Below are 144,179 nucleotides of genomic sequence, written 5' to 3' on the forward strand. Positions count from 1 at the left end.
TGGAATTAGCATACTTAGAAAACTTGGTAAAGAGCTTGAAAATAGGAAATTTTATGTAAGTTGTAACCATTCATTCTTCACTTCATGCTAACCATGTACCGAAGCCCTATTATATGTCAAACGTATTCTGCTAAGTACTGGAGAAAGATGAATAAGACACAGTTCTGCTTCTCGGTGAGCTCACAATCAGATGAGAGGGAGATAGAGAAGTAACCCTACAATCACAGTCCAGTGCACTGAGTTCTGTGAAGGGAATGTGAACACAGTGCCTGTGGGAGTGATCAGGAGAGCCGCCAAACTTAGCCCAGGTTCAGGGAGCAGAAGTCAGTGAAATACACATTAGAGTGAATAAAGCTAAAGAGGTAGGGGAAGCCTGGCGCAGTGGCTCAGGCCTGTAATCACAGCACGTTGGGAGGCCGAGGCAGTTGGATCATGAGGTCAGGAGTTCAAGACCAGCCTGGCCAAGATGGTGAAAACTGTCTCTACTAAATATACAAAAATTAGCCAGGCATGGTGGCAGGTGCCTGTAATCCCAGCTACTCAGGAGGCTGAGGCAAGAGAATCACTTGAACCCAGGGGTCGGAGGTTGCAGTGAGTGGAGATCACACCACTGCACTCCAGCCAGGGCCACAGAGTGAGACTCCGCCTCAAAAAAAAAAAAAAAAGAGGGGATACCAAGTAGAGGGAGGTGATTTGTAAAGAATTTGAGATGAAAAAAGGCTTTGTACTTTCAGAGCATTATAAAGAGCCCTGCAAGGCTAGAGGGTCTCATGTGTAAGTGTCAGAAAGAGGTTAAGTGGGACACAGAGCAGTGGAGGCTTTAACTTGAGAAGGGGCATGATCTGATTTCTGTTTTAGAAAGATTACTCTGGAGATGTCTTAAATTAGTTATGTACTGGAATCAGTGAGAGGTGGGGTTTCCCAAACCTGGCTGAACCATCAGAATTATTCAGGGAACTTTTACTCAATTCAGATTCCTAGACCCCTCCTACTCTAAATGAAGCCATGTCAACTGTAGTGGGATTTATGAAGGCTCCCAAAAAGAGATGTCAGAGTCCTTAGCCCCCTAACCTATGAATGTTTACCTTGTTTGAAAAAAGGTTTGGTTGATGTATTTAGGGATCATGAGAGAAGCAGCTTCTCCTGGGTTTTCCAGGTAAGCCCTAAGTCTGCTGACTTGCATCCTTAGAAGACAGGCAGAAAACAAGAAAACACAAGAGAAGAGGAAAAGGCAGAGATTAGAATGATACAGCCAGAAGACCCAACAGGAACTGGGAGAGGAAAGGAACAAAATACCTACAGCCTCCAGAGCAAGTGCAGCCGCACCCATTTCTGGATTTCAGACTTCTGGACTCCAGAATTCTGAGAGGATAACTTTCTGTTGTTTTGAACTTCCCAGTTTGTAATAATTTGTTACAGCAGCCCTGGGAAGCTAACACACCAATCAATGATAACAGGTTTTCATTTACTAGGCTCCATGATGGCAGGACAAATGGTCATAAAACTGAAGCAAAACATAATACATTGTTAGATGGAGTTTGTTGAGAAAACAGCAAATAGTATACTGAAAAAAATAATTTAAACCTGAGCCATAGTTCCATCTTCATCCTAGGCTGAGCTTTGAACACTGCTTTCGTTTCCCCTTCCCTTCTTGCATTTGATTTCAAGGCGCCATGTGTTTCTCACTCCTGGGGAAAGTGGCCATGTGGGCAACCTTAAAAACAAACAAACCTATTTGTATCTCACCGGAAGTCTCAGTCACCAGCTCTCATGGGAAAACTGCCAGTCACTGGTTGCCTTGAAAATTCAGGCCTCTGAGGATGCAGGGCTCCGAGGAGGCAGTTTCCCTGGTATTTCAGTCTTGATCCTGGTACAGGGGTGGTGCAGGCCTGAAACAACTTCACTGAGGCATCTAAGTCCTGCTGAGTAGACACCAAGGAGTTTCTGTATTCATTGTGTCAGGTTGTAAGAAGAGAGTTTCCTTGATGGGTAGAGAGAGAGAGAGGGAAAGAGAGAAAGAGGGAGTATGTATATGTGCGTTCGTGTGTATGTTTGAGTGTCCTTGTGTCTGTGCATATATAAGCCTGTGTATGTCTGTGTGTGTCTGTGTTCAACTCCTCCCCACGCAACATTTATTTAGGAAATAATTTTCATGATAGCAAAGAAAATTCCTGAGCATCTAATGTACCTCAGGCCCTATTGAAAACCAAGAGGACTCAGAAGGAAATGAGAGATGCAGTAGCTGCCTTGAAAACCATTCTCAGACCAGTGGAAAGACACACAGTGTAATGTAAAAGTGGAGGAAAATGACTTTGGGCTCAGACAAATCTCAATTCAAATTCAGGTGCAGTCCTTCATCAGCTGAGTGATTATTAACAAGTTTCCTAAGCTCTTAAACACTTTTAATTCTTTATCTGTAAATGAAAGTAATACTATCTGCTCTCAAGGTTGTTGAAAGAATTTCATGAGTCAATATGTGCAGAGCCTTTGATGTAGTTCCTGCTACAAACTAGTTCTCAGTAAAAGGGAGTCACTGTTATTTTACATGTATTACAGTAGAAGTAGACAAAAGATCCAGTAAACACAACAGAAAAGAAGGAACTAAGGTAGCCTGGTGGAGTCAGGAAAAGCTTTTCAGTGTTGTCACAAAGAATCAGGAGGCTGCCAAAATGGCTAGTGATAAGGTTTAAGAAGAAAGTTAGAGTTGCCTCTGGGAGAAAGGGTCATCAAGGGTCCTGGCTTCCGTGTTGAGCTTGACCTGGTTTCCATGTCAACCTCTACTGTGTAGGTTGTGGGGGAAAACCTACCTGGTTTTGTAATTAATGCTGATTGAGAAATAACTCTGTGTCCTCTAATTTTATACTTAGGAGATAGAAACTATTTATTCAAACAGTGCAGTGTTTCACCTTATAGAATCATAGGGCACACAAGCCAATCAATTAAAGAATTAAGGTCTTACCTACCCTTCAGTTGGAGAAGGTGCATTCAACTACAAAGATTTTCTAAAACAATGATTTTTATCCTGCTGAGGTCTAAGACAGAAATGAAAAAAAACCCACATTTATGCATTTAATATTTATCATTCTTTTGCCTTAAAAATACCATATTATCACATTTTCTGAATGGTATAAGACCATTTTTACACATCAGTTATTCAATGGCGCCATTGATGGACCCAGTTCCAGCCATTTACCCATGGCAAAGTGCCCCCAGCTACATAGCTCACAGGGGTCACGTCTGCCCTTGTCTTGATCATGAGTCTCTTCTTTAGCTGTGTGTGGTGTGTTCTTATCAAGCTGAACTGTGGCTCAAAAAGTGCATTCATACATGGGATTTTGTCTTATTTTAATCCTCACAGTAGTCCCGGGAAGCAAATGTCATTATCCTCATTGTAAAGAAGGCTCCAAATACAGTGAGCAACTCACCTAAGAACGTGCAACCAAGAAATGGCAGATTCAAGCTGGGTCTATTTGACTCAAAGTCTAATCTCATTTACACACCAAAGCCTTTTCTATTTCCATTAATTCACTTATTTATTCACTAAACAGATATTAGGTGGGTCCACTGTGTGGTTTCTATGCTAGATGCTGAGCTCACCACGTGTGGCCTTGGTGCATCTTTCACCTATTTTGGTCCTCATTTTATCCTGTGAGTTACAGCAGATTGTCTACTCCTTCAAATGCCCGAACTTGGCTATTGGAGGATCACTCTCATGCCCTTCAACCGTACCTCTTATGACCTGGTTTCCAGCTACCACTCAGTCCTGGTCTTTTTGTCTGAATATGCTTCATCTATCAATGCTCTTACAGAAATATTCTGTTCAGATTCATGTGGAATCATCAAAAATTGCCTTGAGCCATGCAGAGCCAAGCCAACCTGTTTCTGCTCATTCTGGAACAGCTGCCACTAACGAGGCCAAGAAGACTGCAGGAAGATGGACTTCTAGTCTGAAGCAGTGTTTGCTTCCCATCTTCACAGTGATCCCCTTTACACAAAGAAAATTAGAATGAGGTATACCGAAACAGAAAAGGCTCACCAAATGTGAAAATCATTCCAAGCCTTGGAACCCACATACATCTGAATTTGTTTGTTTGTTTGTTTGTTTCTTAGACAGAGTCTCACTCTGTTGCCCAGGCTGGAGTGCAGTGGTGTGATCTCATCTCTCAGCAACCTCTGCCTCCCAAGTCCAAGCGATTCTGCTGCCTCAGCTTCCCAAGCAGCTGGGACTACAGGTGCACACCACCATGCCCAGATACTTTTTTGTATTTTTGTAGAGATGGGGTTTCATGTTGTTGGCTAGGCTGGTCTCGACTCCTGGCCTCAAGTAATCCACCCACCTCGGCCTCTCAAAGTGCTGGAATTAATTTTTTTTTTTTTTTTTAGCAGCTCATTCCACAGTCTACTGTTTTATTAGAACTACCTCCAAACACTCCAGTAAATCTCAGTGGAGTGCTCTTCTGAATGTTCAGCCCAAATCTTCATGAAAGAGATGTGTAATCACGGTGCTCCATGTTTTTAAATAAGATGAGACAAGTAAAGGCACATATTCCATAATTCATGACATACACTCTTTCAGAAAACTTTTTTTTATTAAGAATTTGATTAATAGTCTAATCCTTGCGCACAGAGATTGCTTTTCTAGAAGCTAGAAAATGCATATGTTTCAGAAAAATGCTGAGGATCCTTTCAGCGGCCTTTCCTCATCTGGGATGGGGTGGTCTGCAAATCAGAATGAGAAGGCAGGCGATGCACTCTCCTTTGCTGCTTTCAGCAGAAATGCTTCTGTAAGAGCCTGAATTAGCCAAGCTTTAGGTCTGTTCAACTGGTTACATCCTTAGATGGGAGAGACAGCCTGGTGATCAGCCCAGAGAGCAGTCAGGCTGGCCTGGTATTGACTCCAGGCTCTGTCATGTGCAGACTGTGTGCCCTGCAAGGGAGTTAGCATCTCTGAGCATCGGTTTTCAATTTTCTGGTTGTGAGAATTAAGTCACACAAAGTACACAAAATTCCAGCTTCACAGCAGAGGCTCAACAAATGGCAGCTGCTTTTGGTTCAACATTAACCAAGTTACCTAGGTAGAAAGTCACTTTCCACTCTTAAAGAAAAGTAGGCAATTACATTTTTCCCTAAATGCCTGGGTAGAATGCCAACATTTGCTGAGCCCTATGTCTGTGTAGCAGAGATCAGCTAGGCTCACACACTTAATACTCACACTATCTGTAGTGGGTTGCATTGTTGCCCCTAAAAGCATATGCTCACATCTTAATCCCTGGAATCTGAGAGCGTGACCTTATTTGGAAAAATTGTTTTTGCAAATGTAATTCAATTAAGGATCTTGAGATGAGGAGACCATCCCAGATTATCTTGTGGGGGACGGGGTGGGGGCACAAATTCAGTAAAAAATGTCCTTATAATAGACTCCCAGAGGAAAATGCAAGGTAAAGATGGAGGCAGAGATTGGAGTGATGTGGCCACACACCCAGGAATGCTGGGGCAACCACTAGAAGCTGGAAGGAGAAGGAATGGAATCTCCCTAGAGCCCCCAGAGGGAGAATATCCCTAACAGATTTCAGACTTCTAGCATCCAGAATTGTAAGAGAGTAGATTTCTATTGTTTTAAGCCACCAAATTTGTTATAGCAACCCCAGGAACCTATCGTCTTGTCCTTGCTCTGTGGGCATTATTGAGCAAGAAACTTCAGAGAGGTTAAGTAATCAGCCTAAATTCAGACAGTTAGTACACAATGGAGCCAAGATGCAAATCCAAGCCTCCTTCACATGAAGACACATGAATTTGTTTGTTTCTTCTATTGAATGGTTATGCTTAAATGATCCACAAAGTCTCTTGGATCCAGAATGAATTATTCTTACTCAGAAATGGAAGGGGTCCCTGGGAACATCTCAGTCACTCCCATCCAACATAATCTCATCTTTCGAATAAATCCAGCAATCCCAGTTTCTCATGGGATATTCCATATTGTTAGCACTAATAGACATAAACATAGACAGATATTTATTCGAGACAGCAAAGTATTTAGATAGTTCATTCCTAGTGCCAGTCCAGGGTAAAAAAACCTTTTTTAAAAAGCTATGCCATAAGGGAAAGTGGAAGAATCAAACAAACAACTGAATTGAGAGCAAGAAGATCCAGGAGTTGCTAGCTGCCTGTAGCAGATATGGGTCAAGTCTTAGCCTTACCACCAACTTCCTATTTTATCCCTAAAAAATCATTAAATTTTTCTGGACTCCATTGTCTTCAGTAGAAGACGTAGGAGCTGTAACATGTTTTTTGAGGGGCTCTTCTAGCAAGATTCCCAAGGACCACCTTTAGCAACATTTGTCAGATATATCTGGATCCTGAAATGTACATCTAGTTGTAGCTTGTTTCTGTGGCTACTTTGCCAACAGTCACTGGTTTATTATATAAAGTCCAACAGAGTCTTCAAACACCCCACTCAACCAAACATTAAACTGAATACAAAATCCAGGGCCATTTTGAATCTTAGCTGTCAAGGAGGGATTCATTTTCAAGGCATCAATTTGTCATCTAATTTAAGCAGGTTTTCCTACATAAATAACCCTGAACATTTGACATCACTTCGCAGCTTACAAAATGCTTTCATCCACACATAGTCATCGATTTCCACCCTGTGAGGTAGGCAGGCATCATCTCCCATTCCCAGAGAAAGAAGCTGGTCGGAGCCCGTGCTCTTTGTGGAAGCAGAAGGAAGAACCAGGACCAAACCCAGGCCCTTCTACAGACAAAACCTCTGTTCTTTCCACTGTAGTTTAGTGCCTGCTGCTGACAGGTGGGCCTGAAAAAGCATTATAATAAGACCTGTTTTTTGATTCTATGAATTAGAGAAATGGCTATCATTTAATTAGTAAAGATCACTATTTGTCCTTGAAGCCAATAGTTTTATTTCATTTTTCCTGGAACATGGGAGACACTGTATGGAGATTTAATGACTAAATGAACAAATGAAAGACAAAATTAATTCATTGATGTGGGAGTTGAAGTCGAAAGAGGAAAAGCAACTTGCCCAGAATCACCCAACAAAGAGTGCCAGAACAGAATTCATTTCTAGATGCCTCATTGTGAGTGCCATATATAACCACATCTCTTTTTTTAAAGCCTTGCTTCAGTTATGTTTAATGATGAGAAATATATCTTACATAAGATCCTGGACAATTTAAAGTTATAAAATTTCATAATATAAAGATGTGTGGCATACGCTCAAAATCGCTGTCTTCTTGAAATAAGGCTATGGGGTACTGCAGAAGAACATGTCAGGATTCACTGGAAAGTCTCCTAAGAATATATTTGTGCTTTGGTGTGGATGCTGGGTCCACAGTGTAATGTGTTCATCTGTCTCTTGTGCTCACTACTTCCTCTCTGTTCCGGGCTGCAGGCCCAACTCCTTATTTTTTGTTCCCTTCAGCCTAACTGCTCTGGTTATGTAATTGTTCCCTTCACCAGGAGACCTCAGAGGTCACTTACTATAGCCTGATGTCAAGACGAGGGCATCCCGTGCTAATTAGACAGTGGCAGAGGGCAGGCACTGGCCACTTCTGCATGATGCCGGGCACGCAGGCTTCTCTGCAGCTCAGGGAGCTGGCATTAAGGATTTTAAGAGCAGGAGAAAATAAAGTGTGTCCTTGTAGCAGCTACGGAAGGAGCTGCTGGCCTTCTCTGTCCCCCAGGGGAATATCAAGCGGGAAGAATAGGGAGCCCTTTTGTGGTACTTGGAGCTCATCCCAAGGGCAGCTGCAGTATTTGGGGCTGGGATGAGAGGGGATGTGGGATTCATGGAATTCACTGCCTGTGCTTAGCCTTATCGTCTTGTCCAGATACAATCAAAGCATGCCAAAGATTAATAGGTCCTAAGGGACCAGTTTCATACCTTCATTTCCTCCGCAGAGAGAGAGGAAAGGAAATACCTAAGGTCACTCGGTGAATTTCTGGCAGAGTTCGGTCCAGTCCCATTTGCCCAGAGTGTTCAAGGCTCACTCAAATCAGCATCAAATGCAGCAAATAAAAGGGCCTCAGGAATAAAGAATCAAGTATTTAACGCCTGTTAGAATTAGGTTGTCTATTCCCTTCTACATCACTGAACTTGGCAAGTCTCAGGCACCTAATACATATACCCATTTCTGCACAGTCTACCAAGTGTTATTTTTCAAAAATTGAGAAGAGAAGCCTGATACACACAAGCCATTCAAAGTCTGTTTGTGCCTTTTATGTACCTGTCTTCCTATCCCATCCATCCTTCCTCCTCACTTCTGACCTCATCTCATCTTCCCGAGACACACTCCTCAATGGGCTTTTCTGGTGTCAAAACGCTGCCACATTTCTCAAAACTACACTTTGGCCCCTAACAACTCCAACCGCATTAGCTCTAATTTCTTTGTTTTCTAGCCCCCAGGGAACCCTGGAGGGTGTTCTTCCTAGATTTACCCACTGAGGAGAGTCAGCAACCAGGATCTGGGTGTGGCTGTATCAAATTGGAGTCATTTACAAACGATTTTTCTGATTCAAAGAATCATAAAAGAAAATTCGATACTGTAGTGGCCAGGAAATTCAAATTCTAGCCTCATTGACTTAATTGGTAACTTCGAAGATAGTCTTTCTCATATCTTGGTCTAAATTTTTTTCATCTCTTAAAGGAAGCAGTGAAACTTAAGTTCTGGCATCAGTGTTATATGAGCTTATGAATTGGAAGAGATTATGCAGGTAAAGAAAGAGGCTTTTCTGAATTAATGATGTCTTCCGTAAAATCCATCACAAAGAAATTCACTCCCTAGAGAATTATTCAGCTAAGCAAATGCTATGTAAGCATAAGAAATGGCATTGATTTTCTTAATGTCACAAGCTGTAAACAATTTATAAAAACAAGAAAAATGAACTCTCTTAGTCCACTGGGAGCCCTTTCTCTGGTGATTTTATTTTTTCATCTGAATAGAGCATCTCAGATCGAAATATTTTGGGCAACTTCTGAAAAAGCTGAATTCTGCAATCACAAGAATATTTGAAGTAGAATTTCGTCCTACTCTCTCAATCTCATTTGATGCCTCCTTTATCAACTTTCAAATTTTCCCAGGATTTTCTTCCATCATTCATGCATTCTCTATATCTCAAAGGAGGAGAGAGTGCTTGTGCTGTCTGAGATTAACCTGGCCTCTTAACTCTGCACCCCAGTCATTAACTACCCACCCTTCTTTCTAATTGTCCCAATATCTTCCTCTCAGTGGATCCCCTTTAAATTCCTCCCTCCCACACTGCAAGAAACTCCAAGTGATCTCCTCAACAGGAGATGAGCCAACTTTCTCCTCTGCTTGTTGGCAAACACCTGTAAAAACCTGGCCTCATTCTCCTGAAACAGGGACCTCCTGCCCCTACATCAAATCTGACCCCTTTCACTTTTTACCTGGATTCTGCACTTACCCCTGGCCCATGACCCAGCCTCCAGACCTGCTCCAGCTCAGCCCTCTTCTCCATACCTCAGCCAGAGGGGAATGTCATTTCCTTAGGTCACTCCCTGCTTCACAGCCCCAGTGTTTCCTCATTGTTTCCAAGAAGCCCACACTTCCTGGCTTCTGTCCTATGACCTAGCACTGTCTAGCTAAGTCTTGTATTGCATTTGCATGTGTGTCTCTGTTAATTCACACCTTCCTTCCTTTACTTCAGAGGGGAAATGCCTAGACAAGCTTTATTAGCATTCTTAATGTGGCCTATATAAGCAGAGGTACCCTCAGCCCACCTGTCACCAGCCTCTCTTTCCATGAACCACGTATATCCCGGGCATCCTCAGGAAAGCACAGAAGACTGCACCAAACCTCTTCAGGCTGGCTCTCTCTGCCTCCAACCCACATATCAGAAATACCAGGCTTGCTGATGGTATCTGTGTTTTTAATTCTTTCTCATTTTTTACTTAATGTTTACTCTCTCTACAATTACTCTCTTGAATGTTAATTTTACTAGTAACAGTGATAATGAAACTATAATTAATATTTCTATTGTATGATTTTATATCACATTTATACATTGTATTTTTAAATTAATTTTTTATTTGAGATAATTCTAGATTCACGTGCAATTATAAGAAGTAATACAGAGAGCTCTCATGGACCTGTACCCAGTTTTCCCAGTGGTAACATCTTACAAAACTACAGTGCAATAACCCAACTGGAACATTGACACTGATAAAAGCAAGATACAGAACATTTCCATCACCACAAGGATCCCTCCTGTTGCCCTGGATAGCTACATTCGCATCTGACCCAACCCACCCCCTCCTCAGCCCCTGGCCCATGAATATGTTCTCCATTCTAAAATTTTGTCATTTCAGGAATCTTCTATACATGGAATCATACAGTATATAACCTTTTGAGATTGGCTTTTTCAATTAGTTTTCCACATTTTTATTATTAGTATAGGTAAATATGACTTTTTTAATGTGTTGATCTTGTGTCCTGTGACTTTGATGAATTTGATGAAATCATGTATTAGTTCTGGAAACTGGAAGAAGGTTTTGTTTGGTGGTTGTTGTTTTTCAATTTTTGTAGATTCCATGAGATTTTCTTCAGAGAAAATCATATCGTCTGCAAATAAAAGAGCTTTTTGTTTTGTTTTGTTTTTCCAATTTGTTAGGCTTTTATTTCTTTTTCTTGCCTTGTTGCAGTGGCTGGAAAATCCAGTACTTGGATACAAATTATGGAAATGTACATCTTTGCCTTGTTCCTGCTCTTAGGGGTAAAGCATTCAGTCTTTCATCATTCATGTAATGTGTTGCCTCCTTGGAACCACTATATAATCTGTCTGGAACTCAGTTTTCTGATTGGCAAACCATGAAGACTAGATTTGGTCCATCAGTGAGTTGCAAAGTAAAGTCTCTAGGAGATAATCCTGGGTCCATGTTCTTCTGTTTTATACTATTGGTATTTTATATAACATTTAGTGTGAAAAGGAATGCTACCCTTTTAAAAAAATATTTCAATATTACTAAAAGAGAAGACTTTATGGTTTTTCTGACTCTAAAGTCCCCTGATTCTGTGGTCCCTTTGCAACCTTGATCATCATGGTGATGCTTCAGTTTGTATACTCTCTATGGGGCACTTTTGCTTCATTCTTTCATTCAATTTTACCTATAATCTTAAGTGCGATGGGTGGCACTGCATTATTGTGCACTGGAAGCAATTAAATATAAAGACATTAAGTGACTTGTTCAAGGTCACACAGAAAACAAAGAGAAATTGCTCTACATTTTGCAATGCTCGTGAGACCAGAAATATACACAATTAACATAGATTTAGTATATTTGCTCCTATGCAGGCCTGTCAATTTACAACTTTGGCTGGGTGCATACTTTGTGCCAGACATAGTACAAGGGAATGTCTAGCTTAAGGGGGAAGAAAATGGAAATTTAAGGCACTGAGCTCCTTGAAGACAGAAAACATTTCTGACCCATCTCTGGATCCTAGCACAGTGTCTAGAACACACAAGCACTCCATAGGCAGTGAATAACTCAATGATTTGCTAATGCATGTGCTATGTGACACATAAATGGGTTAAATATGCATTCTGGGGCTCTCTGGAGGAACAAGCATTGAACTGAAATTTCAGAGCTGAAAGGATGCGTCTCAGAGGAAGCTCTAAGAAAGCATCATTTGGTGAGAGGAAGGCCGACATAGGAGAAAGGTCAGATTTGAGTTTGAGCCCCTGTTTATCGAGGTCTATACCTCTTCACTATGGGACAGTTACTTAATCTCACTAAACCTCAGCTTCTTAATTTATGCAATAGGAAAGAAATATTCACCTCAAGGGTTATTAAAAAGATTTGTGCTCATATAAAGAAGTAACAGACAGCTTAGCTTGTAATAGATGCTCAGTAAAAGGTATCTCTGGCCAGGCATAGTGGCTTACGCCTATAATCTCAGCACTTTGGGAGGCCAAGACAGGTGGATCACTTGAGCCCAGGAGTTCAAGACCAGCCTGGGCAACATAGCAAGACCCTTCTCTGCAACAAATACAATAAAATAAATTAGCTAAGCATAGTGGTGTGTACCTGTGGTCCCAGCTACTTGGGAGGCCCTGGTGGGAGAATCATTTGAGCCCTGGAGTTTGAGGCTGCAGTGAGCTGTGATCACACCACTGCACTCTAGCCAGGACAATAGAGTAAGAACTTGTAACAATTTTTTTTAAAAAAAGATACCTAAAAAAGTTGACTCAGGAGCTGTCTTTATAAAACTGAACGATTCTAAAAAAAATAGGAGTGGCTTTAAGAAGATGTATGTTTAGTTTTATTTAAGCAGCTGTTTCTGGTCTTATTCAGAATTGTCCCCAATAGAGTTTTCCATTCACAGCGAGTCAGGTTTAGTATTACCTACATATCTCTAAATAATTCCTGCTCAAGGAACCTCGGCCATTAACCAGGCACACGTGGACAAGCCTTGCTGTTCACTTCTTTCAGGCCAAATCTGGTTTGAAGTATTTAAATTAAAGCATCTTCTTTCAACAAAGAGTCTTGTCAGTTGGCTACTTGAGATTAAAATATCTTTATGAAAATTGTAAGTTGTCAGCTCTAGGAGGACTAGAGATAAAGTGAGCTCTCAACACGGCTGCTGTCCATTTGGGTTTCAATTTACTTGTTTTCTTCTGAGCTTTGATTTAAAATCTGTGCCCTGTCTGAATCATTGACCAGTACTCCAGAGGGGATTCTAGACCCAGTGAAAGATGAAGAAGGGAAAATTCAAGAAGATCTCAAAGTAAGATGTCCAATATTGCAGCTCTTTCCCACCTGAATTTATCTGTTTGGAATGTGCAGTGGCTTCACCCACATTTGTGGACCCCAAAGTAACAGATGATTGGACATCATCACCAGACTGTGAATCAGGAACCCTGTGTGAGCCTGGGCAGCAACCTTTCTTTCAAGGGGTCACAGCCCCCTGCAAGAGGAGGCTGCACAAGTGAATCTCTCAAACTGCTTGAAGATCTACATTTCTCTGAACTTCAAACTACCATGAGAGCTTCATTTTTCTCTTCCCGCCCAGCAAATGTGGCCAGGCATTGAGTCACATATAGTTTCACAGAAACCTTTGTGGATCCTAATATTCTGAGATAAAAAGAAGAAAATAAGAATTGAATTCCCTGGTCATTAAAATTCCTTCCTAGACAACTGAGTTCATATGCACTTGAACGAATTATCCAAGAATCAGTGTTAGTGCTTAATTGGAAGACAGAGAAAACCACAGAGTCTGACAAGAGAAGGCAGATAAAATAGAAATGTCTCCAGGCATTGAAAAGTTTGACAGGCAGAAGAGTTTGTGATTTGAAAGACAGCTAATGGTGTACATGAGTCAGCATCAGATAACTAAAAAAAGTTAAATAATTAAGCTTATATAATAGCTATCTGATTGTATATCTAGACTTGGATTTAATTAACATTTCTAACCTCTCTCTGTCAGCAACTATATATTATTAAATTTAAAAGTGAAGAACTCTAATTATTTTTTTAAATTATTCATTCTACAGCATATCAATGAACTTATTTCCAGATTTAGCAAACTATTATCATTCCAATTCCCCCAGCCCCTGCAACACATAAAACTTACAATTAGTTTTCTAAAAGAAAAGAAATTTGATGATGTGGTTCCCCATCACCGTTTTCTACAGGTAAAATTGAAATATAAATTATATCATTAATTTAATTCATCAGAATATTTACTGTATGACAGGCCCTTTTCTAGGCATGGGGTTGGGAGTGTGAGGGAGATATTGCAAATTTTAACCAGACTGACTTGTCACCTTTGAGGAGCCCCCAGGCAATAGGAAAGACAGGTCATTAAATAAACACCATTGAAGGTGAAGGAAGTATGAGATCTGCAAACAGGACAGAATAAGGCTCCCAGGGTCTGGCAGAACAACTGGGGAGGAAGATAGGAAGAATCTCGGGGATTGAATGAGGGCCGAGTAGAAGGTGTCCACTCAACATCATAGAAGAATTATGAAGGTACATTGCTCCAAAGTTGATCACAAATCATGCCTTAGTACATAATTTTAATTTACAAACTACTTTAGAAAAAGTGGATGTCTACTCAACATTTTCAGAGGGCAAATAAGATATAAACCTAGACTGCAGAGCATTAGATGGTAACGTCTAAGTGCTGTAGGCATGATGTGGGGGAAGAAGGGGAGAGCACTGACCTGGATCTAGAGCTTGAGGGATGGACAAAATTGAAAAGTGAGGAAGAATTTGGGGGAAGGGTGCTAAATGTTGAATGTTGCTGGTGCTGAGAGCATAAGAAGGCATACGTTACAGCCTGAGGGTGAAAGACTTTGAATGTTAAGCCAATCAATTAAGATTTTATTTGTTGAATTTCTACAAATCTACACCAACCATATACCCAATAAATGAGTACACTCAAATTTTGTTAAAAAATGGTGTTTCTATTCTACTTATTGTACTCCAACGAACCAATAAGGTGATCTTCAAATTTGATGTTCTCTGTTCATTCCAGGTATACACACATCTTCAATTTCTCCTGTTTTCTCAGTGTACTTAGTAATCATACCCTCTTACCCTCTCAAAAGTATCTTGGATGATAAATTATTTGGACACCCTAGTTATACCTTCAACCACCTCTCCTCTCATATGAAAGATGTGACCACATTCTCTGGGGGCTCTGGCCTATGGAAGTTTGGGGCTTCCTGGCTTTGTTTACACTTTGCTTTCTTCCAGGTTAGCCTCTAGTTTATTTTGATACTGGCCCCCACACTTTCTCTCTTTTGGATTTGATGTTTTTCGTATATGGCTTTACTCTTTTGGCCTTAACCTCAGTTGCTTTGGAAAAGTCTCCATTTATAGCCAAACCTTGCTCAGCAGGAGTGGCACCTCAGTCCTAGCTTTGCCTCTGTATTAAATGCCTCAACAGGCAGGCCATGCACCAGGAAGCTAGTAGCACAAATGGGAATATTTCTAAAAACAATTGGATTTTTGGTAGTTTTTACAGAGCATTCACACAGTGAATTTAGTTGAAATTGCTTTTATTTTGCAGCTGAGTTTTCGGTTTTTGTTTTTATTTCAGATGAAAACATGAAAATCATTGTGATGGATAGGGCCTCTCTCCATTGTGAAATCTTCCTTTTAACCTGCTTGGACCCCATCCTGCCACCCTGATTCAGTAGGCCTGGGGTGGGCCCAGGACTGACCCTAACCCTCAGTATGAAACGGGTGAAACAAAAAGATATATTGATGAGGCCAAAATAGTAAGAGGTCATCTCGGGATGGGTTTGATCTTGGAGGGTGTTATTAAATTTGAACAGGGCCAGGGGAGTAGGATTTAATTGAGTCTAATTAAGGGTGGGTGTTGTAGATGGGGAATAGAATAAAAGCACCACCTGCTCTGGGAATCAGGACTTCTCTAGAAAGAAATTACATATCCTCACTGGTCTCACGTTCTCTAGTTCTACAAGATTGGGATATAATTCTGTTCCTTTACCCATCCTGTCCTGGCCATGAAACAGCACTTGGCCTTATATCTTCTCCTATTCTGTGGACTTGCTAAGAGGACTTGGCCTACCGCCAGAAGTACTCAATAATACCAGCACAATTTGTGCCCTTTTACTTGATTTCAACTCTTTCCATATGTACTAAATACCAAGGAAGATGAAGAAGAGGAGGTATTGTCATTTACCATATGCCAACAGCTTTATGTCTTCATTCTAGGTGCTTTACATAAATAGTAACATTTGATTATCATAAAGAATCACCACTAGCAGATGATGTCAATTATCTCTTCTTTTAAATGAGCAAACTGAGGCTCAAAGTGTTTTTGAGAAATCGCTTAAAGAACTGCTAGTAAAAGTGGGAATCAAATGCCAGTTCATTCTAGTGCAGCACACTGACTCATAGAGCTGCCTCTGGAAGATTCTATTAGAAACAAAAAAGTTCAATAACCTTTGGTTCCTGCACTCCCAACAGATTACAATCTAGCAGGGAAGCAAGTGCACATAAATCTATCCGAACAGTAGCAGTGTACCCAGAAAACATACTGCATAACCCTTCAGGATTCAACTCAAACATCCCATTGCCTAAGAATCATTCCACAAATATTTCCATCACAAGTATTGCTCTCTAGTTTCCACAGCATGAGTGTGAGTGTGTGTGTGTGTGTGTGTATGTGAATCCCTCTCACACACTTACACATTCACATTCACATACACACACACACACACACACACACACACACTCATATATATATATATGGCACTTACCTGCCTTTATAAGTTGTAATTACTTGCTTATTTTTCTGTCTTCTCAACTGAGCATGAATTTTTTGGAAGGAGACAGGAGGAAGGTATGTGTTAGGAGGTGGTAATTAATCACTATGTCCCCAGTACAAAGCACAGTATACAGTACATAATTAACAAAACAAATGTCTAGTGAATAAATATATGAAACCGAGACAGAGAAATCAACTGACCTACTGTATTTGTGAATTACGATGTGTCCTATGTTAAACCTTCCTATACTCTAATTAGACTCCATATTTTGACATTTTAATGTGCTACCAGAAAATTATGTGAAATATAACATTAACATGCTAAGTTCTCATTCACTATATTTTTATTCAAGGAATAGTCATTGAATGTCTTAGAAACCAGGTTCCACCTCAGGTGTTAGGAGTATAAATGCAAATACAATGAGAGTCGTGTCCTCAAGGGACTCGCAGCTGGTTTAATGACTTTGTGAAGATGCATGGCACAATTCTGTCCCAGTGGTAATCCTGTTTATGGGGTCTGTGGGCTCCATTTCTTAACTAGCTTGTGGCAGTTATCACTTTGCCAAGCACAGAGAGGGTGTGCAGAGAATTCTTGACAATGGGGAGGGCTACATGCTGCTTGGTTGTGGGTTGCATCAGTGACTGCACAGGAAAAGGGAAGGGGAATCACCCTATTTTCTGGAACATAACCCACCAGGAGGACTTTTCTGAGTGTATATTTGGGAACAGAATCTTTAGCAAAATAATATGGAATGATACATTTCGTATGCTATAACCAGGTTCTCTCTGAATGAAACAACGCCCCCTGACACTCTCTCACTGTTTCCCTAAGGATTTTCCTGGTGTGTGGGTTGGAGTATAACACAATTTGGGAGCCCTTCCAGATTTTCCATCTCAGCAAGCACGTATATGTACTCATGAACACTAGCAAGAAAAAGACAAAAAAAAAAAAAAAAAAAAAAAAAAACTCCACACTTTTTAAAGGAAAAAATGAGAGCTCTTACTTTTCTTTGTTCTCAGGAACCCAAGTCTGGGTAAAGCAAATTTGCTGTGAACATGGAAGCAGCATAATCAGTGCCTTGGACATTGGCTCATGTGACTGTAACTGAGGGGTGGGAAAGCCTTCCTTGTGATGCCGCTGGGTTACAGGAAAAATATGCTTGAGGTCCAAGGGGAGCATGTATCCAGGCACAGATGGTACGTGACGTGGCAGATCTTGGCTGGAGAGACTCCAGCCAGTTTTAGTTCTGCTGGTGGGGACTCCAGGAAAATCCAAGCTCCTACTTTGCCAATCCAGGAGGTATCATCACAGCCTTTGCTTCTGAATTAAGCCATGAAGCTTCTTGGAATGGGAAATACCTCATCAAGAGAATATCGACTTAAAAGCAAAGCAACCAGTCTCCTCCAAAAAATAAAAATTTTAAACAAGAAAGCCCAAGGAGTTGATATTTTCCCATTCTTTACCCTCTGAAGTGGTAGAAAAGACAACTGGTTGACAATCATCTTTGCTTTCCATGTCTGGTGCTGCAGCTGCTGCCATGGAAGCTGAAATGTAAAAGATAATAATTCCCTACTAAACCTACAAAAGCCTTTCACAAGCTTCCCTCTGCTCCAGTATTCTCTCAAAGCATCTCAAAAGAGAGCAACTTCAACAAGATTTTTTTGAAACAGAAAAACAGCCAGGTATCCTGACAGGGGAAGGGGCCTGGAGGTGCAATCTTGACATCTGAGTCCGGGTTTTGCTACTAACCAGCAAATCACTTTACATCTGTGAGCTTCACTGCTCTCATCCATTAAATGGGATGACAATCTTACAGCATTGCTGTGAGATGCTGTTCTTCTTTATCACCTTTAAAGTTTAATGAAAGTGCTAGCTATTATTAATGATGGTGAAACAACCACTACTCGTTTAAATGTCATCTCCTTTTCATTTCAGGGATTCTTTTCCCTGCTGCATCTGCCTGCTTATCAGAGGCTCCTGGGATTCTGAGAGTGATCTTCTACAGGAAGCCGTTGAGAATGGCTGGGTCTTTTGTTACCAGGCACAATGAAGGCAAGTTGTTTTTGAGATTTTAGTTTTGAAAATGTGGTCAAAAAGTGCACAGTTTGGGGGCAATTCAGGAGCCTCATTTTTGGTTTCTCATTTGGGGAAGCTCCTTGAGGGTGGAGGTGCCGTCTGTTTTCATTGTGGCTCCATTTGCCTGCTGATGCTCAGGAAACGTTGGGTGGTGAATAAATGTAGGGCACTGGGGAGCCTGGAGGAAATTCAAGGCATCACTTCCTGTATCCATGAGTTTATTATTGAATCCACTTTAAACAAGACCAGTCTTTATTTAGGCTCTCTTTCTATAATGAATATTTCCTCAAGAATAGCTTATTTTCACATAAAGTTTCCACCTGCCGTCTTTTCAATCAGAGCTGTGGAAAAACTGAAACACAACACAGCAACAACAAAACCCCGAGTGGTGAAAAATGCCAACTAAGGCCCTGCCACATGACCAGGATTGAAGTCCTGGAGCTGCTATCAGTTGGATGACCTTGGACAAGTTAATGCACCTCCCTGAGCCTTAGTTTCCTTATCTATAAAATAGAAATAATTTGAGTACCTGCCATTTGGAGAACATTTGAAGATCAGAATGTGAAACTTACTATGAAGTTCTTTAAATAGTGCCTGACATGTGACTAAGGATCTACAAATTATTATCATGAGGGCAATGTCTGGACTTTTAAGACAAGCTGCCTCTGTCTCTAGGCTGTGGGAACACTGTGAATTTCAGGGCCTTTGGAAGTCTTGGAACTTCAGGAACAGATACCAGGCCAGGCTGATCTGCTTCTGTTGGGAACAGGGACGGCCCACAGTGGATGCTGCTGGTGGAAAGAGGCTCCTGACCCAAATCTAACCCAAGCCATCTTCAACTCCTTTGTAGATGTCCCTGGAGAACTTCTCAATTAGCATGTCCAAGTTTGACCCAAATACTGTCAGAGTTCCTATCTTGGTCAGCAATAATATCATCCCCATTGTTTGTCCCTGTCGGAAGCATGAGCCCCTTTCTAGCCTCCTCCCTCTCGCTCTGAGCCAGGAGGTCATCAAGACCTCCTGAATCTATCTCCTTGCCACAGCTAGAAGCCTAGAAGCCAACCCCTCCTCCTATGTTCCTCTGTTGAGCAGGCTTTCTCGTCCCTCACACTGGGAGCTGGTCTCCTTATCTTCAGTCTCACAATCTGGTGCTATTAGAAAGTCAGTCCTTCCTCCTGCTCACAACTATGGAATTAGTCATCTTAAGTAACAGATACAACCCCGCCCACTCTTCTCAAAGTCCTCATGTGGCCCTTCCTGGTCCGGGATAAAGGGCACAGCCCTTATCGTCGTGTGTGGGTCCCAGGAGCTCTGGCCCTGCTCTGCTTGCCTTCCAGCCTCTTTCCCACCACAACCCTCCCACCTTCTGCTCTGCCAGCAGAGGATACCTCTGTACCTGTCACTGAGCATGCTGGCTCCCCTTCATGGAACGCCATACCTGATCAACTTTCCCTCCTTTACTTAGGCTCATTTGATTGTCACTTCCTCTGAGCCTCTTCTGCAGGCCTGAGGTCCTGACCCTCTCCTTCTCACCCTGATATTTGGGATGATCACTCTTTGTTCTCATACTGCTCTGAGCTAGAGACCTTATTGCACAGCATGGTCATTGTGGACTCGCTTTTCCTCTCCCCAGCTGCACTGTGACTCATACAGTAATTGCCAGGATAATCTCTCGTTTATCAAAAGCCATGGTATCCAGGGCAGAGCTTGGAACAAAGCACGTAATCACAAAAGGCTTAATAAATGGATGAAAATCACTAATTAATCAAGTGTCAGGTATGGCTCTTTCCTCCGAGAAATCAATATGAAACAGTTAGAGAACATGTAAAATCGTCTGCCTAGCATGCTATGAATGCAGCAGCTACATGGGCCACTCTCTAAGTCACTTAAGTGAGGCTTTTGCTAATCATCGTACTTAACATGCCCTCCCCCTGCACCCCTCATTCCCCCTTTCTGTTTTCTTTCTTTCCAAAGCCCTTATCATCATGTAATGTAGTGTGCATTGTACTCCTTATTTTCTTATTTTTTTCTTTATCCCTCTAACTAGAATGTAAGCCTTATAAAGGCAGGAATTTTGCATGTTGTGTTCATTATTGTACCTAGAATGGTACCTGACACACTGTAGGTGCTCAATAATGCTATATGAAGGAAAAAAGAAAGAAAGAAAGAAAGAGAAAGAAAATGAGAGTGAGAGAAAGAAAGAAAACAAAAGAGAGAAAGAGAAAGAAGGGAAGAAAGACACTAACGAACTATTTGTGTTGTGGCTGACAGGTTTGTTAGAAAAGGGAGTAATTGTTTTAACCTAGAGGCTCCTGACTCTTTTGAAGTTCAAGATCCATTAATCCAATTTTAATTATTTATATTTATCAAAAAGAACACCTTTTTTGGTGAAATTATCTACTCATATTAGTTTCAAGATAAGCTGATAGAAGGGTCAAATGCTATTCATATAAAATTAAAATATCAAGCCAAGTTGTTCCGGAGACAGGTAATAACAAGAAGAATCAATAATATGGCCAGCGTGTGTACTTATAGGTGAATGTATTTGCAGGATGAATGACCTGTTTACAAATAACCACAAAATTGACAGTGGCTTCTGTGGACAAAGCTTGTTCCTCACTCACCACACAGGTGTATGACTCCCTTGGGCAGCACTCCACAAAGTAGCTGTCCTCTAGGTGGTTGCCCAGGGACCTCTGCTGTTTCTGTTATGTGGCTGCACCATTCCCACTATCTTCTGGCAGGAGCTGAGCTACTGTCATCAGCTGGCAGATGGAGAGCAGAGTGTGTTGCGAGGTCACCTCATCTGGAAGGGATGCATGTCATGCCATTCTCATCCAGGGTCCTTAGGCCAGGTTATTCGCACAACTAGCCCAGGGCAAGCACCGCTGGTCAATGCAGGGAGCTCCTTGTTATTAGTGAGCCTGGCTTGGCTCTGCCACAGGCACTGACAAGAGCGGTGAAGACCGTGACAGATAAAAGCATGGAGGTGTGCACGGAGGTTAAGCAAACAACATAAATGGTGGCTCAAAGAGGGGACAACAAAAATTACATAGCTAAGGGTTTAAGAGGAGTGTATTAGTCCGTTTTCATGCTGCTGATAAAGACATACTTGAGACTGGGAAATTTACAAAAGAAAGAGGTTTAATTGGACTTACAGATCCACATGGCTGAGGAGGCTTCACAATCATGGCAGAAGGCAAGGAGGAGCAAGTCACATCTTACATGGATGGCGGCAGGCAAAGAGAGAGCTTGAGCAGGGAATCTCCTCCTTATATTACCATCAGATCTCATGAGACTTATTCACTATCATGAGAACAGCATGAGAAAGACTTGCCCCCATGATTCAATTACCTCCCACTGGGTCCCTCTCACAACACGTGGAAATTCAAGATGAGATTTGGGTGGGGACACAGCCAAACCATATCAAGGAGCCATAAGAAATACCAGTGATACCTTTAAATACGTTTGGTGTCTAAGAGACTACAATCTGGAGGAAAGAATGAACAAATCATTGAATGGGCAGATGAATGGATGAATGGCTGGGGAGCTCGGATGTTCCTTTAGAGGTTTGCAAGTTTGACTCAGCCTCTGATCATCTCAGCATCCTGTTCTCCCTCCACACAGTCAATGAAGCAGCCATGTTAGGAACTGCAGTGAAGGGAGAGCCCTAGGCACTGGCAGGGAGAGGTCAGCCCACTCCACTGAGCATCCTGTCCCTCTGGAGATGTTCTTTGAGACACTTCCCATGTTGCATCCCCTCACTTGTGGATTTAGACTCTCACCCTCCAGCCTGACAATGGGGACAGATGTGGGAAAAGAAACATATGTTCTCCCCAATTGCAGAGAAAATGGCTTCTCAAAATGTGTGTATGGGCAGCACAATGGAATTTAAACTCCAAAGGGAAGTTGAAGCTCATAGAGATCAGCCCTTTCACGGTGGTGATGAAGACACAGAAGCCCCAAGAGGGCCCTGCCACCTGCTGGGAAAAGTAGAACCATCACTCGGTCTCTCACCAGCTGAAATGGATTCTAGGGAATCATACCTAGCCCTGTGAGAATGATCTAGGATGTGAGAAGATGCCACGTGCTAGGGCAGATAAGGAAGGCTACGTTTCACCAATAAAGGAAGTCAGATTAGAGATGCCAGGGTATTGGGCAAGGTGTAGGGTGTGAGCTGAAATTATCTTTCTTTTTTTTTTTTTTTTTTTTTTTGAGTCTTGCTCTGTCTCCAGGCTAGACCGCAATGGCGAGAGCTCAGCTCACTGCAACCTCAGCCTCCCGAGTTCAAGCTATTCTCCTGCCTCAGCCTCCCAAGTAGCTGGGATGGGACTACAGGCATGCACCATCATGCCCAGCTAATTTTTGTATTTTTAGTAGAGATGGGGTTTCACCATGTTGGGCAGGACAGGGTCTCAATCTCTTGTCCTCGTGATCCACCCACCTCGGCCTCCCAAAGTGCTGGGATTACAGGCGTGAGCCATCACATCTGGCAGAGCTACAATTTTAAAGGAGATGTCAGAGGAGGCCTCAGGGCTTGCAGGTCATGAGGGGTTCACCATATGGGCAGTGGGGCAGAGTCTCTAGACAGCAAATGGGAAGGCCCAAAGGCAGGGGTGAGCCACATTGGGGAAGAGTAAACAAGACACAAAGGAAGAGTCAAAATGGAAAAAACTGGACCACACAGAGCTTTGAAGGCTTCTGGAATGAGTTTAGTGTTCATCCCAGGTGGAGCGCGTGCCATGGTGAGGCTGGGAGCAAGATGCAGCATGGAGATCCCAACTTGGGGCCTGAAAAGATCACTCTGGCTGGTATGTTGAGAGACACAGTGGGAGCTGAGAGTCAAAGCAGGGAGGCCCTTAGGAGGCTGCTGCAGTAATCCAGGCAGGAATCATGTATTAAAAAAAAGGAATAATCAGAACTTACATTGCTCCAGGCACATGCCTGATAGATTGCAGTAACAATGAGTTCTTCCCATAAAAACTGTGCAGAGTTGATATTTGAAAACCCCATTCCATTATTCTGATGGGAAAATGGAATTTGGGAATTAAGACCTTCCCCAGTGTCTCATACTGGAGCTCAGCTTCAAATCCTGACTCCGCAGCCTTGAGCACTTGCTGCATGCAGCACCCTGCAAGGCATGGAGGAGACTCCACCCTCAGAAGCTCCAGGCTGGCAGCTGATGAGATGGGGAGGCCCACATATGCAAAAGTCAAAGGACAAGATGGGAGAAACCGACCCTTCTGTGTCTAATGCATGCTCTGCTCCCTCAGAGCTTTTCCCCAGCCAATATACTTCTCAGGGAGGGACCCATTAGGCACGGGGCAGGGCCTGGGAGTAATTTAAGGAAGGCATGGAGGAAAACCGGAAGAGTCAAAAGAAAATAACAACAACAGAAACACATCACATCGACTCCAGACTCCAGCATGTAGAAAAAAGACAGGAAGGGAGGAACGTAGGGCAGAGGTAGGAAGAACTGGATCAGGGAAGAGGAGAAGGGAGGGAGGGAAGGAGAAAGGGAGAGAAGGAAGTCGATGCTCCAGTTCAGGCTCATGTCTCTATTTCTCTGCCTGGAACACTTGTCTCTCTCCTCCTCTCTCTCCCTTCATCAATCTTTATCAGAGATGGGGTTATACAGTTTCACCCCTTCTTCCTTGGAAAGTAAGTCCATAAAAAGCGAATGAGTTGTGCAGATCCTGGCCTTCCTCTGCTCTCCTCTGCATTTCACTGGGTTGATGATGCACCCTGCAGTTCTCAGACTCCCCTCTCAGCTGGCTTTGGGCTTCAGTTGGCCATAGTGTCTTGGAGGAGAGATAGGAAAGGGCAAGACAGAAAAAGTCTGGGTTGTTGTCCTTTTCCCTCTTCCCTTCATCCTTTCCAACCCCTGCCCCTTGACCTGGAAAGCACAGCCTTGTCCCTTTGCTATTCAGTTTGGGATGGACCTGGCTCCCTATTTGTTTTTTTGTTTTGTTTTTGTTTTGTTTTGTTTTTTTGCTAATCTCTGAGTTGCTTTGTCCTCCTCTGTTTGGATTCTCTGATCTTCTATCACCACCAAAGCTAATTCATTGAATTAAATTCCTCCTGTTCTAAATACTTAAAGTGGCTCCTGATTTTCTTGACTGACACACAAGCATAATTTTAAACAATAGAAATCCATGCATTATAAAACTAAAAACAGTACAAAGAAGGATTCCATTTTTAAAATACCTCCCTTTAAAAATGGGTTCCACTTCAGATGGATAACTTAACAGTAAAAACTTTTGTTTGAATAGAAGTCAAAGTGTTTACAGGCATAAAAGTAATTCTGAAAGAATAATCATCAGTTTCTTTAACAGTACTATAATGAATTAAGACACAGTATTATCCACAAGTTCATCAATATTTAATTTTCTTCTAAAAACCACATTAGGATTAACATTACAAAGAAAACAGGTTTTTGTTCCAAGGAAAAATGTATCTCTGTGATATGATTGTTTCATGTGATACGTCTGTTAGCATAACACAGTGGAAGGGAGGTTATTTATATGAACAAAATCTCTTTTTCTGAATTTCTGCCCCTTGTTACTTTGACAAACGAAGCATCACTTGATCAGAAGGAAGACACAGTACACAAAGCTTTGCCACAGCAGGACATGTTCCCTAATGTTTGGCTAATCTTTGGGTGTTCTCAAAGAAAGTAATGGAAGAATTTTCATAGCAGGGGTTACATGAACTTCTTCTTGAATTACCTGGGTCAGCTAAACACTTTGCAAGATGTTATGGCACAAGACCCATATAAGTATGTCCAGAATCTCTACACTGCCATATTCAGAACCAATTTGTAGCTCTTTTCTAAGTGCTAAGCTTTAATAGATATGCTGTTAATAATTAATCCTTTTCTTAAAGTGCTTTGATTTTTCTGATTCATATTCCGCTAAGTATTTTTTTGGCAACTGAAAGCTTACTGAGCCAAGGCACAATTACAATAGTGAAGGAATCATATTATATTCCAGTCCCCATGATATGCTAATGAAAGAGGCTAGGCAGGTGTGCCGCCTTCAGCCTGCAAAAGAAGCTTGGCATTATTCATCTCATCATAAGAGGCACATTTAGCCCAAATTAAAATACCCATGCACACTGATCACCACACATGCTATTCCACACATGAGTGCCTTTGTTAGTACCATTGCCTTTCTCACCTCTACCCTGCTACTGCCTGCTCATCTCTGAAGATTCAGCCATCATCTCCTTCGAGAAGTCCTCCTTGATTCCTCCCCCAGCCCAGGCTTGCTTGGTAGCCTCCCCTCAGCTTTGCCTTAGCTGCCTCTGCTTTTTTCTGCACATGGTGCCATGGTGATCCCTTTGTGGGTCTACAGCCCGTATGGACTCTGAGCTTCTGCAAAGCATGGACTATGTGAATGTGGAGCTTAAAACAGCTTCTCAGTACATGTTTTCTGAACAAAGCTGAGCTGAGCAGAGCAGACCGGCTGATAATTTATGAAGTCTAGAGTATGCCTCTAGCAAAACTGCAAAAGGCAACATTTCCTCTAGCCCTGTGCTCCATGACCATTTCAGGACACAGCTGAACACTCATCTTATTTCTGTACAGTCGCCTGTGTGCCGACACGGCTTGCATTTTTCCTTTTCTTTTGGCTTTCTTCCTGTAAGAATTACACAATCTCCTGTCCTCCTCTTACCTCCTCCTCCTCCTCCTGCACTATACCTCCAGCTATGAAGAGCTATGAATAAAGAAAGACAGCTGGCACTTCAGGATCCTGTTACTGATTCAATACGTGCATACCTTTCCGTGAGTCCTGCCGAGTTGCATCTTCTTGACAATGGCAATGCCAAATCAGCCTTGATTCTTTCCCATACAGAAAAATACAAATCTCAGAAGCCTGAAAGGGCTTGTGGGGCTCAATAAGACTTGCTCCTTTCTATGGGAACAAAATGGATCACACATGGGCAAACCTGCCTTCGAAAAGCCTCCACCATCGGCTTTCTGTTTGTGATCCCAGGCCAGATACTGCATTTCTTTGCAGCTTTGTTTCTTCATTTCTAAAATAAGATTAATACGCTACATTACACAGTGTTTGGGGGAGGATTAATAAGATAATATTATGCAGACTCTGTCACCTAATGGTAAAAAATGGGTAGAAATAATATTGGTTTTTATTTTGGTCCCCTCCCCCAAATTCATATGTTGAAGTTCTCACCCCCAGTTCCTTGGAATGTGACCTTATTTGGAGCTAGAATCCTTACAGAGGTAATCAAATTAAAATGAGGTCATTAGGGTGGGCCCTGATCCAACATAACTGATGTCCTTACATAAAGGGGAAATTTGACCATAGAGCCAGGCGCACAGTGAGAACGCTGTGTGAAGATGAACGGAGAGATCAGATCGGGAGGAGGAGTCTACAAACCAAGGAACGCCAGATGTGGCCCATAATCCCCCGGGAGATGGGGGAGAGGCCAGGAACAGGGTCTCCCTTATACCTCCAGAAGGAATCAGCCCTATAAACCCTTGATCTTGGACTTCTGGCCTCTAGAACTGCGAGATGATAATGTTTGTTGCTTAAGCCTTCCAGTTTGTGGTAGTTTATGTTTGAAGATGCTCAGAAATGGAGACGTTAAACAAAAACCTAAGTCACCAGGACAGGTCCAGGAGTTAGACCCAGGCCAGCAGTGCCTTTCCACTAGAGCCCTTGGTTCAGCCAGTGGCTAAAGTGTCAGTCGCCACAGTCTCTACCCACGCCCCTCACATGCCACCTCCTGCAGCAGAGCCCCTTCCTCTCCACATCATCTCCCTGTCCCCGAGGGCCTTGAGCACACCCTCCTCTCCAACCTGGCACTTCAGGGAGGAAGGACAGATGGCTCCCAGTGGGATTCTACTTTAATTGGTCTAGAGTGGGGCTCAGTCATCACTGCTTTAAGAGCTCTCTGGATGACCCTCACGTGCAGCCAGTGAGGATGTCTGCATTAGACCACACGGCCCTACAGCAAGGCCAGTGCTGCCTTCCTTGTGGGTGTCTGCCATGCACCATCCAGTGGGTGCTCCCGTGGGTGGGGAACCAGTGAATGGAGTCCCAGGTAACAGATGAAAACCAACGCACCTCCCCTGAGCATATGGGGCCTGCCTAGTAGAGTCAGGAGCTCAGGCCCTTACAAAAGCCGCTTAGCTGCCTGCCTCCATCCTCCCACCTCCCTCCATGCTCTGTGCTGCCTCATGGCCTCCTTCCTGCCTGGAATCCCAAATCACCTGGGCTTCACACCAAGGAGGGCTGAGTCACTACAGGGAGGGGTAGTTTCCATCCAGTTGTATTTTTTTTATTAATTCTATAGGTCAGTCACATTCTCATTAAGAGGGGATGACCCTCTGATATGGCCAGGTTTCTTTCTGAAATAATAACACATAATAATGAAGCAATAGAATAAAAATAAATAAAGATAACCTCCCTTTTGAAAACAATTGAGTATCTCTCGTTTGCCTGTTTCAAGTAGTCCACTTCCCTTTGTGAACCATCGTAGCCTGCTGCTGTCCTCAGCTAGTAATCATCCTAATTTTTTTCTTCTGTGCTGCAATAAACTGAGATATGTTGACCTACTTAATTCTCCTTCACACACAACAGGCGTTCTCCTGCACCGGGACTGTTGCTCCTGCTGTTCCTTCTCCCTAACCACCTGGGACCCTGTTTTCAACACTTAGTTCACGAATCTCCTTCTCTGATCCCCCTTCTTAAAAATCCTCCATCCAGAACGGACCCCCAAGGCAGGGCCCAGTGTCAGGGCTTCCTTCAGCCCCTTGCTTTGCTTTCACATGGTTTTGTCTGTGATGATGAACATCTATCGTCCCTCTCTCCAACCCTCCAGAATCTTGAGAACTGTAGCTAGGTCTTACTCATACCTGTATCATCCAGCAACTGGCACGTAGAATGTGCTCAGCTTTATATGTGAAATGTTTGTTGAATGAATGAGTAAATAATATTACTTGATGTTTACTAGTGCTTTCCAGTTTACAAAGTATTGCCAATGACAAAGAGTATGAGTGAAAGAGAAAGAAAGATTATGCAGATTTACGAGCTGTTCCATGCGGGGCTCTGGCCAACCCCGACTCAATTTTAAATGAGCTACTGCTCTCTGAGGGCCTGCAATGGAAATACGGCTGTGAGGAGAGTGTGGTGGTTTTGCATTTGGACAAAAGAGGGTAAGTTTACACACCATGGTGCAGAGGAGCCAGCTTCATCCCACTGCAATTTGATTGATACCATGACTTTGGCCAGTCTTCACATCAAGCAGGAACCTTGAATGCTGGCATTTATAAGGAAAGGTCAGCAGAGTTAACAGATGTGCCTGTGGCCATGCAGAGAGGCAGGTTGTAGTGCTTCCACCAGTGAGTATGAACACCCTCCCAAAGAGGCCATATCCTGAAAGCAAAGGTGGTTCCCTTCCTAGTCATTCATGCCCCAATCTCTGAGGGAGTTTTAATCTCCATTTTGAACTCTAAACCTTTTGCCAAGACCTCTGGTGACGTCATTTGGAAATGGTGAGGCCCACACAGCAGGAGAACTGGCTTGGAGGCAGCCCTGAACAGGACCTCTTGCCTTGGGCCCTAGAGAGGCTACTGGATGCATCAAGAGTAAATGCATTACCAGTCCTGTCTACTGTTCACTCTGTTTCAGCTCCTTAAAAATACCCAGCACGGCCCTGTACACCAAAGAGTATCTGAGACAGGTCTCAATCAGTTCAGAGTTTATTTTGCCAAGGTAAATGACATGACCAGAGACAGGTCCGTTCCTTTCTCTAAGGACGGTTTTGAAGGCTCCAACATTTAAAGGCGAAAAGAGGGCTGGAGGGGAAAGAGGGAGGGTATGGTAACATTACTGAATCCACATTACAAGTGAAAAGGAGCAGGTAGGAGAATCATCAATCATGTATTTGTCTCAGGCTCAGTAAATCAGCACTTTACATAAGATAAGGTGAACATACAGTAGCAACCTGTGGAGATATTTAACCTTTTATCTGTAGCTACCTGGCACATTCTGACTCTGGAGTTGCGTAGCTTGCCATCTCTAGTCTGTCTGTGGCTCTCTTGCTTTTATTCTGCATTCTTTCCAGATTCCACATCCCCCTTTTAGTTCCAATCCTTAGTCAGCTTCTGTGGATCAACGACTTGATTTCAGATTAGCAGTCTCAGCTTTTACCTTCAGTAGTCATTATGACACCTCCTACAGCAACCCTGCCGCCACCTCTGCCTGTAACACACCCAAAGACGCATCTGTGGGTCTCTGCCTCACAGCTTCACATGCTGAAACCACAGGTAGGAGGCTGCCCAAGCCTCCTTAAACCCTAGGTCTTCTGTAGTTTATTCCAGCCCAACCAGGTCTCTGTCTGACAGGGAGATGGCTCTGACTCCAAGGCGGTTATCTGCCCACCGAGTAGCCTCAAGCCCAGGCTCACTGCCTAGCTCCAGTCATTCCTCTGTGGTAAATTGCCTCCATGCCTATGAAATGAGGAAGCTTCCACAGAGCCACTCTTCTTCTGTTAGAAACGCTGATCATTGAGAAGCCCACAGCTAGAGAGGTAACCCACCTTTTCTAACTATGTTGAGTCTTCCTATGTCTATATTACTGACTTTACTGTCATCTCATTTTAGTTTTCTGCCTTACTCTGTTTTTTCAGTTTCTTTCTAATTTTTAAATTCTCAAATCCTTAGGAAAAAGAGATGAAAATAAGTACATAACTTAAATGAAGGTATTAGATTAACCAAAACAGAGATGATCCAGGACAATGAAGCATGTTTTATGTTTTATATGAGGTCTCCAAGATGAGAATTAATTGGAGGGTTTTTATGCTCTTGAAATTTCTCAGATAACCAAGGCTTTAAATCTTAGAAACACAGGCACAGGGGGAAGGAGATTTAGAGGTTTCTAATCTAACATTTGAATTTTAAAGATAGGAATATAAAACCCAGGGGGAAAAATTCACCCAAAAGTCATGAGGTAATATGTGTCAAAGACAACATCCTTTATTCAATAACCAATTTGATCACTGAGTACCTACCATATACCCAGAAGGTCAGTGTAGAAAAGTGATTGATAGAATGGACTTTGAATTTAGATAGTCCTGAATGCAAATACCTATTTACACCTCATGCTCTATTAAGTCACTGCAGCAAGCTGTGTAATCTGAGAGTTAGCTTCCTTTGCATAAAATGTGGATAGCAGTACTTACTTCAGAGGGTTGTCTTGACGGCAAAACGAGGTCCTACATTAAATCCTTCAGTACAATACATGTCACATAGCTAAGCTCAATAAATGTCAGCTACATTTTTGCAATTGCCCAGCTCCAAGCACAGGATTCTTCCCCCAACATTATGAAGCAACAGAATGCAGAGTAATGTCTGTCAAGATATTTGGACTACAGAATCCAGGTTTTTATCTTGATTATCTCAGCTTCAAACATAGGTATGTCCCAAATGAACTGCTAATTGGATATTATGTAATAGCAATTAACACAAGACAAATTTATTTTAAAGCAACAACAACAACATAAAGCTGGGCCACACAATTCAGCTTAGTGCTAGAGAACCAGTGATTCTATTACAGGGAAAAAGCCACACAGCAGACTGGGACTAATAGCATTCCACCGGTGCCAGGACAATAGATAAAAATAGATGGTTAATATGCTCCTATTTGCCTCAGTAATAGTTACATATATTTTGAAATAGTCAGTAAACTATTAAAATGCTGCATAGGTAGCCTAGAGTTGATTTTCTCACTGTATCTTCAGACAGTCTACCACGTTAATTTAACCTACCAAAAAAGCAGCTGATGCAAATGTAAGAGAAAGAAACAGTTCTTTCAATCCTAAAATTCATTTGGAATAATGAAAGACCCAAAATAGCCAAGGCAATGCTGAGCAAAAAGAACAAAGCCGAAGGCATCATTATTTGACTTCAAAATGTATTACAAATCTCTAGTAATCAAAACAGCATGGTAGTGGCATAAAAATGGACACATAGAACAATGGAACAGAATAGACAGCCTACAGCAAACAGATTTTTGACAAAGATGTTAACAACACACGTTGGGAAAAAGCCTCTTCAATAAATGGTACCTGGAAAATTAGATAACCACATGAAAAAGAATGAGACTAGACCCCTACCTCTCACCATGTAAAAAATCAACTCAAAACGGATTAAAGGGCCGGGCGCGGTGGCTCACGCTTGTAATCCCAGCACTTTGGGAGGCCGAGGCGGGCGGATCACGAGGTCAGGAGATCGAGACCACGGTGAAACCCCGTCTCTACTAAAAATACAAAAAATTAGCCGGGCGTGGTGGCGGGCGCCTGTAGTCCCAGCTACTCGGAGAGGCTGAGGCAGAAGAATGGCATGAACCCGGGAGGCGGAGCTTGCAGTGAGCCGAGATTGCGCCACTGCACTCCAGCCTGGGTGACAGAGCGAGACTCTGTCTCAAAAAAAAAAAAAAAAAAAAAAACGGATTAAAGACTTAAATGTAAAACCCAAAACTAAAAACTACTAGAAGAAAACATAGGGGAAACATTTTATGACATTGTGCTGGGCAAAGATTTTTTAAAATAAGAATTCAAAAGCAGAAGCAACAAAAGCAAAAACAGAAAAATAGAATTAAACTCAAAAGCTTTTGCACAGCAAAGGAAACAATTAGCCAAGTGAAGAGATAATCTACAGAATGGCAAAAATACTTGCAACCTATACATCTGACAAAAAGTTAGTATCCAGATTATATCAGGAACTTAAACAACTCAACAACAACAACAAGAACCCAAGTAAATATGGGCAAAAGACCTTAATAGACATTTCTCAAAAGTGGACATACAGGTACTTGAAAACATATTCAGTATTACTAATCATCAGGGAAATGCAAACCAAAACCACAATGAGATACAACCTCACTCCAATTAGAATGGTTATTATCCAAATGACAAAAGAAAAGTACAGTAAGAAAAAAGAAAAGGGAATACTTATACATATTGTTGGTGGGACTATAAATTAATACAACCAGTATGGAAAACAGTATGAAGATTATCTCAAAAATTAAAAATAGAACTACCATACAATCTAGCACTCCCACTACAGGGTATATATCTAAATAAAATGAAATCAGTACGTCAAAGAGATATCTGCACTTCTATGTTTATTGCAGTATTATTTACAATATCCTAGATATGGAAACCACCCAAGCATGCAATAATGAATGAATGGATAAAAATGTGTACATACACACAATGGAATACTAATCAGCCATAAAAAAGAATGAAATCTTGTCATTTTCAAGAACACGGATGGACCTGGAGGACATCATGTTAAGTGAAATAAACCAGATACAACAACAGTACCATATGATTTCACTCATTTATAGAATCTAAAAATGAAAATAAAACGTTAGTGTGATAGAAGCAGAGAACAGGTACCAGAGTCTGAGGAATGGAGTGGGAAATGGGGAGAGGTTGGTCAACAGGTACAAAGTTAAAATTTGATAGGAGAAATAAGTTCTGGTGTTGTATAGGGTGATGATAGTAACAGTAAGGTATAGTATAACACAGAAGAGAGGCTTTTTGGTTTTGCCAGACTGGCCCCTCACCATCCATGAATATGCATGAGCTCTGCAAGCTCTGCATTAAAGAGGCTCTGCCTCTTACCAGCCATGTGACTTCGGGTGAGTCTTTGAATCTCCATGTCCTCATATTTGAAGTGGAGAAAATAATATCTGCCTTATTGGGATACTTGAGAGTTAATTATGACAAAATCTACAGTTCACAATACACAGTAGGAGCTTAATAGTGGCTTATTCATCCCAGGCTCCAAGTGTTTGCTTGTAGTTTGCTCTTCTAGAATGAGTTTCTTTGTGCTCTGTCCATTTAAATCCCATCTATCATTCCAGACAAGTTTAAGGCAATAATTCCTCCAGGAAACTTTGCCTATCCTTTCTAGTCCATATAGACCTGGTACTTTTGGTTCATAGCACGTTGTTAAAACTGCTCATTTATAATATTGGATTTAAAAACTAGAATCTGATCCCCAAACTATGGCAGCAGCCTGATATTTAGAGTGCTCTCCCGGCTCCCTGTTACTTCACAGGTATGCTAGACCAGCCCATTACTACACTACTTGTAAATACCAGAATAAGCAGGAGATCAATTTTTTGAGAAGATAGACTATGACTATGTCTTACTCTTCTTAGTAGCCTTAGAGTCTAGCACTGTTCCAGAATCCTAGCAAATCCCAGATATGTTAGTATCCTACAGCTGCTATAATAAAGCACCACAACTGGGTGGCTTAAACAAGACATTTATTCTCTCTCAGTTCTGGAGACTAGAAGTCCAAAAGCAAGATGCTAGCAAGGTCACACTTCCTCTAAACCTTCTCAAGGAAAATCTCTCCCTGCCTCTTCCTGTTTCTGGTAGGCCCAGGAGTTCCTTGGCTTGTGGCAGCACCACTCCAATCTCTGCTTATCACACAGCAATCTCACTGTGTTTGTCTGTCTGAGCCCTCACCAGAATCACATTTAACACCCATATTTCTATCAAAAGTCTCATTGAGGAAGTCTAGGCTTTTTCTAACATATGTCTCAAAAATTCTTCCGGTCTCTACTTATTTTCCACTTCTGAAGGGAATTCCACATTTATAGGTATTTACTACAGAGCACCCCACTCTTGATACCAATATCTGTATCAGTAAGAGGTCTCCAGAGGAACAAAACCAATTGTGTGTGTGTGTGTGTGTGTGTGCATGCACACATGTGTATAGGGAGAGAAAATGAGAAAGACGGAAAGACAGGGAGAGAGACTCATCATTTACCTTAAGGAATTGGCTCATGCAGTTGTGGATATTGGCAACTCTGAATTATGTAGCATAGGCCAGCAGGCTGAACAATCAACAAGATTTTCTCTGCTGCAGTCTTTTTTTTTTTTTTTTTTTTTGAGATGGAGTCTCGCTTTGTCGCCCAGGCTGGAGTGCAGTGGCACGATCTCAGCTCACTGCAAGCTCCGCCTCCCAGGTTCACGCCATTCTCCTGCCTCAGCCTCCCGAGTAGCTGGGACTACAGGCGCCTACCACTACACCCGGCTAATTTTTTGTAATTTTTAGTAGAGACGGGGTTTCACCATGTTAGCCAGGATGGGCTTGATCTCCTGACCTTGTGATCCACCTGCCTCGGCCTCCAGAGTGCTGGGATTACAGGCATGAGCCACTGTGCCCAGCCATCTGCTGCAGTCTTAAGGTAGCATTTCTTCTTTTCCAGAAACCTCAGTGTTAGCTTTTAGGCCTTAAACTGAATGAGGCCCACTCACTTTATCAAGGCCATCTTTGACTTTACTTAAAGTCAGCTGACTGTAGATGTCAGTTATACGTACAAAATACCTTCACAGTAACATCTAGACTAGTATTTTACCAAACAACTGAGCACCATAGCCTAGCCAAGTTGACAATTTAAATTAACCATTACACAGGGCTAGGAATGGTGGTTAAATTGGACTTTGATATTCGTTAATTAACCTTGAATCATTCAGAATTCACAATACCTTTTATTTCTTCAACTGTAAAAAGAGAAGTTTGGAGCAGACTCTAGGATCTCAGTAAGTTCCAAATTCTGTAGTTTATACTATGTTTGATTCTAGGTTGTCCTGACTTGCTCCTCTTCCTCTGGTCCCTCTGCCCTTCAGCAATCGATTTCACTGCCACTCCCATCCAAATCTCTGTCCTGGAACATAATCCCTCTTTGAAGCAGAATTCTAAGCTACTATCATTGGTTTCAGAGGCATGGGGTTGGGAGACTTGATGTGCATTATGCTAAACATGCTATTCTCAGCGGAAATAAAACATATATCTAGGGAAGATATTCAGTTAGTTGAGAAGAGAAATAATGTCTGCATGTATGACACATGCAGAATAATAATAAAATGCTTTGTTGGGCATAAGCTGGAAGCAAAAACTGAAGGCCTTCAGAACATCATAGTTCCAACCCCATGAATCATTTGAGTTACCTGAGGAACAAATTGGACAGATACAGAATGATGTGGTGTAATGAGCACATGCAGATGCCACTTGAATCCTGTACATATGGCAGCATTTTTCCAGACATTTTGTTTTCTCTAGCCCCGAAGTCTTCCTGATATTACAAATTCATGCTGTGATTTTTTAGTAGAATGAAATTACAGTAGCTCAAAATTATACCAATAATTATATTTTGCTAGATGAGAACGATTACGTGTTCCAAGCTGCTAGCAGGGCCTCTAGCAACAGTCAGGCAATCATTTTCTTAGTGCCAAATAATTCGGTAAAGCATTTTAGCAAAAGAGTTAAGAGGAGAGGCCGAGAGGTCATTCACACCTGCGGAATTTTGTCTGTCATCCATTAGCTCTGTGGTCAAGAGTTCAGTTCTCCAAGTTTCAGTTTATTTGTAAATTGGAAATAATAACATGCCCATCTCATAGAACTTTGAAGATTAAATCAGAAATATATGTATACATATGTTGTAAAGCATATCATAAAAAGATAGCACATCAGAAAAATCCACAAAATGAAATGGTAAAACTCTTAATTGGGGCTCCCTGAAAATTCCCTATGTAGTAGTTTAGGTTACTGTTCAAAAATATTAACTTTTTTCTCTCTACTCATATCAGTGGACTAATTTTCTACCCCTCAATTCTGGAATTAGTCATGTGCCTTGCTTCAGCCAATGAGATGTTAGATGTGACATAAAATATGAAATGGGCTTGAGAAGCAGGTGGAGTTTTGGGCTTGCTCTCTTCTGCTTGTTATTGCCTTGAGAAAAACTCACCCAGGCTGGCCTGCTGATCCCAGGAGAGGATTAGAGACACACAGATCAGAGTCCAGCCATGGTGAGTTGACCCCAGGGAACTTGAAATAGCATGTATAAATCCAGCAAAATGGGACCCTCAGCTGACCCACAGAGCCAGGAGAAGGAATGACTATTGGACTAGGCCATTGAGTTTTGCAGTGGTTTGTTAAGCAGTAATTTTGTGATATTAACTAACATCTCTGTAACCATGTATCACAGTTCACTCGGCACAAACCTAGTTTAAACCTATTGTTTTGTGTCTCATCTATTTTACATTGTCCATTATCTATTTTATTTAGACAGAGTAATAATTATTTGATGCATTGAAATGAATTAAGTTGGATTTGGTAGACCTTCACTTGGCACTTAAAACTTCCTTTATGATCTATCTAGTGAAGTTGAAATGAGTGCAGTCAAGAGACCCCACTTCAACCTATGATTAAATCTGAAAGATGACCAAAAATAACATCTCTTTTCTTGACCCTCTCCAGACAAACTGTAACCAACACTTCTCTTTCAAATGAAAGTATGTAGGATACTTGCAAATAAAACAAAATGTGCTCAAACACTAGCAAACAGGGAGAACTAACTCTTCCCAGTCTTGAGTAGTAGTGAGAGAACTATTTGAGCTGCTGCTGCCAGTCATCTGGTATACTACCCACTGGGCCAGGGCCATAGTGAAGCTTGAAAGTTTCACAAAGTTCCCAGGTCACAAGTCAGATGGAGTGCATAGAAAACAAGTAAAATAGAGGTTAAATATATACAAAGTATGTAAAAAAAAAAAAAAAAAAGATGCCATTTATTATGTAATGCAACTCTACAGATTTTTTTAAAGATTTTATTTGATAACAATTTTCTTTTGCTATTACTCACATTAACATCAAAACTAAAAAGTATAGTTAATTAATGAAAAGTGTAAATTTCTGTTTTTCAAGAAAATGAATCGTGATATGGCAAAAAATACTCCTCAATGCTTTATCTTTTATCATGGATGTTGTTGTAATATTACTAACCACAGGGAAACCAAAAGACCAGCTGTGCTGAAGAAACATCAGTATCTATTTCAAAATTATTTCAAGGAAGTGCCTGCCAAGTATGATTTAATATATGATGTGGTAGACGGTGAGATTACAATCATTCTACAGAGCATGACTTTGCAGTTAGATCAAATTATTCCTTAAATTAATTGTACTCACTTTAAAAATTATTTTTGAACCTGTACCAAGTGTAAAACTATAATTATTAATATGTTGGTTTTACTAGTAGAATAAATTCACAAAGAGTTAATTTCAGTTTTATTAAAAAATCCTAAAAATAGGAAGTCAGATTAATTTCAATAATAAATTTTTGTTTTTCCATTTTATGGAATCAAAGTAAAGCTAATTGAATGTTAAAATGAATTGAAAATTCAAAGTTCAATATCAAAGATCAAATTATGTGTTTTTAATGTAATGTAAATACAAAATTAAGAAATCTATGGAAGAGACTGTCCTTGGGATTTCTTGTGAGATAAAATTAACAATAAAATTCAGAGAAGCTGAAATAATCTGACAATCAAAATAAAATCTGTCATTGTCAAAACGTACAGATATATATACATATAAACATCTTAAGTAACTAAATTACAAAATTTTTGACAAAGCTAATGTTGAATATTTTTATAATCAGTACGTGTGTGTATCTACATTCTTTGTTCTTCTCTGATCAGATTTTAGAAATTTTTGATTTATTCAGAACTACTCTGTAAATCAATCTAAGTGCCCTGCAATGCCATTAAACTTTTGTAAACAGGTCTCTAAATTTGGTCATATTTTATTCAGAATTCGCTGGGAATCTTTAATCAAGGTAGCAAGTGGAGTGCACCCTCTGCCCAAAAATAAACAACAAAAAACTCTGCAGCTTTTGAAGCTCCTAACAAGTTGTAATTATTAAAACAAAGCTTGCAAATAACAGGACATTCACCTTTGCCCCTGCAAGAGAAAGGGAAGACCTGAATGATGAGAAAAATGTAAATGATGTACAAGTTCTAATAAAAGATTGAAGGAGGAAAGGTGCTATGAATGGAAGCAAAGATAGGAACTGGGACACTTTTTGATGTGAAATATGTACACTTTTCAGTATGAAGAAAATTATTAAGAGTATCTTCTGCCAGTAGAATTTGTTCTAATCCTACCAAATACTTCAGCAGCCATAGAGAATGTTTTCACAATTTAAAAAATAAGGTCTATAGAAATGTGTCAGTTGAATGTGTCAAATTTCAAAATTATAACTTTACAATGAAACTTGGAAGAGGATTAGAGACAATTTATTAAAATTAAAGATAAGACCATATATTTTAAATTTCAGAAAGATACTATGGCATGGTTTTGAAGACACAAATGGCTGAGAAATTGTTCAAAGTAGATAAATATAATCCAAGACTAATTATTCAGGTTAGACTAAGTTTTATGGTTCAGATATTCAATATAAAGAAGGGTTGACATTTGTTCAGATACAGATTTGTTTGAAATCTTTCAAATTTTAAAAAGAATTTTACTTTTGAAAATAGGTTTGAATAGAACTGTTTTATAGGTGCACCAATATTACAAAATTAATTTGTCATTCAATAAATACATATTTCTAAAAAATATGTAATGTCAATTCTTTTTATACAAATGTCACTCCCCTCCCTATTTGCCCTTGATCTTCAACTCTTAAAAAGTCCAATATTTGGGTAAAGAAAGTTCTGAGTAAGTATCTGCAATGGCAACTTGTGACAGTGTAGGATTTTGATGTGCTTACTAGGTGCTACTTACATGTCATTAAGTGCCCTTAAAAATCACTATTCACATTTAATTAAGAGGAACCTCCTTTAGATTAACTAGCAAAAAATTTCAAAAAGCTGGCTAAAAACGAGTTGTTCTTTCATGGTCACAAATCAAAAGTAGTTTTAAAAATCTAACTTTAAAGCCATATCATTACCTATGTGCTAGCTACCAGCTAACCAGAAAACCATATCACAAGTCACAACACTTGTGTCAGGCCTGTTCAAATTCTGTCACACTGGTCTACGGAAAAGTGACATGTTTCAGGGTCTTTGCTACAGAATGCAGCGATAGAATGTCAGAGTGAAATGGTCACAAAGTGTTTTAGATAATGATATGCTTATTTTCTGGCACAAACACAAGGGATTTCGATATTTCCTCATTGTTCAAGGTGAATCTGACTAGTCCCCAGCAGGTAAACATGTTACAAAGTCTTTCCCATAAATGATGAGTCATGTACGGCAAAAGAGAACTTCCCTACTGCATTCTTCTATTAATCATTTGCATCTTTATTGGAGATTTAACCATTAATGCTTCAAGGTTAATACCCTTTAAAAAATACCGCAGACGAGAATGCTGAGGTCAATTTAATGTGGCAATGCATAAGTTATGTCTGTCTTTGGATCCTAAGACATACTTCCTAATTATAAAACACAAATATTCCAAAGGTGTTTTATATTCTATAATCCCAAATATATTGCAACTAAAGAGGGCCATTTAAAGATCAAAATCCAGTAGCAATTCATTCATGCAACCCTCAAGACTTGACCTTCTACGTACAATCTCAACAGTTGTGAGTATTGTAATTACAGTTTTCATACGGTTGTGATCATTTTCATTGGAGAAAATATCTCTACATCTATCACTTCCTCGAATTTGCTAAGTCACCTGTGAGTAGGACAGACCAGTGTTATAATTCTCCTTATATTTATATAGACAAATAAATAAAATGAGCTACATTTCCCTTTTTCAAGTTTTACTCCTGAAAACAACTGAATGGAAAAGTCAAGATAAACTCACTTCTCTTCTCTACCCAAGTCTGACGTGATTGTGAAAGTTACTAGAATAATGCTGGGAGAGTAAATATCTAATTACCCCTGTTACATACTTTCTTTGTGCCAGACACTAGGATCAATATTTTATATGAATTTCCTTATTTTAATCTAACTAGCAACTCTGTGGATATTATTTTCATTTTTGCAAATGAAGAAACTGATTCATTGACTAGGCAAAAATCATAGGCTAAAAAGTTATAAAGTCATTCTTTTAGTTCTGGGCAGTGGACTGCAAAACAGTGCTTTTATTTGCTGTGCCATATTGCATGGCATAATCTATAAATATTACCTCAACTTTAAGAGAGAATTTTAAGATATTTATGAAGCTTAACATTTGAGCCCAAAGTTTATCTGGACAGTTAAATGTCTAAAAATTATTGAAAAAGATCTAGAATAAAAGAAAAACAAATGTATACACAGTCATAGATACTGTGTGAGCTGCAAGGCAACTGAAAGGTAACTCAAGATTCCAAAAAATTACCCACTTATTATGAATACTTTGTATATGATGAAGTTGGTATTTCAAAATGTCAGGGAGGGAATATTCACAAAACAAGGCAGAGATATTAAGTAGCCAATTTGGCAAAAAAATCAGGATGGAGCCATACTTCACACCACACAAAATTTTACATTTGAAATTCTGGATGCAATATGGGCATAAATTATTTATTTAATACATATTTATGATACACCACTATTACCTAATGCTACCTAAGATGGCACTGACCCATTTCCAAAATGATTTTAGGTCCAGTTGGTCATTTCGATAAAATATATTCTCCTGAATTACAATTACTTTTTATTCAGCAAACACAAAGCACTTTCTCTGGGTCATGCACTAGGATTGCAAAGCTAAAAGGCATAGTCTCTGTCCTTAATTGCTAAGTCTGTGGTTCTTCTGTATTTCCCATGACACACAGTTAATGCTGTCTGGTCTACAAAGAGTTTTGAATACTCATTGATAGCTAAGAACTTTGCTATACCACAAACTTAAAGAAGAAGAGGAGGATCAGGAGAAGGAGAAGGGGGAGAAAAAGGAGAAGGGTAAGGCAGGAAAGAAGGAAAGAAGGAAGGAAGGAAGGAAGGAAGGAAGGGGACTATTAATCAGTCTCTGCATTTAGAAAAAGTACATTGTGGTTGGAAAGATATACCGGTAAATTATTTCAATATAACATGAGAGGTCCCCCCAAAGCTGTTATGTGTGACTGTTAAGTATGCACAGAGAAAAGATGCTTAGTTGAACGTGGGCATCCATGAAGACTTCCTCAAGGTCATGATGCTAGAGCAGGATTCTAAAAGCTCGCAAAAGTCAATTAGTGGAAAAAAGAATTGGCACATACTGGATAAATACATGTTGAATTGATTGAATAAATAATGAATGATTGAATGGATGAATAAGTAAATGGATGGAGGAATTCAAAATGTCTAATGAAGTTTCTGGACTCTAGGCTTTTAATGACCTGCTGGAGAGAAGAGTCAGAAACATAAGAACTCAATTATTTCCCCAGAAGAAATCTGAAAACAGGTTTTTAGTTGGCATGCTTTCAGCTGCACGTAACAGAATACATGACTACATGTGGCCTAAACCATCAGTGTTTGTAAATGAGTCTCTAAATACAAAAATTCTCGAGATAGGAATCCGGTATTTCGCACCTCAATTACACTAGATCTCTGGGTAACATCTCTTCAGTTCTCCTGGCTTCCCTTTCTGGTCTCAAGATGCTGCCGAAGCCTTAGGCATCATATCCTTCCATGTTAATACACAGAGTAGGAATGGGGCTTCTCCCCACGAACCCCTCACTTCTACTGAAGAGGAAAATCTTACCCCAACGTTTCCCAGATAGAATTTCCCTAAGTTCCATTGGCCAGGATTGTATCATATTGCCTTGCTTATTTGCATGGAAGGCTGGAAACATAAGTATCTGGCATTTCAGCTTCTATGGAGAGAATTGGCTTTGACCATTCATAGATGGGAGAATGGCTGCTGCTTATACAAACAGCACTGCCTGCCATATGAGCTAGGTGAATACTGAAGAGAATAATTAGTGACACATACATAAGGTGCTCCTTCACATGCTAAGGCGACACAGGTGAACATCAGTTCCTACATATGAAACATAATGATAGTTTGGATGTGTTCTGTAACTTTCACCATTTCTTGTGCTTCTGTCATGCAGAGAATCCCCTCTAGCAAAATAAGTGACTGTTTTTACACCTTATATCAATTCTGAGAAAATCAGTGACCCCTTTGTCTTACCCCTTATATAAACTCCAAGAAAATCAGTGATCCCTTGGTCTTACACCTGATGTCAACTCCAAGAAAATCAGTGACCCCACTAGAAAGATGGAACAAAGTGATGGATATCTATGACACGCCAGGCTCTTTACTAGGAATGTGACACATATCATCTCATTCAGCCTTTACATGGATCCTGAGGTAGGGATTAAAAGGAAACTGAGGTTCACAGGTTCAAGTACTTGTCTCAGGTCAGAATACTGAGAGATCCTATAGGTAGGTGTGCATTCCTGGCCTGCCTGACTGTAAATAGCATCCCTCTGTTAGTGTATCCACATGTCAGAGGTGATTTCATGTATGTCTGAATATGCTGAACATTCTACTTTTGTGAGCACTCCTGCTTGTATAACTTCTGAACAGTAACAATAGGTAGAAAATGTCTCTTTTAAGTCCCTCCTTGCTTATTTACTTCACATGTTAGACCCCATTTTCATAGTCCAAGAAATTTACACATTGTGCAATGACAACTATAAATCATATTCAAAATGGCTCCTAGAACTAAAATGCCAAGTATTTGTCTGAGGTTTACAGAAGTTTTCATTTGAAAGATTTACATAATTTGTTTTGAATCTTACACATTATTTGTTCAACAGATTTTCACTTCACATGTACCATGCATCATGCTCTATACACATGTAGATGTTTATAAATGTTGATTTGTGACCAGCTTCTAATTCAATAAATATTCCCTGATTATCTACCATAGCACCAACATCATGCTAGATTCTGATGGGTTAAAGAATTAAGCAAAACCTTGTCCTTACACTCAGAAACTCTGTTAGTTGAGAGTCATTCTTCAGCTATTCCAGAAAAAAATATTTGTTCTGCTTTTTTCCCTAACTCAGAAATGAAATTTATAAAAGCATAAAACGTGTGCTAGTTTTTCTGTTTTCAACCACTCTAGATCCCACTCTCTACCCTTCTTTTTTGCTCTTCTCTGTGCCACATGAGGCCAACTCCTGTGGACAGCTTACTTCCCTTCCTGAATGGTGTCCAGTTGGACTCATCCAAAGAGCAGCACTAGGGAAATACGTTAAGCTTCAGGTCTCTTCTTCTTGGCTCCCTTCTTGCTTAAGACTGTGTTTCTAGCAGGGGCTTCCTCCTCCCAGGAAGATGGCTCCTTCTGGGGTGGGGGGGCAGAGGATGGCTCTCCTCCAGAGATCTGGTTCTCATTGGGTTCCAGTAACACCATTTTTCCTGGGTGTCTTGACCATGGAGATGGTAATAGCAGAAGCTTTTACTCATCTCTGGGTGCCTTCCTCTTCCTTGTTTGTTCTCTTAACTAGCATACACATCTGTGGAGTCCCTTTATTAAAATCTCTTCATCCAAACCACCCAGGGCAAATTCTGTTTCTTGCTAGGACTTTGAGTAATCAGAATATTAGAGCTGATGAAAAGTTAGAAATTCAATCTCTGCTTTTTATTTTACAGGAATGGAAACTCGGGCTCCGAGAACGTTTCACTTGCCAGAAGTCACTCAGTCCCTGGGAAGGATGCGAACCAGCTCACCTGGCTCTCCAGCACATACACCGCAGACCACCCCCAAGGATGTGACCCATTCCTTCTGTAGAGTCTGATCTTCCAAACTTTAGACAACGGCTCCTTCTGCAAGCTTTCGAGCCTGCAAGCTAAGGACATGAATGAACTGAGTCATCCCCACAGAGCTTCATTAATTTTAAGGCAATTTAAGATTTCTGAGTCATAGGTTTCAGTCATTTAGATTTTCCCAGCTGGTACTGTACTTGCCCACACACACTTTTCTTTAAAGATTGCATCTGTCTAGATGTGTGGTTCTGCCCACCCTTCCTCAGTTTCTGAGAAGAAACTCGACCTGGTGGAGTGCTACATGCAGGGCTAAGCCATTTCCATTTGCCACGTGCATTAGAGTCTTTGCCTGAGGGATTAATGGGATTAGCAGTCTGCAGCTTGATCCAGACTCTATCCACCAGAGACATGCACAATTCCAAATTCTATATCCAACACAATATTTTACCCAGTCTCCCAAGAAAATTCAGTTATGCCATATGGTGACTCCACTCACTGAATAATATTTAGCAACTTGATGAACAAGGACTGAATCATATCTTAACCATCTTGGCCAAATATTGCTTTATATAGCAACAGTATTAGTAATATATATGTTTTATTTTTTACACTAGTACTTCCTGCTACGCCTACTGAAAATTAAGAGCTAGACCTCACTGGAAGTAGACTACACAATAAAAGAGTTCTCGCTCATTAGCAACCTCCAATTCAATATTGCATTGTATGTATGATACATTCAGAATGTCTGCTTTTTCCTTCCTCCAGAGCAGCTGCTGGGATTGAGCAATAGTCTCCCAGGGTAACGCAGCAGGGAATCCTGGGGCATTTCCCAGACACTGAAAACAAAGGATATGTATCCATGGGGAGGATAGGGCTTCGGCTCTCTCCCTCCCACCAAGTTCTCCATATCCTCAGTATGTGCGGGAGAAAATTAGCAAGCCTCTGAATGAGGAGCCCCTGTGACCCAGGGATTTTAAGAAAGTCATTTTCCTCCCTGAGCCTCAATTCAACTGTTCAACAGGCATAATAATGAAAACTCTTTATAAACTATAATACAATATGCAAATGCTAGGTTGGTCATTTACAATGTGCAGATTCTGTTAGAATTGTACATACATGCAACAATGAGGAAGATGCAATCTGTATCTTCAACCATCTTACCAGTGGAAAATAGAAACTTGTGGAGATAATAGAGATAATTTCAACAAAATACAACTTGGCTAAGATAGAGTTATGAAAAGTAGAGAGACTCTCAGGTCAACATGAAAGTTCCTGAAGTTGCTAGTACCCAAGAGGAATCTTGAATGATCAGCAAGATTTATAGAGGCTACAAGAATATTTATTCCCAGCAGCCAGGGGCATAAGCATCAGTTACTAGTGAGTATAATGCATGTCCCAAAGTGGCAGGAAATAAGGCCATATTTATAGCAATTAAGAAATATTAGCTATTATTACTGTAGCATCAGGGCTTTCTGAAAATAAAAAAAAAAGGGGGGATTTCTGGGAGAGTCTCATGCTAAGTCTTCAGCAACTCTTCTCACCCCACCCTGTGGGGCCACTATTGTGCCCATCTTCTGGGAAACTGTTGTAAAATGCTCCCTTGATTTATTACTGAGTATAAAACTAACCCAATACTTACTGAGGTAAAACAACCCACTTCTTTATATCACGGTTTTGTGCAGCAGGAACTGGGGCAGATGGCACAACTGGGGTCACTTAGTGATGTTCTGTTGGTTGCTGGTGCTGCTAGAAGTATTGAGATGGTTTTATTACCATGCCTGGAGTCTTGTCAGTTGGTTGGAAGCCTGGGCTCTACCAGGCCCATCTCCTTCTTCACATATTCTTGGGACCTTTCCTGCTGATTTCTCCGGCCAGGTAGCTGGTTGGACTTATTTCCTGCCACCTCGAGGCTTCAAGAGACTATGGCAGAAGTTTCTAGGTCTCCCCAAGGCAAAGCCTGGGACTGGCCATATGTCATATCTGCCATTTCCTATGGATCCAAGCAGTCTCAGGTCAGTGCAGATTCAAGTGGAAGGAAATAGACTCCACCTTTTAATGGGAGAAGTGTCAAGTATGTATGGCTGTCTTTACTCTGGCACATTTATCTCTGCACTTATGGTCACGCTGTGTGTGTAAGAAAGTCTTGTTGATTCCTGTGATAGGAAACAAAAGAAAAAATCTCCACTAAAAAAAACCAGTGCAGCATAAAAGAGGCTTCTGTCCTTCTTTTGTGAGTTCCTACATGACCCACTGTCCTGTGTCCAGCACCTGGCACAGTGCTTGGCATACAGAAGGTGATCAATCCACAGAACTTAGCTGACGGGATTTTGCTACTATATTGTTATGTGAGTGAATGTCTCACACTGAACCTTCCAGGAAAGGTGCCAGGGGAATCTTATTGCAAAACTAGTAGTTTATTGGGTTGACAAAGAGAACATTCAATTAAAAAGATTTTCAGAACACAATGGAATCATTTTAGTTGTGAAATGTGAGCTTAAAAGTTATCATTTTGAAACATCCAGCAAGCATTCCAAGACTCCATGGCAAGATCCAGCCCCCTATACACAGGCACAGATGGAGGGTCCCTGTTGGGCACAGAAAAGCAGAGACTCCTGTGTAAATCCCAGGATTCTCTGCCCCAGTACAAAGCTCAGGCTCTGTCCCTAGTGCCAGGCATCTAAAAGAATGCTACATATTGATTTATCTAACAAACAGTGATGACAACCACTATGTGCCTATCACCATCCTAAGCACTGTGAGTATAGAGGGAAATAAGACAGGCTCTAGGTCTCAAAGACCTCTTGTCTCCACAGTAGGAAATTTTCTGCCCATTCTTAGAGTCTAGGGAAATACTTGGATGTTATGAGGTGGTAGACTAAGATTGTGAGGGGCAGAGAGGCAGAGTCAGCCCACTACCCAACCACTGAACCACTATGCCAGAGGGAAGAATCTTCACCGTATTAGACAGATATCAAGTGTCTCAGTGTATGTCAGTAGCTTTTAGCTTCTGCCTCCTTCCCGTTAAACATAATAATCTCTACCCCAAAATTAGCCTAGAAGAGGGTGTGGCTTCAATTTGGTTTATACTCTGTCTCTGGTTCTTCTCACATTTGCCCTGGATAAAGCAAGCTGCCATGTGTGGGCTGACCTATGGAGAGGCCCATATGATCAGGAACTGAGAGTGGTTTCCAGCCAACATCCAAGGAGAAAAATGAAACCCTCAGTTCAACAACTTTCAAGAATCTGAATCCTGCTAGTAACTATATGAGTGACCTTGGAAGCGGATCCTTCCCCTGTTGAGCCTTCAGATGAGAGCACGGGCCTGGCCTACACATTGATTACATGCTTGTGAATGATTCTGAGGCAGAAAACTTAGCTAAGCTATGACTGGATCCCTGACCCACAGAGATGATGATTTGTTTTAAGCCACTAAGTTTTGGGGGATAATGTGTTATGTAGCAATATATAACTAATACAAGTGTATAAAAGAAGAATACAATTCAACTAGCTCAGCTTCCAGTCTACTGCACTTTCTACCACCCGATGTGATTTCTGGCTCATAAGGATCTTTCATCTAGAAGCCACGGGAGCATCTGGCTAGAGGAGTGAAGTCCCAGGGTTTTATTTCAATAACTACATGTTTTCATGGTCTGACTACAGCCTTGTGTTTGTTCTCTGCAGCTTCTGTCTCTACCTCAGACAGACTTAACTGCTGTTTCTTATCTCAGCAGACCTGTGTCTTCCTGCCTCCAGGGCTTGGCGCACTATCTTCTCTTAGAAACACTCTTCTATCTTGACCTGCTGATAGTCTACTCAAATTTCAAGGCCAGTTCAAAAGTGTTCCTTCCTTGTTTTCCTGGCTGGCAAGATTCTTCTTCTTCTCTGAATTTTCCATATATATTATATATATTTCATGTATATATATACACACACACACACACACAGACACATACATATATATGCCCTACTCTGTGCCAGGGGGTATTCTCAAGGATAAAATGGCAAATAACATTCCCTGCCTTCATTTATTTTATATTTGATAATTAATTGTAGTGTCTACTGTTGGCTTTGCAGTAGAATTACTTTATGCAAATATTATGTACCTCAACTCGATTATCAATTCTGAGGGCAATGATACACATAGCCCCTGTGATGTCTATAGTAACAGAGTCCCAAAGCAGAGTAAGTGTTTGTTATGGACCGAACTGTGACCCACCACAAATTCTTATCTCAAAACCCTAACCCCCAATATGATTATATTTTCAGAGATAGAGCCTATAAGGAGGCAAGTAAGGTTAAAATAGATCATAAGGGTGGTTCCTAATCCAATAGGACTGGTGTCCTCACAACAGGGGGAGGAAATACCAAGGATGCTCAGGCACTGAGAAAAAGACCCTAAGAGGACCTAGCAAGGAGGTAGCCATCTGCAAGCGAAGGACAGAGGCCTCAGGAGAAACCAAACCTGCTGAAACCTTGACCTTGGACTTCCGGCCTTAAGACCTGTGAGAAAATACATTTCTCTTTAAGCCCCCAGGCTGTGCCATGTTGTTATGGCAGCAGAAGCAGAATAGTCCTGTCATTGACAAGACTGAGCCAAGTAGTGTAGTCGACTAAGTAGGTCCACAGTAGCACGACAAAGTTATAGGCCAGAGGTATCCAATCTTTTGGCTTCCCTAGGCCACACTGAGAGAAGAATTGTCTTGGGCCACACATAAAATATACTAAACTAATGATAGCTGATCAGCTTTTTAAAAAAGTTTCATAATATTTTAGGGAAGTTTACAAATTTGTGCTGGGTTTCATTCAAAGCCATCCTGGGCCACATGCAGTCTGTGGGCCACAAGTTGGACAAGTTTGCTATACGCCGTGGGCTCAGACACATCTGAATTTCAATTCTGTCTCTACCCAAAAAAATTACTCGTTCTTGTTGAACCTCAGTTTTTCTTGTCTATAAAATGGGGTTAATCCTCCCTGTATTTCACTGTTACCACAAGGAAGATATGAGGTAGTGTTTGCAAAGTGCTTGTCATAAACTTAATGTAGAAAAATGTATTACCTCTTCCCTTCCTTCTTTGCTCCTCCCTAGGGAGAGAGATGGAATCAGTAAGATGGCCAGGCCAGATATTTGGAGCCTGTGGCAAAAGGAAAATCCATCATACTGATTCATTCTATTTATTTAAAATCTTGATGGGTTTTTCATCAGAGTTTTTTGCCTTAATATTTATTTTTAAAAACATTTTGTGAAAATATTTGTCTTGATTACTGATTTTTTCTTTTTTTAGCTCTCCCTTTCAATTTTTGCACCTGAGACAAGTGCCTGGCTCTCCATACCCTAGTTGGGATCCTGGATACCTAACTAATTAAGAAAGCCTCCTTTGGCCCGAGCACAAAGCTAACCAGGATTCTTTTGTAATATCACTAACTCCAAGAGTCCCTGTACCCCAGATGCTGGCAGGCTGTTGATGGAACACTTTGGTCTGCAATGCAGAATGATTCTCTCATCATTTGGGGATGTAGGGCTTTTCTTATAGCATCAGGGTAAAATTTTTTTCTTTTTTTTCTTTTTTTCTTTTCTTTTTTTTTTTTTTGTCTGAGATGACCTAGCAAGGGGCCCTGGTTGGAACAGAGATGAGCTTCCTACAATGGGATGTTTTCCCAGTCTTAATGTGCTTTGCCTGTTTCCCTGAGGAATTTTAGTGAACTTGGAGAAAAGGAACATGTTAGCAGCACGTGGGGCTGGCCTGGGAAAGGCTCTGCCAGCTCCTGATGAATCCCCATTTTCTGGCTGAGAATCCTTGCCATGCCTTCTGTATATCATACCTGTATGTTGAGGTTTGTGCCTCTCCCACCAGGCTGAGAGCAGCCGGAAGACATGAGATCATAGCAGATCCTTAACTTTCCTGCCTTGCACAGGGTCAGCGAGGAGAAAGAGGCAACGGGAGAAAGAGAGAGGAGAGGGAAGGTGTTAATTAGGAACCTCCACAATGACAGAACTATTAATAATAGGATATATGTATATATGAAAGGGAGTTTATTAAGGAGAATTGACTCACTATCACAAGGTAAAGGAAGTCCCATGATAGATCATCTGCAAGCTGAGGAGGTAGGAAACCAGTGGTGGCTCAGTCTGAGTCCAAAAGCCTCAGAAGTAGGGAAGCCTTCAGTCTGTGGCCAAAGGCCGGAGAGCTCCTGGCAAACCACTGGTGCAAGTCCAAGAGTCCAAAGGTTGAAGAACCTGCAGTCTGATGTCCAAGGGCAGGAAGCATCTAGCACGAGAGAATGATGAAGGATGGAAGACTCAGAAAGCCAGCTTATTCCACCTTCTTCTGTCTGCTTTGTTTTAGCCACGTGGGGCTGGCAGCTAATTGGATGGTGCCCACCTACATTGAGTGTGGGTCTTCCTCTCCCAGTCCACCGACTCAAATGTTAATCTCCTCTGGCAACACCCTCACAGACACACCTAAAAACAATACTTTACCAGTTATCTAGGCATCCTTCAAACTAATCAAGTTGGCATCTAGTATTAACCATCACAGGAGGAGAAAGAGAAGTTTAACTAATGTGTTTATACCAATGTTGGCTGTGGTGGTGGTAAGAGCCGACACTCACTGCCAACCAGACAGAAAGTGAGCACTTTACCTGTGGACCATCTACACCTGACAATCACTCTATGAGGTCTGTCCTATTATTGTGTCATTTTAAAGAAGCCAAAAGTAAGATTTAAGGATATTATATAGTTTACCTAAGGCCATACAGCTACTGAACTTCAGAGGAAGTGCTTAGGCAAATGCTTGGCCTATTTAATGATAGTTGGTTGACTTTTGCATTCAGCTTTTCTCTAGATGTGGTTTCCCCAGGGTCTGTCAGAGATCACACCTTGGAGTCACTGAGCAGCTGTGCCATTTAGAAAGCTGTTTACTTCCTGGAGTCAAAATCCTGTCTAACTCACATTTGTTAGTAAGCTCTTTTATTGAATCATGTGAAATTTGAATGATATCAAATTTCATATTGTCCAGAGCATAGCAATTATAGTTTTTAACTGCTTAAATGAAAAAAATATGAAATCTGTTATTTGTCTACATTTTTGTATTTTATTAACCACAAAAGCAGGTGTAAATATTTGTAATGAGAATGTGGAGATATGGGTGAGCCATATTATTTATTCCATCCATAGTCTACTGAGTAGATTACTTTACATAGAGCTGAGACTCCATGATACACTTGCTCTACTACAGTCCACCTGAGGATCCAGGACTCACAAATCAGAAACCACTATTCTATAGATGTCACCTTTTTGTTTAGACATGCTTTCCTGTTTTGCAATGGTTAATGTTGTATTCACGTGAAATTCCATGCACAGGGCCCCGATGTATGATGCAAAAATTGTCTTAGATTTATAATGCTATTTGGACACAGAAGGTAATAAAAAGTGGAGGAAAGGGGGCAAAAGGAGAAGGTGCAGGGGGAAAGAACAGGGAGTGGCAGGAAGGAGAACTGTATCATACAAAGATCGCAGGATTTTCCACTAGAATGACCAGGTTTGTGTTCATGGGCTAGTAAATTCCTTGAGACTCAGGTTTTTTCTACTGAAGCTAATAACAAAACCTCTTTTAAGGAGTTATTGTTTGGATTAAATAAGACAAAATGCATAAGGGTGCTTGTTAAATTGGCAAGCCTGGTACACATATTAATTCTTATCAACCTTAATCTGAGTTCTCAGGGTCATCCAAGGCCAAGATGATGATTGATTTGGTGCCCAAATGGGATGGAATCTCAATGCATCAGTGTTCAGATATTGGTCTACTTGTTAAATGCCTGATTTTCCCACACTAAAGGTTATATTCTAAAAGCTGAAGGGAATCTTAAGTGATAATTTGATTTTGCCTATTTTCTTCATAAGGAAGGTATTATTATCTCCATTCCACCCAAGAGCAATGATGGTCAGGGAAGTTAAATAACATTCAAGGCCTCTGAAGCTTATGAAACCAGGGGTGGTCTGGACCCAGGTCTGTCTGCTCCTTTGAGGTCTGTGTGCTAGGTGTGGGAACATGCACTAGACTTACCAGAACACCCTTCAAATGGAATCATTTACAGTAACCTAGCACTCTACATAATATGTAAATTTGTAGCACTTCCTGGACTAGCTGCTTCATTTTACCTGTTTTACTTTTCTTTATTAGCTGCTCAGCAATACTTAACAGGACGGTAGGCAATTTGCAACACTCAGAAAATTCCCATATGTTGGGTTTCCCACCCTACTCTAATTTAAGAACAACAACAAAATTTTCTTGTATCTCATTTCACTTGTGAGCACACAATAGCTATTTTCCTATCTGAGAAGAAGAGTTACAAAACCAGGGCCTAGAAAGAAGTGGTGCTAATATTGCTATTTCTTCTGTATTTATACACTGGTCTTTTCCCAGTGGACAATTTATCCAGAGACAAAAAACACATCCCCAGCCTAGCCATGGTAAAATAAGCAAGCGAGCAAACAAACAAGCAAAAAGGCATAGGTCACTCAAGTGGAAAATCCTGCAATCTTTGTATGATACAGTTCTCCTTCCTGCCACTCCTTATTGTCTCCCTTGCACTTTCTCCTTGTGTCCCTTTTCCTCCTCTATGACCTACTGTGTCCAAATAGCATTCTAAATCGAAGACAATTACTGGACCATGCATTGGGGCCCTGTGAGTAAAATTTCATGTAAATACAATATCAACCACTACAAAACAGGAAAGTACATCTGCATTAAAAGGTGACATCTAAAAGGTGACCTTGTAATAGGTACTACTAAAAAGTACCTTGTAAATAAGCAGCTGCTTCTCCAACACAAGCTGTTAAAAACATTGAGAATGGAAATCACCATTATGGAAGGATTTTACATGGGCCATTCAATCCAAAGGTTCAGTCAACTCTAGAAAGCCTAATGACATGTAATGTGATATAGTAAAAAATAATCATATAGTTTCAGAATAAACTTATTCTCCTGCCCCCTTTCTTCTCAATACACACATACACATACACACACATGCACACCCACATGACCTCCAGGGCCACTGAGTAATGGGCTACCATGGAATAAATTAGTCTCTCTGGGTCCTGTTTCCTCAATCCATAAAGTGGAGTAATAATTCAAAGGGTTGTATAAGAACTAGAGAGAAAGAAAGTGGCTGGTCTAGCATTCAAAAGACATAATTAAAGTACAACTATTATTAAAGTTAGTAACAGAGAATATTCTTAAAGTAATGGGGCAATTTATGACAAGGAGTTAATATAGTCAACATGAGCCAAAGCATAGAAGCAAGCCACTGACTCCATCACCACCGAAATGCAGCTAGGCAGCATAACTATCTGCAAAGCAAAGGATCATGTGGATCCCGTGGACCAGTGGCTGCAGCTATGAAGGTGTGCACCGTCTTCCCTGAACCTCCTCCTTCTTCTCTACCTACACAAATGGATGACAGAATCTCTTCATAAGTTAGCAGAATATTCAAGGAAGGCAGCAAGGGAGTATGAAGTTGAATGCAAAGTAATGTAACGCTAACTGTAGAACTAAAGCAATGGTGAAGGACTCAGTTTAAGACATGGCACCTCCTAAAACATTACAGAGCAGGATGTATCCTGATTGGGTTTCCCATACATGGATTGGTTAAATCTTGCATGAAGCAGTAAGTGGGAGCACTTATCTTCTTGGCTGCCTCTACTGACTCTGACACTAGGCAATCTATAGATTGCATCATCAGGAGTATCGAGATTGGAGCTCAGGCATTAACACCACAAACCTCCTCATTATTGGCCAAGCACAACCATGTCACCTGGATTTTGAACATGTCATTTAAAACCTGAGACATCCACATAGCCAAATAAGAGAACTGGGGAATGTAACTTTGAACTGAGGGAGTGCAGCAAGGTGAAGGGAATGTCCTGGAAAAGATTCCAGGAAACATGGAGGCACCAAATACACAGGAGGAAATAATCCAAATCATAAGCACAAAAGTAGGAGCCTGGAGTCCATGGGGTGATGAGCAGCTGGCCAGTATGTCACCAAGAGTGAGAGATGAAGTTGTTGGGAAGTTCTTGAATTTCAGGCCAATGGGTTTATGTCTAAGGCTCTAACAGCTGCTTGGTCAGAACGTTTGTGTCCCCCCAAATTCACATGTTGAAACATAATCACCAATATGATCGTATTAGGACATGAAGTCTTTGTGAGGTGATAAAGTCATGAGGGCAGAGACCTCAAGAATAAGGTTAGTGTCCTTATAAAAGAGACCCCAGAGAGCTGTCCTGCCCCTTCCACCACGTGAGAACAGTATGAAGGTGCCATCTATGAACCAGGACTCTGGCCCTTACCAGACACAAAACTGGCCGATGCCTCGACTTGGACTTTCCAGCCTCTAGAACTGTGAGAAATACATTTCTGTTGTTTATGTGCCACCAGCGTATATTTTATTACAGCAGCCCAAACAGACCAGGACAACTGCATTTTGCACAACTTCAGGGTTTCATTCACAGAGCTGTCAGTGACAATAGAATGTTCTGGAGTTCAGCAGGCCACAGTCTGCATGCACATCAGCATGAGGTGAAACTCTCTACAACTTAACCTAGAAGTTTGTCAAATAGTTTTGAGTCTACACATGACTTGTTGCCAGAGTTGAAACAGGGGAAATGTTGTCACATATGGTAAAGGCCTTAAAGTGATATAGTAGTCTTATGGTTTCTTCTCAAAAACTGTTTATTATTATTTGATCAACATACACAGCACTTAGTTTAGGGCTTCACATTTAGCAGAAGCCCACTGTGTGTTTGTAAATGAATGAACTAATGAGCAATGAAGTGAATGAGTGAGTGAAGGAGCAGCTAAATATATTTCAGAATAAAGAATGTTCTAGAAAACATGCACAACATGCTACTGACCCAAGACAACTGGATTTGTCCTACTGCAGAGTAGACTGGTTTAAATATATCCCCTTGTAATTATATAATTCTTTTTTAATTGCCACATATTTTATTATTGTTGCACACTGTATAGAACCATTCTTATAACTATGTTTAACAACTCCCACACACCTTGCCAATACTGTAAACACGTTATCTATTACTATTACTTCATGTTGGATTGCTTTCTGTGGATGAATTCCAACAACAACAACAATAATAACGGCTGCTTCATTTATTTTTGCTTTTTGAGATGCGGTCTCACTCTGTTGCCAGGCTGGAGTGCAGTGGCGTGATCTCGGCTCACTGCAACCTCCACCTCTCAAGTTCAAGCAATTCTCCTGTCTCAGTCTCCCAAGTAGCTGGGACTACAGGCACATGCCACCATGCCCAGCTAATTTTTGTATTTTTACTAGTGACAGGGTTTCATAGTGTTGGCCAGGATGGTCTCGATCTCTTGACCTCGTGATCGGCTCACCTTGGCCTTCCAAAGTGCTGGGATTACAGGCGTGAGCCATCGCATCTGGCCTTGAGTTTTTATTATAGGCAAGACATTGTGCCAGATGCTCTATACACATCTTCCATAATTGCTATGCATTAAGGCAAAATTTCTATTGTAATTTCACTTTATAGATTAAAATATTCTAAATTTGACCAAAGTCATATGGCTAAAAAGTGAATACGAATAAAGATCCCCACCCAGATCTTCCTACTACATGCTTTTCTTATTTTCCAATTTGCTAAGAATTACTGAGTTAACAGACATAAAAAATATTTAAGGCACTTGATATAAATTATCTAATTTATCCTGCACTGCAATAGCTCCATGAATTTAATCAACAAACATAGCACTGAGCCATGAATTTGGTCTTCAAGGACAGGCAGGAGAATGGCCACTGTGTAATTTCATCAGAAGTCATAAATTCACTATTAATCCTGTACAGCATCACTAGAGGTTTATACTAATTCTGCTCTCTCTTTCCTTGGAAGCCCAGTAGTATCTACTCCCTGTGATCTGCAGCAGGAACTAAATCCCACAAATGACCATGCCACTTCCCAATGTCAGCCTTCCTTGGCCATCTACTAGGAACACCACTATTGCTAGTTGTGTCTATCAACCCCTTCCCGATCTAATCCCAATCAGTCCACTTTGCCAGCCACATGCCTGGCCACTGCTCCCAGCTGCCACTGCTGGAACATGGTGCATTACTAGAAATTTCAGAACATCCCACTCCTTTGCTTTGCCACATTCCTTCCCTCTGCCTGAAATGCCAACAACAATCTCTTATTCATTTTATTTTATGACTCATAGGGCTATTTCAAGGTCCATGAAGACAGGAAATATATTTTTTAAATCATTGTATCTTCATATCCAGTGTCTGGCACATAGTAGGTTTCAATAAATATTTGCTCTGGATTAGTTCAAGGTAATAAAAATCACATTTTCTGGGAAAACTCCCTGAGGTTCAGGAAAAGTCATTCCCTCCTCCACGCTCCCTTGAGGCCTTGATATTCTAATTGCCACATTGTTACACAATGACATTATTTGTTTCCCAGTCTTTCTGCAGGGCTAGACCCTGCGCTCTTGGGTGGCAGAGACCAGATCTTACTCATATTGGATCCCTAACACTCAGAACAGAGCCCGGCTTATAGTAAGCCTTCATAGATTTCCTGGAATTGAAAATATAATTCTAAAGCAACCACATGAGGTGAGCAGGGCGGGTATTATGCTTCTCATCTTACAGATGAAGAAACAGGGACCTAGGGAGAAAAAACAAGGTCTTCACCCAATTTCCATTTGAAATCAGAGGCCCAGCCGGGGATAGCACACAGGTCTCCCAATCCCTAATTATTACAAAGCTCTCTTGGCCACTACATAGAGGAGGCTAGGCACCTCTCTTTCTGACTCAACAGCAGAGGTTGCTTCGAGACTGTTCCTAACACAGGCCAAGTGTCTTCCTGGGGTAAGACTGGATTAGGGGACCCTGCTCGGTCAGTGGTCCTGGTGATCGCCTAGGGAAATAGATCTATTCTCCTGGGATCTGGGATTGAATCCTCGGCAGGTTTGTGGCGAGCAGGATGGTGAGAGGTGCTGGAAGGCACGGGGCCACTTCTTAACCTTCCTTTTAACTCTGTGCTGCTGGGTGGCAGCTTTATAGTCAGTGTCCTCTCCATCCCTGGCCACATTCCCAGGACTCCTGATCATTAGAGTGGCTGTTGTCCCAAGTGGACATGATTATAAATAGCTCCCTTCTTTTACTGAAAGTGTCCTACAGTGGACAATAAATAATTTAGTCCCCTCTCCAGTGGAAAATACACTACACGCATGCAAAAGCTCAGAGAGCTCCAGGAGTCGTCCCAACTCCCCTTTCTCAGTTCCTTGGGATTTTTTTTTTTTTTTTAAATTTGTCCTCTACTAGATCGCTTCTCATTCACCAGGATATCTTAGATCAAGGGTGGCCTTTGAAGCCTCTGCCTGAGTTCAAGCCCCTTTCCTCCTGTGTTCCTGTCGAAGTCCGCGGACTGGAATCTCCCAAGGAAGTTAAGAATAATTCGGGGGATGGCGAAGGGGGGGGTGGGGTGGGGCGTGAAACTGCAGCCTTCACCTGGCTAACAGAAGAGGACTCAGGATGCCCAGCACCCTGGATGGGACCCAACAGCGCTCCCTGGAGGTGTGGGTGCAAGGTTTTGTCTAGCTTGGCCTCCAAGGTCCTCCAGGCAATGCCCTGGGAAGGGAAGAATTAGTGATTAAATTTGACCTGAGTCAAAAGATGCCTTCAGTTCCTCTTCTGCTGAAAATACTAGAAATACAAGCCCACGATGTGGGGATCGGGGGTAAGCGGTGACACCAACTAAAGGAAGCAATGGATTTCCTTTTAAATGGAGAGGAGGATGTCGGAGAGATACCATGAAACGAATTCTCGAAACTCCAGGCAGCAATACCGATGCAAGCACATTCTTCCAAAACAGAGCTCCTCGTTCAGGGCCACATCTGAGCCTGGGGGCCCAATGCTCACAGCGTGCCTGGCTTTCTGGGGAAAAGCGCCAGGAGCATGAACGAGCTACGAAGTGCTGGAGCGGGCGCTGCGGGAGCAGCGTGTGGGGAATCGCTCGGGAGTCGCTGCTGGTAACCCCGGCCCAGCCGCCCGCAGCGGGGCGCGCAGCCGAGACCCAGCGTGCTGCGCCCGGGGCCCCGGGCCGGCCGCGGAAGGATATTTCACTTTGTTTACCTCCCCGTCCGGACGAGGGAGCTGCGAGGCCGGGGCTGGCGCCCCCGGCACGGAGCTGCAATGGCAGCGGCGCGGGGAGCCGCCCGAGGACTGGCAGCGGCGGGGCTGATTGATGGGCGCCCGGCGCAATGAGGGGGGCCCGGGCGGGGGCGGGGCGGGGCCGGCTCTGGGCTGAGCCAGTCGCGGGGGCGGCGGGGGGGGCGGAGGCTCCGTGGAAATGTGTCGGTGACATTGAATGGGGAGACCGAGCGCGAGCGAGGCGCGCGCGCGCACACGCGCACACACGGCCCCGCTCGCTCCGAGATCCCCGGCCACGTAAGTAACTATTAATACCGCCTCGCCGGGGGATGCGGGCGTGCTGAGCGCGGGGATTGGCCTCGGGCACCGTCGGCCGTCCCCTTTAATTTTTAAATACACGGTCCCCTCTTTTCTCTGAGGGGGCAAGCAAGAAATCAAAGAAGGAGGAGACAAGCCGTCAATTTTTCTCCAAAACAAACCCCACCGGGCAATTTGGTCTCGGGGTAGGGGGAGACGGGGTGATTGCAAATTATTCCAGGAAGAGATCCAGTTCTCCAGCGGGAAAGGGGCAAAGGAACGCCGCGCGTTGGAAAGGCCAGGGACGCAGCTCCCTTTGCAGCGCCCGCAGGAGCCCCGCAAGCTCGTGCCGGCGAAATCGGAGACCGCCGATCTGTCCTCGTTCTCTCCTGCACGTCTGGCTGCATTCGGAGGAAGACCCGGGGCGCGAGCGAGCGGCGACAGCATGAGCCTGTGCTGACCTCCGCGCGGCGGGCCGAGCCCAGGGCTTTGTCGCCGTACCTGCGCCCAGCCCGCGCCGCAACTCTGTGCCCAGCTTTTGCAATCTTTTGTTGGCAGCGCTGACCGCTCCAAGTTAAATGCTCCCTTGCAATTTTTCTTTTTTTTGTTTGTTTGTTTAATTTTTGGAGAGCTCGCGATCTTGGAAAAGCCTCAGACGCCATCTACAGTTAAAACGTAGGTAACTGCCCTCTCCTGCACCCCCCCTTACACGCCCCCCACCCTTTCCACCAAAAAAAGGGGGTGCAGCGCGGATTCTGGCTGCCGTGCGTCGCCAGCCGGTAGACCCGTGCTTGTTTCCTTTCTCTTTTTGTTTGGCTTCTAATGCGTTGGGACTGAGCCGCCGCCGTGAGCGCCCCGAAGACTGCACAAACTACCGCGGGCTCCTCCGCCCCGTCTGCGATTCGGAAGCCGGCTTGGGGGTCGCATCGGGAGCCCTGGCGCTGCAGCTCCGCACCTTAGCAGCCCGGGTACTCATCCAGATCCACGCCGGGGACACACACACACAGAGTAACTAAAAGTGCGGCGATTCTGCACATCGCCGACTGCTTGGGGTAACAAAAGGACCCGACTTGCCTGCCGACCGAGGACCCCCGGGAGCCGGGCTCAGAGCAGACGAGGTATCCGGCGGCGCCCATTTGGGGGCTTCTAACTCTTTCTCCACGCAGCCCTTCTCCTGTCCCCTCCCCTCTCGCTCCCTTTTAAAATCAGTGGCACCGAGGCGCCTGCAGCCGCACTCGCCAGCGACTCATCTCTCCAGCGGGTTTTTTTTTTGTTTGTCGTGTGCGATCCTCACACTCATGAACATACACAGGTCTACCCCCATCACAATAGCGAGATATGGGAGATCGCGGAACAAAACCCAGGATTTCGAAGAGTTGTCGTCTATAAGGTCCGCGGAGCCCAGCCAGAGTTTCAGCCCGAACCTCGGCTCCCCGAGCCCGCCCGAGACTCCGAACTTGTCGCATTGCGTTTCTTGTATCGGGAAATACTTATTGTTGGAACCTCTGGAGGGAGACCACGTTTTTCGTGCCGTGCATCTGCACAGCGGAGAGGAGCTGGTGTGCAAGGTAAAGGGCCGGGGGGTTGCTTTTTGCCTTTGGAAGGGGCCCAAGGGAGCGGGAGGGCGCCAGGCCCTCGAGTCTGGGAGAGGGAGATTCGCGGGATAATTACCGTGGCCTTATTAAATGGGTTTATTTATTTATTTGCTCAGGTTCGATAAGTTGCGAAGTTTTTAGACCGTTTCAGACAATGGGGCGGGCTGCAGTGGGGGCGTTTCGGGGAGAGCCCGGGGAGGGGAGGGCGGCGGGACTGCGCGGGGGCCGCGGACACGCGTGCACCGAAGGCTCCAGGAGCTCTCTGCGCGAGGCCGGGTCCCGCTGCCCGGGGGGGATTTCTTCCTGTGTCTAGCACCCTCCCCTTCCAACAAGGATTAGGGAATCCCCCGGTAATTTTAAGACTGATGACTTTGTTCCTTTCGCAGCCATTGTTCTTAGCAGCGGGCAGGTGTTAAACCTTTGTTCCGAAGGTGCCCTTTAAAACAGACACACAAAGGTGCCCCCTCTGGCTGAGCCCAGGGGCCCAGCGCAGGGAAGGAGTTTACAAAGACCTTTCTTCTGCCTGGAGCCTTGAAAGGAGGGTTGGGGTGGAAATCAAAGCCGGGGCACTTTCTGCTGAATAGTGAATGCTTTGGGTCCTTCTCTCTGGTCTTGGTCTCTCTCCCCATCTCTAGACTTCCCTGCCTGCTCATGCCCCCTCTTCCGTTCCCCCCTGAACACACACCTTTGCCTATAACGTTAAGAGGCTCCCGTTTGGAGCCCTAGGGATCGGCAGTGGTAATACCACTGCGATGGACACTTCGGTTTCCTTTTTTGTCTTTAACCCTGAACAGTGACTGGTTTATGTATATGTGTGTCTGTTTATCTTTGTGTGCACCCACCGGGCCCCAGACAAGTGGATGAGGGGCGAAATAGTTGCAAAAAAGAAAATACAATAGAGCATACTACTACCCAGAATTGGACATAGATCAAGGATTCATTGTCACTTAATTTTAGATTTGCTGGTTTTTTTTTTTTTTTTTTGAGGGGGTAAGGGGAGAGTGGGGGACCCATTCTGCCTTTGAAATGGTCACTGGGCACGGTTGTGCTGCAAATAACACATCGCGCTTTTGCCATTCACCACAGACTACTTTGTGGACTTGCCTTATTTCATAGTGGACTGGAGTATTTCATTGCAAAATTTGGGTTTAGTGGAGATCTCCAGTCAGTTTTGCGATTGTTCAGCCCTTAGGCGGAAATCGGAGACTCTTTAAATGTTGCCCTTTGCTTGTACTGAGCATTTGGTATTTTGCATCTTCTCTAAGTTATTGAAACCCAGAGTAACTGTGCCCGGTTAACCAAAATTCAGTAGCTGGATTGAATTCTCAGAAGTCTGCAAGGTTGCACAATAGGATAGTCATCCTTTGAAATGAATGAATTCCACAGAACTGCCACTCTTGTATGAAATATGCACAATCACCCAGCAGTGAATATTTTCATTCCTTTTGCTCAACTTCAGTACAGGGTTTTAATATTTTTCAAAGACTGGAGATGCTTTTAAGTATAGGGACTCTGCAGCCAAATTCTGCAGGGGCATCTGGCTGTTACTTCTTTGTTTAAAATCAGAGGTGACTCTGGCCTCTGCTCATTCTTTCTCCAGATTTTGCAAGACATATTTCACTTTGGGCTGACCTTACGGTGTCATTTGCAGACTTGCGCTCTGGCCTCAAATTGGACTTAATCTGCTGGTTTAGTTATTGCAAAGATTGAATCAGCCCCTCACCAATTACAGTGTGGCTGCAAGTGGATTTAAGTGCAGTATCATTGTTCTGCTTGACAGAGGTCATTGCTTTAAGACACAGCAGCTTCTGTTTTCCTGACTTTTTACCATGGATGATGTGGGTGACTTCTTATGCAAGCATAGTTGTGTATCTAAGAAGCTCCAAGAGAGTTTTATAAGGCTGCTTCTCTGAACTGCCCTGAGAGATATATATACTGTGGTGTCTTAGCTTACTTTAAGGCTCAGTGAAATCTACACATTGAATCCAGTTCCTTTTGATGTCTTAGAATAGAAGGTTCATGTTTCCTAGCTGTGTGTTGACCAATGAAAAAATTCTTTGCAAAAACAGATCAAATGTAAAGATGCTGTTTATTATAGGGGACTGCGCAGAGAATTCCACAGGACACTATTTGGAGGAATACAGATTCCAGAGTCATTTAAACAAAATAATCAAGGCTGCTTATTGTCTCCATGTGCCTACTTTTGCTAGATGAATGAAGGCGCTTTAAGGAGTCTTTAACTGTATGTTTTCATGGAGATACTGGTAGCTACTGTGCAGATTGACATAATTACTATCTTGGCAGAATGGATACTTTTTTTTTTTGCAAATGTTATTAATGATGGCCTAATCTTACTGCCTTATCTGAACTGTCACATTACATAACCAAGGCTCCAAATTAAATATGTAAAGAAGCTGGCACCAGGCTTGTGGCTTGATTTTGCACGTGAAGATGATGGTTTAAATACCAGTCCAAGCCCCTAAATGCCCCTGATAGCTACTAATAAAAGTTTGGCTCCTTCTCATGTGGGAAAACATAAGTACTTATTTTATTTTTCGTACTCTGTCCACCATCTTGGAATTTGGTCTCTTCTACAAAAGGTATGGCTACATTTGAAGCTGCCACAAATATGTTAGTTTTTTAAAAAATTCTGTCTCCAGTTTTTCAGCAGTGGAGCAGAATAATAGGCTAAAAGTGCTGAGCAAAAGTCACCTTTTATGTTTTTGTAAATGCACCTGGAAACAGGAAGTAGATTATAAATAATCATAACTCTGTGAGCACTGGCGACAGAAGCTGCAACCTGGTATTTCAGAACACATCATCTTCATTATATAATGCAGTGTTTACGTTAGCCACTGCAAAGCTTATTACTCCTTGAAATTTTTGAGGCTTCCCTGGGTTTCTGTTGCCTGCAGTCAAGGTGATAAAGTTGATTCAAGCATTTCAGATTCCTAATTGAACAGGCCTCTTAGGTCACTGCTCTTGGGTCATCATTTGACAGTATCAGTGTGTGATTTGTGGTCTCTGGAGATGTTGAAGTATTCTTTCTTAAATTCTAGGTTATAGTGGCAGCAGCTGTGCCGCTTTTCTGAGATGCCTCATTATGGTTCATTCACAACATTACTGTTAACTTTGCTTCCTTGGCCGGGGTAGCAGCAACTCTCTTGAGGTTTTACATCCCTGTTTGACTCACAGATTTTGTTTCAATTTTTTGAAGCTTAGAGCAACTTAACTCATGGATTCTTAAATAGCAGTCTGTGGCCTTGGATGGGCTTCAGAAAGCCCGTGAATCCCCTTAAAATGAATCCGGTATTGCGCATGCATTTGAGAATGGGCATTGTCAGCTAAGAGGGAACAGAGCTTTTATCTGATTTTATGTGACATCAGGACCCAAAAAAAGGTTAACACTGTTCTAAATCAACACCTTCATTTTATGAAGAGGAGGGAGGTCCAGTCACCCTAAGCTCTTTATCCATCTCATCCAGATTATTGGTGGCAGGGCCAGGATTAGTGCTTCAAGGTTGCCGACTTCCAGTCCAGCATATTTCCTACCACACTGCAAAATGATGATCAAAGAAAGTATGCTCTGACTAGTGAAAAAGCGATGTAGGCAGCTAAATGATTGTGAACTGATAGCATGCAGTGTATTGTTAGGGCGTTCCTGCCTTAGATGCTTTCCAGCGAAGCTCACCCACGCATGCCCCTGGCTCACACACACACTGAATAGATTCATCTTACCCACATCCCAGGCAGATAGAAAAACCACATTCCAGACCCAGGGACTTGTATTCCTGATTTAGTGGAGGTCTTGAAATGAATGAAAGCGCTTTTTATATAACCTCAAAAATTCTCTGTAGTGTTAATTTCTGTTAGGTCTGTTTCAAAAGGTATTGATGGTGCCTTTTCTTTTTAAGCAACCCCACAATGAGTTGGCATTTCACAGGCTAATTTTGATTCATAGAAAATCATTGCATAACTGGTTCATTGAGTTAGATATCTGTGGAGGGAAGAGAGGAAGAAGCAATGCTGCTTCCCTATTCAGAAGGATTGTATCGTATTCCTACCTCTGCCACTGGGGGCTCGAGTTTTGGCTCATTCTCTGAGCCTCAGTTTCCATATCTGTAAAATGAAAGTATTGAATTGGAGACCATTAGGCAAAAGCTAGCTATTTATTCTCTTAGTTGCTCATGTGTTGTATAATGCCTGTTTATGTGCATTTCTTTTCTTTTTTTATTTTTGAAGGTAAATAAAGTGTTGTTGATGTCATTTGAGGTGGATCACTTTCTCTCCAATTTTGCCTTAGTTCTATAAACACACAATTGGGCTAGAGACAAAAATAATGAAAATTATTATTTGTGTACTGTATTACATTTTGCGAAGCACTATCACCTTCATTGTCTCATATAATCCTCCCAACACTGTGAGTCAAGTATCAGTTTCCCATGTTAGACCTAAAGATTTGGAGGCTCCGAGAGGTTAAGTGACTTGTTCAGTGCCACACAGCTGGTAAGAGGCAGAGCCAATGTGGTCTGGGTCCAAGTTCAGCATATTTTCTGTCATCTCAAAAGCCCATGCCTGTGGGAGGTGCAGCATTCTGTGTTTTGGTTGTACAAGAGGCACCTCTGACTTTGGTCTTACTGTTAATCCTGTCGTAGGTGTTTGATATCAGCTGCTACCAGGAATCCCTGGCACCGTGCTTTTGCCTGTCTGCTCACAGTAACATCAACCAAATCACTGAAATTATCCTGGGTGAGACCAAAGCCTATGTGTTCTTTGAGCGAAGCTATGGGGACATGCATTCCTTCGTCCGCACCTGCAAGAAGCTGAGAGAGGAGGAGGCAGCCAGACTGTTCTACCAGATTGCCTCGGCAGTGGCCCACTGCCATGATGGGGGGCTGGTGCTGCGGGACCTCAAGCTGCGGAAATTCATCTTTAAGGACGAAGAGAGGTAGGTCTCATTCCTGTCCAGACCTGGGTACTGTGATGGACTGCTCCTAACAACAGCTTCCTAGAAAAGTCTCGAATGGACATTTTTTTACTGTCTGTAGTCCAGATGAGGGGAAGGAATCTTAGGAGGGCAAAAGGAAGTGAATATTGCAATTTTGAAGTGTTTTGGGAAAACAAATAGCTACTATTCTAAAGGTGTCATCCGGTGCTCAAAGGACAGGTACCAGGATATTCTGTGACCCAGTGAATACGTATGATTGGGTGTCTTGAATTCCGAAGGTGGCTGCAAACCTCTGTGACATTTTCAATGCCAGTAAAGGCAGGGCCTTGAAAATTCTACCTGCAGAACACTCAGCACCCAGAATCAGTCATTTATAATTCATTCATCCATGCACTCATTCAGTAGCTCTTACCTAAGCTTCTATTAGGTATTAGTCACGATTCTCAGTACTATTAATATCTAGATGAATTAGATAGCCAACTGACCTACAGAGGAAATGCTACCAGCTCAGAATAGAGGTCCGTGCTGGGTGGGATGAGAACTGGGGTGGTGGGGACATGTCAGTTCTCCCTAGGACTTGGAGAGTCAAGGAAGGTTTTATAGGAGGGGTGATTTTGGAGCCAAGACTCGAAAGATGACTGTATTTCAGGAAATGTGGGAAAGACCGCATTCCAGGTGAGGAAACTGCTGATGCAAATGCATGGCACTGCAGAGGTCTTGGTTATTTGAGGAGACAGCTGGGCAGGATGCAGGCAACTGGGTTATGCCATTAACTCATTACCTTCTATTTAGCAGACCCCGCTGGGGCCCTGCTTTCTCTCCCAGCCGATTTTGATTATAAGAACCCCTTAAAGCCCTTTTTTTTCTTTTTAAGAATATGAGTTTAGAGTGACAGAGGCAACAAATCTATATTCATTGCTCACCGTAGTTCCTGAATGAGGCTCCACATAACGTGGAGACCAGCTCATATTTTGATCTTTGCTTGTGAATGCCTTTACCTTTATTAACAAACTGAGAAGGGGCAGCTGTTGGAAGATCTAGAGTGTGGAGCCACACTTACCTTTTCTCTTCCGCTCAGATGCCTCTGCCCGTGGAGCCTGGAGATGTTTCCCCTGGTTTTGCCTTTGATACCCTCTGTGATCGTGGATTGGTCCTCTGTCTGTTTCCACCTTCCCTCTACCAGCCTCATATTTCTCCTTCTGTTACCTTCTGTATGCTGTATTGGCTCTAAGGTCTTTTCAATTAATAATAAATTGGCGTATGTGCTTCTTTGAATATTCTCATTTAGAAGATGAATATATGTTAACCCCCAACAACACTGACAAAGGTATTCTCTCTACCCTTCTATGTTCCACCTTTCTTGGAGATTTAATAACTGCACCTACAAAAATAAGAGGTCATATTTGTTTACCTCTTACCATAAGGTTAAAGTTTAACTTAATTCTCTCTCCCTATTGGAGAAGTGAGTATCATCATGTCCATTGTATAGATGAGAGCTCCAAAGTGCAACGTGGTGAAGTTCCGAAGTGACGGACAGGAAAGAGCAGAAGTAAGGCCACATTCACTAGTAAGCCAGCTCTCAAGAAATTCATTTGTCTGCCAGAGGGCATGGGGACAGCAAATGCCCTCTGTCGCAGGGATCTGTGTTTTTAAGTGGTCGTCTTTGATTGTGTTTCCATAGGGAGGAACTCTCGGGCACCACCGAGTAGAAAGAATGGCCTGTTCAGGGATAGGACCCCCATAGTGAATACGTTTGTGCAAATGAGTAGAGCAGGGTGGAGGTCCCCAAGTCATAGAACATGGGAACAGAAGTGGACCCGGAGGTTGCATAGTCTGTGTGGCACGCTCTTGGTTTGCTGCCAGGAGGCAGAACTCCAGAGGTGAGAGCACACCCCAGTGCGCACAGCTAGCTAGGAGCCAGTGAAGCACAGCCAGACCTCACCTGGGCTGTGGCGGGCTTTTACTCCCACCCAGCCTTTGCTTCTCCTTTATGAGTGTGTCGTCACACAGCCAAAATCCTTGATGTCCCAGGACCCAGGGAAGAAGCTTCCACCCTCAGGAGTGTGTGCCTCTGACATTCCGTCTGGAAGTTATGTTTGACTTTTGTGAACGAGCATGACCCTGTCCGGAGATAACCAGAAAGGAGTATCCAGTGTGAATGTGAAACCAAAACAATTGCCTGGAGTAAACATGTCAAAGCAAAATCCTTTTTCATTTTAAGAGCATTTTCCAAGGTAAAAAGAGAATGTAAGGGACTGTAGGGAGATGGCCTATATAGTCCCTACAGCATGGTGTAGCCCCACAGCATGGTGGCATGTGTGATAGCCCCTTTGGCCATGCAGCCGTGTTGCCCCATGGGCCAGCCTTGTGGCTTATGCCCTGTAGGACCTTGGAGAAAATGATAACTCCTCCATCTGATCAGTGAGGTTACTTGGCCTCATGGCAGGGTCACCTTGCTTGCTTAATGTTGCACAGCCAGTCTGAGGGTGCAGCCAGCCTAGAAATCCTGTCATTTCATCCAGAGCTCTTCTTCCAGCCCAAGTCACGTGGAGGTCCCAGTGGGCTTGCCTTTCAGGAACATGACAAGTGTCTGTCCGGGCAGCTCTGAGAAGGTCACTTCTGTTTTCAAGGACATTTTGAATGTTCTCAGAGTAGCTGATTGATTGATAAAGAGCTTTTTTGTTTTTCTAAAATCCAACTATCAACTTTTTGTGAAAGGGGAATCATGCCTAGTCACCTTTGTCTTCTTGTTGTTTTGTATTTTAACCTCTGGATTCCAGAATGTGAAACTTCTGCTTTTTGTTCCACAATGTATTTCTCCTTCTCTGACTCCTGGCAGCATTAAGCTTCATGGCAGAGTCTCTTTTATTTGGCCTGCATGGTGGTCTACATGGAGCACATCGCCAGCACTTCCTGAGGGAAGAGTGTGAGGCCAAGTGTCAGGGGCCCAGGACCTCGTTGGCTCCATGCTTGCTGCTGGGAACTCTCATCTTCCATGCTAATTGCATCACTTTTAGTTGAGCTAAAGCTTCCTTCTCCCTCAACAACATCGAAAGTGTAAGGAAGCAATGGGTTAAATTTTAAAGGCTTTTGGAAAGCTAAACCATGGAGTTAATGTCTGTTTTCTAACCTTTTGGGCATTGGTCCCACGGTGAAAAAGCAAAGAAGCAAATTTGGGAAGTGCTGCTTTATTCATCTTCTGACCATCACACACCTCAGTCTTCTTCTCAGTGATGTGCTTCTTGAACTCTGGTGATCTGGAAAGCAGTTGAAAGTGCAGGCTTTACTTATGAAATTGGCTGAGGCCCACCTGGTGCAGAACAAGACCTGCCTATGGGCTGACTCCTCCTGCCTAAAGTTCCGATTGTGTGCCATCTGGGACTCTGCATCCATGGCCATCCATGGAAACGTTCTTAGTGGAACGCCTCCAGTCCAGTCCCCCACTGGTAGCTTTGCAGGCAGACACGGATGACGCCCAGCGTTATGTTTGGACCTGATGCCAGCATGCCTTGTGCTGCTGGGTAGAAATGGCAGTAGCTCAGAGTCTTCTGTTTCCATTTTACTTTGATTTGAGTTTTACGTTTAACTTCTGGCTCTTCTTAGCTACCTGATCTTGGATAAGTCATTGAATGTTTCTAAGCTGCGGTTCCTCAAAGCAGAAATAACAATGGCATTCCTGTCGGGCAGTTGTGAGGGTTAAATGAGACGATTCTGTGACTCACCGGGCAGGGCAGGCACTCATGAAGGGACAGCTGTTCCTAGAGTCATTGATGAAATAGTACCATCATGGGAGAGCAGTTCCCAGGACTCTGTGGGTTCTTGAAGAATTAAGTCGCTCACTTGGGCAGCCTATTCGGTGAAGACTGGCACCCTTGTGATATAGGGGTTCAGATTTAGGCCACATCCTCCTCTCTGTTTGGTTTAATTATAATCATTAAGTTAGTGCCAAAGGTCAAGTGCATCTGGTCTGGAACCTGAGGCTCAGAAAGGCCAGATTGACCATCTGTGCACTGGAGTAGGTGGCCGCAGGCACATGTAGGGAGTGGAGGATGGTACCCCACCGTGCCTGAATCAGCTTCTGTGTTGCAGGCCTTGGACTGCTGCTTCTCCTTCGTTCCCAGGGATGTTTGTGCAGGGCAGAGCCTGGTTCTTTTTGTTTATACTGCTGAAAAGGAAAACCTCAGGGCCCAGAGGCATTGAGCAGCATTTTGAGGAAGTGAATCTCCAATCCCAGTTGAACTCACCTGGCCACACCCTGTGCATCCACAGTTCGTGTAGTAAAATCTCAGATGGTCTGTGTGTGGTAGCGGCCACCCTGCCAGTTAGGGCTCAGAATCTGTTAGAAGGCAGTACCCACATCCCCAAAGTGCGTGCCCTGTGCACTCCGCCTCCCCGTCTCTGTTGTGGCATTGGGGTGACCTGCTTGATCAGTCTATTCTTAAAGCCCCATGTTTCAAGCCCCTCCAATTCCATTTTAATTCATGGGAAGGCCTGAGCTTGGGAGAAGTCCTGTTGCTTCTATATAGAGTCACAGCTGCTGTCTGGATTCCAATCCCTGTTCTTGCACTTGTTAGGAAAGGACCTTGAGAAATTACCTAAGCTTTGTGCCCAGACTGCCTCGTCTGCAAAGTGGAAATAACAACAAGGCTTCCGTCATGGAATTAAATGTATTAATACAAGGGAGCCCAATGCCTAGCACTCAGTCAGCCATCAGCAGACGGGAGCTCCTACCTAGCACACAGTCAGCCATCAGCAGATGGGAGCTCCTGCTGATGGAAGCCTCCTCTGCACTCAGTGTCGCTCTGTGGTCACAGGGCCAGTTCCCTGGCTCACTCAAGATGCGAAGAGCCCTTTGAGCAGGTGCACCCTTACGCTGCTCAAGGAAGGTGGGTGGGGCCTTGTTCCCACAGCACTTCCTGTTTGCTTTTGTCCATTGGATTTCTGTCTGGGTTCAAGGCTTCCTGCCATCCCTCTACCACTCTGCCTCCAGTCTCAGTTCAGTGTTGACATTTCCTTGCACAGAAGGACCCCATGTGAACTGAGAAACATGCCTCTTTACATGTTTCTTCTTTGGGTAGAAGATCTTTATCTCTTGATGTGACAGGTTTCATTTCCTCCGCTTTGTGGAAGCCAGTCAGTACCTGCTTCTGCAGGGTGGAAGCTGCGACTCTTTGCAGGAACTCAGTGGCCCAGGGGCTTTCGGTACAATAAACGCCACCTGCCCAGATTCACAGACCTGTGCCTCCCTGTGGGGTGGAGGCCTTTCTCCTTCCCCCACCAACAGAGGTCAAGGCACTCTTTCTCAGCTCTTAGTATCTTTATTGGCTCTAACTTTAGATCTTCAAGTTGCACCCGCCTCCATTGAGGTCTCAGTATCTAACAGAGTACAGAGGGCAGGCATCGAAGACCTGGAGACCAGACTCAGCTTTTCTTTCATTAAAAGCTGTGTACATTTTTTCAAGTTGTAGGCGCTTTGTATTTTGGGAAAATACCTTTCGTTTTTGCTTTGAAGGAAACGGAGCTCCTGGAATTCCCTTATTTATGAGAAACCCCTTTATGTACTGGAGGTATTGCCAACCCTTGGGGAAGGCTGGCGAGCCTCCTGTTCCCCAGGGTGGATCAGTGATCTCTCTCCCATAGCACTCCCTTTCCTCATCAGAGCTCATCTCCTACTGTATTCTGATGGTCCGTGTGTGCATCTGTAGACTGTCCTTGTCCCCTGCTCGGAGCTTCCTGGGGACATAGGCTGTCTCATGTTCACTGCTCCCGGAACAGGTTGGGCCTTGCTATTTGTTGACGGAATGTCTCCGTTTTTGAGTGGGAGCAGCTCAGATTGGATTCTAATGACAGAAAGAGAGAGGCAGGGGTAAGTAGAGTATTGGCGTCTAGGTCATTGCCTGGAATCAATGGGAGCCCAGAAAACTTATACATCCCCTATGGAGACACCTTTTCAAAGAGAGCTATTTTCAAAGTTTCCCATCAAGTGAGAAATTTACCCATCATTTCCCTTTTAATTTAATGATTTATGCAGAAGTGACATTTATTTAAGACATTGTTTTCAGTGTCTATGGCAGGCTGTAATTTTATTCATGAAGGGCTTTTCTAATCACAGTTAGAGAGGGGAGAGCTTCCTCCAGGTTCCATGCTTATAAGTAGACTAAATAGTAGGTATTCTTCAGCAGGATTTCTTGCTGGGCTCCTTACTGCTTGTACTTAGTAACTAGTTGATGGGCTAGTGTGGGTCCTCAAGCAAACCGAGCAGAGGCACAGTGGTCACATTTTTTTATTACTCCATTTAGCCCTATGGTCTTAGCCTGCCTTCTCTGAAATCATGAGAAGAGACAATGTATTAATGTGTTAAGTGCCCGGCACAGTGCCTGGTGCACTGTAGCTACTTGAATACATAGCCATCATTATTGCTATTGGGCACCCTCTGATGTCATTGAGCCTCATAACCCAACGGCCAGGAGATTCAATTATTTATTTAACAAATATCTATAGAGCACCTATTATGTGCCAGGCACTATTCTTGGTGCTGGGGACACTACAGAGTCCAGTGAGAGAGAAACCCTGTTCTCATGAGACCTACATTTCGATGAAATAATATCTAGGGCCCACCATGTGTTTTACCCATAACATGTGATTCACAAATTTAATTCTAATTAGCCACCATATTTAAATTAATCAATTTAAACCCAATGAGTAAGATACTCTTATTTTCACCGTTTTACAGATAAGAAAATTGATCCTCAGAGTCTAATGGCCAACCAGTGGCAGACCTGGGGTTGGTACCCAGGCCCCTGGCTCCAGAGCCCAAGCTCTCAAATACTAGGTTGTCTCCAGGAAGTAGACAACAGGTAAAATACCGTCCCTTATGCCCAACCCTGAGAAAGAATTTTCTCACGCAGTTAGGCAACAGGTGTGCACCAGGAGGACCTGACTAGCCAGGGTCAAAACTCGGCTCACAACTCGGTTTTCCTGAGCAGTCATGGACTGGGCCACCAATGAGCCAACCCTGCGGGCAGTCCTCTGTCCTGTTGTTCCATTCTGTGTTTTTTTTTTTTTTCCCCCCCAGGGAACTATACAATGGACTTCATTTCTTTTTCTATCCCCCATGCCTAGCACTGGACTTAGCAGTACTTAGGAATGTGTGACCGTTGATGCCATGGATATACAAATGGTCCCTTATGTCCCAGTGGCATGAATATCATAAGAGAAATCTACTAGCCATATAGACAGTGGAAGGGAGTGGATGGAAACTCATTTTCAATGTTTTTTTCTACTCAATACTCTTGGGAGTTTCTCTAAATCATGGAACTGAGTCCAGCCTATTTGAAATTTCTTTGGAATCTAGACATTGTACTGCCAAAGAAGAGTCTTGCCTAGACGCCCTGAACTCCAGATAGAATGTTGGAGTTGGGGGATCTTAGATACGGGAGTCATTCTATCTCGCAAACATTTATTAAGCACCTACTCTGTCCTACAGCACTAGGTGTTGATGGTACAGGAATCAGTACAAGAGAGTCCTTGTCTAATGGACGTAATCATTATTCAGTAGTTATTTAGCTGTAAGCATTATTTAACAGTTCCAGCAGTGGAGTACAGTGTGGAGAATGGTCGCCTCCGGGAGGTGATGAGCTCCTGTACGAGGTTGGCTTGAGTGCTATAGTAGAGATGGGGAGGTCCCAGAAGGCACGAGTCAAGCCAGAGGCACAAAGAACCATGTGTAGGGAGGGCTGTGCTGCTGGAGGGTCCCCTGTGCCAGGACAGAGATGAGGCTGAGTCCAGGGCCTGAAAGACACACCCCTCACCTCCAACTTGACGTGAAGCCCAGAAGGAACCATTGAAAGGTTTTTCTGGATGGCAGGGACAGGTTTGTGATTCTGGAAGTATATGTGAAGGATGGACTGGGTAATAGCAGCCGGGCATGGGTTCCAGGAAGAAGTGGCTCAAACTGAAACTGTGGCAGTGGGATTGAAGAGGTGGGGGCAACAAGTGGGGGTTTAAACCCGACCCTTTTATCTTTACAAAAAATGAGGAGAGTGTGCTTACTTAAGGTCCCAAATGTGTTAGTGGCACAGCCAAGAGCAGGACCCAGGTTTTTTGACTTGATCTCATTCATTACGTGACTAAGCACACATCTCCACAAGCCTGTGTGGGGCTCCCTGTCAAGTGCAGTGTCCCCATCTGGCCCTGCGAGTGGGTGCAGAGATGCACTCACAGGCCTCCCTGAGCTCTGTGAACTCCCACCCCACACCTGGAACAAGACTGGGAAAATTCTGGACCCTGAAGCACTCCTAAGCCACCGGGCAGGGCAGCAACACCACCTCTGGGTGCCTCTGGCCAGCACTGAGCCTGCGGAAGCTTTGCGGAGAGGCCAATCCACTGATATGGGGGAGGAGGGATTCTTCAGGAGCCATGGCTGAATGTCTCAATGCACGGAGTGAATGGAGTATTGCTGAGGAATTCCTGTCAGCGTGGCATCCTCTTTCTTGGGTTTCCCTTTCTGTTCCTATGGCGACAGGATGGACTTCCTCTGCGAAGCCCCGGCGGCCTGCAGGCTGTGCTTGTGTGGTGTCTGCATGGGGGCGTGGGAAGGTGTTCGGGTACAGTGAGACTCCCCTGTTCATCCAGGCACCATGGATGGGAGTCAAGGGCAGGAATGTGCACCTGCATGCGGACAGGGCAGGGGTTCTGTCGTGGCTGGGTAGATGGCACTGCAGAAAACACCTGAGTAGTTGAGTCAGATTGGGTTTCCCATCCCAACTGTGCTATTTCCAAACAAGTTCCTTCATCTGTCTAAGCTGCTGTAGTCTCCTGCATCAAATCAGTGTGAGCACACTCACCTTCCAGATTGTGTGGTGTTGTATATATATATATAGACATCTCTCCCTCCACCGCGATGCCCCGAGATGCTTCTCCTGTGGCTCACCTGTTGCTCTCCCTGCTAATTTGTGGGCCACTTGAGGTAGGAGTTGGGGTGGTTGTTCACTGACTCTACAAGACCTGGTGCAGAGGTGACTCTCAGAGGTGACTGTCGGAAAAGTCTGTGCATACATGAACCAGAATTAAATGAACGACAATTTATTTGGCATCGTTTAGTGGCCTGTGAAGTTCTAATGCAGCTGCCAGGCCGGCATGATGGTGCCAATGGTGCCAGGTGGTCCTTCCCAGGCCCTTGGTAGCAGTCGCCCCTGGTAGGACCCTGGCTTTCACAGCTGGACTGGCTGCCCAGAGTACTTTTTCAGTAACAGTCAGGGCAAGGTCAGATCTGGCAGCAGCTGACCTTTTCACTTGACCCTTAAGCCTATCTGGACCGCCTGACCGGACGGCCTTCAGTGACTTCTCTGGATTTCATTGACCTTAGGCCACCGGACTTCCCATCCCTGCCAGGCCCACTTTGTCTGGCTGAACTCCCAGCTCAGCCCCACCCTGGCCCACCCTGTCCTGATCTCTTCCTACCGAGAGCCCACGGTGCTGTTTAAAGATTGAAAAACATGGTGTGATTTGCTTGTGAAGACTATTTTTGATCTTGTGGATCAAGCACTAAACTTGGAGTTAAAAACTGGGGTTTGAATCCCAGCTCTGCTACTGGCTTGTGAGGTGGCCTTGGACAGGTCACATCTGCTTTCTGTTACCTCAGTTTCTTCATCCAGTAAATGGGCAGGTGTAGCCACCTGTATCTACCTCATGAGCTATAGCAGTTAGCTATGAATGGGACGGTTTTGTACCAGATCTAGTGCTGAATAAACTGCACCAGATTTGTCTCCATCATCTCAGGGTCTCCCTTTAAAAGTTTTTCTTTCTTTGGCCCTAAGTAAATCCGTGATTTTAGTACCAGAATGTATTTTGGAAAGGACAACGGCATTAGAGTCCAGACGTAGATTCAGAGCTCAGCTTCTTCAGTTTCTCTGTGTATGGCCTAGGGCATTTAATTCCCTGTGCCTCAGCTTCCTTATTTGTTAGGAAGCATGCGTATATCATACTTGTCTTTTACTTTGTTATGAGAAATAAGGATGCAAGCTGTAATAATCTCAGCATCTTACAGATGCTTCACACATAGTTTCTATTATTGTTACTATCATTATTACTGGGCTATCATACGGTGTGTTGTAATCACTAGAGCTTAAGAATTAAAGGAAACTTTAACATCTGGAATTCTGAAGCTAGACGAGCCCTTTTCAGGCCCTGTAGCTATTTGTTCTTATTTTACAGAAGGGAAACTGAGGCCGAAAGAACCAGGGGCCACACTGGTAGTTCAACTTAGTGGCCCAAGGGAGCTCTGGAGCCTGTGCTGAGAGTGGATGGGGGTGGGGGGAGAATCGGGGCTTTCAGTGCCGACCTGTGCTGCTCCACAGATGCTGGGAGAGGAACCACACCCTGCTGGTTTTGGCTTCCTCACCTGGCACCGGGATCCGGTGACACAAGGCCTGGCACTGGGCTGGGCCGTCATTGAGTACACAGGCTGCCCACGTGTAAGCCTTGTTCATTCAGCAGGTTGAGAGCAAAGCAGGCTGTTCTCTTCCTATGCCAGGCACAGTTTGCAAAAGGCCTGCAGGGATCCAGCTTCTCTGGCCAAACCAATCCTGCCCCAGGCTGGTGGCTGGCAGGGAGATGTCTCTTCCCCTGAGAAGTTACTGGAGATAACCATTGTCATTTACAGCGTTTTAGTCACAAAAATTGCCACCACCCTCCACCCCTTGTCTCTTTGGGGAATGTTTATTCTTCTCAGACTATCTCTGGTACCACCACTTCCAGGAAGCATATCCTGATTACTGTAGTCAGAACTGAATAAAGTAAGGGGACTGGGCTGGGCACAGAGCTGGGGAAAAGCATTCCAGCCCGGGGGAGGAACAAGTGCAAAAGACCCAGGAAGGAATGAGAATTCACATCTACCGCTGTATGCTGGGGACTTGCATTTCATGCTTCCTTACCTGTCTTCTCCACTAGGCTTTTGAGTTGAGGGTAGGTGCAAAGGTTCATTCTTAATAATAAGATCGATAATTATTGTTGCCACCAGTTTTTTGCAGATCTACCATGCTAGGCTCTTCAGTAGGTACCGTACTTGCATTATTACAGTTAATTCTCACAAAAACTGAGAAGGTGGGTGTTACTTATCATGTCTGTCTCCCCAGTGCCTAGTTGGGGAACTCAAGCAGAGTAAATGCTCGGTAAATGTCTTTTATATGCCTGCATGACTAGTGGGACATTTGAATTACTAGGTCCACAGATGCTTCTGTTGGTTTTTATGGAAATCAACTCCTTTGCCTGGAAAATTCATAATGCCCAGACTGTGAGGGGACGTGAGCCATTGCAAGACTCTTCATTCATTTCTGCTCCCGTTTCTGACATGTGCTAGAGCCCCAACAGGGACTCCCCATACACATTCTTGAGACTCGTGACTGGCAGCCCTGTTTCCCAGAGGAGGGAGCCAAGACCCAAAGACCTTCGGCAGCCTCCCCGCAGTTACACAGCAATTCCACAGTGACCAGAGCTGACACTCACCCCTGCCCGTGGGACCTCCCTCCATTCCTCTCGCGTGGTATGCATCCTGGAAGGTCCTCGCTGAAAGACGTCATCCAGACCAGTTGCCTCGACCCTTGCCTAGAAGTGATGTAAACAAGTTCATAGTGTTCTGAGAAGGAAGCAAGGTCAAAAGAATGACCTACCAAGGCCAGCAAGCCTGCATCTCCTCCCCATCCTTTCTCCCGGCTTCTCTTTTCTTTTGCCCCTCTCCTGCCTGGGATGCAGATTCTCCCCTAGAGAAAGAGCAGGCTCCTGCTCCAAGGACTGGCTGTCCCCTGACACTGAGGAAGCACATGTGCTGCGTGCCTTGATGGAACCTAGTGAACTGAGCAACCCTGGTGTGGTTTCCTCCGCCAGCTGCTTAAGTAGGTGGGGTCAGGCCTAAGAAAGGCGAGCACCCAGCCACTGCCTCGCCTTGCCAGCCATAGGAGCCTACTCAGGCTCTCTGAGTGTTAGGCTCATTGTCCATGAGAAAAGGAATCATAGTACCTGCCTTGGAAATGGATCTCCTAAACTTTAAAGAGACTATACATGTAAGTGCCTCGCATGCATTAGGTACATAGATGACATCTGACATTTGGTACCTTGTAATTTTCAAGGCCTGATCTTGAACCAGGTCTCTGTGCCTCAGGACACTGCTTTGCTCTCTGACCTGGGCTGGTTTTTGTGGTTGTCCTTCTGCAGCATGTGCTGAACCAAATGTGACAAGCAGATCTGGGCCCTCCCCACTAAAATTTCAGCCTCTGAAGGAAAGGAGCATGAAGTGTTGAATAGATGAGCTTAGGGGCAGCTGGTATTTGGCAGCATGTGGGATGGTCTTTTCATTTTCTCAAATTCTTGAAGTATTGGGCCTAGATTGTGTGCGCTCATGTTGAGGTAGGAAAGGTGAAAGGTGAACTCCAGCTTGGGGGAAGGCCAGTGTTAGTGGACAGAGTGGAGGCCTTAACCATTTTCTGAGGCTTCCAGAAAGAGGGGTTAGGATGCTTTGAATGTGGGGACACCTGGGGGCAGAAGGAGGTGAAGGAGAAAGTCAGAATCTAAAATTGTGACCTGGAAGGGGATAGGAATGGAAAAGGGCCTCGGATTTGGTCAGAGATGCGACAAAAGTGAGCTGACACAGTCGGGGAAGCACAGTTCGGGTGGGGAGACACTGTGGCGAAGGCCTCAGAAGGACTGGGGCCAAGCAGGGCATGTGAGGAACAGCAAACAGGCTGGGATGGAGTGAGAGGGAGTGTGGCCCAAGAGATGGTCGAGAGTCCCTTGCACGAAAAGCTTGAGGTGGTGAGCTCTGCACCCTGCCAAGGCTGGGCCAGAAGAAATTCAAGTCCCTGTAGTCATATCTCCCTCTCACCTTTACTGACAGATGCCTGATATCCCCACCCCCTTATCACTATGGGAGATTCTTCGATGCTGTCATTTACAAAGCCCATCCTCTGTAGAGCTCTCATTGACTGCCACTAAACCCTGGCCAGGTAGGGAGAGCACCGGCCCTTGTTCCTTTCCTAGTGAACGCACTGAAGCTCCCCCTGGGGTCCACAGCAGGACTGTCCCTGTCATTGATGGATTGCGTATCTGCTCTGTGCCAGGTACTCGTCTAGGTACTCAAGGTACAGCAGCAAACTTAAGAAGTATTGTTCTCTACGTGCAAAATGACGTCAGCCACATGCCCATGGGCTCTTGGAGGTGAGAAGTGAGGTGATCATCCCGAAATGATCACCATAATGATACATAGTAAATCATGAAATGTAAATGTACAATATCTCCCATGCTGAAAAGAGGAGTAGGGCGTGCTTCACAATGTAGGATGGACAGGATCAAGTTTAATAACCTTCATTTGAGCAGAGACAAGACAAAAGTGAGCTGTCACACAGTTGGGGAAGCACAATTAGGGCAAGGGGACACTGTGGCAAAGGCCTCAGAAGGACTGGAGCCAAGCAGGGCATGTGAGGAACAGCAAACAGGCTGGGATGCAGAGAGGGAGAGTGTGGCCCAAGAGATGGTCGAGAGTCCCTGGGGGTCATCCTGAAGCCGTGACCAAGCCCTAGGCCTCCACCTGGATGAGCTGCATCACCACTGCAGGTTTGGGGCAGAGGAACCTGGGCAAAACCTGGGTCCTTTGATACCAAGATCCATGTTTGTTCCACTGGACCGCCCCTCGTCCCACAGATGGGAGAGCTTGTTTTTCTTCTTACTATTATTTCCACGGTTGTAATTCTTTCCATAGCTATTCTGCTGCTAAAACAGTGAAATTGGAGATGAGGAGTCTGGCTTGCGCTGGGTGAGAATGGGGTAGAGGAAGCTGTGGAGAGAACTCACCGTGCCTGTGATTCGAGATCCCCGCCTTCCTCCTCCTTTCCTCTGCCCCTTGGGTTTCACCTTTTCACCTCCATCACATCTCGACAGCTAGTAAGTCTCGTGGGTCAGCTCCACCCGCCACCTTAGATTAGGAAACCCAAAAGGACAAAAGAGATTTGTTTTTAATCAGCTCCATTCCAGATTAGCACATATAGATCCTTCCTGTTTTTGTAGAACATTAGCTGTAGGTGCCGAAGAGTATGTGTTCTATAGATTATAATAGAATGTGAGTGAGCACATAAAAAAGGGAGAGATGGGTGTTACAGAATCCCAGAATGATAAAACTGTCAGAGACTTTAAGACTGCCTTGTCCAGATGTTTGCATGACAGTGTCAATGTACTTAATGCCAATGAAGTACACTTAAAAATGGTTTAAGATGGTACATGTTATGTTGTTTCTATTTTACCACATAATTTTTTTTTAAAGACTTCCTTGTCTAGTGCTCCTCTTTAGGTCTGAAAAACAGAGAAGTTGAGTGACTCAGCCATAGCCACACAGCAGGTGAGAGACAGAGCCTAGCCTGGAAACTGCCTTCCTAGCTCTTAGCCCAGTGCCTTTTCCCATGACCACAACTATTGTTTGTTCGTTGGTGGAAATTAATACGGAACGTAGTCACTCCTTGAGCTTTGAACTCCTGTAATCCAAATATGAGGTCTTAGAGTCAACCTAGGATTTCACCAAACCTTTTGCTGTGGAGAACTCCCAGCAGCAATCTTTTGGTTAATTTGAACCTTGCCTCCCTTCTATGGCTCTTAGTGGCTGTGGTGATCACGCTGAAAGGCTAAGACCTTCAGGCAGACGGAGGAAGAGAAACAGCAGGAGATGGACTTCAGTCACAAGCTCTGACTTGTGACCCAATGTGGTTTTTCTTATTCAATGCTTACTTGAGCTCTTTTTGCACTTCGGGGCAAACAGGGCAGATGCTTGCACGTGCACTTACATGTGCGCTTTTGAGATGAAGGAAATACGAGATGTGAGTGAGACAGCTCTTGTAGATGCTGTCTTAATCCTAACTGCAAGTCCTCCCCATCCCTCCTCACCTTCTCTGCAAGCCTTTAGGGGTGTGATGATGGGATAGATTAACGGAGTTTATGAGAACCAAGGACTACCTACAACTCTGTGAGGCAGTGCCCTAGCGAGGAGAGTCGGAGGAAGATTTCAATTTCAAGCACGGGAAGGTAGCAGTTCCTAACTTTCCACTCAGAGAACAGTAGGGCAGGAAAACAGAAATTCTTGGGAGGCCCTTGAGCTAAGGAGAGGAGGCTGGTCTAGGAGCTTGGGGCGCTGGGTGGAGGAAGCTCTCAGTGACTTTCACCATAGCCTTGAACAAGTCACCGCACATCTCGGCCCTCACAGTAGATTAGGTATAGTTAATGATAAGAATTCAATTCTCTTCCAAAAGTATTTCCTGAGCACTTAATTTATGTTATACGCAACGATGACATCAGATCTTACTGTGTAAGGATGCGTGCTGGGTTCCAGGGAGTTTAATGCAAGATTTCTTTACCTCTTTTCTTGAGCATACCCTGGAGAGTCCTACTTTCCTGTCAGTAACCACGATGGACCTTAAATGGCAGGGAAAGACTGGGGGTAGGATGCCTAGTTTGAGAAGGATCTTGGGCTCATGGTTCTGTTCACACACACCCTATGCGCACAGACACGTGGGAAATTGGAATCACAGATGTGCACAGGCAGAAGATGTGGGTGACCTTCGTCAGATGTTAGAACCTGGTCAAGGACAAGGCCTTGGGAGTATGAGGGGCAGGACAGAAGACAAAGGCAGCAGGAAATCTGGGAAAGAAGATGGTTTTGTTTTTCTTTTTTTGAGACAGAGTCTCACTCTGTCACCCAGGCTGGAATGCAGTAGTGCGATCTCAGCTCACTGCAACCTCCGCCTCCTGGGTTCAAACGATTCTCCTGCCTCAGCCTCCTGAGTAGCTGGGATTACAGGTGTGCACCACCATGCATGGCTAATTTTTGTATTTTTAGTAGAGATGAGGTTTCACCATGTTGGCCAGTCTGGTCTTGAACTCCCGGCCTCAGGTGATCCACCTGCCTTGGACTCCCAAAGTGCTGGGATTACAGGTTTGAGACACTGGGCCCAGCCAGGGAAAGAAGATAGTTTTGATATGAGAGTGTCAGCCTCAGAAGGACCAGGTGATAGGAGTCCACTCCTGCTTGAGCATTCCCTGTTTCCTGCCTGGTCCTAAAGAGAGGCACCTGGTATAGCAGAAAGAGCAGCAGCATCAACTTAGGAAGATGTGGGATCAAGTCTTCTCCATTTCCCAGCTAACAGGTTTGGGGAAGTTACTCGAACTCTCTGAGTCTCATCTGTAAATGGGATATTCTCATCTGTAAAATGGGATATTAATATCCTACATGTCTAATACAAAGGGCTGTAGTGAGGCCAAAATGCAAGTAAGGTGAAAGGTCTTTGTGGACTGTGTTCTGTCATGTTAGTTACAAGTCTGCCAAAAGTTGTAGACAAAACTGTGGGCTTCCTGGTTGGTTAGATCTCGGTTTGAATTGTGTGGTGCCCTATCATTATGCAAATGTAACTTTGAGAAAGCTACTTAATCTCTTGTTCCCTCATCACAGGGGTGATGATAATGTGATTCATGGTTCGCTAAGGTGCTCAAGGTTTGAGCTCCCCAGTGGATTATCAGCTGCATGAAAAGACCTTGTCAGTCTTGTTCACCCATGTGGGTGTCCTCAGCCCTGGAATAGTAGCTGGCAGCTAGAAGGTGCTCAGTGAGTAATGTTTGGCTGGTCAGATGAATGCATGAATGAATGAATGTGAATGAGGAATCTTTGGAAACACTATAGTCCGGTATGTTATGATGCTGGTGGTAACGTGTCTCCGAGCACCCTTAGGAGCTTATGTTTTCCTCCTTTCTTGCAGGACTCGGGTCAAGCTGGAAAGCCTGGAAGACGCCTACATTCTGCGGGGAGATGATGATTCCCTCTCCGACAAGCATGGCTGCCCGGCTTACGTAAGCCCAGAGATCTTGAACACCAGTGGCAGCTACTCGGGCAAAGCGGCCGACGTGTGGAGCCTGGGGGTGATGCTGTACACCATGTTGGTGGGGCGGTACCCTTTCCATGACATTGAACCCAGCTCCCTCTTCAGCAAGATCCGGCGTGGCCAGTTCAACATTCCAGAGACTCTGTCGCCCAAGGCCAAGTGCCTCATCCGAAGCATTCTGCGGCGGGAGCCCTCAGAGCGGCTGACCTCGCAGGAAATTCTGGACCATCCTTGGTTTTCTACAGATTTTAGCGTCTCGAATTCAGGATATGGTGCTAAGGAAGTGTCTGACCAGCTGGTGCCGGACGTCAACATGGAAGAGAACTTGGACCCTTTCTTTAACTGAGCTCATGCCCCACAGAGACTTAGCAGGTACCAGGAGTGAGCGAGGGCAGCGGAAAGGAGTTCTTCCAGGGGACACGAATTGCCTGGCTGAGTAGCAAGAAAGACACTCACACTCTTAAGTTTCTTGGTTCAGAGCAGGAAAACCTTCAAGGAGCTGACTGACCATGTAGCGTGGGGGCAAGAAGTGTGGGATGCGGATTGGGGTGAGATGAATGGGAGCCCGCTGGAGCTTGTCTTCCCTAACATAGCCTGGGAGACCACCCCTTGCCACTTGGGCCACTTCCGCCTACCCCACTTTTCATTTTGTTCCAAAATAGTTGCAGATCCTGACAGAATCAAAACTTTCTGCCTCAAACACACATCCTGGCATCGCACTGTTAGCATTTAACTTCTTGTTAGGATTCAGGGAAGGAACAGTTGGCCAAGAATTTTTTTTTCTTTTAAACAAGCCAACCACCTAGCTGGTAATTAATGAGGTTCACTTAAAAAAAAAATTCGGTGCACACAGACTGACATGAAACCTGGGTGCTACACTAAAAGAAAACAAAAGTCCAGTTTGTGTCTCTTAATCGCTCACTTCAACTCATTTCTTCTAAATAAACTATTTAATATCCTGGTCAGGAAATGACATGTTAATGCTTTGCTCCCTGAAGGGGAAAAAAATCTGTCCTTTAACAAGCTATTCTGTTTTGTGTCAATTGGTTCGTGGCAGGAAGCTATTAGAAGTCAAACGTCCAGATGCATTACTGCTATCTTAGTTTAAAGGGGGAAAGAAACGGGAAGAAGAAAGGAAAAGAGAAATCCAACTCCTTTTTCATGTTTTGCTTTTGAACAATGAGGGTTTGTGTGACAGGCATTCCTCTTTGCTGAGATGATAGCAATGGCCTGAGATTTTAGCAAGCTCCTGGCGTCTGACGCTTTTGCAGTACTCTGATCGCAACTAAGCATTTGTCTTTGTTTTATTAGAAACTAGTGAAACAAAGCAGGTTGTCCCACATGTATAAAATACAGGGCAGCTATTTAGTTTTCTTTACGGAGAATGATCCTTTTGGCTTGTAAGGCCCTCTGGTTTGGACAAAAACCCTCAGTAGAGACAAGCGGGAAGGATAATTAGCTGAAAGCTATGATGATATAAATAAAAACAGCTCTCTATCCCAATACGCACCTTTGTATCTTCAAGAACTCTTCTATTTATTAAGGAAAATGTCACATTGTGATGTATTAAGCCAGTACTTCAATTACGGGTTGACTTGGGATGACATATTACATGCTGTAGTTAACATAATTTTTTTTCCTTGTTTGAGTATTTCTGTCTCTGAAATAACCTTTTACTTGGCTTTTCTAGATAGCTTTATTTGATTTCGAGTGGCAAAATGTTTTTTATTACGGCTTTTCTATTGCTGTATGATACAGAACTCTTTTGGCATAAATATTTGTGTTCCCAGTACCTCACTTGTTCGGATTTGACTGCCTGTATATGTTTTGTGAAATGGTCCTGTTTTTGGGTAGGTGACACGTGGACTCTAGTATGTAAATGTTACTTGAATCTGTGCTTCATAATAGTGTGTGGCATGTATGTGCAGACTCTTGGATGCTTTATGCCTGCGCAGCAGGAGCCCTGTCCTCACGTTCCTAGGAGGGCGGCTTCACCCTTCGTAACCAGGAGACAAGGCGGCCATGGATTTGCCCTTGATTCTATTTTGCTGATGGAAGATATAAAGGAGAGGAGGTTTTTTTTTTTAACATTCTGAAGATGGTGCTGTGTCAAGAAGGACCTTTTTTTTCTTCCCTCTCCCCTATTTTTTAAGTACCTTGGAGGAGGAGAGATTGGTGACGTGCATGGTGGGGATCTATGGCCTCTGGTGCTTTGTCCTGTATTTGGTTTAATGTTTTTGTCCTAATCTCTTCAATCAATAAAATTGTGCGTATTTAACTAAAATGCTGGAGTCTGGAAAATGATGATTTTTTTTGCCACCTGTGCTTTGTGGTCACCACACACCAGGCAGAAGCTCACATCTTCTTACAGGCATTTGCTCTTTCAGGGTGAGCCACCGCTACTTCTTTTAAGACATGGAATCTCCCTTTCATCGTATTGGGGCCTATGCTGTCCAATCTGGATGCAATAGCTCACACTGAATTAATCGTCACAACAACTGTAGGTGACCTGACTACGTTCCTAATACAGATTAGGAAATAAACCCAGAAATGTGCATGCCTTGTCCAGGGTTAAACAACTTGTAAGTGCTAAGCCCAAGACTGGACCCCATGTCTGGTAAGCCACAAAGCTTGTTTACTCTTTCTACAATGTTAAGAGCCCAGATGTTCTCAGGCAGAGTGTAATAATAGCTCTGGAGTAACCAGGATTACATAGGGCACCAGTAATCCAGGCTTACACATGGTTTCCCCAGGAAAAGCCATGTGCTGCAAACTTGATTGGAACCCTCCTAGGAGACCACCCAACTCCCAGCAACAACATCTGCCCAGCAGCCCTTAATTGAGTCTGAGATCCACGAATATCAGGGTTGCTGGGGCTCGATAGACAGTCGCATCTGTAGTGCACCTTTACTTAACAGAAGTAAGTATGGCCCAGAGAAGCTCAGTTCTCTCCTGAAATGTTTGCTAAGCACCTCTGTTATTTCAGTATGTGCTGGGAAGAGACATGGAAACAGACAAATGCAATGAGTAGAATCAAGTGGTGGGGTACACACACCCAGGATTGATGGAAGCCCATCAGATGGACAACTCCTGTCTACGTCCGTCAGGCGGTGTCCTGGATGGGGTAGCACCTGAAGCAGAGTCCGGAACAAAAAGAATTTAGATAATAAGAGAGACAGCAGCAGCAACACTCTATGCAGGGAGGATGGTGTGAGAAGTATTTAGAGACTTGTCCAAGTTAACACCATGAATGCCAAGCCCTGGATGGAGTTCATAAAAGATCTTGCAAAGACTGGAGTTTGTGGTTTACAAGAGGATGTGGCTGAAGCAGAGGCTTCCTGGCCAATTGGACCAGTCTTCTAAATTCACAAAGTGCTTATTATTCAGTGACATCCCCTCTGTGTCCTTAGCACCTGGCTCAGGAGCAGGCACCTGACCCAGTGCCTGGCACATAGAGGTGTTCAGCAAATAACTGTTCATGGATATAATTTGTGCCAGGGGAGGGTGGCCTCTGTATGCTCCAAAATTTCCTTCCAAGCTCAGGTGTCTAAGATGCACATTATTATAATAGGAGCAGCCTTTGCAAGTATTGACGCCTATCATTGGCTTTTGCTGGGCAAATACAGGCTGATCCATTTTTTTTGCTCTTTTCCCTGCCTGTGATTAAGCAGACACGGGTCTGTTGCCTAATGAATGCCCGTTTGAATTGTGCACTGTCAACCATTCGCCTGTGTGGTTGCTGGGGGCCAAGGGTGGATTGCTGGCACGCACACCCCAAGCCACTATATAATGAACTTCCACCTCGGTAGAAACCCAGACCCAGCAAGCTCCTACCCCCTTGCCCTCTGAAGACTTACCCAGTAGAAACCTTTCGTTTTCTAATCCCCTTGGGGATAGACACTTTATCCTTTTTCTACCAATCTGGACCTGGGGCAGGGCAAGGGACCTGGGGCAGGGCAAGGGGCCTGGGCCACAGGAGTGAGGGCAGAGGCATGGGGAGTTTGCAGGCCTGGGCTCTGAGTTTCTACGCTGCTGTGAACTACTTACCTATTAGGAGGACTAAGGCTGTTGGGAGGGTTGACTGAGCTAAAGTGTGTGAAGGGCCTAGCCCTGCCTAGGGTGGAATAGTGACTGTTACTATTATCAGCCACAAGTATTCTAGGGCGGAGTTCTTTTGACTGGGCAGTGGTACTGGAATGGAGGATCTATTAGGATCCATCAAACAGAGGTTACAGAGACCCTCCCCTGCTGCAACCGAAGCAGCTCCACTTTTATCAGTTTTTACATATTCGTTGTTATGTAGACTTCTAGGGAGGAAAATGAAAAGTTTTGCTTGTATATATGTGCTATGGTCTGAATGTCTGTGTCCCTCCAAAGTTCATATGCTGGAAACTACTACCAAATGTGATAGCATTAAAAGGCAGGGCCTTTTGGAAATAAGTCATGAGGGTTCTGTCTTCATGAATAAGATTAGTGGCCTTATAAAAGAAGTTGAGGGGAGCTGCCTTGTCCGTTCCACCGTGTGAGGACACAGCAAGAGGCACCATGTTGAAGCAGAGAGTAACCCTCAACAGACCCTGAACCTGCTGGCATCTTGATCTTGGACTTCCCAGCCTCCAGAACTGGGAGAAATACATTTCTATTATTTATAAATTACGTAGTCTAAGGTACTTCGTTGTAACAGCCTGAATGGACTGAGATAATGTGTTCGAAAACCACTATCAAGTCCAAGTCTTACAATTTTTGATAAAGCAACTAAGATCTAGGGAAGAAAGAAAGGCCTAGAGTCACCCAGATAATGGAGTGTGACCTGAAGGACCGAAGTGTGCAAGAGCTTTGTAAACGATGGCCCTGCACAAACTCTAGGGGTTCTTATTAACCCAACTCTTTTCACTGTAATCCTAGGTCCCTTTCACTGTGGCCTTCTTCCCTGACCCAGCCTACCCTCTTTGGTGATTAGCTCAGTGACCAATATCTTGTAGATATTATCTTTCACAGGTATCAGATAATATCTGCAATAATTATGAATTATCAATCGCACATCAAATGTCTTAAAAAGTGTGCCTATTCATCATCTGGGGCTCTTAGATGTATACAAGTTGGATAATTGTCCAGTGTCCCAACAGCAAACAAGGGCCAAAAAATTCAACTTTGGATCCTGCATCCCTCATTGAGCCCATAAATGCCCCTTGTCAGGTAGGTGTCATTTCTGTGCACTTGAATCCCCAGCCATATATATGACCCCACTGTAGGAACCAAACTCTGAAACAAAGACCTTTCCTAAGAGATGAAGGGAAAGACAAAATAGGAACCAACATTCACTTAATCCACAGATCAGTCTTTTAAGAAAGGTAGCAAGCTTCACAAATGAGTAAAGTGAGCCTGAGAGAGGTTAAATGAATAGAAGGAGGCCATACAGCTAATAAATGGTGAATCTTTTATTTAAACCCAGTTGTCACCATCCCCAAAGCTGTTCCGTGCTGATATCTCTCAGCAAAGAGACACAAATACTAAAACCTGGGAGCTATTAACAGAACCCCTCCTCTCTCTTCTTCCCACCCATTCTGGGAATGTTTTCTGGAGCTCCCAGACCCAAGGGAATAGACAGGAGATGAAAATTATCATTGAAGCTGAATGAATTTTTCACCTTTCCTTGAACTTAATCACAATTCAACCAGATTTGGACAGAAGCCTTTGAACACCTAAATCTTCCTCCTTCTTCAAGGAGAAACTTCTCTTCACCCAGATTGTTATAGTTTTTAAAGGATGAGCATGATTTTAGTCTGCTCGGGTGGTGTAACAAAATATCATAGACGGAGTGGCTTAAACAACAGACGTTGGTTTCTCCCAGTTCTGGAGCCACAAAGTCTAAGATCAGAATGAGGGCAGATTTGGTGTTTTTTGAGGACCAGCTTCCTGGTGGGCAGACAGCCATTTTCCCGCTGTGTCCTCACATGAAAGAGAGACAGAGGGGAAGCAATCTCTCTCCTGTATCTTCCTGAGACAGCACTAATCGAATTCCTGAGGGCTACACTTTCTTGACCAATTACCCCCCAAGGCCCCACTTCCAAATCCCATCACCTTGGGGATTCGGGTTTCAACATATGAATTTTGAGGGGACACACAGATTCATTCTGTAGCAAGCATCTGATGTAAGGAAAAGAGAAGAGGATTTGGAATTGGCAGACCTTAGCTCCATCTCCTGTTCTGCCTGTTTATTTACTAAGAGATCCCCCTGTCAAGTCACTTCACTTGTTAAATCTCTGTTTTCTCATATGTGAAATAGAAACAAAGGGTTGTTGTGAAGATAACTAACTTCTTGTAAATTACCATGCTGCATAAACTGTAAAGTGGTCTACAAATGCAATTACAAGGACAGATGGCCTCAGCAATATGGCAGCTTTTAGGTATTAAAATTAAAAATCTAAGTTGGATTTAAGGGTGAAGGTAAACTAGGACTTGACTGGAGGTGAGTCAACAGCAGTGGGAGATGGCCCCTGGGGCTTCCCATCCAGCGAGCATAGGTATCCCCACAGCCCCTAATCTGCAAACCCAGGCTCTGAAGACCCACATGAGATTGGTAGGTAGAGGCTGAGAAAGGACCTCACAGGAAGGAGCCTGATCCATCATGCTAAGCCTCCCAAACTGTACTGTCTATGATACTAACCTCAGAGACCTCTAGCCCAGACCGTGCCTGCAAGAACCTCCAAGAAATTGTCCCAGCCCTTCATTCATTCTTGTATTCTAGGCACTCCTATCTGCATGTAGACAGACAAAAAGTGGAGTATCTTTAACTTTTATTCTCTATTTTTTAATTAACTCATAATATTTCTTGGTATTATGGGTTGAATTATTTCCACCCAAAATATATGCTCAAGTCTTAACCCTGATACCTATAAATGTGACCTTATTTGAAAACAGGGTCTTTGCAGATATGATCAAGTTAAGATGAGGTCACAGTTAGGGTGAGCTTTAATCCAATATGACTTGTGTCCTTATAAGAAGAGGTGAAGAAGCAATAGATACATCTAGAGAGGAAACAGCCATGTGAAGATGGAAACAGGGATTGGAGTGATGCTGCCATAAGCCAAGGAAGGCCTGGGACTACCAGAAGCTTGAAGATGCAAGGAAGGATCCTCCCCTAGAGGCTTTGGATGGAGCACAGTCCTGTCAATACCTTGGTTTCAAACCTCCAGCTTCCAATAGTGTGAGTGGACAAATTTCTGTTGTTTTAGCTGCTCCATGTGTGATACACTCGGAACGAACACACTGGGGATTCTCCTGAAATTCCAGAATATTGCTGAACTATAGGGCTGCAAAGAAAAAAAAAAAAAACATGATTCCTCCTGTAAAAATTTGCATTTCATGCTAGTTATAGTATTCGCAAGTAGCACAGCCTTGACTGGTCTAGTGTTCTTGTGGAATAATGGAGAGTACTCTAAATATCAGGCTGCTACCATTGCTTGGGGATCAGCCTAGAAGACACAAGCCATGAGGAAAGTAAACATCTTCATTTTTCAGGCAGATAATATTTACAGAAAGTGATACTGACAAGTAGAACAGGAGCTGCTAAGTGGCTATGCAGCTATGGGTGCGTACCAACGTCCCAGGTGTGTTTCACATCCAGAAATGCAGTGAGCACACGTTAGCCCATTTATAAGAACTCTTTTCCTCAAGACCTCATCCTTGTTTTTGGCACAAAACTCTCCTGTACTCTCATACCTTTTCCCAAGACCATGTGGGGCTCTACCTTTAATTACTATTTACTAAATATTCATGAAGTTTTTCTCATTATGATATTTTCGTAGAGTAGAGGTCCCATTTTATAGGCACGTGTGTGTGCATACTTGAACTTCAATTATCACATTCTCTGCTGCATTCGCTCAATCTTCAACTGATTTCTTGGTATACCCCACTTTTATAGTTTAAAATTCTGACTCACTCCAGAGTTCTGCCAGCTATTCCTTCCTTTTGTATTTGCCTCTTCTTAATGTCTTTCAAAAACGTTTTTTGAGGTACCATTGACACATAGTAAAGTGTACATACTTAAAAGTGTACAACTTGATAAGTCTGGCATATGTCTGGACTCATGAGACTATTAAATTTTGTATTTGATGTGGTATTCTGCTGTTTTGTTAAACTTACTTGTATTAGTTGCTTTGGGGGAGTTTCATATTGTTTTCTACACAGATGATCATGTTGTCTGCAAATGGATAGTTTTATTTCTTTCCAATCTTGATGCTTTTAATTAATTATGATTATTATTTTTGCCTGTTGCACTGGCTCAAGCTGCCAGAACAATGTTGAATAGACATAAAGAGAGCAGAGACCATTTATATATTTTCTAAATTTCAGCCTACTTGTTTTACCAATTATTGAGAAGTGAAGTATTAAAATCCCTGACTATAGTTGTTGGTTTTGCTATTTCTCTTCGCAATTCTATTGGTATTTGCTTTATGTGTTTTGTAGCACTGTTATTAGGTACAAAAATGTTTTGTACTGTTACGTTATTTTAACGAATTGACCACTTTATAATTATGAAATCACCTCATTGAATTTTGAGAGCAGTCTTTGCTCTGAAATTTATATTGTTTTATATCAGTATAGCCACTCTAGCTTTCTTTTGGTTACTGTCATCATGATATATCTTGTTTTCCATTCATTTGTTTTTAACCTATTTATATATTCATATTTATGATAGTTTTCTTATCAGCAGTTTATAGTTTTCTCTTGCATTTTTATCCAATCTGACAGTCTCTGCCTTTTGGTAACATTTAATGCAATTATTGGTATGATTGGGCTTGAATCAACCAATTTGCTATTTGTCTGCTATTTGTGCCATTTATTCTTTTTTTCCCCTTTTCTCTCTCTTATTACATGTTTTAAAAATTAATTGAGCATATAATTCCATTGTCTCTCCTCTCCTTTGTTGGTTTATTAGCTATAGCTGTGTTTTGTTATTTCAGTGGTTGCTGTCAGATTTTCAGTATACATCCTTAACTTATAACAGTCTACATTCAAGTGATATTATGCCACTTTACATATTGCATAAGAACCTTATAACAGTAAGAAGCAAACTTCTAATGTTTCTTTCCATATCTTGGGCTATTTTTGTCATGCATTTTATTTCTTCAGGTTATAAAACCCACAATACATTGTTATTGTTTTTACCTAAAACCAATGATTATTTTTAGTGTATTTAAAATAATACAAACAAACATCTTTACATTTACCTGCGCCATTACCAGTTTTTATTTCTTTGTGTACCTAAAAAGGCCTGGTAGACATTGTGCTTCCTTTTGAAGTAGGAGATGAAAGATGCAGCCGTTTATATTTTATTCTGAAAATAACGTCCCTGACCATTGGTTCTTTAAAACTTTGCTTAAGTGGCAGGCCCCGAATTGTCTTAAGGTTTATCTCCTACCCTCTGAATGATAGGCATCTTAATAAGGCTAGCCAACACTTGCCCATCCATCTTGATCAGCATAATGTTATCAATGTAATGGAATAATGTGATGATCTGTGAGATGTTCAGATGATTATATCTTTTCAGACTACATTGTGAAAGGAAGCAATAGACTTAACCCAGTCCTAGGAAAATTGGTGACTATGTATTGTTGTCCATTCCATGTCAGTGCAAACCGTTTTTGATCTTCTTTTGTGAGTTTGATAGAAAATAATGCAGTTATGAAATCAGTGGCCTCATATCCTGTGCCTGAGGCCATTTAATCTGCTCTAGCAATGACATTACATCTGGCAAAACATTTTCGATTGAGGCTCATGATTGGTTAAGCTTGTGGTCATCTACAGGCATTGCCCAGGATCTATCTGGTTTCTGCAGGAAGCCAATTACTCTATCAAATGGAAATGTGACAGAGACCATCACTCCTTCATTCTTTAGACACTTTTGGGGTAGCATTGATTACCATCATCTGCCTGAAAATGCAATGTTATTTTTTATTTGCTTTCTTGACTCAGGGAGGAGGGGCGGGTAACCAATTTCAGAGCCCTTTATTTGGCCATCTCTACTGTGCTGGCCACAGGCCAAGGAGCCAGTGTGGGGCTTATTACAACTGCTTAATATGTCAAATCCAATTATACACTTTGGTAATGGAGAAATGACCATCAAGTATGTCTGCAGAGCTGGTGGCTCCAATATGAGCTGGGTATTGGCAAGGATTCATGATTCTTTGGCTCCAATATCTCTCCACTTTAATAAGGAGCCATGATCGCACTTTGGGTTTCTGAGTGTCAGTGTTAATCCTGCCCTTTGTTCAGAGGTCCTTGAAAAGTTTCAATATTCTTGTTTCCTCAGTGATAGTCACCCAAATGAATGGCTTTAGTTCCATTTGGAAAGAGACTTAGGAATCATAATCGTATATACTTCTTGTGGTGTTCAGGGCCCTTTCTCCTGAGGATCCAGCTGCCTTTAATGGTAATGGGTCTGGGCCTAAAACTTTACTCAAATATGGAAGCTGGGCAAAATTTTGTGACATTCTATTGAAGTCATTTTATTGCCCTCAGTCTCTCCTGCTCATCATTCTTACTTTCTTTTTAATGTCTTAGAGACATCATGGTAACTGTGGCCTGTTAGGTTTTGGCAACTCGTTGTCAACAACTTACCTCTACTGATTCAGGCGCCATCCTCCCTATCACTGTCTGAAAGTTAGCCCCATAGCAGCCTCTTTTCCACCCTAAGCTGAGACCTCTAAAAATGTGCTACCAAGGATCTTCTTAGTGATGCCTCTCATCAGCACATTTCAGTACCAAATAGCCCTATTACCAGTACACTCTTGATAATCTCAATGGACCTTTGAGCCACCATAAATCATAATCCTCTGGTGAATTTTCTGGCCTCACATAATACATCTACTCCAGCAGCCTCTCTTCCCTGAGGCTTTAGCCCCTTTTCTACTGTGCCGTAATAATTCAGGCATTTTAACATGGTTCATTCTTGGCCATTACCTTCTCCAGATTTCCAGGAACCTCCCTCTCAGCATGTTTTCACCATCCCCTAGGATCCTTAATGGGTGTGTTTTACTTTCTACTGCTGCTATACCGAATGATCACAAACTTAGGTAGATTAGAAGTCAAACGCAGGTCTCACTGGGTTAAAATCAGGGTGTTGGAAGGGCTGTCTTTTTTTTCTGTAGGCTCTACAGGAGAATCCAAAATCAAGTTGTTGGTAGGGGCTGTCTTTTTTTTCTTAGACTCTACAGGAGAATCCATTTCCTTTTCTTTTCCAGCTTTTAGAGGTCAACTGCATTCATTTGCTCCCCTTCTCCAGCAACACAGCATCTCTGATCCTGCTTTCATAATCACATCTCTTTCTCTGACCCTTCTTTTGCCTCTCTCTTCAACTTTTAAGGACCTTTGTGATTAGATTGGGCCCACTTGGATAATCCAGGCCAATCTCCCTATTTTAAGGTCAGCTGATTAGCAACATTAATTCCATCTGCAACTTTATTTTTTATATATAACCAAACACATTTACAAATTCTGGGGATTAGTACTTAGACATCTTTGAGGAGTCATCGTTTTTTCATTCACAAGTAGCAAATTCTGTGTTCAAAGAAAGTGTCACCAAATCGGTACACTCTTCCTTATCAACTTTTATATCCTAACCACCTTGATCCAAGAATCTTTAAAATCCAGAACCACACATATTTGCTGGTCTTCACTAACATGTGGTAGCTAATTATTGTAGCTGGTTTTGGATTGTACAGACAATCTTTGGCTTACATGTTTCAACTTACAATTTTCCAACTTTATGATGGTGCATTCAGTGGAAATCATACTTTGAGTACCTATACGACCATTCTGTTTTTCACTTTCAGTATAGAATTTAATAAATTTAATAAATTACACAAGACACTCAATACTGCATTATAAAATAGGCTTTGTGTTAGATGATTCTGCCCAACTGTACACCAATGTAAGTAAGTGTTCCAAGCACAGTTAAGGTAGGCTAGGTTAGCCTATGATGTTGGGGAGGTTAGGTGCATTTGATACATTTTTGACTTATGATATTTTCAACTTACAATGGGTAGTAAGTAAGGATATCCCCCACCATAATTCAAGAAAAAAAGTAGTCCCTTTCCTCCCTGATCAGATGCTGTAAGGAGCCATGATGGCACTCTGGGTTTCTTGGTATCAGTGTCAGTCCTACCTTGTGTCCAAAGGTCCTTGAAATGTGTAAATATTCCTGTTTCCCTAGTGTACAATTGCCCACGTAAATGACTGTAGTTCCCTTGGTGGAAGGAGTGAGAAGTCATTAAAGAATATATGTATATAGATTATATGCCTGGGTTATGAGGCTATTAACATAAACTATTGGCCTGACATCCAAAAGAGGAGGTTTTGAAAGGAGCCATGTTGTCTTGCAAGGGAAATGCCTTTGCAAATGTCTATTAGGTTGGTACAAAAGTAATTGCAGTTTTTGCCATCAAAAGTACACATGAGGAATGCTAGCTCTTAATGGGAGGGGAGAGACACTTTTTTGTGCTTTGAGGCTCCAGGATTCCCTGGAGCTAAAATCTTCAGAGAAAATTCACCAAGATGTATCAGGAATGCAGGTTTTCCCAAGTAGGGCCATGAGTTTGGCAAAATAGACCTGCATTAGCTGAATGTTCAGTTGCCTTTGAAGCTTTGCACTAAGTATTAAATCCTGAGTTTGAACTCCAGCATTTTGTGTTTTCCCACCATAAAGAACTGAATGCTTATGTCACTCCAAAATGTATATGTTGAAATCTTAACCCCTAAGGTGATGGTATTAGGAGGTGAGGACTTTGGGTTATGATTAGGTCGTGGGGGCAGAGCTCTCATGCCCTTATAAGAAGAGACCAGAGAGCGAGTTTGCCCTCTCATCCTCAGGTGAGGATACCCTTAGACATCTGTCTGCAAACAAGAAGAGAGGCCTCGCCAGAAACTGACCATGCTGGCACTCCAATTTCAGAAGACTTCTGTTGTTTATAAGCCATCCAGTTAAAGGCATTTTTATTATAGCACCCTGAGTGGACTAAGATACCCACTAAACCATTTGAAGAACTTTTCTGTGAGCTACCCAAGGATCCTCTTAACTTCACAGTTTGTTAATGGTCCTTGATTTTTCATTATCCTTTGGTACTGCAATGCAATCCCATTGTCCTTCTACGCATTGTTTTTTCCCATACTTTTAAAATGCTTGAATCAATGTGTTGGCCATATCTCTTCACCAGAACATTTTTCTAAAGTTACCATTAGTGGAAATGTTAGCAATTGAGCCACCCCTTTATGCTGGGGATTACCTGTGCCCCACATACTACCTAGTGTGGGGTCTTCACTGCCCACAGACTGGCAAGTGATCCAGTCTCCAAAACCCATCTAAACACTTGCTTTCTTGGACCATCCCACTTTGGTGCCATTGTGTCAGTTGGGTCTTCTCCAAGCAGAAGCTAAGTTGCAATCGTGTGTGCAGGTGCTCTATTGGGGAGAAATACCTGTGAATGAAAGCCAGAGGAAGCAAGGCTGGGCAGGAGTCATCAGACATTGATGCAGAGCTGAAAAAGTCTTTATCATCCCAGAAGGGAGCTCCACAGCAAATATTGCCCATTAGAGACAGGGTTTTTGTAACATCATCCCTCGCTTGGTCATTGGTGGGGCCACTCTGAGAACAGCACAACTTTAGCTCCAGTGCTGAGATGGACCTGAAAGAGTTAACTGCTAGAGGTTACTAACTAGTTACACTCAACCTATCCTTTCTTGAAGTGGAACCTGAGCTTCACCTTCCTGGGTCGGCTGCCTTGATCCACACTATTTGCGGAATATGTCAATGCAGATCATTCTTAGGAAAATGTAATTTCTACCCTGAAGATTTGGTTTCCTAATTTACATATGTCCTGCTGGTTTCTCTGTGAGGCTGGTCTGAGGGATGGCTCAGGTTCTGAAGGGGCTTAAAAGCTAGTTGGAGAGACACAAGTTTAAGGCATTATGTTTTCAGAGCCAATAGGATTCCAAGGTCTGTGATCATTTCTCATTAAAAAATTATCATAATAAATTAAGACTTCAAAGGGAAGTTGAAGTTCCTTCCTGGAACAACCCGGCCCATAGGAAGGAGAAACAATGGAGTTATATCCTTAGGCTAGCTTTTCCTCTTCTGGGAAGGAAGTGTGAGATCTATGGGCCTGGCAGTAATCTGAGACTCCAGGTCCGCCCTCTGCCCTGGCTGCAGAGGCAGAGGCTAGAAAGGTGGCCTATGGAGAATCTCCTGGGGATGACCCTGGAAGGGGTGCAGAGGGAGAATACCCATCCATGCATGACAATTGCTGAAGTGTATCCTTTTCTGCTAGCACCGCTCCTATCCCCACAGTGCCCTGAAAAGCAGAGACAGGGAGATGAGGAGATTTGCCCTGTGAGGATAGCATGACTGAGATGTTCTCTGTTTCTGATTCTTCCGCAGAAGTCACAGAGCCAGGGTCAGGGGCCAGGTTTTTTGACTTCAAGTATATTGCTCATCTAACAAAACCAGACTAAGGGCATAACAAGAAATTAAAAAATATAATATCCTTAATAACTACAGAAACTACTACTGATCTTAAGTCTTCTATGTGCGTTACCATGCAGGTGCTGTCTTTAAATGGTCCCTATCTGGCAAAGGAACTTAAGAGTTATCTAGTTTGGACCCCCATTTATAGGGATGAGAACACTGAGGGCCAAGGAAGGGAAGAGACATAGTGGCTTGTTCTCACATCATTCTTCTAGACAGCTGTGGAGCTGCCTCCAGAAAATCATGCTTGCCTTCATCTCTGTATTCCCAGAAGTCCACATGGGTCCTGGCACAGCAGTGCTTATCAAAAATATGTCAAATGCATGAAAAGAAACCAGAGATATCCTTAGTGTCAAACCAGAGAAATGAGTCTAATAGCTACTCGGAGCATGGGAGTCTGATAAGCATCTCCTGGCCAAAGCTAGTTATGCCAAGGGCAGGAAGGCAGCAACGGAGGAGGAAAGCAATAAGCAACTGGTGAGTTGGAGACTGCACACAGCTTTCTTCATTATCTAAGAGACTTTGTCATTTTTAATATATTGGATTCTGCTGGCAGCTGGGATGGTATACAAAGCTGTAAATACTATAAAGTACAGTCATGATCTGATTGAATGTCTAAGCTCTTTATACCAGTTAAAAGACTGAAATCTAGAATATCTGAGCTTCCTAAACAAGCACCTGTAACATTTGTTTCTGAGCTTTCACATAGGATCTGGTCAATGGCTGGCCATCTACAAATATATGTAGAAAGAGTGAATATCACATTTAACAGATTGCTGCACCTTCACAAAGCTGTTGTGGCTTGATATCTTTTTGCCAGGAACAATTTTCAGGAGAATAGTTCAGAAGTTGTCTCAATGTGAGTAAGAAGGGTGTTTTGTATGGTTTTTACATTGTTAACCAGGGTCAGATTGAAATTTCTAGAAACACTTGGAGGACTGGTTCAGGGAGGTTCAGCCCAGTGGCTATATGCAACTGCTCCTGGTAGCTAAGCCTCCATTGGACCGTTCTCCTTTAAATAAGCTTAACAATCTCTCAACTCCACCCATTTAGCTGGATTTTCAGATATTTCCCCCAAGAGTTTATCTTTAGCTTATAGTCATTACAAGGAGAATTTTGTCAAGCTTTATTTTCTGTAATTTGCACTTCTTAGGTTGCATATCTCTCCTTTTCCAAATACAAACATGCAATGTTTTTTAACAGACTTTTTTAAGCCATACACATATCATCCATCTCCAAAGAGATTCTGACTTTACTCCACGGGAAATGCTTCTGTGTGTCTTAACCTACCAGAAGGCCAGACCAGACCAGTGGACTCAATAACCCATATCACTGAGTCCTACAGAGGTGGTCTTTGGCAATTAAAAGGCATTATGTTGTAGAAAGATCATGGATTTTAGAATGAGAAAAGCCGTGTCTCATATTTCAATACTGCAACTCTCTCAATATGTGAATTTGGCTGTCACTTAGACTCTCTGAACCCAACTGTCATTTACAAAACTGAAATACTGGTAAGTTTCTCCCTGGTTTTAAAAATAATCTGTTGACAGGATTAGCTTGGTAGGCGTGGTGGACAAGAACTGTAGAGATCAAGGCGTGGGGAAAGGGCCAGGCGGACACATGGCCCTGCCTTGTTCTTTAGTTTGAGCTGTTTAGCTGCAGATTGTCCCAAGAGGCAGTCTCAAAGTCTTCAACATTCCTACTGGCTTGCAAATACCTTTCCCAGGGAGAAGGGCCTGGAAATTGTATCTTTAATATTGGACACAGCTTTGCAGTTCTCATCCAGGAAGGCTATTGACTCAGTTGCCCTGTGGCCCATTTGCTAACAATAGCTTAACTCCCATGGTGTAGGTGCATAAATAATTCACTTCCATGTCCGGTTAGTTCTGGGGTTTAGCAAAATTGTCATTGTATTTATCACGATACCGAAGTCACTCCACGGAGATCTTATACATATTTATAAATATACGTGTTACTCTACTCTTTTCTTGATTAAATAATTATATATAACTTTAGGAATAGAAATCAAAAGATCAAAAGCATAAAGGGGGAAAAAGCAAATAGCTTAAAAATCCAAGGTGTTAATCTTTAAGACTGAAGATAAATTTAGTTCTTTCTCTTCTCCATCTTCATTTTAAACTTCATCTCCCTCTTTCCTTTCCCTCCCTCCCTTCCTTCCTTTGTGTATTTATTCAGTCAGACAATCAAACAGCAAATATTCCTGAGAAACTTTTCTGCATCACACATTGCACAGGAAATACAGGCAAAAGAACTAGAATATCCAGAAAATTTCTGAGCTCAGGCTATAATGGAGAAGCTGACAAATTACATGACCACTGTGCTCCGTGAGAATTTCTGTTCCGCAGGTACACCTGAGGAGTATGGGAAGACTTGATCCAGCCTGCACAGAGATAAAGAAGGACTCACTGGAAAAGATCATGGCCAAATTGAGTCCTGGAGAATGAGTAAGTGTCCATGAAGCAAAAGTGAGTATTTTTAGGTAGAGGTATCAAAGGCCTATAGGTATGAGACTATGGTATGTTCCAGGCAGCTGCTATCCAAATCCAAAATCAATAGGCTATAAAATGCACCATGTTTGAGTCAATAAAAGTTATTCAATAATCAAAGAAACACACTTTCTTGTTTTGAAACTCTGAACAATTCTTTTTTAGGAATTATAAAGAGCATACAGTGGTATCATAAGCAAAGTTCTCAGGATAAATTTTGTCATAGACATAGATATAGATGTTGCCTAATTACGTCTCATAGTCTCTTAGGGGCCCTAAAAAGCATGTTCTTAGCATTGAAATGGGCAGTACAACATGCCAGAGAGTATAAATGCTTAAGGAAGGGAGATAGTTTCATGGGGACTGGGGCTTTCTAGGAAGACTCTCTGGAAAGATACCTCTATCCTTGAGTATTGATTAATTTCCCAAAATTAAAATGTGTACCAAAAGGGGTGATAAATGACCCTTTGCTTCTGGGTTTGCTGACAGCTGGGCCTGAGCCTTGAATTTTGAGGTGTTCATGTTGTTCAGCACCCCAAAAGGCTAGCCCCAACTGGGCAGTATCAATGCAGGTGCATTGACAGTGGATTGCATCTGATGTTATCAGCTCAGGGAGTTAAACAGGACTTGGTCCACTTGTGCCGTGTTCCCCCTGGATCCCAGGTCTAATGAAGTGGCTGCTTTCACCAAGATTCATACTTTACACTGTCAGTATTATACCACCTGGAGAAAATTGTTTCTTCATTTTAAAAAATAATTTCCAGAAGCTTATTTATTTGTACATACTAAGGAAAACATGGCTTCACATGTCTACAGACATAATAGGGGATGCAATTCATATGTTCATATCCTAACTTCCTAAGTGATGGTATTAGGAGGTGAGGCCTTTGGGAGGTGATTAGATCATAGGGGGGTGGGCAAAACCCTCATTAATGGGATTAATGCCATTATGAAAGAAACCCCATTGCAACCCCCGACCCCTTGAGCAATGTGAGATGACAGTGAGAAGACGGCTGTCTACGAGGAATGGGCCTTCACTGGACACGAAATCTGCCGGTGCCTTGATCTTGGATTTTCCAGCCTCCAGAACCATAAGAAATAAATTTCTGTTGTTTTATATGCTACCTAGTCTATGGTATTTTGTGATAGAAGCCTGAATGGCCTAAGACAGGGGTTGAAAGCATAGAATTAGGGTAAAATGTTCTTGGTCTGAATTTCGGTTTCACCTCTTTGAAGCTGAATAATGTTAGGCAAGTTATTAAACTTTTCTGTGTTTCAGTTTCTTCATTTGTAACTTGGGGATGATATGTGTGTGTCTAATGTAATGTTTTCCTTGCATAGTGTACACAAGAAATGTGATAATGACATTATTATTATTAATTGATGGCCATTTTGGTTTATCTTCATTTGCTTCCTGGGAACCTCTGGGACAGACATTTCCTTAGAGGAGAGAAAAAGAAGGAGTAATTACAAACTGGCTGCCAGTGGACCCATAAGCTCCTGGGAGTCCATTGTAAGGGAATCCTTATGTTCCATGTACCTAATGGGCCTGATAGGCAGAAACAACAAAATGCAGAAGGTATGCTCAACCGGTGGAGCCAGGGCCAGGGCTGGAAGTGACCTCAGGTGTCCCCATGCATAGCAGTTAAATCGCTCAGGAGAGATCCTATGGAAACTAGGATGGGATGCCAGGAGGTGTTGCAATATTATTTTAGAGGATTCATCTGCTTAGTATTATGCTTCCCCTCATTTAACCCTCAGAGGTTTTGGATTCTGTCTGGTGTGAAAATTTTTTTCTGTTTAGAAAGAGTTCCACTCATTACTTTAGCAGACGGCACATGGGGAGAACTTGTTTATCCTGCTAAGTGAGTCATCAATATCCTGCTCTATACTAAGCCATGGAATGGCAGACTTGGAAGGTACCTCAGGGCTCATCCAACTCAGCTCCCTCATGTTACCATTGCAGAAATTTGTGCCCTGTGAAGAGAAGGACTTGCATAAAATGACACCACTATGGAGTTGGCCCTAAAGTACAGGTCTCCTGATTCCACCTCATGTGTATTCTAGTAAATGCAATAGACATCTACTGAATTTTGGAGGGATGAAGGGCAAAGGGAACAGTCCTAGATATCATACACATTGTGTTCCAAATTAACCTTTCAGCAGCTCTTGAAGCAATTCATATTTAAGAAGGGAAACATGCCACTTTGTTAAGCATATGTAAATAAAAAAATAACACCATCATTCTCTCTACATACAAAGTATTTGTGCATTTACACCTGGCCACTGTGCTAGGTGCAAGAATATGGTAGAAAATAAAACAGCTACCAGCTACGGTTTTGCCCTCCTTGAGTTTATAATCTGGTGAGCTCTAGAATCTATCCTACTATACTGGTGATTTTAAAATTGGTTACATGAAGTACTAGAGTCCCACAGAGATGCCTCAAGGTCTACTGTGAGGCCACTGAAGTCAGAATTCTTTTTTGGTTAATCCACTAAATGAGTTCATGCTTCTTTCCTTGTATTACTCAGAAAATCTTCAGCTGTAAGTGCAAAAAGTTAAATTCTCTTGACAACAACAATAGAAACAATATAATATATTGGAAATCTTCTATCAAATAAGTCAAGATCCAATAACTTTAATGAGGACATCAGGATTTTCTCTTTCTTTCTCTCTGCCTTACCATTCTGCTTATTTCTGCCTGGCTTCACTAGTCACAATCTACCTCCAAATAGCAGATAATATGACTGTTGGCAGCTCCAGGTTTACAACCTTCCAGTAGAAAGAAACATTCCCTCTCCCTCTATCTATATACCACTCTCAGGGAAGAATCTTGTAGGTTCTGCTTGAGTTGCTTGCTTGTCTCTGGACAAGTCACTGGAGGCAAGCGTATAGGGATACCCTTACTAGTAGCTAGTGCTCAGGTGTCAACACCTGTGGAGGGGTTACAGGGCACTATTATTGACACTTCTTCCAGGATCAAAAAGAATGGCAGAATAGTCATACAGAAAGACAGGATGAGAATGTGCAGACTGGTGGGAGGACAAAGGTCGATTACACATTTTCTTTCTCTTTAAGTTGATGTAGATCTCTATGACCTTATTCTACTTATTGTTTTTTTTTCAAAATTAATTAATAGCAAAGATGATTCCAGGCAGCTCAAAATAACACACAGAAAAAATGAAATTCAAACCCCTGACCTCAGGTAAAAGGCAAAAAAGGAGTGATCATTGTACGATACTAGATATCCTAGCTGGGAAAAGACATGAACATTGAGAACACAATTTCAGCCCTGAGTTTCAACACTTTAGGCAAAAATAGAAGAGTGGGTACAAGATTCTCATTGTCTTTGTTATACACTTTGCTCATACAACACACTTTTTGCTAATACTGAAATCTTGTTTAGTTTGCCATAGCCACTTTTGTCTATGAGGCATTCATGTATTATTTTTTTTTTTTCTGAACCAGCAGATGGTCCTTCTCTGCCACCCTTGGTGGCCTTTTTATCAGTCTTTTGTGAGTCTTTTTTGAAAAATGCACCCATCCATCATCTTTTAAAAATGTTATTCAAATGAGAGAGCCATGCTATTAAGAGCTGAGAGTGTTGAGGAAAAAATGACTGTGCTGCAAATTAAATAATCAACTTAGATGTTATCAGACCCTGACGAAGATCAGCTACAACCATCTTCCCTTCGACGTGACTGTTTCCTTCCTGTCTCGTAACAAGATGGAACCATGACGACTCATAAATAAGGTCAATATAATTGAGAAAGTCACTATAAAGAAGTTTTCTTTAGAAAATTTTGACATCAGTGATGGTGATTTTGGATGCATTATTGCCATATTATCAGAGGCAATCCCTCCACTTTCCAGACAGGAGAATCCATAAAAATTTTATAAAAAGGCAAAAAGAGGCCGGGCACAGTGGCTCACGCTTGTAATCCCAGCACTTTGGGAGGCCAAGGCGGGCAGATCACGAGGTCAGGAGATCGAGACCACGGTGAAACCCTGTCTCTACTAAAAATACAAAAACAAACAAACAAACAAAAAATTAGCCGGGCGTGGTGGCAGGCGCCTGTAGTCCCAGCTACTCAGAGAGGCTGAGGCAGGAGAATGGCATGAACCCAGGAGGCGGAGCTTGCAGTGAGCCAAGATCGCGCCACTGCACTCCAGCCTGGGCGATAGAGTGAGACTCTGTCTCAAAAAAAAAAAAAAAAAAAAAAGTCAAAAGGAGCTGACACGCCTAAAAATGAATGATCCTAAGAGCCAATTAACCTAAATTCTGTTTCTAGTTCAGCTTCTTATTTGCTATGTGGCCCTGTCAAAATCCCTTCCTTATTTGGACTTTGTTTTCAAAATCTGTAAAACACCAAGTCCTGGTGTGTATAATTAATGACTAGGATTTCTTCTGGCTTTAAATGATAATATATGGATCATATTTTAAGAGTATTGGTCTTAGAACACTATGCCTATTTGATTGTTAAGTGACAATATTGTTTTCACATGCAGTTTTTGGAAATTAGTCTTAATAAGAAAGTCTCATATTTTAAAAAATATATTCTTTTTATCCTGTTTTTCTTAACAAAACTTACATTTTTCTGAGAAGGTTGTTGAATATTCCTCACTCCTACTAGTTTGCTTTATGTGAGTAATCATCTTCCTTAATATACAAGAAATAACGAGTGATTTAATGTTTCCTTGAAGAGATTTTTCGCTGTAGCTTGTCTTTATGACGTGCACTTAGGTCTGTCAATTGTCAGAGACTTGTTCTACTCCATCCACCTTATAAGAGTGGATTCCAAAGTCAAGGTTACCTTTCCCTGCTTCCAGAGAAGGGGCCAGAGATCCCTACATAAGAAGAGGATTTAACTTTGTACATTTGGTTCTTCTACCTTCATGAAGGTGGTGTGTTGAAAATGGGAAATGGAGGATTCGTCTAAGAAGGCTGAGAGTCATCTTCCAGTTCTGTCAATAAACTAGCTAAATATATAAGAATTATTAATACCAGTAAACCATTTTGTGGTTTACAATACCCTTCTATAGAAAATATTTCAAATGACCTTCACAAACAACCAGGCAAATAGGCAGTATTTGCTGTGTTTCTTAGATGAGGCAGTGGAGCCCCAGGTGGTTTGACTGAAGTGCCAAGACAGCTAGTAAGAAGCGGGGAGCCAGGCCTGAGTCCAGCTCTCACCAACCTACTGCAGGAGCTTGGGCTACCTCTGTGTAGCCTGAGACTCAGTAGCCCCACAGGTAAACCAGAAACCATAATCACAGCCTAACTCATTCACAGGTATGAGTGTCTTCTGAGAAAACAAAAATGTCATTCATTTATTATTGACGAAAACCCAAGTCTATTTCAATAGCTCCGAAACATGGTCAAATATCAAAGACCTGAATTTAGCAACTCTTAAAGTCAAAACAAACCAAGCGCCACACAAACTCTGCCTTCTACTTGGAACAAGGTAGTAGTATTAAGCCCAGAGCCTACCTAAGATTCTATCCAGTGGGGCCTGAGAGGGGTGAAATTAACTTTACATTTGCAATTTTGGTGAGGTTTGAGACTCCATTTGCAAAAAGAAGTTCCTTTCAATGGAGGAGAGACATTCTTGTGGACAAAAAAGCTGGAGACAAAACAGGAAAAAAAAATCATACATTTGAAACCCTTACAAAAATAACAAATGAATAATTTACACTTTCCCTTGGTTTATTGAAAAACATTGGAACATTTTCTTACTCAATGCAACTCTTGAATTCTCTTCCCGCAGCTATTACTCACTTAGTCATCTCCATTTTTTAAAGACATTTATTTGGAGTCTGTTGCTCCTGGCTTTTTGTAAGACACCATCAGGCAAAGTGTGGATCTGAGCACCCGCCTCCAGACTCCTGCCAGCCAAGGCTGAAGCCTTCAGAGGCAGTGTCTTCTTGTCTCTGTCATCTCTCAGGCTCCCCTTCTGCTGTCTCTAGCCCACCATGTGAAGCTTACATCCATCCCTAGCCTTAGATCCGTGTGAATTCCCTTTCCATCCTTCCTGCTCTTCTAAAGTTCCCAGGTCTTATTCTTGTGCCCCAGACTGCCCTGCATGTTACATTTGTCGATCCCTTTAGTTTACATAGAGTTGCTAGATTTAGCAAATAAAAATGCAAGATTTCCAGTTACACTTGAATAAGAGAAATCATTTTTCAAGTTAGTACATCTTCTGTATATTTGTGATCCCGCACTTGCAAGAGAAACAGAGAAGGAATTAGTTTTTCTTGCTGCAGAGTGAAAAACTGAGATCCAGGAGAGTTAAAGGAGTGGTCCTACATCCCACAGCTGGGGAGTGGTATCCTTGGAATTAGAACTAAGTCTGGCTGACCTCAAAGCCAGTGCTTTTCCATGGCAATGCACTCCCTCTATTAAATATAACAGAGTATCTACAGTACTTGACAGTTTTCAAAACACTTTCAAATGCACGATCTTAATTAATCTTCACAGGAACCCTCGGAGGTAGGTGCCATGTTTCATTTGTTCTTAGACATTTTTTTTCTTTTTTAAACACTTTAACATATCTGATTTTAGGATATATTTTATTGTCAATAGTATCTCAGTCTAACTGGCAGCATTGCTTTTTTTTCTTAGGCGGCATAAAATGATGGCATCTTGGATTTAAGTAATGCAATATTATTATGTACTTTCTACACCTGAGGAAACAAACTCAGGGAAGCTGGTCTCTAATCTAAGGTGGTATACACTGTAGTTAAACCTATGTCTTTCTGACCTGCTACTACTCCTAGGCTGAAAGGAAATTACACAGACTTTCCCCACAAGACACACAATAGAGCCAGTGGGTTCAGTGAACTATGCCAGGAATCAAATTCTGCTTCTAGTAGGAGGGAAGCATTGTGTATTCCCACCCCATGTTTCTGTGTAAGCATAGATAGCTTAAAGACTGGGTAGGGAAAGAACCTGGCAAGGGAGGGCTTCACCCCATACTGCTCTAAATCTTCCAGGGGAACTTTACAGAGAAAACCACAGCCAGCTAGTTGCAAAGTCACACAAATGAAGGATTCAAAGAAACGAGAGGTGGAAGTCCACCTTGGTAAAGTCATCCTGTGCTGGACCCCTCCAGCTGCAGAGCACTCCTGACAATGTGCAAGCTGCTTGCTCTAAACCTGGGTTCTGGCACAGTTGCCTAATGACTCAGGCAGCACTGCTACCACCACTTCCCCTTGGAGGCTGGCTCTACAGTCTAGACTGTGCTGGAGGCGATCATTTTTGATATTGGGCCCACATTTTCCAGCATGTATTCACAGAACCTCATTCCAAGTGCTGAATTCTTGGGCCCCAAACAGCTATCAGCAGGGAATCTTCATTAGAAAAGAGAAACACATTTTGCAGGAAAAAGAAGAAGAAAAACTAGGCATTGATTGCAAGCAATTGATTGAATCAACTGCAAGCATTGATTCATTCTGCGGTTGAATTGATATACACTTCCAGAGCCTATAGGCAAGGGGCATCTGCCTGAAAGATGATCGTCACAAAAAAGATGATTTAAGGCCTATAGGATTAAAGACATTCAACACGGTCCTTCCTTTAAAGAAAATGAGAGCCCTCCAGATCAAAACATATCTGCAGATTGCACTGTATGTTAGTAACCGTGGGATGCCTTACACTTCACTTAGCTATCACTAATAAATCATATTACTTGAGCCTCGCATCATGCATACAGAGGTCAGTGTTACTGTTCTCATTTTAGAGACAAAGAAACCAAGGCTCGAAGACCTCAGTAACCTTGTTCAAGTTGACAGACCGTTAATGGCAGAGTTGGGAGCGGAGTCCAGGTCTCTGACTCTGCGAGCTATTCTTTTCACTCCTCCAACCCTCAGATAGCAAACTTCAGGAAAATAAGAATGGAGAGCAAGTTTCTTTGTGTGAATTTGGGAGAAATTTGAAGGCCAGTGAGGTAGAACAGAGAGAACAGAGTAGAGCCTAGAAGTGGCTTACAAGTTTTTACCACTTTCCTGCGGGCACTGACCTAATGGAATCTGTACAATGTCTATGAAGAGGAAAGATGAGTGTTAGCATCAGGAATGCCACAGTCTTCATCTAAGAAGCTAAAGGCTTAGCCTGGGGACAAGGCCTTAGGATAAAAAGCCTCTCAGTGTGAATTAGGGTATAAAGAGGATGATTATCTCCTCACTCCAATAACCTTGATACAGAATTTTCTTTTAATAGCATCATGCTTCCTCCCATAAAGCCAGCTTTGCTCAAAATGGTGGAATGGAAAGAGAAGGACTTTTGGATAGAATACAATTGGGTCCAGGCTATACCACTTCTTGATTTTTGACCTCAGGCAAATCATCCAACCTTCCTGAGCAGCAGTTTCCTCACCTGTAAAATAGAGTTAATATTACCTCTCTCAGGAGGCTTCCATTAGCTCCTTTACTTAAAGCTGATCAGTTGCTCTCTCCCTGGGCTTCCTGAATCCTGCACTTGCTCAGAGATAGCCTCACACGCTATGTTTGAGTTCCCTTTTTGTTTCTGCCTCCCTTTTACACTTTTGGTTCCTTGACGATTTCACATCATTGTGTCTCTAGCACCTGCATCAGTGTCTGGCAAAGCAATGCTCAGAGTCTCAGTGAGGAAGAGCACTGGGAGAGTAGGGAGCAGGGAAGATGGGAAAGAAAGAAAGTTTAGCAACCTCCAGAAACCTAGAATCTGCCCCCATTCACTCCGAGACCTTTAGCCTCCTCTCTCCCTCTAATCTCTCGAGCCCTTGTCACAACCCCTGCCTCCAACCCACATTCAGATGACACCTAAAAGGAGTAGTTTTAGGAAAAACGAAAGTATCTTCATGGGGGTTAGTAAGCTATAATCACTAAAAACTGGTGTTTTACAGTGACAAAGCTCTTTCACTGTCATTATTCTCTCTTTTGAGTCTAGAAACAACATTCGATGGCAAGATGAGCAGGCAGTACTCTTGTCATTGCACGGATGAAGACAATGAGTCTCAAAGGGGTAAAAACAAATGTCCAAGGTCACACAGTTACAAGCGAGCAAGTCAGAACCTGAAGCCAAGCTGCCTGACTGCCTCTCTCTGCCTTCTTTGTGCTTCATCTCTCAAAAACAATGCAAAGCTAATAAGGCTAAAAATAATGACAGGAGAAAAATTCCACCGACATCTCAGATGTGAGTTGGCTCTCCAGGAGTCTCAGCTGGGAGGACTTCACAGCCTACACTTCCTGCTCGCTCATTAGACAGGCCTTCCAGTCCTTTGGAGGAGAGTGGGTCCTGCAGAACTGGAATGGAAGCTGAATCATGGCAAGCCTGACTGTTTGATCAGAAGAGAATGGTGTGGGTGGTCGCATCCCAGACAGAAGATGCTTGGCCAGATGGAGACGCGCCTGCACACTTGGATCCGGATCCACTGGTGCTGCTCTCTTTTGACTGAATAGACTCTGCTGCAGCCAGGGAGCCACTCGCAGCTCATGGAGTCCCCGGAATCCTCATGTAGGGACGTGTCCCCTGGGGTGACCAGGGGCCACAGCCAGTCAGGGTGAGAGGCTGGGGCACCCACAAGTGCAGATGCAACCTGGTTCTTGGTAAGGAAGTTTGGGCAGTAGCAATAGTGTGGCAAAGATGCTATTTATACAACACCCATCTGGTGAGCATTCTGTGTGCTTCCCGTCAGGCACACAACTCAAAGACAGCAGGTTCTCAGGCTGAAGTGCAGGACTCACTCTGCCCATGCTCAATGGTCTGCAAGAGCGTCCATTCCAAAATCCTCCCACTTAAATGGAGGACTACAGAAATGGCCCTCCCTTGTCCCTCTGTGTAATAACCATGCTGTACTCCATGCTAATAATTTCTGATCTTCATAACAATCCTGCTAAGTAGGTAGGTATCATCAAACCCTTTATATGTGTAAGGAGATGAGGATTTGCAAGTAGCTTACCCAAGGTCCATCTGACTTGGGTGGACCTGGGACAATAAGGCCAGCCAACCTACCAATTGCCTCTGCTGGGGCCACTCAGGTAGTGGGTGACAGAGCTGGAGTTCAGATCAGGTCTCTGGTTTCAAAGCCCAGTCCACATTGGACCTATGTTTCATACCCTGCCTTCTCCTCTTTGCCCCCCTCTCCACTTTCTTGAAGAGAAGAACCCCTGAAATTCATCTCCAGGGCAAGGCAAGATGATGGTTGCTCTCATTGGCCCAGCACTGAGATTTTATATGGCTTCAATCCACTGGAATTTGTAGGCAAATATTACCCTTTTGTCTTTGGCAAACCCAACCGCACATTGCATATTCACAAAGCCAGACTGAGACACGGAGAATTGGGAACTCCTCCTCCTCCTACCACCTCCATCTTCCTCAGCTCTTTCTCTGCCTATCCTGTTCTTTCTCCTGAGCGCACCCCGGCAGTGCCAGCAGTGCGGCGTCTTCAGCATGCCAGGAGCATGTCTGGCTCCTTGATGCTCCTTCCGGAGTCCTGTGGAAACTTATGCAGGGTTTGAACATTATCTGGGAAGTCATTTGTTTAGCTTCGCCCCCACTCTGTGTAGAATGGAAAGAAAAGAAGGTCAGAGAAAGGACCTCAGAAGCCCTTTGAGTACATTTATAGACATGAATGAAAGGAGAAAAATATAGATCTATAAATCTAACCGAAGTTGGAAAAATCCCAGGCAAACAAACACTGAGTGCTGATAGCTCACTTTAATCTGAGGAGAAAAAAGGAAAGGAGAGCAAAAGGAGGGAGGAAGGGGAAAATGAATGAAGAAACCAGCATTTACTGACTTCTGTGTCTCTCACCCAATGGTTGGTGTTTTGAGACCGGAACAAGAGACAGACTTTGTTTTCAGTTTAGATTCATCACTAAATGATGTGCGACTTTTGGCAAGTCATTTTCCTCTCTAGGCTTTGTTTTACATTCCAAAAATGTTGGGGTAGATATCTCTAAACTCCCATCTAGGCTGATGCATGTAGAGATACAGAATCTTTAGAGACCAATGCTTCCTCCTGCAATAACTCAGTGAAAAAGAGCAGTCCCCAATACCTCGTGATTGCACACAAAGGCAGCTGGAGTCCCATGATGAATGCTTGCTCTGGGGCTCAGTGCTGGCTGATGGAGTTGCCTCTTGTGTTTTCATTCTAGCATGATATTCTTTCTTCTTATTCAGGACAAAGATCTGGCTAGGTGTTGATGACCAGTAGACTAGGAAGGCCACCATATGTTATTGGCAGATCTGAGCCATCGGCTAGGATAAGGAAGGACTAAGTCAGTGAAGAGGAGATCAGGTAGGAGAAGAGGCAGAGAGGGAGAATAAGGAGACACGAGTGTGAGGTGGCAGAGGAGGATAGTTGCAGAGTTGTGTTTGTGTGGAAGGTCTTCAGCCAAGTATTTTGGTAAGACCAGCTTGCATTATTTCGGGAGATGAATATTTAGCTGAGTGCAATGGACTCAGGTAATAATAACTATTAAGGGGCTTGAATTCTTGTCTTGGTTCTTGCACTAACTGACACATACCTTTCCCTTTCTCTGCTCATCTACAAAATAAAGACAGTGCATGGGCTTTTCAATGATCTTCCTCCACAATAGCATCTCGCTCACTTGCCCTGGCACCCTGGAGAAAACCTAGGACCACTTAATTTGCCCAGGTCACTTTGCCGCGCCAATTTTAAAGCCTGTCAGCTTTTCTACAGATCCAAGTGATTGTCGAGAAAGAGTGTTCAGCTGCCTTCTCTAGGGCCTCCACTCTTCAGGGGGATGTGGGTGCTATGCTGAGCTGCCTGGCACCCCCTCATCTCTCCTCCTTGGACTCTCCTCTGCCACATCTGCATCCATTTGACCACTATCTGGAGAATACCTGTTGAGGGTGTTGTCAAGGTGATTCCTGCACCAGCTGGGAATTTAACTAGGTGTTCTTTGGAGCTCCCCTTAATTCTGAGATCAAGACTTAAATCATTTCTAGAATCAGAAGGAAGAGATATAGAAGAGAGAGCACGACATGGCTTCTGAATTTTTTTTAAAATTATGCTTGTCTTCTCTTTCTTTTCTTCTTTTTTGTTTTTTTGTAAAACTGGGCAATGTGTTGTGCAGAACATTTTAGTTGTGGGGCTTCAGAAAGCAAGCAAGCAAAAAGATAGAAAAAGAGAAAGAAAAGAAAGAGAAGGAGGGAGAAAAGGAAGAAAAGTTAAAGGAAGAAAGAAATGAAAGAATGCAAGAAAGAAAGGAAGAAAGAAGGGAGAAAGGGAGGGAGGAAGAAAGGGAGAAAAAAGGAACAGTAACTTGTAGCAAAGGATGTAGGGAGGCTGAACAGAAGAGACATAAAGGGGAGAAAGGGGACAAAAGAGAGGAGAGAAAGAGAAAAAAGAAGAGAAGAGAGTGAAGAAAGGAAATCAAAGAGACAAATGTGGACGGGTTTCCAGGCAGCTGCAGTCCTGCCCGCCCCCGTACGAGGCGATGACTTCCTCCAAGGAAGAACTTGTGCAACTGTGGAGCTGATCAGGCCGCCCGGGCTGCCTTTCAGCTCACAGTCACTGCTGTCTCTGAAGGATGCTGGAAGTGGAAAACTTCACACTTGCTCCCTTGCCAGTGCTGTATCAGGAGAAATAGGCAGTTGGAGAACACTGTTGGGTTGATGGTTTTCTGACCTCTTGTGCTGCCCCATGGCTTGTCTGTGCATCCAAACTTCTCAGCAAGCATGGAGATAATGCAGGGGCAGAAGGATGCAAGTGGGCACTCCAAACCCACACTTCACATTTCTGTAAAGAGTCCAAAAAGACTAAGCAAGGCAATGAAATGAAGTAGAGAAAATTTTGAGAAGAAAGATAGCAAAGCTCTGTGCAAACTTCTTTCAGAATCATCTTGATTAATTCTGTTAAAATTACTTTAAGGGACCTTTAAAAAAAAAATTAAAGGAGTTTTCTGCAGCACCACAAAATCCCAGATGCAAATCCTACTATATTTTATTCTGAGCAGGTCATTTAATCTTTCAGAGTCTCAGTCTTCTTACTTCAACTGTGGGATAACACTACCAGTCTTGTAGAAATTGTTGCAAGAATGAGAGACTTAGGTTTTCTTGACTAAAACAGATCTGTTTCTGGAGGGTCTGGTTGCTTCTTGGTGTGCTGTTTGGCATTTGGCTGGTGCTCAGCGACTGTCGGTTCTAAGCTTTTTAAGCTTCTGATTCCACTTCTTTCTTCATTTTACCATTCAATGAAGTTCACCAAAGCATATGCATTACTAGAAAATAATAATTTATTTTGCAAGGCAAACAAAAAAAGGTTTTATGTGGCAAATACATTGAGAAGGAAGTAGAGATAATTAGCCACCACAGAGGCTCCATGACATTCATTCACTTGCAAAGAAGTTGGTGACATCTCAATGGCATCTATTTTCTGCCGACTCTCTGTGTACTTAGCTTTGGTGTTAGCTCCACTGAAGTGCATTGCTTTCACCTGGAGGGATGCTTTTCATCCACATCCAGACTACCTACAGCATTGCCATTTATAGCCTTCTATGTATTAATACTTTTCCTCATCAAGTTGAACCCCTAGAATTGGTTTCCTTAGTGTGTCGTTTTTATTCTCATCTGCACAATTTTTGTTTTCTCCCCTGAAACTTTGGAAAGTATTTTTGTATTCTTCTATTTCCTGTCGTTTCTTACTAATTTTTCTAAGGAGAATCAGCTGTTCATGCCATCTGGTCACAGGATTCTCAAGAATTAGAGAAGAGTTTTTAGTGATAAGAAATGTCATCATTACTTGCTTCAGGTATGCAGGCAGGAGTCAGGAGATTTAGAGAGGTCTCATGCTTCATCCTGTTGGATTAAGCTGTGGTTTAATACAGGAGCATTGTTTGGAGGTGGTGTTGTACAATCACCCACAGAGATGTAGACACGCTCACACACAAATATACGTATGCATACGGGCAGAGAATATATAGCAGAATAGGAATGTGGGAGGTCAGCCCTCTAATTCCACTTCTCTCACTAACTTGCAGTGTGACACTAGAATGATGACATCATCCTATAAAGCAGATCATGTGTTCCAATTTTATAGATGAGAGTACCGAGGTGCAGGGTTGTTATTTTTTGCTCTGAATACCACATTTCTATTATATAGACCAGCAAATATTCAAGTTTAGTTTTCCTAGTTCCTGAACTAAATGTTCAAAGTTTAGATCTGAAGGGAGAATCATCACATGGCTCTGTCTTTAACTCAGTGCCTACACTCTTGTGACTCCTTTGGGCCATACTCTCTGGTCCTTCTGCTAAGTACGTGGTCCTCAAGAAAGAGAAGCCTGACGTACCTATTCCACTTATAACTCCATCTGTAGGTACTCAACTCACCTTTTACATTTATTTAGGGCCAACTCCATGCCAGACATAATTGAGACACTTGAGATAAAGAAGAAAAAAAGACAAAATTATCTCATATTATGAATGTACACTGTAGTGGGAGTTTGGGGAAAACAGAATATAAACAAATCATTAAAGGAGATAAATTCAGATGATAATATCAAGAATATAAATGGAGAGATGTGATTCACAATAATATTGGGGATGCTATCTTAGATGGCCTGCTTAAGAAAAACCTCTCAAAAAGATAGCAACAGCTGGATGCTGTGGCTCACACCTGTAATCCCAGCATTTGGGGAGGCTGAGGCAGGTGTATCATTTGAGGTCAGGAGTTCGAGACCAGCCTGGCCAACATGATGAAACCCCGTCTTTACTAAAAATACAAAAATTGGCTGGGCATGGTGGTGCATGCCTGTAACCCCAGCTACTAGGGAAGCTGAGGCAGGAGAATTGCTTGAACCCAGGAGGGGGAGGTTGCAGTGAGCCAGGATAGTACCATTGCACTCTGTCTTAAAAAAAAAAAAAAAAAAAAAGATATAGCAACTAAGCTGTGAGCTGGAGGATGAGAAGCAATGACTATGAGAAGAATCTGGGAACTCTGGTCCAGGAAGTGAGAACAGCAGGAGCCAAGGCTCTGAGGTGGGAATAAACTTTGCCTGTTCAGAGAAAGAGTATCCAAGGTTGCTGGACCTTCACAAGTAAGAGAGAGGTGATAAAATGAGGCTTGGGGAGGTCACACTGGCCTTTAGAGATAGTATAGGGGAAGGCTTAGATTTTTATTTTAGATTTAGTCAGATGATAGAAGATTATTGAACCTGGGAAATGAATAATTTGATTTTTGTTTTTGAGATAACACTCTGAAACAGAAGGATAGGCTGGGCGCGGTGGCTCACGTCTGTAATCCCAGCACTTTGGGAGGCCGAAGTGGACAGATCACTTGAGGTCAAGAGTTTGAGACCAGCCTGGGCAACATGGTGAAAACCCATCTCTAGTAAAAATACAAAAATTAGCTGGGCGTAGTGGCATGCGCCTATAATCCCAGCTACTCCGGAGGCTGAGGAAGGAGAATTTCTTGAACCTGGGAGGCGGAGGTTTCAGCAAGCCAAGATCATGCCATTGCACTCCAGCCCAGGCAACAGATTGAGACTCCATCTCATAAATAAATAAATAAATAAATGAAATGAAACAGAAGGATAATTTAGGAGGTCATTGCAATGGAATAGATGAGAAATGCTGGCAGCTCTGGCTGAGGGGTGGCAGGGGACACTGGAAAGGCTGCAGGGTGGAGCTCAGGCACACTGTATGAGGTATTCCAGTGGACTGGATGTGGGAGATGGCCTGTCCTTCTTGTAACAATTGCAATGAACTAGTTTACAAAAATACAGTAAAGATATAAGGAGTAAGTTCTAGTATTTAATAGTGTAGTAGGAAAATTATAGTTCACAATGATTTATTGTGTATTTCAAAATAGAAGAGAAGGACTGTGATGTTTCCAACACAAAGAAATAATACATGTTTGAGGTGATGTATATCCTAATTACCCTGGTTTGGCCATTACACATGGTATACAGGTATCAAAATACCACATGTACCCCCAAACATATATAAGTATTATGTATCAATAAAAAATCAAAAAATAAAATGATCAGAAGAAAATGGGCAACTAAAAGATGGCCTGAAGGAGGAGAAGGCTGAAGAAAAGTGCAAAAGAGACTGAGAGAGCGCAGATCTAGAGGTGGAGGACACCAGGAGAGGCTGTGGTCAAGGAAGAAAAGAGGATAAAGAGAATGGCCAATGGGATGGAAGGGCACTGGATGACCCAGTAAGGAAGTCAAAATGAGAAAGAATAAGTGGAATGAAGTAGTAGGGATGAAGATGGAATTACCATGCCCTGTTGAGTGAATGTGTGGTGAAGAAGTGTCCCCAGAGAATATGGAAACCTTGAGAAGTGTGGCTAGAAAAAGGAAGGGGGCAGTGTATGGTAACCAGAGGAGAACATGAAAGCCTGCCAGAAGGACCCAGTGCAATGTTTGAGCAAAGTTCCTGGGGAGGTGGCAGAGTGGAGATTCCAGCTGAGAGCAATGGCAGAAGGACTGCCTTCTGACACTGAGAAAGACCTACGCCCTGTCGACCCTGGAGTCTTTTGACCCTGTTCCTCTCAGGAAACTTTGTTCTCTTTCTGACATCTTAGCTCCTCTTCACTCCCTTCCTCCTGCTCACCTCCTTTGTTTGTCATCAAACCCTGTTGTTTGAAGTGATTGCTCAGGGCTAGGTGTGAGAAAGGAAGCACATGGATTGAATAAGTTTGCACTGGAGTGTCATTGAATAGAGGCCTCCTCATACTTCCTGGGGTGTTCAAATTTTAAGAGAGCATAAGTAAACCCAGGCTACATTCTAATAAGTAAAGGGTTCTTTAGACAATAAAAAATCTGGGGGTGGTAGACTGGTTTTGAGTGATTTATAACCAGAGGCTATCTAGCGATCTATCTTAAAATCACCCCCAAGGGACATCCACTTTGCTTAACTGTGTCTGAGCCCAGGCCTATCCTTTTCAAAGCTGCTTTAAAGATTTCTTAATTATAAATTGTGAGTGTCTTTAACACTGGAAAAACCCCACCTAATATAATATGTATTTTATCAAGTGCTCTAGAGGTTTTAGACATTGTTGGGGATGGGAGTAGGGAGGGAGGGTCCGAAAGCAGTACTGGGAGGCTGAACTTGAAAAACAGGAGGATTCAATTAGGAAAAAAGCCTCCCTATAACCCCCCTGGGACTATGCTGCCTCATTCCTGCAGGAGATTCCATCTTTGAAATGTCTTCTCTACAAAACTCCCTCCCCAACCCCCCTTGAAATTTCACAGCTGTGATACAGAGGGACTTTGAAGGGCAGAAAGACAAGGGGGATTTTTTTCTTGCTTCATGGTTATATTTAACAGCTAGTTTCCAAATGGTATTAATAAACATTTAAACTTCAAAAACTTAACCTGACATTTCTACATCCTTTTTATTGTTGCTATGTTTTTGTCTTATGAAATGTCTTACACAAATGATTTCTTATGGAACACACACTACAAAAGGGTTCACATGCTTCTGGATTCAGAAAGATGTCTGTTTGTTTTTTGTTAAAGTCTCTATAGGTGCCCCAGAAATATTGGGGTGGTGATTATTATTCTAGGGACAGGCATCTAAGGATATGAGTCCAAAGACTGGATTGAAACTCTAAGAACAGTACATGGGAGCACAAGAAGTGAAAATCCATATATTCTATTGGCAAAAGAGCCAAAGAGGGCAGTGGTACAGTGAGCACTAGCTTACATACTTTCATTTGAATCCCAGATATACTACAGGCCACCTGTGTGATCTTGAGTAAGCCACTTAATCATTCTGCCTCAGTTTTCTCATCTATACGATGAGCATAATTATGCTTTTCTTCAGAGAGCATTGAGATTTAAATTAAATGATAATGTATTTAAATAACTTGCACATAGGTGTTGTTCAATAATAATAATTGTGAATGATTTAGCAAGAGTATTCACAGTTACAGGAAGAGAAAGCAGAAGAGCAAGGAGTTGGTGGGTAAAGGGCAGTTGAGTGACAGGTGGAGGCACATGGGTCAGTGTCTAGGCAATTCAGCAGCCCCAGAAGTTATCTATGAAATATGGGATTTAATACCAGCAAACTTAAGCTTAGGGGATGGAGTGGAGAAAGAAACCATCAGTGAAGACTGAGAGCACCTCAGATTTCTGGAAAGCCCCTGTCTGGAAACCTCTGTCCTGCCTGAAAGGTGATGGGAGGACAGATCCAGGGGTGAGTAGCTTTAGTCTTGTGGCTGGGCAGAAGCTGGACATGCTGGCTCTGCTGCTTGCCTGATCTGGGGTGCCAGACTCTCTACCAGGAACTCCTTTGTGGATAATGTCATCTAAATGAAGTTGTGGATCATGGTGACCTCCACTCCATGTGACAATGGGAGCTGGCCTGGGGACGAAGGATAACATTGCATTGAGTAGCATGGCTCCATTCCTTATCTTCCTGAGGACAAGCAGAGCGAGGGAGCCACTTTGGAAACACTCACGTGTCTAGATGATCATCCTAAGGAACACGACCATCACCTTCTACTGGGGGTAAAGGAAGTGAGGTTTTTGTTTTCAGGATGCCATTCCTCAGAAATCTTCATATCTGCTCTTTTGTTCCACAGCAGTGGGTGATTTAGTTCTGAGAGACAGGTGCAAAGAAGGAGCACAGAGAGCGTGGGCTAGAATTTGGCCTCTGCCACCTACTACCTGTGTGATTAGAGGGAGTTTTCCCCTTTCTGGATCTCTGCTTCCTTATATGTTAGAATAGACCTGCTAATCTCCAACTTATAGGATTGGCAAAGGGGTTGCACTGGAAATCATACACACTATTACACGTATGATATTATATAATAGTGTATGTACATTATGACAAGTTTAAGACAATAACTAGCAAGTAGTAATAGGATAGGGCTTTGCTTTGGTAGCTCTTAAGGTTATTGTGGTTGACCAGTGTAGATCCATAAGCTCGTGGGCCTGACTGTCCCTCTGCCTGGGTAAGAGATCCTCTAAGTAAGTGGCTCTGTTCTATTAAGGACCTCAGTGTTCAGGGACACAGACAGGTGAAGGGACATGAGGAGGTCACAGACACTTCATTTTTCTAAAACTGAGCTTTAATCATTCTATTGTCCTGATAAAAACCTTTCACTTGCTCCTGATCACTTTCTGAATAAATTTCCACCTTCTCCTCAGAGTCTACAATGATAAGTCGGATGGGTTCTTGCTCAGTTCTAGCCTAGACCACAGGGAAGCCAGCCTTGATGGGTTAAGCACTCTTTCAAATGTAACTTTTTATTGCCCTTGGCCCAGCACTATGCTTGTTTGTTTCAGGGCTGTTAGCTCAGTAGATTGTGAACCTTCCAGGATAGAGAGGTCAGTGCATTTCATCTCTGCATGTCCCAAACCTAATAGCTAGCCTGGAAAATATTTGTCCAATAGATAAATGATGGAATAACTTGGTTTTCAGCCCATAGCATCATACTTCTCATAATGTGATCCTCAGACCACCTGCAGCAACACATCCTTGGGGAGCTTGTTAAAACTGGGAGGTTCTGAGCCTCACCCCAGACTTACAGCTTCTCTTCGGTAGGGCTCTGATATCTGCATTGCTAACAGACTCCTTGTTTCATTATAGTCACACTGATGGTGAGAATCACGACTGTAGCAGATAGAAGCAGACAAAGGCTGCAGAGGCAAACACTTGCAAGGAGCTGCAAACCTGATGGGTGAATGCGAGGAGAGTGGGCAGAGTCAGAACCATCTCACTGCAGAAGTTTTGAACTGATGGTCATAATAGTCTAATAGATAGTCATAATAACAACACCACATCATCAAGAAAAGTTTAAACTTGTAGTCAATAATCTCTCTCTAGGGAAAAAGTAGTTATGTATAAATCCTTTTAGGAAGATTTCCACCCAAACCTGGAAAAGCTAGAATTGTAAAAGCTGAAAAATGAAAAATGAATTATTTGGAACATTAACTTCCACCAAAAAAAAAGCTTACAGGTGAATTTAATAGGTAATAACTAAAATACAGCATAGATACTAAGTTTATTTTAAGGATTTTGTTTTTTGCCATTGTCACTTTCACAAATTGACCTCATCAATGGAGCTGATATGGTTTGGCTGTGTCCCCACCCAAATCTCATCTTGAGTTGTAATCACCATAATCCTCACCGGTCCTGGGAGGCACCTGATGGGAGATAACTGAATCATGGGGGAAGTTTCCCCCATGTTGTTCTCCTGATAGTGAGTGAGTTCTCACAAGATCTGATGGTTTTATATGCATCTGGCATTTTTCCTGCTGGCACTCATTCTCTCGCCTGAAGTCCTGTGAAGAGGTGCCTTCTGATATGATTGTAAGTTTCCTGAGGCCTTCCCAGCCATGTGGAACTGTGAGTCAATTAAACCTCTTTCCTTTATAAATTACCTATTCTATGGTTTTTCTTCATAGCAGCGTGAGAATGAACTAATGCAGGAGCCAAACAGAGGAAGAGTCCAGGAGAACTAAGCAACCTATGGATAGGAGTGCTTAGCTTACAATACACAGTACCATGAACAGACTCTGCAGGGAACTCAGAGGCTACAAGTTCCGGGTTCATATCTCACCTTCAGCTCTTCCTTATTCTGGGCCCCTGAGTATCTCTTGCACTCTAAAATGGCAAATGATATTTAAATTATGCAGTTTTATGAGAAGTATGTTTAGTAGTAGGTAAATGCCAGGTGCTTTACCTATATTATTAATATTTAAAAATGATTATTTCCTACATGACAAAACTGAGATTTGAAGAGCATAAGGATTTTCTCATGGATGCTAGCCAGCAAGTGTTGGAGTTCAACTTTGATTCCAGGTTTGTTTCCCTAATGTACGTACCAATGCCCAGTGCCTAGTAGGATATTAATGAATTTAAATTCTTCCTTTCCCATTGCTAACAGGATTCTAAAGTATATTAAAAAAAATGCTTGGAGCATCTCAGCAGTCTTTTAAACCATGTTTTCGGCTATACCACAGAAACAGCTAGCATCTCTCTTTCTCTCCCAGATTCTCTCCATCTGGAAATATTATACAAGTCTTTTTCAGGGCACAGGTGACTGCCATGGTGGGAAGGGCCAGCTGCTGAAAGAGTGAACTCAAAGGTGACCAGGATCAAAGTGGACATGGGCTTTGTAGATCAAAGGCATTGCCTCCTCCGTGGAGTGGCCCAGAGAGCCAAGATCCGGGCAATCCGCAAGCCCAGGCTGTGGGATCGTCATGCTCCCATCGGTTCATTTCCTAATTAGGCAGCCAAGTGCATCAGCTGAGACTTCTGGGTGGTCTGAGTGTGGCTCTCCAATTGCTAACCATTGCTGGTGCTCTACCAGGGAGGTCCCTAGGCATGGAGAATGGCGGTCGGGCCCAGCCTCAGAGAGAAAGGTCTTACCATTCAGATGAGACAGTTAGTTCCCAGCCATGCAGTCATTATGATTTTAGAGACTTCTGTTGTTCTTAGAAGCCTGCTTTAAATTAGCTGTTAGTTTTATAATTCGGGCTTAAAGAGGTGTTCAGATCCCTAAGCCACTTTCACCTCATAGTGCTGGTTTGCTGGCCTTAATAGAGAGCATATTTTTGAAAGGTCTATACTGGCAGAACCATAGGATGACTCCCACACCAGAGCAGCATAAATGATAATTAAAGCTTCCGGTTACTGAGAACTTACGAACAGGATTTTACACGTCACTCTAATCCTCACAAAACTCCTGCTGGTGGGTATGATTATCCCCATTTTATAGACAATAAAACCAAGGCTCAGAAAGACAAAATCACTTTTACAAGAACACATAGCTCAGAAGGTGAGGTATTAAATCAGTCGTTTGGATCCCAAGCTTGTGTCTATTATCTTGTGCCACAATAATAATGCATGGCAAACTACCACAAACCCTCAGTGGCAATTAACACTCAATATTTATTTTTGCTCACTAGTCTACAGGGGTGGTGGGAAGTTCTGCTGATTTGGACCAGGCTCCACTGACTGGGACTCAGCTCATTCCTGTGTCTTTGGCCAGCTGCTGGGTTGGCTGGGGTCAGGGTTATCCTGGATGATTTCTGCTTGGATGAATCCTCCCTGTGCCACGTGGCTCTCAGCCTCCCACATGCCAGCCTGGGTTTGTTCTCTGGGAATGGCAGGGGTCCATGCACAAGAGCTTAGGCATATAGCCCTGGGTTTGGAATTGCCACTGTGTTATGTCTATCTCATTCTGTTGGCCAACACAAGGTGTAGATTCAAGCACAGAGAAATAGATTCCATTTGTAGTTGGGAGGTGCTCTAATGTCACACTTGCAAAGATGTTTGAATATAGATAGGGCATTGATTGGGGCCCTTAACGAAATCATTTTATTACAAAAGCTGTGATCTTTTCACTATACCAGTGTGCCACACATGTAGAATATTGGAGAGTTGTGTACATTCATTTCTTGTAAAGAAGCTAGAATTTCAATAATGCCTTTCTTTTGGTTTAAGTAGCACATATATCTAAGTTCAAAGATGTAAAATAAAATTCTGATCTAATTAATTTAAATTATAATTGACACCTAATGAGAAACGGAAGAAAATAAAGTGTACTATTCCCTAGTCATGGTGTTTTAGAATTACAGAACGAGACCTCTCAGCTCACAGAAGCACTGCAATGGTTTCTCACTGATTTTAACAGAAAATGCGAAGTCTTCTGTTTAGTACTTTAGAATGTTACCCATCTCGCCCTTGTCTTCTCTCCCATCCTATCTCATAGCAGGTCCACCCTTCACCTCAGCTTCCTTCCTCCAGCCATAAAAAGTGGTTTGTTTTCCCCCATATTGCCTCAATCTCTCATGGTCTCTATGTTTGTGCACATGTTGTTCCTTTTGTTTGAGATGTCCTTCTTCTTGTCTTTCTTGGCTAACTCCTACTCATCCTTTATAGCTCGAGGGCACCCTTCCCTGAGCATGACACCTGAGTTTGAGCTGCCTCACCCATCACAGCATTCTTTACACTGTGCTGCCTTGCACCTGCTTGAACCCTCTAGATGGTGAGTTCCCTGGGGGCATGGATGACTTTCCTGTCTATATTCCCAGTGCCTCCCCAGTCACAGTCAGTGACAAGTAGTTATTTGTCAAATAAATGGAAAAGTGATCCACATACCTTGAATATTATTTATTTATTTATTTTTATTATACTTTAAGTTTTAGGGTACATGTGCACAACGTGCAGGTTTGTTACATATATATACATGTGCCATGTTGGTGTGCTACACCCATTAACTCGTCATTTAACTTTAGGTATAACACCGCATGTTCTCACTCATAGATGGGAATTAAACAGTGAGACCACATGGACACAGAAAGGGGAACATCACACACCGGGGCCTGTTGTGGGGTGGGGAGGGGGAAGGGATAGCATTAGGAGATATACCTAATATTATTTTTTTTTTGAGGAAATAACTTTTATAAATAAATGGTTTTAATTTCACAACTTCTCATGTAATTTATGCAATAAAAATGATATTTTTACCTTAATTGTTATTTTCCTAAATCGTTCTTTAATGTCACGGGTTTTACGGGCCTTTCTTGGGCCCTTTACACTTGTTCAGTTGGCTGGTTAGCCATCAAGGCCGAATGGAGACACCTATTCAGGAAACAAAGCCTCAGCCATTCTGCGGGACATCTTTATGAGCCGTTCCCAGAGTCGCCTTCCAGCCCCAGCTTCATCCTCCTTGTCCCATCTCCCGGGTCTTTCTGAACACTCGGATATTGGCCTTTCATTCCAGAACAGACAGCACTGAACAGGGCATGTAGTTTAAAAAATGAGGGTGAGTACTGGCATTTCAATAAATAGTTCCATCCTGGAGGGTTTACTGATAAAGTGGTGTGGCATGAAGGATGTCAAGACTACAAGGAAGAAAAATCAAGTGAATCAGTACTGAATTTTCAAGTAATTCATGTATATGTCTATGTAGATTTATGCACACATATTGTCTAAGTATAGCATGTATATATGCATGTTCACATGTCTGTGTATTTAACATATAAATATATATTGAAATGTGTGCATTTATTGCTCTAGCTCTTTATACATATGCATATATGTATATCTCTGTATATATGCATGCATCTGAACACGTGCATCTCTGTATACATATGTGTATATTTGATTTGTGTATTACATACATGCCATGCATTATGCATGCACAGCTCTGATCACCTTTCTACATAAAGACATAGCAAGGCTCATTCAAATGTATGCATGCACACAAATATATTCATAAATATGTAACACTTTACATGTAAATGTAGTGATCTCTGTGTATATATGTGTGATGTAGCCATTTCTGATTATTCATATGAGCAAGTATGCATAAATGTTTTTCTACATGTGCAGAAATAGAGACATAAGCACTTGCATGTAGCCTTATCAAGCCTTAGATTTAAAATATATAACGTGGATATTTTTGTAGAGGGAACATAATAAGGAGCAAATTTGAGACATCTTTTTTTATTTTCAAGCATGTCTGGGAAAGTCTTTGCATATAGTAGGCACCCATGAATATCCCTGTTGATTATCTCTTTCAAAATGAACAGGATTTGTGAAGGTAATCTAGTTGCTCAAATAAGCAAACTGAAAATTCCATTGGGTCTCTGAAGACTTGGGTCCTGTCCTGCTCTGCCACTGACCACAGTGTACTTGTTAATTTACGTTGCTTTTGCTTGGGTTCTGTTTCTTCCTCTGTAACATGAGAATACTGTATGAAGCAGTTCTCAGATTCTTTGTCAGTGGTAGCATGCTTTGCCTTTTTATTTTTGGCAGTCCTTAACTGGACACCCAGACTCAGCTCTGAAACATTTTCAGAACTACAGTTGCATGGACAATGAGAGAAGAACTCCGAAGATTAATTTATTTTGAAGACTCCTATTTGAGATTAGTGATTTCTTGAACAACTTCTCCTCTTCCCACATACACTGATCTCTTCAACTGCAATTCACGAGGTTCATGATGAAGAGAAGACTTAAAAGAATCAACCACAGACATTCACTAACCCCCCATTATTGCCCAAGTCTGTGCTGTTGGAGGGGATGCAAATGCAAAGTCAGAAGCAGAGAAGGGAATTCCATTCCCATATTGTCCATTACTAGCTCCTTCCTTTTGAAAGTCACTTGTCTTTTCCCCATATGTAAGAGAAAGATAATAGTACTGCTCTACCTACCCCAAGTCTTGTTACTAGAATCAAATGAGATCACATAAGCTTGGTAAAATGCAAAGTGATTTTGCTGAAATGATAAAGAAAACTCAACTGACATCTACTGTTTAGATTTATCAAATGTACCAGTGAGGCAAGGCAAACACTTGAGCAGTCACTAATACAGCAATAAATCTCACACACATGTGACTCCACTAGCAATCTTCTAAGGTAGGGCAGAGGCATTGGAGGTGAGAGAACTTGGTAGAAACCGTGGTCTGGTAAGGCTTCCCAAGGAAGCGGGGGTTGATCTGAGCATTGAGACATGGAAACTTCTATCTATAGTGAAGAGATGTTACAATAACCCCAAAGAGAGGAACCCCCAGGCACAGGGACAGACTGTTCATGCAGACATCTAGAGTGAGTTTATCAGACATGCCACTGCAGGAGCCTCTGGCAGGTGCTGGGCTAGACCAGGAGATGTTAATGTTGGGTCCATGAGTCTCCCAAGAAATCTGTGGCTGGAATTCAGTCATTTGTAACCACGGATGAAAAAAAATTCCACCTTTGTTTTCACTAGCCTCCAACTGAAATTCAGCATGCCCTTTAATTTGGAATGTACGCAACAAACCAGAATTGCATTTGCAGTACTTGTAAAATCAATAGCGACCACATATTTTATATTCTGTTACAGTTGTTGTAGAGATCTCAAAATATTCTTTACATTCATCACAACTTCAAAATTATATTTATTAAATCACTGTTAGATTTTTAAAAATGTAATGTGTTAAAAAAACACACATAGTACTATGTCATACCTTTATTTTAATATACATAACAGTAATCCAATAGAATTTGTTTCCTTTAAAATTCCTGGATTTTTTTTATACATTTAAAATATTCTCAGAATGGCTTCATAGGCTTTGCCACACTGTCAAAGGAGATCCTGGAATAGAAAAGCTAAGAAACCCTGGGTAGCATAAAGGAGAGATATTATCCAAGGTGGCTGAGGATGAGTGGACCCATGAGACCAACTTATGTTCAGATTGTGAAGCTGGAGCTGGGTGTTATGTAACAGATGTAAGGAGACAGGTGAAAATGTTGTGGGAAGAGTAGTCAGGGTAGCAGAAGTCAGAAGTTAGAATTGGGAATGGGTGGGAAAAAGATGAGTATCACCATCAATTTAGATTTGCACTTGTTCAGGATGAGGTTATTGGCAGTGAACACACGGATTAGAAAAGCTTAAAGGGCTTTATAATATTTTAGTAGCCATGATATCAATATTGATAGCCAACTTAACTGAGCATTTATGTACCAGGCACTAATGTTCAGAATCTCACATGGGTAAACTCAGTGAACACTAATGACTCCATATAGCTCATGTTTAAGAAAATGAAGCTCAAAGAGGTTAATTAACTTGGCCACAGTCAAGCAAATGGTAAAGCTAGGGTTTATACCTGGGGAGTTTAAATACACTGAGAGTGATTACAAATTAAGAAAGTTTCCTCTATTGCGGATCCTTTAGGTAGGCGAAAGACAGAGGCATTCCTAGAAGGCTGGAGCCCATTTCTAATGGCAGTAAGGTCCTCCAACCTGACTTCCCAACTTCAGATGTTAATACCAATGAAAGTGCTGGAAGCCATGTCTTGATTAATCCCTTATAAAGGGAAAGAAGTTGGAACCAAATGTGGGGTTCCTAAAGGTAACCACATTGCCACTTGTTGTGGGTAGCAGTGCCGGCAGAGCCTCTGGGCTAATTTGTTCTATGTGTTTTAAAGTCTTTCCTTGCCAGGGCCACTTTCTACCATCGTATTGACCGCATTCCTGAGTCACTGTAAGGTGGATCTCAGAGCAGCCCAGGTGACTTAGAGAGTTCTTATTGGAATTGACCAACAAGAAGCCTCATTAAAGCTGGGGGTAAGGTGAGAGCTGAGGTTCTGTGGGTAACAGAAATCAGAGGTCAATTACCTTGTAATTATTTTTGAAACAAACATAACAGCAACAACAAAATAACATTGGGATTAGATCACATATTTCAAAGTCAGCACAGTCACCTCATCTCATCTGTTTTCCACTTGAAGTTTAAGAGACTGACCTGGTGAGAAGGACGCTACTGAGATCTCACCAACTCTTGTTACCTCCAAAAGTAAGTATATGGTAGACTTTATCCTTAGAAGGCTTTTCCACATACGAATCCATCTTTCTGTCATGTAGCATCCTCTTCAGCACTTGTGTTGGCATCTGAGAAAATAATTTTAAATAATTTAAAAATATGAGTCCTTACAAATATCCCCTCTCCCTGCCAACACATACATGTCGTCACAAACACATACTTCTTAGTTATTAGTATTGTATTATTCTGTTCTCAAGTTGCTAATAAAGATATATCTGAGACCAGGTAATTTATAAACAAAAATAGGTTTAATGTACTCACAGTTCCACGTGGCTTGGGAGGCCTCACAATCATGGCAGAAGGTGAAAGGCACTTCTTACATGGTGGCAGGCAAGAAAGAATAAAAGCCAAGTGAAAGGGGCAACCCCTTATAAAACCAACAGACCTCATGAGACTTATTCACTACCCCGAGAACAGTATGGGGGAAACTGCCCCCATGATTCAATTATCTCCCACCAGCTCCCTCTCACAGCACATGGGAATTATGGGAGTTAAAATTCAAAATGAGATTTGGGTGGGGACACAGCCAAACCATATCATTCTGACCCTAGCCCCTCCCAAAACTCGTGTTCTCACATTTCTAATCCAATCATGACTTCCCAACAGTCCCCTGAAGTCTTAATTTACTTCAGCATTAACTCAAAAGTCGACAGTCCAAAGTCTCACCTGAGACAAGGCAAGTCTCTCCTGCCTATGAGCTTGTAAAATCAAAAGCATATTAGTTACTTCCTAGATACAATGGGGGTACAGGCATTTGATAAACATGCCCATTTCAAACGGGAGAAATTGGCCAGAGTGAAGGGCTAAAGGTCCCACACAAGTCTGAAATCCAGTAAGGCAGTCAAATCTTAAAGCTCCAAAATGATCTCCTTTGACTCCATGTCTCACATCCAAGTCACAATATTGCAAGAGGTGAGTTCCCATGGTCTTGAGCAGCTCTGCCCCTATAGCTTTGCAGGGTACAGCATCCATCTTAGCTGCTTTCATGGGCTGGCATTGAGTGTTTGCAGCTTTTCCAGGTGCACAGTGCAAGCTGTCAATGGATCTACCATTCTGGGGTCTAGAGGATGGTGGCCCTCTTCTCACAGCTCCATTAGGCAGTGCCCCAGTGGGGATGCTGTGTGGGGTCTCCAATCCCACATTTCCCTTCTGCACTGCTCTAGCAGAGGTTCTCCATGAGGGCTCTTCCCCTGCAGCAAACTTCTGCCTGGGCATTCAGGCATTTCTGTACAACCTCTGAAATTTAGGTGGAGGTTCTCAAACCTCAATTCTTGACTTCTGTGCACCCACAGGCTCAACACCACATGGTAGCTGCCAAGGCTTGGGGCTTGCACCGTCTGAAGCCACAGCCTGAGCTATACTTTGGCTCCTTGTAGCCATGGCTAGAGTGGCTGGGACACAGGACGCCAAATCCCTAGGCTGCACACAGCAGGTGGGCCCTAGGCCCTGCCTACAAAACAATTTTTTCCTCCTAGGACTCTGGGCCTGTGACGGGAAGGGCTGCTGTGAGGAAGACCTCTGACATGCCCTGGAGACATTTTCCCCATTGTCTTGGCGATTAACATTTAGCTCCTCATTACTTATGCAAATTTCTGCAGCCAGCTTGAATTTCTCCTCAGAAAATGGGTTTTTCTTTCTATTACATTGTTAGGCTGCAAAATTTCCAAACTTTTATGCTCTGTTTCCCTTTTAAAAAAATGCTTTTTAACAGCACTCATGTCACCTCTTGAATGCTTTGCTGCTTAGAAATTTCTTCTGCCAGATGCCCTAAATCATCTCCCTCAAGTTCAAATTTCCACAGATCTTTAGGGCAGGAGCAAAATGCCACCAGTCTGTTTGCTAAAACATAGCAAGAGTCACCATTTCTCCCATTCCCAACAAGTTCCTCATCTCCATCAAAGCCTACCTCAGCCTGGATTTCACTGTCCATATCATTATCAGCATTTTGGTTAAAGCCATTCAACAAGTCTCTAGGAAGTTCTAAAGTTCCCAACATTTTCCTATCTTCTTCTGAGCCCTCCAAGTCTCTAGGAAGTTCCAAACTTTCCCACATTTTTCTATCTTCTTTTCTGAGCCCTCCAAACCGTCTCAACCTCTACCTGTTACCCAGTTCCAAAGTTGCTTCCACATTTTTGGGTATTTTTACAGCAGTGCCCCACTCTACCAGTACCAATTTACTGTGTTAGTCTGTCACACGCTGCTAATAAGGACATACCTGAGACTGGGTAATGTATAAAGAAAAAGAGGTTTAATTGAATTACAGTCCCATGTGGCTGGGAAGGCCTCACAATCATGGCGGAAGGCAAAAGGTACATCTTACATGGGGACTAGCAAGAGAGGATGAAAGCCAAGCAAAAGGGGAAACCCCTTATAAGACCAACAGATCACTTGAGACCTATTCACCACCACAAGAACAATATGAGGGAACTGCCCCTACGATTCAATTATCTCCACCAGGTCCCTCCCACAACATGTGGGAATTATGGGAGCTACAATTCAAGATGATATTTGGGTGGGGACACAGCCAAACCATATCAAATACTGTAGTTATTTTAGGTCTTACTTCATCAAACACAAAAGTCTAACAACATTAGTTAAATTTTTGTGTAATTTAGTCTCAAAAATTATTGTCTTTTGGTTTCTCAACTTGGGCTTAGTTTTGGGAGACATTATACTTTGTTATCATTACTCGTCTTCTCTAATGGCATAGGATATGGGTTATATTGGGTTCTTTTTCTCTGGCCATGTTCTCTGTCATTTCATTTAATCTTCATAATGGCAATATGGGTAGAAATTCTTATTCCAGTTTTACAGATGAGGAAAATGGAATTCAAAAAGACTAAGAGACTTGCATGAGAGCATACTTTCAAGTAAGTGTGAAAGCTAGGCTTCGAATTCTGGTTAATTTATCTCAAGGCCTATAAGGCTTACACTACTATACCCTATCTACCGCTCACATAATTTACCACATTATTTTGTAATGTTTACTCATTTGCACCTCCCACAAGTTTTTAGTATCCTACTATGCAGAGAATATAACGTATTTACCTTTGAGTTCCTTGTGTCTAACAGAATGCTTTATTAAGAATGAACATTTAGTGAATAAATGAATGAATAAATTAATACTAGTAAGTATGACCAGTTTATTCTGCTGAATGACGTACATATTAAAACAATTAGAAACCTATTACCGTCTTAGATCCATTTGCCCAAATAAGGCATGTAGGGCTGCATATATGGCTAGCTGGAACCATAGGCAATGATGGGGTAGTTGGAGTCTGTTATTCTCTGTCTTGAGGCAAGCCAGGTGATTCATCACATGGGGTGGGAGAGGATTCTTGGAAAAGGGATCTGAGAGGAAGTTAGGGTCAAAGAGAGGATGTGGAAGTTGAACCATGGTTCACACAAGAACTGGGAACAAATCCAAAGGAAAAGGAGTTCCAAAAGAAAAGAATTGATTTCTCTCTCCTTAGAATTCCATTCCATTGTATGAGCAATGTTTGGAGAAAGGACAGAAGAGAGAAAGGGAAACAGAAAGACAATATTTTCCTAAGTTGTTCTTTGTTAGGCGCTGTAATGGAGTGGAATGAGACCTGGATATGGCGTCAGAGAGACTGGGGCTCAAGAACTGTGCTCTGACATTTATTAGCTGTGGGCAAATAACTTAACATGTTTAAATCTTCATTTCTCATCTGTAAAATATGGTTGATACTATCCAACTTAAAAATCACAGTGCAAATTAAATGAGATAATCGTTGTGAAAATGTCTAGCATGGTGTCAGCCACGTATTAAATGTTCCGAGAGTGTTTACATAGATGACTAAGAAAAGCTTTAGTCTTCCTAAATATTTTCCAGGAAAGACTATCATGATGGGAACTGTTGGACAGGCAAGTCAGTAAATAGCAAGAAGGACTTGACCTTCTGTGTCTCCGGGATCCCACAGTTGCACAGACTTGGTGAGAGACTAATATGAAACAAATGTGTACTAGAAATATATTTTCTAAGCAAGCTCTCTTCCTCAGGAGCTGGGGAAGAGATTAAATCCTTTTCTGCCTGCATTCAACATGGATCTCCTGAATGGTGGTTGGCTGCCAAGCACTGTCTTGGACCTGGACAGGCAAAGATGCAAAGACAGTGCTCCAGTTCTCTAGGGAATTGTGGTCTGTGGAGTCAGAAAGATATTTAGTGAGTGTTTTTCTATGTTGGGGAGGGCTGCTATATTGATTAAATTATGCATTCAGACACAAGTCACAGTTTTTGAGCTCTTTCATTGTGGTTATTTTTACACACATTTTCCAATTTAATTCTCACTAAAATGCCTCATGTTGTCATATCCATCTCTGCATTAGATGACAGGATGAAAACACAGAAACTAGGCATTGATTTTACGTTATTAAATTATAGGAGAAATGATCCAATTTGAAAATCAATGTTTTATATGTAAAGGGCAATCATGAAAAATATCCACACAAAATATTGGAAAATATTAATATAATTATTCAGTTTATTTAGAGAAATGAGTAAGTTTTTCCTAACTGCTCTCCCTGCAAACCCCAAAATGAAAAAATCAAAGTTGGAGGCAAATACTTCATACTAGATTGATACTAGGGGATGAATGTGAACCTCAACAATAACACTTCAGAAGTGGTATTTTACATTAAGTAGTTTTTCTTTTGAAAATATCTATTCTGACTTGACACCATGTTTAAACTGATTCCATATTCAATACCTCTCTTTATACACCATAACTTCCTCACTTTTGACATCTTTATTTTGTTTTTTTTATTTTTTTTATTATTATACTTTAATTTTTAGGGTACATGTGCACAACGTGCAGGTTTGTTACATATGTATACATGTGCCATGTTGGTGTGCTGCACCCATTAACTCGTCATTTAGCATTAGGTATATCTCCTAATGCTATCCCTCCCCCCTCCCCCTACCCCACAACAGTCCCCAGTGTGTGATGTTCCCCCTCCTGTGTCCATGTGTTCTCTTTGTTCAATTCCCACCTATGAGTGAGAACATGTGGTGTTTTGTTTTTTGTCCTTGTGATAGTTTGCTGAAAATGATGGTTTCCAGCTTCATCCATGTCCCTACAAAGGACATGAACTCATCATTTTTTATGGCTGCATAGTATTCCATGGTGTATATGTGCCACATTTTCTTAATCCAGTCTATCATTGTTGGACATTTGGGTTGGTTCCAAGTCTTTGCTATTGTGAATAGTGCTGCAATAAACATATGTGTGCATGTGTCTTTACAGCAGCATGATTTATAATCCTTTGGGTATATACCCAGTAAGGGGATGGCTGGGTCAAATGGTATTTCTAGTTCTAGATCCCTGAGGAATCGCCACACTGACTTCCACAATGATTGAACTAGTTTACAGTCCCACCAATAGTGTAAAAGTGTTCCTATTTCTCCACATCCTCTCCAGAACCTGTTGTTTCCTGACTTTTTAATGATCGCCATTCTAACTGGTGTGAGATGGTATCTCATTGTGGTTTTGATTTGCATTTCTCTGATGGCCAGTGATGATGAGCATTTTTTCATGTGTTTTTTGGCTGCATAAATGTCTTCTTTTGAGAAGTGTCTGTTCATATCCTTTGCCCACTTTTTGATGGGGCTGTTTGTTTTTTTCTTGTAAATTTGTTTGAGTTCATTGTAGATTCTCGATATTAGCCCTTTGTCAGATGAGTAGGTTGCAAAAATTTTCTCCTATTCTGTAGGTTGCCTGTTTACTCTGATGGTGGTTATTTTAAGCATGTATTCAGGATGACAAATGTTCTAGTTTTTCAGATCTTTTACGATGAGGATCATTTCATTGTTGTTGTCTTGATGTATAGTGACATTGCCAGTTAAAAAAATGGGGTCTTACAACCTTCCTTTCAAATCTTTGCAGATTTTTAAAATATTGTATGCCCATTTCTAATATTGCCGAAGAGTTATCTAAAGTCAGCACAATTTAATTTCCTTTATTAGTAATCCTAGTCTAGAAACTGTTTTCTGGAAAAAAGAAACTTCTTTATACTTGAAGTTTGCTAACTTCAATCAAAATATGCTTTTTTTCTGTTTTTTTCCTGTAATACCATGTATATTAGTTTTTGCAGCAATACTACAGTAAACTCCAACAATATCGCACAACAACCAAAAGCATTGCTATCTGATGAGCTCATAGGTTTCTGACTTTCCTGAGAGTCAGCTGAACTCTGCTGTTCATCTCCCTGCTCATCTCCCACCTCCAGGCTGGGCCCTGTGCTTCATGTGTCTTCATTCCGGAGTGCAGGGTGAAGTAGCCTTGATACCTGGGGTATGTCTTTCTCACCAAAGAGTTAGAAGTTCAAAACAGTGAATAAAAACATGTGATGCTTCTGTAGACTTTGGAATGGAATAGGTTACTATCATTTCTGCCCATATTCAAGGCAAATGCTATGATGAGCTTCAAAGTCAGCAGGAGAGGGGACACATTCCTAGCCTATGGTGGTGGGTGGGAGTGTGGTGGGATGGGAGCCAGTCTTCCTTTAGCTCAGTGAGCCTTTTATTATATATTTAGATTCCCCCCCATGTGCTCTGTTATCTTTTTCAGACCACAGTTAACAAGACGTTGAATCTTTAGAGACTATTTTTTATACCTTCCTTTTTATTCCTGAATTTTTTTATATTTATCTTTTTATTTCCCTTCTCTGCCATTTTCAGGACTGAAGAAGTACAAACTAGATGATTAAACAGACAAAATTAAGAGACAGAAGTATTGACATGTAGGAAGCAAATTTATCATTATTTTTCCAATGGAAAATTATCAACCTAGAAATCCAAAAAAGGTCAACTGAAATTGTTTTATAAAGCTTTGGTAATTGTAAATTTCCTGGCCACAAAATATTTACAAATTAATAACTTTCACATATGACAATAATAATTACATAGTAAATGTGAAAAAAATCCTGATTATAACAATATTAAAGATAGGACATAATTTGATACTAGCTTAAATACACATATTTACAACCTATATGAACAAAATTATAAAACTCTTTAGAGAGATACAAAACAAAATTTAAATACATTGTATTGAATGGAAAAAAATCTCAATACCATGAAGGTGCCAGTTATGCCTAATTTAATCTTCATATTCAATGTAATGGCATCATAAATTTTAGTGAAATAGCAAAAGAAATTTCAATTCCTCCCAAATAATAAGCTAATTAAAGTGCTCAGAACATTTTTGGAAAAGTAAGCATAATGAAGGAAGATTTGCTCCATCAAATATGTACACTTAAGGTAATGCCATTACAATGAAAAGACCTTGATGCTGAGATGGAAATTCGTCAACTCAGTGAAACAAAAAAAAACCCATAATTCTTATATCTGCATGTGTGTGATGAGACTGAATGAGTCATAAAGGTGATACTTAAAATAATGAGAAATCTTGCTTAGTCAGTAAATATTTTTAGGGCAAATAACTTGGGGGAGGCGTGGAAAAAGAATAGGTTCTTGTCCTTGACTCACTTCTAATATACATAATAAATTCAAAATTTAATTAAGTTTATTAAAAAAAAATTCTATAAACCCACTAGAAGAAAATATTGGAAACGTTGTTATAATCAAGGTTTGGAAGAGATTTCTAAATTTCCTATGAAACCCAGAAAGTATAAAAACAAGGTATCACAGATTTGAGTATATTGAAATTTCAAACTTCTGAATGACAGAAAACACCATAATTGTAGTTAAAGAGTTTTGATAAAATCTTAGTCACATATATGACATCATGTGTAAAAGCTGTTATAAAATGATAAGAAAAAAGGAAATTAACATTGCAATTAAAAAAGATGAAGGATTTCAGTTGGCAATTTATAAAAGAAGAAAATACAAATGGCCACTAACATTTAAAGACACTCAATTTCATTAACATATTTTTAAAAAGTTACAGCTTTAATAGAAAATGAACTGGCATAAACATGTTGGGGAACAAACATGCCAGACATAGTTGTAACAGAGACCAAAGGCCTTATGGCCTGAAAGCCTAAAATACTTACTGTCTGGCCCGTTTTAACAGTTTGCTTAGGTTTTCCCCTAGAAGAAAACCTAGGCAATAGTATTCAGGACATATGCATGGGCAAAGACTGCATGACTAAAACACAAAAAGCAATGGCAACAAAAGCCAAAATTGACAAATGGGATCTAATTAAACTAAAGAGCTTCTGCATAGCAAAAGAAACTACCATCACAGAGAATAGGCAACCTATAGAATGGGAAAAATTTTTGCAATCTGACAAAGGGCTAATATCCAGAATCTACAAAGAACTTAAACAAATTTACAAGAAAAAAACAATCAACCCCATCAAAAAGTGGGTAAAGGATATGAACAGACACTTCTCAAAAGAAGACATTTATGCAGCCAACACACATATGAAAAAAAGCTCATCATCACTGGTCATTAGAGAAATGCAAATCAAAACCACAATGAGATACCATCTCATGCCAGTTAGAATGGCGATCATTAAAAAGTCAGGAAACAACAGATGCTGGAGAGGATGTGGAGAAATAGGAACACTTTTACACTGTTGGTGAGAGTGTAAATTAGTTCAACCACTGTGGAAGACAGTGTGGCAATTTGTCAAGGATCTAGAACTAGAAATACCATTTGACCCAGGAATCTCATTACTAGGTATATATCCAAAGGATTATAAATCATTCTACTATAAAGACACATGTACGTGTATGTTTATTGTGGCACTGTTCACAATAGCAAAGACTTGGAGCCAACCCATCAATGCCCATCAATGATAGACTGGATAAAGAAAATGGGCACATATGTACCATGGAATACTATGCAGCCATAAAAATGGATGAGTTCATGTCCTTCGCAGAAACATGGATGATGCTGGCAACCATTATTCTCAGCAAACGAACACAAGAACATAAAAGCAAACACTGCATGTTCTCATTCATAAGTGGGAGCTGAACAATGAGAACACATGGACACAGGAAGGGGAACATCACACACCGGGGCCTGTTAGGGGGTGGGGGGCTAGGGGAGGGATAGCATTAGCAAAAATACCTAATGTAGATGATGGGTTGATGGGTGCAGCAAACCACCATGGCACGTGTATAACTATGTAACAAAACTGCATGTTCTGCACATGTATCCCACAACTTAAAGTATAATAAAAAAACTTTTTTTAAATGTGTATTTTTTTTTTTTTACCAATACTTGAGTCCCTCCACTTAACCGACAATATAGCAGACTATTCTTGAGTAGGATGGTACTCTTCTCTTCCACCAGCCAAACTGACATTTACCAATTTAGTCATGTTTGTTCCCCAACCTATTTATACCATTTACTTTTTTTTTTTTCAGAGTCGCACTCTGTCACCTGGGCTGGAGTGCAATGGAGTGATCTTGGCTCACTGCAACCTCTGCCTCCTGGGTTCAAGAGATTCTCCTTCCTCAGCCTCACAAGTAGCTGGGACTACAGGTGCCTGTAACCATGTCCAGCTAATTTTTTGTATTTTTAGTGGGGATGGGTTTTCACCATGTTGGCCAGGCTGGTCTTGAACTCCTGACCTCATGATTTGCCTGCTTTGGCCTCCCAAAGTGCTGGGATTACAGGAGTGAGCCACCGCGCCCAGTCTACTTTCTATTTCAATTATTTAATTTAATTCAATATATTTAAAACAAGTGAACGCAAAATACAGACCATGCTGCTGTGAAGTTGAATGCTTTGGAGAGTTTCTGAATGTGTGAATAAATTTAAAAAAATATTGAACTAGACATGTGAAAGACAACTATAAAAATGTAGAATAGAATAAAAGAAAGCATTTAGATCCTGAAGTATTCTGCAAAAAGATCACTCCACAAGTGCTTTGAAGTTCCTGTATTCTGTAAAGAAATTAAAATTGAAAATGACAGAGAATTAATTACAATTCTTTTCTAGGCCACAAGGAAAATAGTAATTGGACAAAAGTTTTGAAAGGTCCTTGAGCTACATCTAAAGACTGGCCTACCGCAAGTTTAACAGCAAGTGTGTGAAGGCTTAGCTGGTGGGAAAAACTTCATGGTGTCTATATATGTCATACTAGAAAGAATGTTTTGGTCTAATTAACCTATTCAAACATTTACAAAAAAATTGGAGTCATTTTTCAGTGGAGAAATCTTTTTTTTTCTTGCGATGGAGTCTTACTCTGTCGCACAGGCTGTATGTAGTGCAGTGGCACAATCTCAGTTCACTGCAACCTCCGCCTCCTGGGTTCAAGCTATTCTCCTGCCTTGGCCTCCAGAGTAGCTGGGATTAGAGGCACATGCCACCATGACCAGCTAATTTTTGTCTTTTTAGTGGAGATGGGGTTTCACCATGTTGGCCAGGCTGGTCTTGAACTCCTGACCTCAAGTGATGCACCTGCCTCGGCCTCCCAAAGTGTTGGGATTGCAGGCGTGAGCCACCACATCTGGCTGAGAAATCTTGATGAAAGAAAAACTCTACAACTAGATAAAACAGGTTTAAATTACAAATTATCATCTACAAGAAGAATGGCATACCAAATAGAGCAAAAAACCCCAGGAAACCAAAATTCCAAAGAAAAATATTTCATACCAAAAATAGGTTAAAACTCACAAGTTGTCATTTCTTGATTTTAGTAAATTAAAGAATCCTACCTCTTTTAAAATTTAACATTAAATCATGTATCATTATCAGTTCACTGATGCTGTAAAAATCAGCCAAGAGGGATTCAGAACTGTTAAAAGAACGTTTTTTGTTTACTTACATAGATTTATACATTAAACTTACCCGAATAACTTTCTATCTCAATTATGCTGAACCTAAAAAGGAAGATGTAGAGGCCATGTTTTCGCCAGTTTCTGCAGTTCTAGAATGCTCAATGAATTGCTACTCAAAAGAGATTTTTGTTGTTTTAGAAAACATAGGAAACATGTCATGGCTGTAAGCCCAGCAGTTTGGGAGGCCGAGGCAGGCGGATCACAAGGTCAGGAGTTTGAGACCAGCCTGGCCAACATAGTGAAACCCTGTCTCAACTAAAAATACATCCTCGTTTATTTGATGTGGCGTGGTGGCATGCGCCTGTAGTCCCAGCTACTCAGGAGGCTAAGGCAGGAGAATCGCTTGAACCGGGGAGGCAGAGGTTGCAGTGAGCCAAAATCTCACCACTGCACTCCAGTTTGGGCAACAGAGCAAGACTTCTTATCAAAAAAGAAAAAAAGACAATAAAACATAGGAAACATGAATATGTGTCTTGAAAAATCATTTAAAGTTATCAACTTTGCTGATATTTTTTACAATGCAGCATTGGCATGGAATGCATTTTCTAGTATGTCTGTAACTATGACTTCAGAAAACTGTGGTCTGAAGTTGACTCTGCTGCAGAAAACCCTGAACTATGAGAAAAAATAAAGGACATAATTTGTTAGCTGACCTTAAACCAAATGGATTATTTATAGCCTGTTTCCACCTCCAGAATGTAAGAGCTCCAAAAGACAGAATTTTATGTGTCTCCTTCACTCTGGTGTCTAGATTCATATTTAGTCCATTGTTAGTATCAAATAAATATTTGTTCAATAACTGAGAAAGAGATTAAAATATCTGATGTCTGAGGTCCTGGCAGTAATATTATTCTATGGGATTATTGTTGTATACTAGGAAGAGCATACTGTGGAATTGGAATAGGAATTCCTACTCTGTACTTTCTTGTTGTGTGATCTTGGTTATTTTGCCCGTGGACTTCAACTTTCTCATCTATTAAACAAGAATTAGACATTTTAGGCTTGTTGATTAGATTAATTGAAATAATATATGTAATTTAACTAGTATATAGAAAGTTATTAATAAATGGTAGAGATGGTGACCATCATGATGATGATGGCAGTGGTGGTAGTGGTGCTGGTGCGGGTGTAGGAATCTAAACATTCACTGAGTATCTTTGGAGAGCAGGGTACTTTTCTAGTCTTCAGACAGCACTTCCATGCTCAGAAAAGGCCACACTCTCAGAGAGGAATTGCTCAGCCCAGAAACAGTTCTTCAGTGGGTCACATTGCAGAAGCACTCCTTTGGCGAGCCTAACAAAGGGGTCATTATTCTCATCCACAGACAGCGCCAAGAAGGTGCTGGGTGGTCTAGAATACAGGAGACAGATAATGTAATGACTCCATTCATCAAAAGTTGAGCATGCACACCAGCTGCCCGCCAGCTGGAAAATGAGGCTCCTCTCCCTTCTGAGGATAATTTACTTCTGCTGGAGAGACTCCGCAATACCCTTTACCTTAAGGGACCAACTGAATTCCAATAGTATCATGTAACATCGTGCTGACCCAGCAATGGGACTCAAAGGGAAAGCAAAATAAAACAACCAAATCAAGGGAAAATAGCAGTTACTCCTCATGTTAGAAAAAAAAAAGAACAAACAAGTAACACTGCCCCTTCTATAAATTTGATATATTTTTATTTTGTGGATACTTGATAGTCTATAAATGAAATTCTATTTCTTTTCTTTGGCCATTAGGAAATATAATGTTAAATTTTGGTCCTCATCTAACCAGAGTACAAGAGACTAGTGCATGCATTTCTTTATGGAGGACTTCTACTACTTTTAGTGTTTTCCCACGTTTAAACTTTAATATAGCCCATAACCCACAATTATTAACTTCAAATTTTTATTTTGGATTTAATGAGACCATGATTTAACACCTAATGTGTCATAAAACCAATAGCTATGTCCCTCAATTGAGCTTAAAAACAATATCTTCTTCTTATGTTTTATCTGCAAGTTGAAAACTTGAGTTTTTTTTCATTCAATTTATTAAATGTTTTCTAAATTCCAATCAATGGCAAGCATATTGTAGGTGAATTATCACAGGTAATCTTCATGACAACTCCTTATGTGGGCTCTATTTTTTTTTTTACATATTCAGATGATGTTCCTGAGACTTAGAGATGTTAAGTAATTAGTCAACTTCCCATAGTTTGAAACTGATGGATCCAGAAGTTGAACCAGGGTCTGTCTGAAACCAGAGTCTAAGTCCTGAAACATTTTGTCGAATAACTCCTGTTTCTGCCTAAACTTATTTGTTATTTAGTGATGGGCAAAGCTGAATAGGTTTGTGCATAATCAGATTCCAGGTAAAACACATCTGGAGTTTGTGAGGCTTTATGAGCTAGCCAATGTTAGTTGTTGATTTGAAAAGAAAGCTTTAACTCCTCCTTCTGAAAGAACATGTGCCAGCTCACACATAAAAAACACAAAGCAGTTCAGGAATTGGGTGTTGCAGTCCCCAAGGTAAAATAAAAACTACAATAGAACATGAAGAAGCAATGTCATGGAAATAATGAAGGCTTTTTGGCATGGTTTTCTTGCAAGGAGGAAATGATTCATGAGACAGAAATAAGGAAGTGGAAGAAACGAGATTTCACTCTTGGAAAGTAATAGAGGATGAAAACGACCTGTGAGGGGGAAAAAGTTAAATGCAAAAGCTCTGAGCTTAGAATTGTAGAAAGAAAGAAACTCTGAAGAGTAACTTTTAGGATATGTTAACTCTGTTTGTATCTGATTCTTTTTCCAGGAGTAGGCTCCTTTCTGCTCATAATATTTTATGATCTAGGAAGAAAGATTCCCTATACCCCAACATGGAAATAACACCATTAATTAGGAGAAATTCAATCTTTCAGGAAAGGAATCATCTGTTTTAGTTAGTTTCCATAAACATGGATATCTGACCACTGTTTTTGCCACAGCATAGCCAGGTTTTTATATAAACTCATAATAAGTCATTAATGTCTTATTATTTCCAATACTTTCCTGTGGGACATCTCTAACCACCAGCCCACAGGAATGATGCCCTCCTGGAGGCCATTAGGACTGTTTCTGTATGTCTGCTGCTGATATTTTGGAGGCTGGTCATCCCCTTGTGAGTTGGTCCAGTCTTTGCATCACTTCCATTTTTCTACTTGATCCATGACACCTCCAAATAACCCTGGTGCTAATCAGAGGAAACCAGTTACCGAATCCCTTTGACCTTATTCCAATGGCAAGCAGTCAACGAAAAGAAATCAATGGCGCTTGCATCCCTTAGGTAATACTATCACACTGACACTAAAAGGGTTTCTCACCAAACTGAAAGAGCTTTGAAGAAGAAAGATTTTTATTTAATTGGAAAATATTTTTAATAGTAGAAACTGAGATTGAGGTCATGGAATTAAGAAAAGAGGGTTTGCTTTAAAAATGGCAGATTGGCCAAGACATCCGTTAAGAAAAATGCGACCAATTTGTGAGGCAAAAATCCTAGTGTGAGATAGATTAACATGTAGTACATTTTAAAATAATGATCAGGCTACAAATTATGGGAGACCCATTAAGGGTAGGAAGTGAGAGAGAGACAGAGAGTGAGAATAAAGAGGAGCAGGAGGAATAAAAAGGAGGAGGAGAACATCCCAGAGACAGTCAGTGAGCTCAGTTTCCTAAGCAATTAGAAAAGGAGGGTGCCTGTGTATTACTCTAGCCAGCTAGAGTGTTATCTGCCAACCAGTCTATAACTACATCTGTTTATCCATTTAACAAACTGATCATGGACCAGTATGCTTAAAGACAGGGCCACCAGTGCTGACCTTACTACCTTTCTACAGGCCAATTAATATGAAGATATTTAGTTACTAGTATGTCTCACCTATCTGCATTCTACAGAGCAGTCAAGTGTCAAAGGGGAAGCCGCAATAGCCATAGAGACATTGAGCATCAAAAGTCAGAATAAACTACTAATTAGATACGGAGATGGCAGAACAAGCATTTATGGCAAGTATTGGCAAGGCAAGTAATGGGTCCAAAAAGAATTGTCCCAGCCTTCCACAGGCTTGTCTATCCCCCTACATAGCTGTTTCGTGAACTTGATGACTACCCACTTTCCCTTCAACGTGCATAAGAGTCATCTGAGGATCCTGTTGACAAACAGATTTTATATCATACAAGAATCAGTAGCATTCCTATACACCAAAACCAGCCAACTTGACAGCCAAATGAAGAATGCGATCCCATTCACAATTGCCACAAAAAATAAGATATTTGAGAATACAGCTAACAGGGAGGTGAAATATATCTACAATGAGAATTACAAAATACTGCTCACAGAAATCAGAGATGACACAAATGGAAAAACATTCCATGTTCATGAATAGGAAGAATCAATATCATTAATGTGGCCATACTGCCCAAGGCAACGTACAGATTCAGTGTTATTCCTACCAAACTACCAATGACGTTCTTCACAGAACTAGAAGAAACTATTTTAAAATTCACATGGAACCAAAAGAGAGCCCAAATAGCCAAGGCAATCCTAAGCAAAAAAAAATAAATAAATAAATAAATAAAATAAAAATAAATAATAAAATAAAATAAAATAAAAGTCCAAGGCTGGAGGTATCATGCTACCTGACTTCAAACTATACTACAGGACTACAGTAACCAAAATAGAATTGGTACTAGTACAAAAACAGATACATAGACCAATGGAACAGAATAGAGAGCCCAGAAATAATGCCACACCACACACGTATAACCATCTGATCTTTGACAAAGTTGACAAAAACAAGCAATGGGGAAAGGACTCCCTATTCAATAAATAGTGCTGAGAAAACTGGCTAGCCATATGCAGAAGACTGAAACTGAACTCCCTCCTTACACAATACACAAAAATCAACTCAAGATAGATTTAAGACTAAAATGTAAAACCTAAAACTATGAAAGCCCTGTAAGATAACCTAGGAAACATCATTCTGGACATAGGAACTGTCAAAGATTTCATGATGAAGATACCAAAAGCAATCACAACAAAAGTAAAAATTGACGAATGGGATCTAATTAAACTCTTTAAACTCTTTAAGCTTCTGCCCAAGAAAAGAAACTATCAGCTATCTGTACCAACCTACTGAACAGGAGAAAATATTTGAAAACTATGCATCTGACAAAGGTCTAATATCCAGCATCTATAAGAAACTTAAAAGAAATTTACAAGAAAAAAACAACCCCATTAAAAAGTGGGCAAAGGACATTAACAGACGCTTTTCTAAAGAAGCCATACATGTGACCAACGAGCATACAATAAAAAGCTTAGCTTCACTGATCATTAGAGAAATACAAATAAAACACCCAAAGATACACCCTCTCACATCAGTCAGAATGGATGCTATCAAAAAGTAGAAAAATAACAGATCCCGGCAAGGTTGTGGAGAAAAGGGGACGCTTATACATGGTTGGTGGGAGTGTACATTAGTTCAAACATTGTGGGAAAGCACTGTGGTGATGCCTTAAAAAGCTGAAAACAGAAACACCATTTGACCCAGTAATACCATTACTGGGTATATACCCAAAGAAATATGTCATTGTGCCATAAAGACACACACACACACACACACACACACACACACACACACACACACACAACACACACACACACACACACACACACACACACACACACACACACACACACACGTTCATTGCAGCACTATTTACAGTAGCAAAGATATGTAATCAACCTAAATACCCATCAATGGTAGACTGGATAAAGAAAATGTGGTACATATACACCATAGAATACTATGCAGCCATAAAAAAATGAGATCATGTCCTTTACAGGAACATGGAAGATCTGGAGGCCATTATCCTTAGCAAACTAATGCAGGAACAGAAAGCTGAATACCACATGTTCTCACTTATAATTGGAGCTAAATGATGAGAACACATGGACACAAAGAGGGGAACAACAGACTCTGAGGCCTCCTTGAGGATGGAGGATGAGAGAAGGGAGGGGATCAGAAAAATAGCTATTGGGTACTAGAATTAGTACCCAGGTGACAAAATAATTGGTACACCAAACCCTCATGACATGAGTTTACCTGTATAACAAACCTTTACATGTACCCCTGAAATTAAAAGTTTAAAAAAATACAGTTTCTAAACAAGGAGGTCTGCTGTAAGCCCTGAGAGTCTGCATTTCTAACAACTGATGTCAATTGTGCTGGTCCAGGGTACACTGAAAAGCAAGGTGCCAAAATAGGGCAGGGTCTTGCTCACTTCCATATCACTTGCATTAAGTAAATATTTGTTTAGTTTCCGAATTATAATGGGCAGCAATCTTTCCTCTCGATGATCTGTTGAAACTGACCTAATTGTTGCACAGAACTGATGTTTATGGTTTCTTTGAATAAACGTAGAAATTGATCCTCCCTGTCTTAAAACTTGAGAAAGTTACATTTGTTTTATCTGAGTTCCTTTCTCACAAAACAAACCATCAGGCTTCCCAGATAGAATTAAGGAGCTGAGACTTACCAGATCACTGCACCTGGACAATGAGATGCCAGACCCCTCATCCATTATGACTGCCTGACTGATCACCTGCCTCCTCTTAACCAACTCCTCATCTTGACCTCTCCCCAGTTCCTGTTTTTTTAATATATGGTTTATACATGGTTACATTTCTTTCCTTGATATAGAAACCCCTGATTTTAGGCAGTCAGGGAGATGAATTTGAGACTGATCTCTCATCTCCTGGGCTGCAGCACCTGATTAAAGCCTTCTTCCCTGACAATACTTGCCTCGGTGATGGGCTTTCTGTGCTGTGAGCACAAGGACCTAGACTGAACCCCTGGCCTTTCATTCACACTGTCATTTCAGTCATGTAGCTGCAAATGTGTAAGCAGAGAGTGAAGAAGTAGTTAAGTATAGATTGGACAGATAAATCAGGCACAATCTATAGTTTGTAAGGATAACCAATGTCAACAAGAATTGTCTAGCTCTGGTTGTAGGGACGTTTTCAGATTATACTATCTGTGATGACCACATGAGCAGCTAAGTGGAGTTTGTTACTGGCATTCACATGGCTGTGGCTTAGCGTTGACCATCCATTTAGTATAACTGAAAAGTAAAGCATAAAACTCTGGTCTTTTAGGAAATGTACTTTGTGGTAGTAGGACCAGGATGTATTCCAGTCCTACCCAGTACATTTAAGCCAAACAGACCAGTCCTTGCACAATGCTAGTTAGTTGGCAGTCAGTAAACAGCAGACCTAG

The 144,179-nt window shown here is 42.1% G+C and overlaps 1 protein-coding gene and 2 long non-coding RNA genes across 3 annotated transcripts in view; 1 reads left to right on the forward strand and 2 right to left on the reverse strand.

The window, feature by feature from the left end:
- Positions 1-24,147: 24,147 nt before the first annotated feature.
- LOC131380958 (uncharacterized) lies at positions 24,148-50,088 on the reverse strand. Its single transcript, XR_009209284.1, has 3 exons — positions 49,930-50,088; positions 49,697-49,780; positions 24,148-24,158 (listed from the first exon to the last, which is right to left on the reverse strand). It is a non-coding gene; the product is annotated as an uncharacterized LOC131380958 (long non-coding RNA).
- Positions 50,089-58,256: 8,168 nt separating this feature from the next.
- Positions 58,257-83,894, forward strand: TRIB2 (tribbles pseudokinase 2). The gene is made up of 3 exons (XM_032172238.2): positions 58,257-59,922; positions 64,605-64,897; positions 81,682-83,894. Exons 1-3 carry the CDS (start codon positions 59,653-59,655, stop codon positions 82,148-82,150), a joined length of 1,032 nt encoding a protein of 343 aa, XP_032028129.1. The 5' UTR covers positions 58,257-59,652; the 3' UTR covers positions 82,151-83,894.
- A 42,152-nt stretch (positions 83,895-126,046) lies between these two features.
- LOC131381006 (uncharacterized) overlaps positions 126,047-144,179 on the reverse strand; it is a 151,275-nt gene continuing 133,142 nt past the window's right edge. Inside the window, exon 3 of the long non-coding RNA XR_009209398.1 lies at positions 126,047-126,176. This is a non-coding gene — a long non-coding RNA (uncharacterized LOC131381006). The remainder of the gene's footprint in view (positions 126,177-144,179) is intronic.

Source organism: Hylobates moloch, unplaced genomic scaffold, assembly GCF_009828535.3.
Source record: "Hylobates moloch isolate HMO894 unplaced genomic scaffold, HMol_V3 SCAFFOLD_13, whole genome shotgun sequence".
In the NCBI taxonomy this organism is placed as follows: Eukaryota; Metazoa; Chordata; class Mammalia; order Primates; family Hylobatidae; genus Hylobates; species Hylobates moloch.

Coding starts and splice junctions, on each gene's coding strand:
- TRIB2 (XM_032172238.2), top strand. CDS start 59,653: ATGAACATACACAGGTCTACCCCCATCACAATAGCGAGATATGGGAGA. Junction 59,923..64,604: donor GAGAGGAGCTGGTGTGCAAG/GTAAAGGGCCGG, acceptor ATCCTGTCGTAG/GTGTTTGATATCAGCTGCTA. Junction 64,898..81,681: donor ATCTTTAAGGACGAAGAGAG/GTAGGTCTCATT, acceptor CCTTTCTTGCAG/GACTCGGGTCAAGCTGGAAA.